Below are 127,652 nucleotides of genomic sequence, written 5' to 3'. Positions count from 1 at the left end.
ACGTTCTTACTATTTTATTTTTTAGTTAAGTCTAAGAGCCATCTACATGCACTCTAAATACTATTTTGTTTTGTACAGCCTCCAGATAGAAAACAAAATCTTGGGCAAGCCCACAAGTACAAATAACTCTACAAAGTTTCCTTAACAAAAATATTGCTTCTTTGAGTATCACCTCCTCAGCGCCATTGTAAAACCATACTGGCATTCGGAACTTCTGTGGTATCTTTTAAAGAAGAATAGTTTTATTAAGAATTACAAAAATGGAGATAAAGACCAGTTAACTTACACATGAACTGTGAATTTCTATATCCAAGGTTTTTTAACACTTTTCCCTAAATCAAACCTAAAAGTGCAGAAGACTGAATGTCATAAAAGAATTAAATACCTATCTGTATAAATACAATAACTGAAAAATACTGAATACTCATTAATTTTAGGTTCCTCCTGTTGGTGGTTTTCTAGGAATCCATTAAAAAAATGGAAATGTTTTCATATTACTTTGTAATTTACAGATTAACAAAATAAGATTTAAGCATTAAAATTACCAAATTTTAAATTAAAAGATTTATGATTTTACTCGGTGTCTTCCTTACTCTGAGGAGAATATTTAGGAAAAATTTAAGAAAGAAGTAAACCCTAACAAAAAAATTATAATATAAAGGAGAATTGTTTAAAAATATTGAAAAGATAAAGTATAACTTTTATAAATATAATAAAAAGAACTGCATCTCATTTTGGGTCTGGTACCAAAATTTATTTAATTTTAATAGATCTTTAAGTGAAAAAAGAATAATTTTTTTAATAACAAAAGTTAAGAGTTAGAACCAAAATAAAAAAAAAATAAAAAAAATAAAAAATATTTTTTAGAGGTGGGTAATAAATTTTAAGAAAACATTTTCTAAAAAAAACACATAGATTACGCTTAACAAATTTGCTTAAGTAAATTTTTCTCTAAATCTAACATCTCCTTCAATAGAAGCTAAAATATGAAAAAAAGAATTTTCAAAAATATGTTTTTGCATTTTAGGTCTGGAGTCTGTAATTAAAAAAAAAAACAATAGACATTTCTTGATAGCTCTCTATATCAAGTATAAACTTTCAAAAGATGTTTGAAAAATATTTAAACTGAAGGGAGCAAAAGAACAAAAATCACATATTTCAATTTTAAGAGGTGGGGGTTGATGTTTTGGATTATTTATATATGCATTGTAGGTAATAAATTTGCTTTAATAAAATTTTCTCTAAAATGCCTCAGAAGAAAATTGAAATTTGTTTTCTTGCACTATCTCCCTACCCCCCTTAATGAATTAAAAAAAAAATGAATATTTTCAATACCCCATATATAGAAATATTTTAGTCAAATTTAAAGAAAATTGGTTGGTCAAGGCTTAGGTATAAGCCCAATAGCAATTCAACTCACCTGTGAACATACTTACTTCCATACATACATAAATTTGTTATTTTGGTCTAGATGAATTAGTTAAACTCCAAATTGTAAAGATTTACAAAAAACCTAATCCCTATCTTTGACATGATCATCATACTTTTCCCTTTAATATAATTATTCTAAATATATTCGCCAGAAAAGTAGAATTAAATAATTGAACCCAAGTTCCCAAAAATAAATTTAAAATAATTATGAGATTATTAAATTTAAATATAATGAAATATTTTAATAGACAAACTATTATTATTGGTTTTTTTAATTTTAAAAACTAAACACAAGTATTTTCATTATTAGGTAATGTTAATAACATTAACAATTAAATTATTGTAATAAGAAAAAAAGAACTATTTAAATGTAAAAAAAGGGAAAACTTAGATAAATGGTATTATATAGACAAATAATAGAGTTTACCTTGCTTCATAACGTATCATAATGAAATTAAAATCATAATCTGGCTTATTACAGCAACAGATTATTTAAACTTTTAGCAAAACAAATAGAAACCATTATTTTAATTCTGATGTTAAAATATAAATATCTAAGAAGATATATTTAATTTTATACTGTTATATAAACTATTTGAAATAACTTGTTGAAACACTGTTTAGGAAATATTTACATATTAAATATTTAAACTTTATGAATGTTAGGCTTCATTTTGCCTCATGCATTGTGACATTAAATAATTAACATGAAAACTTGAAAGCTTTTGAGAAGTAGATAAGAATAGCCTATCATGTTAGTTACATAAATATGTTGCATGGTTTATTTCCTGTGAGCTCCAAGATTTTCTTTTCAAGAGAAAACTTTTCCTAATTTGAAGTCACCTCTTATTCTTTAAAATGAATATTAGTAGTTGTTAAAAGCAACATTTCATTAATTACTTGAATGATATTAATATTAAATTAAATCTTGGTTAATTCAGTAATAAATATATTAGAAATAACAGAACACTATCATTTTCCATCCAGATTGAAGTTTTTAAACAAAAGAATAAGTTCTAAGTGAAGGAACTTAATCTTATTGTAACAGAAACGTGAAATAGCACTGGTTGAAGTGAACAGAAAATTGAATAATACATCATACTCCACCCATAATGGATGTGTTTTTAATTGCAGAATTTACAGGTTTCAAAACATTTGTCTTTCATACTCTTTAATAGACTTAATGTCCCTATCCCAGTTAATTTTTCTCATTGCATATTTGTCAAATATACCTGTCTCATAGCTTCCAATTATAAATATCTATATAATTTTCAATTCCAGCTTCATGTTTCAGACTAACGTTTCATATATGAACATAAAAATATTAATTTCTGGGAGACTTGAAACTGGGAAAAAATTCAGATAATTTTAATATACCAAACTACCACAACACAAAAATCACAATATTTTAACAGTTGATGAAATTGAGTCCTGCATGTATAGTTTTTGTATTCATTTAAAGAATACATTTTTCTATTTGTTGTTACTTAAAATTCTTAATTTGGTTAATGGTAATTATTTTTATATTTTTTGCAAAATTTTATAGTTTGATATCTATACTCAAATAGCTGCTTATAATGCTTTTTCAAGATAAAATTACTAATTGGATATTGAACAGCTGTCTGAAATTATGAAATGGTTATTGAATAAGTTGTCATATCTATCACCATATGAACAAGTCTTAAATTGAAATTGGCTTCAAAAATCTCTCAAATTTCATATACACATACACAGATAACGATCATTATTTTTTTAGAGCTGCTGTAACCTACAAAATATTTAAAACAACACATCAAATATCATATGGATAATTTTTTTGTTTTCAATTTAAACAATTTCATCATCACATAAGAGTTTATCATTTAACAAAATGAGATTTTACACTGCAGACAACAGAAATACTGTAGTAATAAAAATACACTAGTAATGACATATCTACTTGAGAAAAACATAGTAATATTCATTTAATTCATACTCTTGAGAAAGGTTTATTACTGGTGTGATAACTACAAAAATTACATATACATTTACTCTATCTATTTAACAGTCAGTATCATTTTAATTTTGATATTGCAATAAAATAAATTTCTGGAGTAAATTTATATTAGTCATAGTTTTATCTGTAAAGAAAAATCAATTACAAATGATTACACAGAAGAACAGGAAACTCATAGCATATGGAAGTGATCTTATTACAGTGTCACTTTAACATTATCTCGAACAGTTTATTCACCGACGTCTGTGACAGGTAATTAGTTGCTTTTAAAGATGGAAGGTACCTGAAAATATTATTGCAGAAGAGTTAACGTAATTTCTTTTGTAAATTAAATAAGAACAATCAATAGTCCAGGCTCTGCTGTTTGTTTGGACTTCTGTATCTTTATAACTATTTGTTTAATGTTAACAAAAACTCTGTATAAATATTTATTTTATTTTTTAGTGAACTGATATTTACCATTGCACTAAAATAATGTAGCCTGAAATCTGTTTGATAAAATATGTCAAAATTCTACAAATATATTTTTATTTAAATTTATGGATCAAATAAATGTTTTCTTCACAATTACTGATCACAGAACATTAACATTTTAACTATTTATATCTAACTTACTATTAGTATGATCACTGATGACTTTAATTAATATTTTTATCCTCTTTGCCTAACTTACAAATTTTCTGAAATTTTCTTTCACATTTTAATGATTGTATAATATTTTTATTTCAGCAGTAGTCAGCTTTTCTCTGCCATACAGTCTACTCTTTTGAAGTTTTCTTTATAGGCAGACTATAAATAATTTTCTACTGTATTCAAATTGAATGAACTTCTAGGCTAATTCCAAACTGTGAAAACTGCAGACTCAAAAAAATTTTAATTTTTTTTTTATATACAAGATCTAAATTTTCCTGAAACAGCCAAATCTATTTGGTTGAAGATGTTCAACATCAGGATCAATTGAAAAAATAGCATTTTAATATTTTCTAGTCATCACATCTACTAGAACTAGTGATCCTTTCATAACGTAAGAGAGAAATTCCTGAAAGATTTTTTTTTATTGGATGTTTAAACAGATTGATCTACACGCTTTAACAATTTTTTCTCCTTTCATAAGCTCAATGTACACATTACATCCAAATACTCCTGACAAAAAGCAGAAAAATTCTCATTTGAAAATAATATTTTTCCTCCAGTTTTTCAACATTTATATTTACTTGACACTGGTGACATTTTGTCATCATACCAGCTGTCAAGATTTGCTATTTAAAAGTTAAGATATTTAAAATACTGATGAAGAAATAATAATAATTATGTCTAAAGATAAACCCTTATAAAACAATTCTAAACCAAGAAAACAACACCTTAATCACATAATGAGCTTAAATTTAAAAGAAATAATCTGAAGAACAACAATTAGCTTAAGAAATAAAACAACAGTTAGGAACAATGTGATTAATGAAGAAAAAACTATACCACTTAATTTAATGAATTTGAAAAAAAAATGTAAAACTAGTTGAAGATGTGTCTGAAAACTATTTTTTAGTAAATTAACTTTTTTTATTTATAAATGTGATTTAATCTCAACCTGTCATGCGATAGAATAGAACTATTATTACTTTTTTTTGCAATTTTGCTAGTAGCTCTCCTATACCATACTCTGATAAATTTACCATTAAAAATAATTTCCCAAAGTTATGCATTTCCATTTACTATAATAAACAGTTAATACCTTAAAAAGTATTTCCATTTATTATTGGCATCTATGAACAAAACTTTTTTTTTGATACAGAACCAATTGACTTTTAATTGCTACTGAAATTTACCATAACAATAATTTTTCATTACATTCATAACACATTAATATTATAATTAAAAAAAATAATAAAGAAATAAGTATCGTTTAACATTTTTAAAATTGTTAAAATCTGATTAGTTTAAAAATTATTATTTTATATTTCTTTTGCTTTTTATACTTTATGTGATTCGATTAAATAGTAATATTTAATGATTTAGCTATTCATTAAATTTAACTGAGATTTCATTCACATGAAAGATGTATAGGAAAATAGTTGCAAACTGAAATGTCACTAAGTTAAACAACTGTATCCTTTTCCCTTTGGTACATCTGACGGCTTTTCCTTAAATACCCATCATATTAACACATATACGTTTAAATTTATATCACCATTTAAAGTTCAACTATATAATGTGCATTATTATATAATAAAACACATTTACATAATAAAGTTCAGGCATGGATGGTTAGTATGTATATTAACATCTCCTTACAACTTGCATTATGAAAGTGCTCATAATAATCATACTTATTTTATCAACAAACTTTATGTTAAACACTTACGTGAAAATAAACCATGCAATTATGATTTTTTTTTACTACTATAAAAGGGTTATCAATAAAGATTCAAATAAAAACTTAAAACCTTATTGTTGGAAACTGAGAAAATTATAACAACAATATAAATAAACCAACAGTAATAACTAGTTTTAATTATTGTGTTTCAAAAATCAACAGAAAAATTACTTAAAAATGTTTAAAAAATTTATTCCAAAGCTATTCATTGTTTCAAAAAAGTTATGTAAAGACAATTTAATGAGTAATTCTATTAACAAATATAAATCCATTGTAAATATTTTTAAAAGGGAAATAAAATTTCTGGTAAAACTCATAAAATAATTTCACTAAAAATACAAAAATATTTGCACAGGTACCATACAGAGAAACTGTACCACGATGTAGTTCTACACATGTAACAACTTTCAGAAGTCCCAGAGATGTAACACAGTTACATGGGCAATTGGAAGTAAAATTCATTCACAGGTTGCCATGAAAAAAAATGAATTCAGTTTTAAGCAAATGTACAATACTGATAGGAAATATTGAGAAGTAATTCACTGGTATAAATCCAGAATTTTCTGAAGTTGATGGGATGGGTCTTGAGATTCTGGAGAAGAAGGTGATTTATGCCTTAAAAAATCCTAAGAAAACAAAAGTAGTTTAGTTTAAAAAATAAAATGAGCAACAGAGAGGCTTTTTTCAGAGCCTATATATAGGCTCATAGATATATATAATATATATATATTTACGTATATACACTGATGTAGAGGTGTCTTGACATGAGTACAGATCTAAATGTTTGTTTCAGTGATTTCAAAAGGGCTTTTTGACAAGATTAAAAATGATCAGTTAATTTGGCTTTTAATGAGAAATGGTGTAGACCAGGGGTGTAAAACTCAAAAGCTAACTTGGGCCAAATAAACAATGCTTAACTTTAGGTGGGCCAATATCAACGAATATATCAACCATAAAAGATAAATCTTGCAACCATATTTGATCGGAGAACAAGCTTGTATCTTGATTTTTATTTTATAAAAACTTACATATTTCTTCTTTCAAATCCCAGAATTGTTTGAGAACCTTGGAACAAGATAACCAACGTACCTCGCTATAGTAGGATAAACCTGAATATGTACTATCTAATTCACTTAAGAAAGCAGTGAATTGTCGTTGATTTAAGCCTCGAGATCTTAAAAAATTTATAACTTTTTTTATATATGACAAAACATTCTCCATTTTGATTACCTTCATGCATAGTACTTGATGTATAATGCAATGCGTATGATGAATTTTTGAACCGTGAATTTCACTAAGTTTTTGTTGTAGTAATGCTACGAAGTCATTGTTTTTTCCGGTCATGGAAGGAGCGCCATCTGTAGCTACAGAATTTAATTTTGACAGAGGTAGATTGTATTTTTGCAGAAGTTCAAAAATACTATTAAATATATCATGTCCTGTAGTAGTACCATGCATCGGTATTAGCTCCAATAATTCCTCAAAAATGGTTAAATCCTTGTCGCAAGCACGAAGAAACACAACTAACTGAGCTATGCCACCAATGTCCGTACTCTCATCACAGGCGATGGAAAAACTTTCAAAACTAGATGATTTTGTTTGATCTGATCACTTAAACTGGCGGCCACGTCGGTAATTCTTTCCGCAACTGTATTTCGAGACAAAGAAATTGTTTGAAAAGCATTCGAATTTTCAGGACAAACAATTTCTGCAGCTTTAATTAGACATCTCTTGATGAAATGAAGGAAGCCTTTTACCTTCAGTAAAAGGCTTCAAGTGTTTAGCTATCAACTCGGACAAGATGTAACTTGCATGTACCGCCTTTTCATTTTCTTGCAATACTTTACTAAATATTGACTGTTGTTTTTTCATACCGAACTTGAGCTCTTTCAACTTCTCTTGTCTCATTAATCCTTTGTAATTATCATATTTTGATTGATGTTTTTCGTAATGACGTTTAATATTATATAACTTCGGTACATTAATGGTACTATTGCAAATCAAACATATTATTTTACCATTTACTTCATAGCAAAAATATTCCAATTCCCATTTTACTTGGAATATTCTATGTTCGTTGGCGATTTTTCGTTTAGTTTTACTACCACTTGGCTTCGATATAGACATACTGAATACAAAGGGCTGAAATAAATAAGCAATTGTTAACAGAAAATAATAAAACATTTTAATTACAATATCAATGTTTTGTCTTGAATATTAACTTACCAAGCAGAGAATAGAGTTAATTTTCCAAGAAGCTCTGAGTGATATTGACACGAGAAGCTCTCTGAACTGAATTCATAACATTCAATATAGAGTTGATACTGCTTTACTGTCAGATAGTATTGAAGATTAACAGTAGTTGCAGATCCAAAGCTTAAATGTTATTTCTGATGACTATAATTTGATAATTAATTTTAAGAAAAACTAATGGCATTTAACAAACCAAGTGTCTTGTACTCTCATGTCAAGATTAATAATATATTTATAAAAAGGGTTTTTATGTGATACGTAGTTGAAATATGTTGGATATTAACCCTTTTATATAGGCATGCGTATAAAGACTATCAGAATCTTTTTTAAATACTTTTTCAGTAGATACTCTCTAACAGGTATATTAGTTGGATAATTACATCACATGCAGATAAAATGCCAAAAGATTGAATTAAAACAGGACCTCAATTTGTTCAAATAATTTCACTGGATTGAATGAATCATCATGTTGAATAAGTTATACAGTTAAGCTAGGGAATTTTCAATAGCCCAGGCTGAATTAAAAAAAAAAAAAATTATTTTAAATAATATGAAAAGTAAATGCCCTGAATCCTTTTTATTTCTTAATGTTTATTTTTTATACATATAAAACAATGTTATATATATGTAATTATTATTGTTATTATTATTCTATAAAATAATATATATATTGTAGTCAACCTTACAATAAAAGGAAATGTTATTCATCATTTTTAATTTATAACATTTATGATGGTAAGAAATTATTTTATATTATTCATTACATAAATCTAACATATGTCATTACCATTAACAACATTATTCATAATTCTGTAAATTTATTTGTAATGTTTTATCTGTAATTAATACTAATTTATTAGTATTACTGAATAAATGTGTACTTACAAATATAACTATAAAACATATTAATGTTCGAATTAATATTCTGTGTTGCATGGCAAATTTACAAGAAGTAGGCCACTTCTGTATGCCTGCTATTTATTATATCTATTTATAAAAAGACTATTAATAATAATATTAATGTGTAGTATTGGTATACTGTAATTTGCTTTCTCAATTATTTCATTAAAACTACTGATGTAGATCCATATTGACTCAATAGATTGTTGAGTACACTAGATTATTCTTATCTGTACTATATCATTTATCAATTTAAAAACAAACAAACAAATTTTTATAAAATATTTTTGTCATACATTCAAAATTAATACTGTTGTTTTTTTATTTTTTTATTTTAATAATACGAATATTATTTTGTTAAAATATAAAGGCTTATTATTAATGAATGTTAATATTTATATAGTTTATTCATTTTAAAAAATTAATTTTTATCTAACAAAATCCAAATTTTCTAAAACCATTTAGCAATAAGTGCCTTTTAAATTTTGTTCAAGTTTTTTTACACGAATCTTGCATGAAAGTTTGAGTATTTGTATATTTATGCTATATATTTGTAAAAATTAATATTTATTAATTTTTTTGTTTAAAATGAATTGAATTTTTTGCTAGGTTTCATGATGAAGAAATAGAAAAAATGAGAAGTACCCTTGTTAAATCAATGCCAAATCATGTACATGGAGTGATTAAGACTGAAATAGAACATATTAATTATTATTAGATATTCACAAATTATAAAGGCATATTTTTTTTATACAGGTATGATATACGTATATATAGCATACAGCATATCATATACAATAGCACGTTAAGCATATCTTACATGTGGATATACCTAATTTAATTTATTGTTTTACTAAATTATTAAAATTTTTGTTTATATTTTAATTGATCCAAGAATAATATTGTTATCTTACAATTTAGTATAAACAATGATTAAAAAATAATTTCCACAACTTTAAAACTTTTACAACAATAAGTGTACATCAATGAAGATAAAACAAAAATAATGCATGAAAATGTCTGTTTTGACACTATTGTCGCCACTTACTATACTTTTCTCTCAATAATTACTAATTCTTTTAAAGAAATCAGTATATGTTTGGAGCATAGCTTTATATGGAAGTAAAACTTGGATGATTTAAGTACCTGAGAAGAAGAGATTAGAAGCTTTTGAAATGTGGTGCTATAGGATAATGTTAAAAATTAGATGGGTGGATAAAGTGACAAATGAAGAGGTGTTGCAGCAAATAGATGAAGAAAGAAGCATTTAGAAAAATATAGTTAAAAGAAGAGACAGGCTTACAGACCACATATTAAGGCATCCTGGAATAGTCGGTTTAATACTGGCGGGACAGGTAGAAGGAAAAAATTGTGCAGTTAGGCAATGTTTGGAATATGTAAAACAAATTGTTAGGGATGTAGGATGACGGGATTATACTGAAATGAAACGACTGGCACTGGATAGGGGATCTTGGAGAGCTGCATCAAACCAGTCAAATGACAAGATAAAAAAAAAGCAATCACAGATGACTGACTATATTGTACCATAGGGCTACTTTTCCTCACTTTACCAGAAATTAATTCTTCTAGGATCACCAGTTTGATATTATTCTATTTTTTTCTGATATATTTTACTGAACAGCTGATTTATAGATACTTTAGAATTAAATCTTCTCTAACAAAGTCATTCACCAAGTGAAAAGGAATCATTTTAACTGCTGAATATTAATGATAAAAAGATATATGTAATAAAAAAGATCCAGTAATTAGTTGAATTTTTGAACATGTATTAGCTTACAGATGGATTTCCTTTTATTATGTACTTACAGCTTCTAAGATTTTTGCAAAATCTAACAAGTTTTTTCTCATTTCTTGGTTTCCTCAAATCTTGTTTTGTATTAACCTCCCAAAACTAAACTAGATCCATATTACCTGTGTACATTGGTCAATTTAATTCCAGTGTCTGAATCAGAACTGGTTGGCTGAAGTTTCAATGAAAACAACTCATATAATTAATACAATAGTTAGTACATTTATTGTATAGTTAGAAGTCTGTAGAAGACACCATAATTATAGATCAGTAAGTAAAATGATATATAAAAGGAAAAAGTAATCAAAAAGGTTATTCTAATATTATTAAAACATATTTATTTTCTATTAAAATATACATTTATGCATAATAACTTGAGTGTTAAAAAAAGTATACAGAAAAAGTTTTAATATTTTATGTATATCTTACATTGGAATATTTGATGTAAACTTATTATTAATACCAGTGACGATATTATGACCAATCTGTGAAATATATTGAATAACTTTTTGAAAAAATTCTGTTAGATATTGAAGAGGTCTTAAAAATGTATTAAGTAAATCTCCATAGGGATTAGCTCCTCCAGGTCCTGTAATTACTGATGGTTTAACTTGGCTTTCCATAGCATCAGATTCTCGCTTTTCACGAAAAGATTGTGATGGTGAAGAAAATACCACCTGAAATAAATAGTAATATCTTTATTAAAATAAAAGTATGTTAATTAAAATTATTATCAGGTAATTAAAATCTAAATAAATAACTACAACCTGAAACATGAGTACATAATAAAAGATGGGTAAATTCAAAACCTTATAAAAATTATACAAGTTAGCTTTCTATATGTTCTAAAAATTATGAATTGTCATGTAGTTCTTTTTCCATCCATGTATATTGGCCAATGATGTCTTTTGCTTGTAGATTCTACTATTACTATTATTACTTGTTTGAAAAATATAAAAAAGGTTTCACTACATTATTAAAAAATGTTTTTCATATTTTTGTTGTTTTTATTGTTTCTACCTAGTATGCCCTTAAAGTCAACATGTTATATTAAATAACACAACACAATCACTCTTTGTGTTCTAGCATAACAAAATATCATACTGCTGCATTAATGGTGCAGACTATAGCAATGCTATCTACATGTAACACAGAACAATATTATAATTTAAAAATGAATTAAAAAGGAATCTATCTAGTAAGATGAAAATGAAATTTAGCCTTCATCTTATTTATCAGATACCAGTCTATCTGCCGAAACATTGATTGATCAATTGTATACTTCTATATGTCACACAATTATGAGTATAAGTGAGGATTTTCCTAAAGGAGTTCTGAGTCTACTCCCAGTAAGATGTAGAAAAGTATTTTGCTTTAGCATATATTTGAGCTGCTCAATGTAAAATTAGTTATGTGTTTCTCTGATTCTGAGTAAGTGTACTCTAACACACTTTATCTCATGAATACACTTATCCCTGAGACACTTATATCATTAGATTGTTGACAGAATAGATATGGATATATATTGCCTTCTGGATATCCTTGAACCTTGAAGAACTCCTTTAAATGAGAAAAAAAAGAATTGTTTTTCCTATCACAGTCTGTCTGCAGATAGATCATTTGTTTTTTCACTGAACAACCTTTCCCCTTAATATTATTGCCTTCCTTTCTTCCTTCTAGTATTCTGTGTGATTTAGATAGTTGCTCATTAGGCGTTCATAAGGAACCCTGAATATTTTAGAAGTGAAGTCTAACCAGAAGCATAGTCTAGTATCTGTATGGAAAAACCATGTCTGATACTAAACATCTGACTTAAGAATAACTTCATGTGGTATACATCTTTGTATACACGGTAGATAAAGAATATCTTGAAACAATAAAACTGGACAACTGCATAGAAATACTGCACAATTACATTATGGTAACTGTTATAAATTTAGATATGTTAATTAAATTAAATTGTTACAAACAATCTAATGGATGACCAGTCACTCCCCAAAATACTATAGCAATTTCCAAAAATATTAACAAATGCTCTTCCTCAGTAGTATAATTTTACATGGGATTGGGTGAATGTCATTTTCTTCAACTGTTAGATCGGTTGAGATGGTCCTGATGACAGAGCATATTTATAGCGGCTTCCATAGTTATTGGATCTGATCCATGTGATTTTTCCCTTTGGGGTTTTATAACTAACTGCTCTTGTGTATGTGCCTCTACTATCTATTGCTCTATGAGGCGCAGGATTGAAGCAGCTGTCAGTACATTACTCCAGACACAGAACTGGCTAAAGTGTAGGGTGAACTCTCCTGTCAGTTGGATATGTGCTGCGTGATGAAAGATGCTTGCATTAAACATTTGTAGGGAAAAACTGCAAGAGTTACTGTTTCATTTTATTTGTAATTCATTACTGTAACTCAAATTTAAGAGATAGTTTTTAAACCCTGATTTTTTTTTATACCCTATATTATGACCAATTATGCCAGTGTAAAATGGTAATTATCATAGCTTAATTGTTACAAAATTTTCTTTTATATGATTACAAGTGTACGGAAACTTTAACCCGCCTTAGAAGGACCACCTCTGAGTGTTTCCAAATTTAATTTTAAAGACAATTTGACATTAAAGATAAATCAAGAAGAAACATTTCTCATGCAGGATCCAGATAAAAGTGGGTTTTTAAAATTCTTGAAAAACAGTTGATTCATCAGAATGTGCGAGATAATTTCTGTTCGTAAACAAATTCAAGGAAAAAGCTTATTAATTTAAGTAATGTATTTACAGCAAAAGCTGACATTTAGGTATATTAAAACCTGCTTATACATTATGTTTATTGTACAAATAAAATAAAGTTTATTTTGTTAAAAAGTTATTCAAACAGAATCATCCCTATTTTACTTACAGCGAATAAAAAAAAAGGAATCACTAAAAATAACAGTTAAATGCTTTTGAATAGAACAAAATAACATCTTTAGAAAATTAAAATGTAATTTCATAATGATAAATGTTTTGTGTAGAATTCTAACACAAATAGAATAATCATATTAAAATTATGTCATAGTCATATTGATAATATGAGAATACTTTGTCATCAACTACTACTACTAATTATACAACTTACTTAAAACAGGATTTATTCACATATTTTCTGCACAAGAAGTTAATTGCTTATGCTTTAATAGGGTACAAATTGATTAAAAGAGGTTAAAAAAATATAATAAACAGAGAAAATCTTTTGTATTTATTCATTTTTTAACTAATGCATCTTACCAATTTCTTCATAATTATCTATTATTATTAACTAGTTAATAATGAATTTTCTTTAAAATATAAGAATTTTTTGCTTTAAATCTGTTCCAGCCTTCTTTTTGGTTATGATGCAAGTATGATTGGCTTAATCAGAGTTCCTTTACTTGTGATTAATGACATTGAATTTTAGCTAGTCCTTCTGGTGAACAGAATGAAGATTTCACTTGTTGGACTGAATGTCACTTGCATTTCACTGTGATTGGCCTGATAGTATGCAACTATTTATTTGACTCAGTGAAGAAAGACTTTAGGAAACCACTTCACTTGAGACTTTTCCTAAATGTCTGGCAATAAATATTACTCAATCTCTGACAGCTTTAATTCTAATAATCTCTAGAAAATTTGTTTGTAAATGGTCATAACAATGTAATTTTGAATAACATCTGATTAAATCTCACACTCAACATAATTTTTTTTAATTTAATGCATTAGACTTACACAGTTATAATTAGGATAAATTTTATTTTTATGTTACCAAACTGATAACAGAAATCTGCTGTGTGCAAAATTCAGATAGCATGCTGTGTGCTTTAGCCACTGAATCTACAAGGCACAATAATTAAAAGGAAAGATGTTAATACAGATAAAAAAGTTCTTTGTGTTAGAATAAAATGAATTTGTTGAATATCAGTAAGAATGGATATAGAATAAAAGAAATGGTATGAACAAGAGAAAAGGAGAAAAACTACAAAATACTGAAAAAAAAGTGCTGCGTCAATATTTAACATTCTTAACTACGTTTTTGTCTTGTCTCTGATTTCCATAATGATTTGCAAATAAGTTTCAAAACAAAAGATTTTTAAAACTGTAAAACAAAGCCACATATTATTTTAGTGCAGGATAAACAACAGTACTGTTGTTTGTTTCTTTATAATCTTGAAAACAATAATTATTAACAATAATTTTGTAATCTTATAACAATAATTTACTTCAAATTAAAAAAAAAAAACTTATTTTAATTATTCAATAACTATATTAATCTAACTTATTTTAGTTTCATTAATAAATTAACACACTTTATTTATAATTTTCTATTAACCTCTTTTTAATAGTAATATTTAACATAAAATCACATTTGATAATATATTTAGGCTAAACAAAAAAAGAAAAAATATTTTACATCAATCTATTATTTTTTTGCAGAATTTAATGTATATAATATTAGAAAACAAAGTTATAAACTCAAAATATTTCTACAATTCCATCCCAGTAAGTTAAGGAGATCGTTCCCTTCTGTTCTAATGACCATATCATCTTTCTCACTTGTGAGCTCTTTTTTCATGTAGGAAATAGAAGTTATCAAATATTAAATAAGTTTGAAAGATGTAAAAATCACATTCTACAACTAGAATGTAATTTAATAATTATTTAAAATTTGTTTTTAGTATATACTCTTATATTTTTAACAGAAAGATCAACTTTATGTTAATTGTTAATCAACAGACCATAAATAGACATCAGTGGAGTCAACTGTAAGTTATCAGAAAGAATTATAATATTATTATGGATAGGTAATATTACTACTTTTGAGATTAATAAGGAAAGGACACCTTATAAATGGGTATATATAGTTCTATGTTACTTTAATATTATTTATTTGTTTTGGTAATTTTATTATTCTGTAGAAGTGAAAGGAAATGTTTATAAATTTCTTTTTAAATTTGCAATTATAATTCATGCAATGTATGAAATATAATTTTACCAAACTTATAAATATACTGGAGTTTTAGTTTACTCTATTTCAAAACTTTTTAGGAAGGAGATTAAACAAATTAAATTTATATTTATAATCAATAAACACCACTGACCAAAATTGAATGGAGCTAATATTACTCAGGGTTTAAAGATAGCTCCCTTATTCTGGTCAGTAGCAGTTTCAGAACAGAATATAGGTAGATATAGGTAGAGATCATTTCAGAATAACAGATCATGGAGTAAACATGTTATGTTTGAATTCAAATTATAATGATTCAAAATATTCCAGCCATTTTCTAAAAAAAAAGTATTATTTTGTAAACTATTTAATTAGTAAGCCTCTTGAAAACTATTAAGTCAAATGATTTAAAAATGTTTTTCATATGTTTAGTCAAAAGTGTTAAGTGCCAATTTCAACATGAAGTTGGTAAGCCCCATGACAAAATGGTAGCATCTCTGCTTTTTGTAAGCAAGGTTCTGGGTTAGATTTCTGGTTGGGTTTGGGATTTTTCATACATTTTAAACTTAATTTCTAATCCAAAAAAGCAAACTAAGTGAGAACAGATAATTGCTTGCATGAATGAATAAAATAACTTACTACCCCATCAATTTTTAAATATTTGAGGCTATCCTAAACAACTAGAATAATAAATTAGCAACCTCACCAAGTTTTATTAATTTTTATATGGAATAGTCAATTTATGAATGATTATAAAACAAGAGCATGGAAAAGCCAGTGCATAGAATTACAACTGTACTATAAGTTCTCTATGAGTTTAAATCATTAACAAATAATATAAATTTTAAAAGATTTAAAAATTATTTTTTTTTAATAATGTTGAAGAGTTCTTACAAATTAAGCACTTGATGGACTCTTCTATAGAGCAGAGATCAAATATGAATTATTATAATTTAAGTAATTTTTTGTGATATTAATCCAGCAAGTATGGAATTTAGTTTTATTACATTTGTACACATTAAATTTGTTGCAGAATACCATTATAGAGTCAATTTATTCATTCATTCTTGTTGCAATTTCTTCTTCCTCAATAAAATAAGTATGTTGCTCACTATGTATATATGTTCCTCTATAAAATAAGTTGTTGCTGTGATGTTTAACTGTATAATGTCATTTTAGTTTATAAACTTTTGATTAACTGTCAATTTTTACATTTTCATTCATTTATTTATGATAAAAATAAAAATAACTGATACTTTCATCAACTATAACTACCATTAAAGAAAACAGCTTGGAAAAAATGAAATAAGATATATTATTAACTTAAATATACAATGATAATAATTTTGTATTAATTTATTAGTTATTAAACAAAAGAAAATAATATTTTATAATCATGTTTTAGGTAAAAAGTACTGCTTATTGTAGTTACTGATTAGTTGCCTATAATTGTGTTGTAATACGTAATATTATTTAGATAAATATTACTTGGAAAATAATACTGAAATAAGAACTTATATCAATATATTTTTTTATTCATTTAAATTATTATTTATTTCATAAATAGTTTTTACATTTAAGTTTACATTTAGTTTTTTAGATTTAAGTTATTCATTTTAATGTATATGAAAAGTACAAAAAAAATTGTAAATACAATTAAGTATAAAATAATTTTAAACATTCTAATTGAATCATGAATCATTAAGCAATATGATTTTTATACACTATACATAATACCTACTGTAAATTTATTATTATAATTAACAGATTTAATAAGTATAAGTTTTTTCATTGATAATACTGGCTTATCATAAATTTTAATACCTGACAGTAAATGTATGCTAAGAAAATCCCAAGTAGTATTCCATAAAAAGATGTCATTGTAATATATATGTCCTATAGTGATAATGATGGCTGATGATACAACTGGTGTTTGTAGAAAATCTGTTCATTTTAAACGCTATTAGTGACACACCTAAGCTGCTGTCATACTCTGGAGGACGTTGCTATTATACTTATTGCAGTATATTACAGATGCTTTTCAAACCTTACAATACATTTTATACACCTCCCCATTCACACAAGTAAAATGCAAACAAAACAAAAAGTAGATTTTAAACTTTTCCATCTATACTATTGTTATTTAATAAATTATTTCAATTTTAGTACTTTCAGATTTTTACTGCACTTTCAGTTTCTTTTTAATTTTCAAAAAAATTTGCATTAAGATATTCAAAAACAAGGTTTTATATATATATATATATATATATATATTATTTGTATACAATAGCTTGCAAATTAATTCGAACACAATGTTATTTAATAAAAAGTAACCTTATTTAGAAAAAAAGAATCATACCAGTACAATTTTAGAAAAATGAATGTGTCCTCCTTTATTCTTAATCACTTCACGTAGATGATTTAGCATCGATTCAACAAAGTACTTCTCATTTTTTTTATTTCATCATCATGAAGCCATACCAATATTATTGCTTTAATAAGTTCAATTATGGTACAATTCACTGTTGAGAGTCATTTTTTGACTATTGCCCAAAGATTTTCAACCAGGTTTAAGTCTGGGAAGTTACCTGGCCATGAGAGTACTTTAATGTTTCATTTTTTGAAAAGTTTTTCACTTTTGGCAGTACAGAATGGTACCAAATCTTGTTGGAATTGTTTTGAAATTGTGTCACAACCCTTTCCATCAAAATCTTGATATATACATCACTTTTCAACTTACCATCTACTGAAAGTAATGAACAAGAACATTCAAATGTGAAAAAAACTCAAAATATTTTTTTTTCTGGGAATATTTAACTAATTGTTGGATATGAGCCAGTGATGTATTTTCATCTGATGCTTTTCTAGCATATGGAACTCTTTGCCCCTGAACATAAAACATTAGTTGAGTCAGCAAAAGGTATTTGTCAGATCAACAATTGTTCTAGCTGATTGCTATAGCTTGATACACAGCTCACAACAGTAATTACAAGTCATTCAGTTGGCTGCTTTATTCAGCTGATAGCATAATAATCTCATGATATCAGTAGGTGTGATAAAGCTACTTTATCAGACTCATTAATTGGAGGAATAGTTTTTTTTTTTTGTGGGCTTTGGTGCTTTAGTACCAAAAGAATTTGCTCTTCCAAAGGCTTTTAAAGCTAATTATTATCTCTTCAATGGAGTTTCTGTTAATGGAGCACTGTTATTAGTGGCACCCATCTTAGAATGAATAGGTAATTCCTTAAAAATGAATTTAATTGAATAACATAGTTGATGTTGACCTGTCATATTTATTTGTTTATATGTTTTTTTTTTTTTTTGTAATTATTCAAATGTGAAAAGATGTTGGGTTTTTGATCTACTAATTGAACTACCAACTTTGACAGGTGATTGTCAAATATTTCAGCTCCTCTTTTTTATCTCTTGCTTTTTTGAGTTAAGGAAACATTTTATACCTGCAATACAACACATATCCACACTTATCCCTTTTCTTTTTTTTTTCCAGATTGTGTACTGAATATTCTTGTAGGTGCTTAGTAATTAATAGAAGCAGCTTAATTCCCGCTTTGTTAGTTCATTTTCTATTCTTTCCTAACTTTTATAGCAGCTTCCTTCACCTTGCATACAACTGGATTGCAACAAAAACAGGAACTATTTAATCTATCTCTAACCTAGTTTTCATTTTCTTAAAAATAGTTAAGTTCAATAAAACCCTCATGCAGTTCAAAGAATGTTGGGAGTTATTTTATACTGAATTTAAAGCTGTTATTTTTGCATACACATCATACTTTGTACATTTGTATATCAATTATGCTTTTATTCATCTCTCTTTGTGATTTTTAATATATGTTTTACAATTTAATGTCACAATTATTTTAAAGCATGTTTTTACTGAACCGAACATTGTTAATTATTTTAGTGTTTTCACAACAAAATATTGTATGTTTTTAACTTTATGAATTAGTAAGAAATGAAAATTTACAAAAGATTTCAAATTATATTAAATTTTAAAACTAGGGAGTACAAAGTGACACACATAAATGGGAAAATTTTATTTAAGCCAGATATCAATCTGATGAAAACATCAACATGAAAATTCAAGAAAATTGGTTGGAGAAATTAAGTAAAAAGTAATACATTCTCTCATATTCTAAAGAACCTTAGCTCATGCTTGTATGTAGTACATTTTCAAGTTTCTGTGAATTCTTTTTCTTATTTTTTTGAAGTTCATTTTTTTCATGTTTGTGTTTTATTTATGGTATTATCAAACAATTGTGAAGATGTTTGCAATTAGTAGTCAGGTTTTTGTTTTTTAATAATTATTTTATTTTAGTGCTTTTTTGTTGTTTCCATAACTTTGAGGTAAATAATACTTTAACAGCTTCACTAAGGAGGAGGAGGAGGTTTTTTATAGACTTCTCTTCTAGTTGAGTTAAGGAATATTTAGATGTCCAGTATTGTTTTAAGTACTGCAAGTATGGTCATAGTAATATGGTATGGTCAAGTATTGTATGGTAATCATTCTGCAGTATGTGCTCATTGTGGAGACGATGGGTACAAGCGTGATAAGTGTCCTAAGACATCAGAGGATCCGACTAGCATTAATTGCAAGCACTCTCAAAAAGACTACAAGTACTCTGTCAATAGTAAAGAATGTGGACACTATCTGAGAGCCGTTGAAATGTATTACAACTCAATATTTAATGGTCAGATGTGGTCATTTAAATGCACAGGGTGCCTACGATGTTCAACTTGAGCTTGGTGAGATAGCGCTATGTCAAGGGTTAGATTTTGTTCTGTTACAGCACCCATACATTATATCTGGTGAACTGCCAGGTTTTACTCATTGGAAGATTTTTACTCATTGGAAGGTTTTATTTTGGTTCAGATAGTATGTCCACTGTTTTCTGCAGAAGAGAGGATTGATTGTGTCTTCATTTGACAGCTCTCAAATAATCATCATGTTGTGGTCCATGTGGATGTTCTGAACTTGCATCTGTATATTGCAAGTTCACAGTTTCAATATAGAGATCCTGCTAATCATCGTCTTGAGGTCTGAAATAATATCCTTCGATTTTCTGGTACTAGTCCAATCCTTATTGGTGCAGATGTGAAAGGCTAAGTCACTTTTGTGACATAGCGGTTTCACCAATGATGGCAGTGAATTAGGGCTTCTTAGCCCGGCGTGGTGTTCAGGTATTTAATGTACCTGAGGAGTTGCCCACTTATGTAATTAATGTAGCTGGGCGATGGCTGTTTGGAAGAACAAACATTGATATTACCATTGTCCCTGACAATTTTTGTAACTGGAAGGTGGTTGATGATTACTCAAGTGATCATTGATTGATTCTTTATGAGATTGAGGGTGGTTTGGGTGAGCGCTACCAATGTAACATTGCAGTTCAGCACGGTCATTTTCTGCGTAGGCATATGTACTGAAAAAAATTTGTTGATTTTCTTTTGGCCAGGCTTCGACTTCTGTATCGGAATCTAGAGATTCTGAATTTGGAGGACCTGTCAGTGCGTTCGTCGGCGGCCTTTATTGTCGCCGCCGAAAATTCAATTCCCCGTAGTTCTGGTCGAGAAAGGCTTGTTCCATGGTGGAGAAGGGAATTATCAGCTTTGAAACAGGCTGTCAGTCGTTTGCAGAGAGCTTCTCAATGTAAGGGAGGTCCTAAACGGCGGGCAGTTCTTGTGACTGAATACAGAAATCGTAGATCTCAAATTTCACAAACTTCGAACGGCGAGTAGGGCTTCCTGGTGTTCCTTTGTGCATGAGCAGGGGAACAAGGATCCCTGGGGAGTCGTCTATAGAATATTGGGACACAAACAACGTAAGGACGTTCTTCTGTTTGCCCTCTCGAACCGGTTTGGGATAATTTCAGTTATATCTGAGATCTTACGCGAATTACTTGACGATTTGCTGCTTGACGACAGTGAAGCTGGAGAACCGCATACCATCTGTGAGTGCGGTGTGAGTTTGTTCAGTTTCGCGGGGTTGCAGTATCCCTGGAGATTACTGATGCTGAAATGCGTCAAGTTGTCTGCAGTTTAGGTAGGGGCAAGGCCCCAGGTATAGATGGAATAAGAGTCCTTGTTCGCTCAGTTGGGGAGTTTAAAGGAGGCAACAAGGATCCCGTTGTTACTTTGTCGTGTAGGCCCTTGACGTTGCTCCCGGTTATTAGTAACGTCTTCGGAAAGGTTCTATACCTGCGTATGAATGAGAGGCTGATATCAGCCTCTTCTTTAACTAATAGTTATTTAACTTAAGTAAGCCTTTAAGCCTACTTTAAATCGTATTAAATATATTTAAGTTCAAAAGTACCTCAGGGTGTTTCTTGACGAGAAATTGCAGTTCAAGAAGCACCTTAATTATCGTTGCGGAATAGGCCTGTCGTGCCTTAAGACTATGAATATCCTGTATAAGGGCGTATGCGAGACAATAATGCTATATGCGGCACCTGTTTGGGCGGATAGGTTAAAATTTAAAAGCTATAGAGATATATTCTTAAAAGTTCAACGCCTTATGTTATTAATGATAAGGGGAGGTTACTATACTCTTTCACGGAAGGAGTATCTTGCTGATTGCAGGCGTGAAACTGTTAAATTTAACTGCGTCAGAAAAACAGCAGCATTATCATGCTAAGAAGTCAGATGAATTGACTTCACAAAAAATGCGCGAGATAGAACGGCATGGCAATGCTTTATGACAGACCAGATGGGATGATACAGAGGATGAGTGTTATACACATGATCTCTTACCAGACATTGTTAGTTTGCGGGGTGCCCTTGGGTTCACCCTAACAAGTATGTGAAGCAATTTCTTTCTGGTTATGGCGCCTTCCGAGAGAGACTCCTGCGATTTGGCCTTGTGAATTCAGGCGTGTGTCCAGGTTGTGGACACATACCATAGATGACGCATACCATGTAATTTATGAATACGAAAATTTGAACTTTTGCGAACGGAAACTATTTGTCGGCTCGACATTATTGGGTCGATATTAAATTTCCGTGAAAATTGGAAAAAGCGGACCGAATGGGTAATCGTCGAAAATTTCATCGGCTACCTAACAAGACAACGGATTACCGAGGGAATTTAGGGTTCCACCTGGTGGTTCCTGTGTCTTGGTTTGTTGTTTTTGTATTATAAGGTTTGATTTTTTTGAAGTGTTTTGTTTATTTAGTTTTATTTTTATTTCTTGTTTTGTGTTATGGTTGCGTATTGAGTTCAACTTCTAACCTAACCTCTCGGACTTTCATCCGGTGGTCCCGAGTTCGAATTCCGGTCAGACACGGCATTTTCACGTACGCTACAAATCATTCATCTCGTCCTCTGAAACAATACCTCACGGTGGTCCCGGAGGTTAAAAAAAAAGATAAACCTATCGTGTCGGTAGTTGCGTTTTTAATTTCAGTTCCTCCATGTCAATCAGTCTTTTTAAGTACTTGACATAGATGTGTTTTGTTTTAAAGAGTTCATTTCCTAATAGTACACCTATGGGAATATCACATGTAGTATTCGCATCGGTGGAATCCTGACTGAGGAAAGAACAAAGCTGAGAGATGCCTTTTGCCAGAGTTCTGAAGATGACCTCTGGTAAAGACCATAAAGGCTAGGTAATGGAGGGGTGACATGGCAACCGAAACTACCACATGGAGGGTGTCTTCCCCTACAGGTTCAAGATATTTCCATAATTTTATAAATCAATATTCTAATCATCTAGATACAATACTGTTATAATTTTTTTGTTTTGTTGCAAGTTTTGCTACTTAAATAGAAATTTGAACATTAATGAATGATAATGTACATGCATGTAATTCATGTTTGTACTAGCCACAATGGTTGATTCCTTTTGCTGAGCATATTTTTCACATATTATATTTTTTGAGAACAATAAATGTTTTTAAAAAAATCACAACAGGCAAAAAGTGTTACTTTTTTATTGTTTTATCGAATACCATCATTAAAATTAGAAAATAGTAAAATTTTAAAATGTTGTCCCTCAGTGTACTGCCACCCCCTTCTACATAAGACAATTTAAAATATCCTGTGTTACCTTCAGCCCAGAGATTTTTTATTACCCAAAAGTTGATTGGATCTGTAGAGTTACAGAAGGTGACAAACAAACGTACATTAGTTAGTAATGTTTGTATCCCTACAAGAGGTAGGAATTATTGCACAGGTTCTAACCTGTCATATAGCAGTAATAGGTCTGTACCTATTACTGTTATACAGCTATTATTGTGCACAGGTATGAACTGTCATACTCCATCATTAACAGCGATGCAATGCAGTGCATACTGGCAACATACAACACACACACGAACACTAGCCGTGATGCATTCCTACTTCCTTTTGCTAAGCATATTTTTCACTTTTATCTTGAATGATGATATTTCAAAAAATCACAAGAAGCAGGTGTTTCTTTTTTATTGTTTTATGAAATACCATCATTAAAATTTGAATATCCCTTATTTGAAAAAATTCACCAGCAAGGAATATAAGGCCAGGATCTACAACACATAAGAGGTTAATGCAACTGAATAACTAGCACACTGGTGTTCGTTCCAACCAGGCTACAGTATCATCAATGGAGAGACCCAGACCCAGACATCACAAGAAGGAGAAGATGCTCATCAAAAGCTTGCTTCATCCCAAGAAAACAATCCCAGTCTCCCCCCCCCCCCTCGGGACATGAGTCAAATTTTTTTTTTTAAATATTCTAAGGTTCAGGCTCACAGGTCCAGCTGTCATTACTGTCAACTTCAGGAACTGACAAATCAAATGCCTCTTTTCAGAATCAACTAAATCGTTTTGCCAACCCAGCTTCTGCTACCATCCTGTCAGACTTACTTAATGACTGTTACAAGTAAGTAACTATTTAGGATAAAGTTATTCAATTTATTTAATGGTCCTTTTGACAATCAATATTTTCTGGGTCATTAGTATTCAAAATGACTCTTGTCAATATGCAGTGACACACACACTCATACAATTATACTTATTTAATTGAAAAGATCTCTCTCTATAAGTATAAATAAACAAAATGTGATTATATTATACTTACAGTATTATTATTTGAAAATCAAAATCAAAATTTTATTACAGTGCTTTAAATCTTTAAATAAATATATTTTAATAATAATGTAAGCGGAATAAAGAAAACTGGACCACAACCATACAATGAATAAAGTATAAACATATTTTTTTAAATATAAATTGCATTAGACTGACATCATACAAAATACATTGTATTATAGCACTCTTGTATGTATTATAAACAATGTTTATTAACATTTTTCCCTTTGTGTTTTCTGTCATAACCTTGAAATAATACAAAACAAAATAATTTCAATAATATTTCATCAGGTTAACGGAATGTATATTTTATGTTTTTTGAGTCTCATTTAAACTACTATTTATTCTTTTCATATGTAAATGAATTTGGATGATATGAGTGAACAGAATATTAACATTTTGTAGTGGAGTTTATCAACTTTCTAATGAATATCTATTGAACCAAGAATTCTATGCATTTAATTTTGAGAATTTTATAATATTCAAATTCTTCTATTATAAAAAGTGAGTAAATAATGCTAGCCAATAAAATACATCTGTTCACTCACACATACATATGGAAAACATACAGTTTATGTAAAACCAAGACAAATTAAAATTTTTAAATTTAGTTTAATTTTATTTTACAGTTATATTGTTATAGCTCTCATCTTTAAATGAAAAAAATATATAATTTTTATTTGAAGTACCTTTAATGATATTTTATTTTAAAAAATTACGAAATATTATTTCTCTTCAAAGTTTTCAAAGTTCAATGTATATGCAGAGTAGGGAATGCTTAATCAGTGACTGACTTAGTGCTGGACAGGACACTACTCTATCCATGACAGGACAGAGTAGTGTCCTGTCATGGACACTATCCCCCCTCCACTATAATATTAGAGGTCAACACTGCTTCGGCACCAGTGTTACCTCAGTTATTGCACAGTTTAGTTTGACTAAACTTTGATATATTTTTCTGAACTTTGACCAGTCATACTTCCCGCAGAAAAAAGAATTCTTCTAAAAACTGAAATGAAGTTTGACTACTAAAATTATTTAGTTACGGAACATTGGCCAAGCTTTTACATCATTCAAAATGTAGTAAAAGACGAAATGTTAGTCAAATTTCTTGACTCATAAATATTTAAATTCATATAAATTTTGTGAGTAAATATATTTTGTAAAGTTCACTAAAATCATTAATAGAGTGTTGTATAGTTTTACTTTTATTGAAATACATGCAAGTCCAGGCAACAGTGCCCAACTTCTTTTTCAAAAAAGACATTTTTTATTCTTAACCTAGAAGTATTGCTGTCTGATAAATTGGTATTGGCCTGAGTAAAAGATACATTTTCCAAAGATAGAAAATTTAGATAAAAATATAAACTTGATATTATGCTACTAAATGTAATTCAAATGAAGTGGCAGTAGCAATAAATGTAATATTCTAAAATAATCTAATAGAAAAATAACTTACACATTACGCACTAGTGATTATTGATGATCTAGTGAGTAGCTATCCTTATTGGGAAAGAGCAATAAAGAATTCAAAGCTGCTCATCTCTAAATGAAAGAATTGGTTACTAAAGGAAAAATTTGGTTGCCAAGTTTATTTAGTTTACCTAAGATTTTACCTAGGATTTGTAGTGAAGATTTCAGGAATTAATATGTTTACAGCATTAGAACGAATATTTTATTTCAGTTATTGGTGTAAAGTAAATTTCTGAATTAATAAGAGTATTTGTTTAATTCTGGATTATTTTATTTCAATTTCTTTTATTACCTGACAAGATTTTGTTCAAAATATTTTTAAATTTTAAAGAATTTCTGGACAAATCTGTTTATGATTTCCCAGTCTTGGGTATTTGTACTGTATGTTAGTAATTTTGTTGTATGTTAATTTTGTTTTTTTTACACCAACAAGCTGTAAATCCAAATACCTGCTCTGCTGAGTTGTATATGCTCTGCTGAGCCATATTGCTTATGTAATAACAAAAAATTACCCATCTATATAAAAAAACTATTTCAGTTTTTTATTTACAAAACTACTATTAGACAGCAGAGTAGTGATGAGTTAAATCGTGAATTAGAAGACACTACATTAATGTGCTACTTATAGCATGTTCACTTAAACAAATATTTTAAAAAAAGAAGAGAACATTAATAAGGTATTAATAAAAAAGGCCATCTTTGCCAGGAATTAAAAATAGACTGACTAAGACATCATCCTGATAAATGTAGCAATTAGAAAGGTAATTTATTTTCCACTGTTATTCAAATGTCATTAAAGGAAACTGTTATAAAACATTGTACAATTTATTTTTTTATTTAAAAAATAATGCAAATGAGGTATATATTTTTTTAATGACAAACTGAACCTATTTTATTATATTTTAAAACTTCCAAAATTCAATAAACAGCACAACAAAGTGTGGTAACACTTTAAAATTATGAAAGATTATTAATAATTTCCTTTCAAATGAATGCAACTATTCTTCCAAAGGTCTTTTGAAATAATTTTATCACTTATTTCACAGATGTTTGTGATTAGAAAACTGAAACTAACATGGATCACAATATTGAAAATAACATCACTGGTCATTAATTAATAGGCTAGATTTTGTTCCTTCTATCTGGTTTTACAAATTAAATAAAACTCAAAAGCACTTAAAGATACCAATCTTAAATTTTATTGGTGGATAATGGGTTAGCATGTGTAAAAATTTGAATTTTATTTTTATAGTGGTATTTTAGTATTGAAATCAAGGTATGCAACAGAAAGCTCAAAAAAACAGTTCCTTTTTTGTAGTCACCGTGATAACATATTTTTAAAGATAGGTAAAAAAATAAAAATTTAATATCACACTCAACATAAAGTAATCTACAAGGAGATGCAAAAATGTTTAAAAAAGTGTGAGAGGATTTTATTTTTATAAAGTTTAAAAATTTGGTTGCTATAATCGCTGAAACTAGGAAAAACTTGATTGGCACTTCAGATCTTAATGATCTGTACATTGTCTCTCAGACAATATACATCCAGTAAATGTATGCTCTAGTGAGTAGCTATCCTTATCAGGAAAGAGCAATAAAGAATTCAAAGCTGCTCATGACTTTGTTTATGCCAACACCAAAATAGACTAAAAGTTTATTTTTTTAGTTGGAACATACATAGTCCTGAACATGGAAGAGTTGAAAAATAGGCTAAATTTTACCTAAGTCTGCAAACATAAAAGGATAAGAACAATGTTATTATTTATAGCTGGTGATTTCAATATGTATGTAGGTAATAATCCAGTTTGAAGAAGTACTGAACACCTTTACTGAGAAGATTTTGAATAGAAATAAAAGAAACCTTGTTAATATTTGCTTGTATAAGAGATTATAATTAAGTAATTCCCTTTTAGAACACCATCATATCAAAAAATTTACAAAAGCAGTGATAGGTTGTTTTTCTGTTACTGATTATGTAATAGAAAATGAATGATAATTTAATTTGTTCAGAACATCACAGTATTTAGAGGAAATAATATACCATGAGACCATTTTTTGCTTATTTGTAAAATACAGGTTCCTAAAAGATGGGTTTAAGTAATTAGGAAACAAAAATATTGAAGGCTCTTTTGCTATGCAACAAGAGATGAAAAATTTTTACTAGAAAGGTGTGGTAAGTATTTGGTTGAAGTTATATTCAGCAATGTGGAAAGTGTAAGGGAATTTGAAAATTGTAATAAGAAAAAGAACAAGAAGTCTTAGGATCTAGAATGATGAAATAGCCAGACACAGTGCTGACAACAGTCATGGCTTATGTAAAGAATTTAGAAACTCAGACTCCTATGATAAAATCTTGTATAAAAGTCAAAAGTCTGTAATTGATAGGTAAATTGGGAAACTGAATCATCAATACTGGAAAATTACATTGCTATTATTGAATATAATGCACATAATATAAAAGAAATAGGTAGTAAAATTGTGAAGGAATTTTGTCATACTGAGAATGATGAGGTACAATGTATTCTTCAATACAATACCATTATATAATTAGGCGCAATTTTTAAAATTATTCATGAACAGATGATTCTGATGCCTCTCAAGTCACTTATATTGATGTCTAATGCCCCGAATGATGATGAAATTAGTTAAAAAGAATTGGTAGTGGTTCTGAGAAGTCGTAAGATCTATTTGAGCAGTCATATCAATCTCATTTATTAATATCTGGAAAGTTCAAGATATTGATTAAAGGATCACTGAGTAAATGATTAACTGCCTTCTGGTCATTTCCTTTGGAAATTATTATTTTTATTGAATTTGTGTTATACTTTAGTTGCAGTGGGCATGAAATGGACTATGTATTTATTCTGCCCAGTTTAAAAACGCTTTCGTTGTAATAGTTTGTTCCAATCATAGAAATGATAGAATTTTTAGTCCACTATCTTGTAGTTTTAAGATATTTGCTTTAACCCTGATCAGCTGCATAAGATTCATACACAAAATTTTCTTATTAGATAAGTGATATGGATTTTGTAAGGCTTGATTATGCCACTAACGATACACTTTCAATTTATCAGATATTTAAAAGAATGATTTTCCAACTTATATATATCTCATAATTTTATCAAGGCATTATATAAAATTAGAAGACTCATTTTTGTAATATAATTTGGAAGCAAAAATATTCCCACAACACCTTACTAATCAACAAGGATTGATAAGCTGGGCAAAAGCTTTTATAGCTATAAAAATCATATCTTCTGGAAATGACAGAAATCATAATCAGATCCTTACTAATATTGAAGTTAGGCAGAGGTGTACCTCTGCCTCCATTATTATTTAATTTGATCTTGACTGTCATAAGAGAATAGTTGGGTGGCCACCTTTTGACTGGGAAATGGAAATTATGACTGTCACAAATGATCTAGTTATACCTACTTTTTTTTAGAAGGTGATATATAGCTCTCCAACAAAACACTAGAAAGTTCTGGTACACATTAGTAATAAGGATACTTGCGTATTAACGCCACCGCAGCTACAGCTTATTTAAAAACAATGTAATCAATCTGATTTCGGTGGAAAATGGGCAGATATAGAGTTTAACATTGATTTAAAACAGTCTCTTTATTAATTTTAATAAATGGATTTATTTATTTTATAAATATAATTTAACCAAACTTAACCTACGCTCGCTAACCTTGACTAATTAACAGGAGTGTTTTGATTATTTAAATAATTGTAATAATTACTGAATTTATTAAATAAATACTAAAAAAATTAGACAAGGTTAAGTTTGGTTAAATATTTATAAAATAAATATAAATAACCATTTATTAAAATTAATAAAGAGACTTCATTTTCCGCCGAAATCCGATTGACTACTTTGTTTTTAAATAAAAATGTAGCTGCGGTGGCGTTAATACTTAAATACCGCGTAATAAGTTTCATGGGAGAAATATAAAATTAATGACTTTTGTGGTATGGATCAGCTCAAGGCCAAGCCCCATTTTTTGTATAGTTTATGTAAACAAGTTATACAATTTAAAAATTAATCATGTGTCAATAAGGAACTGGAGGAAATATTTCAAGAAATGTGTTCGCCTTTCATCACACAGTGGATGAGAGGGCACTGAATTAAGCTTTATTTTTACTGTTTAGTCTCCGGTAATTACGTTTCAGTAAATCAGAGGAAGAATGAGGATAATACGTACGAGTGTAGTCTTGTACAGTCTCGGTTCGACCACCCCCGAGATGTGTGGTTAATTGTAACCAAACTACCAAAGAACACCGGTATCTACGATCTAAGTTTTATAAGATTAACTACTATTCTTCTTTCTTTTTCTGTTTAACCTCCCAAACCACAGTAAGAAATGCTATTTTCGTGTAGCGGATAATCACTAAATGGCGAAATATAAGCTATCTTTTACACTGCAAGCCTTAATGGAAAAATGGTAATTTCCATTAAGGCTTTTCAGTGTTCATACTAGATTAGCGGATGTATAAAAAGCTACTACCACCGATTTACTACAGTTACCAGCCACAAAGAAAACGTCCATGGAAGCTTAGACAGATTATTTCATTAATTTGGAACTGGAACGAGTTACTGAAGTGAATGATGAAGATGACGTATATCTTAAGTGCAGCTTTTAATTACAACCTTTCCACAGGAAATGTAAATATGTCAATGTAAAAATAAATTCGTAGTTTTAATTTTTTTAAATAAAAAAATAAAAAATTGCAATGATTACTTTTATCATTATAGTTTTATATAAATAAAATATATAGTGCGTTGTGTTTCACACGGTCTTCTTGATCATTATCTTACGATTAGTTTGAACGTCTTATTTAGATTTGGCGGCATTATTCTAGTTTGCAAGTGTTTTCATATTCTGTTCGGCAACGAAACCGCTTTAATAATAAAAATGAGTGAAAAGTTATTCAAAAAGTTACTGAAGTTTACGCAGAACAATGATTCAGCTGATGAACTACAAAAGTTTGTAGAAAATTTGGACAATAGTGATGTAAGTCACATTAAAAATTATATTGTAATTTTATTCTTAGGTTATGATTACGCCACTTAAGAAAACATCATGGTTTATTTACATATACGTTTTTATCGAACCATTACCATAAATTTATCGATGATAAATAATATTAAAATTATGAGTTTTCTTGAGAGAGATTTGAATAATTTATTAATTTGTCAATATAATATAAGTGATTGTAAGATGGATATGAACTTGGAAGGTTTATATATAAATGGTTTTTAAGATGAATTCCTGTAATTATTATTTGTTATTCTTTATAATAAAGGTTTGAGTTACTTGTGGTGTGTAAAAAGCTGCAACATTTTTACCAAAAGTTATTTAGATGCAACAAACTGGAACTAAACGAAGAAACTGATAGTCCTCTAAATTAATGTCCTCAGTTTCAGTTAAGAGTCCAGTATTTGAATTCTGCAGACAATTTTTAGTTTGTATGACATTTTAAAGTTTATTGGTTTAAATGAAAAAGTATTTAATATTTATTTACTGTGTATTTTTACATGATTAATTGATAAGGTTGAAGAAGTCTGATATTTCTTCTTTTTTTTAAATGCAGTTATATTAACAACTTGTTTTCAAAATTATCTGGAGATTGTATTTCCACATAATCTGAACTAAGTTTGCAGCTCCTTTAGTAAGTTTACAGGTGTCCTATTAACAATGTCATCTTTATAGTAGAAGGTGGTGCATAATTAATTCAGTAAAGATCTTTTGAAAGCACGTTACCTAGACATCAAATATCTGAATTTAATTAATAATAGCGAGTAAAAACATAATTATTTTTCTAAAATTTAAGTTGTAATATTATTCAATTTTATGCCACATGTTACAAAGAATATCTGATTCATTCCATTAATTTCACTTTCAATTTTTCTCTTTAGTTCATTGATGTTGACAGCCTTTGTTGCATCCACCTTGTCTTTAACAAACCCACAGAGAAAAACAAATGGCATAACATCAGAGGATTGAGGGTCTTTCATGGCCAATTCAACGTTGAGGAAATTGTTCATGTAAATAGTTGCTAACATGTAAACCACTGTGTGGCGATAAGCCATCTTGTTGGAAAGTAAATATTGGGATTCCGATGTTCAATTCATGGAACACCTGTAACTTCTTACTCCTATAACTGTCTAGATAACTAGACCTAGTAATTATTGGCTCAGCGAAGAAGAATGGTTCAATTTTCATAGGCATTCAACAGACACCAGACGTTAATTTTCAGGCTATCACATTATGTTTGTCAAATACTATGAGGGTTTTTGCCACCCCAAATCTGATAGTTATGATAGTTAATGTGACCAGAAAATGGAAGGTAGCTTTGTCAGAGGTTATTTTTTCTAAAAACACATCTTCGTTAATCAAGAATGTCCAGGGAAAAATTGTAATTACTTGGTTAATCATTATCTTCAACTGCATGCACCAGCTGAATTTTGTATGTATGAAGTTTTAGGCACTTATGTAGAACCTTCACAATTATCAGTTTTGGTATTCCTAGTTCTAAACTCGCACGAGTCGATTTATCCATGCTTCAATGAAAAGCTTCTCTTACTCAATCCACAACTTCCTCAGAAACGAGAGGTCTGCCAGCACCTTTTTTGTGTACTACACTTCCTGTAACCTTTAATGCTAATATCAATGTTTGAGTCTTTATTAGAGGATCATGGCCATATTCTAAATAAAAATGTCTATGAACAGTAATAACAGATCTGCTTTCATGAACCCATATTACATATATTGCTTACTCCTTCACCACAGCCATTGCTCAACAGACATTGCTTTATTCATTTTTTTATTGACCTCCAAAAAGTACTGAATAATTTATGTTCACTCTGTATATTATTCTTATATAATTGCAGAAATTGTGTGAATTTCTATAAAGTTGAAGAATCTCAATGGTGTTGCATGTGCATGTTTCTCAATGTGTAGTATGTGGTGGTAGTGAAAAACATGCACCACCATTCTACTAGATTCAATTTAAACTGGTGCTTCACAGAAACTTAGTGCTGTTTATTTCACATTTCCTCATAATCTTATTTTGTCTTGTGTAGATCACAGCTTTGGGCTCACAAAGTTATACATGTGGTTGACTTTACAGTACTGGAATCCACCTGTTTTAAGTTTGGTAAAACAATATGTTGGCTATGAATCAGAATAAATTAATATATACCTCCTTGTACTGATATTATAGTCACTTTTATGTATCAATATCAAATGGCAATATCAATTTTCTCTGTAGAATTCCTGCCGATCCTCGGATTTGTTGGAAATATTGTAGGAAAGACTACTTTTTCTACAAATCAAATTCCACAAAATATCCACTTTTGAGGAAGTGTTATCTAGCGTTACACTTTATAAACATGCTTTTACTTACTTCCACAGAAAAATTGCTAACTTTTGAGGGGGTTATTGCTGTGAGTTGATTATGCATGTCTCTCATATATTGTTCTAGTCAGCTTTTGACTATTATCAATCAATCGGTTGTATTAGTAATGTAGAGAACAATTCAGTTACAATAAATCTAATGAAATTAATCATGTAATGTGTTCTAAGAAAAAAAAACAAATGCTAATTATACATAAACACCAATTTAAATAACATTTTTTTGTAGCAAAATTTTTAATATTAACAGTCATAAACCTAACAATATGTATATAATTACACAAATAATAGGTAAAATTTCTTTGTTTACTGTAATATCTATTATTAGCAGCATAACATGAGTTGATCTCTGCAGCAGAGTGATCATGAAAAAAGAGAAGCTTTTTTCATTCAGAAGGTTCTGGTTTCCATTTTTTGGGGGCAGGGATTAGGGTTGACAATCTTTATATTCTACAAAATTGTCTTATCAAGAAATGTAATTAGTTTCAATGTTTTTTTTTTTATGGAAATAAATTCTTAAATACTTGTTTAAATACAATCAAGTTTACTCAGAAACTTGGAGAATTAGGATAAATTTTTTTTTTAGGAATTGGTTCTTATTCTGTATTTTAAGATAACTTGACCATGTTTTTCATGCGTATGATGTGTAAAGTAATTAAAATTATATTTTTCACTTCATAAAACAGGTAACTAACTGATCCTTCTTGGTTCCAATATTATTAGTCATGGCGTGGGTTCTGCATTATTTTCTGTGAAATTTATGTTATCTAAAGATATTTTTGTTAAGTTTTATTTTGGTTGTTTATTTTACAGATTATTTCATTGGTAACCACCCGGCTTGTTACTCCTGATGGGGCTAATGCATTAAAATATTTATTATTAGGACTTTCACAAAAAAGTTCTTCACAGAAAAAAAGAATGGTGGTAGGTATTGATAGCTAATATATGTAATTCTATAATTTATATTATTTATGCAATTGAATTTTGTTGAAATGATTTTGGAAAAATTTAAAGGAGCTGTCTAATAATTCCTGAAAATTCTATTAAATTAGAAAAGGTTTAGTGATGGAAAATCAATTTAGTTAAATCACTTAAATTGATGGTCTGAAAATAACAATGGATCACAAAATTCCAGTTTTTGTTTGTTATAAGAATGTTAACAGATGAATCTTACAGTATTTTTGACACTGATTTCAAATATGTAAGAGGTTTAGTTTTATCAGGTATAGGTTTTTGTAATTATGATTTTTTTTTGTAAGAAAAAAGCATTGTGATGGTATTAAACAATATTATATGTGCCAATTTCTTCATTACTAAACTCTGCTTCTTTTGTTTCCTGGTGTAGTTTGCTGAAGGTAAATCATGCTTGAGATTAGTAAGTATACTTTTCTAGGTTTTTTTAGTGGTGGACATGCAGTGTTCTCTCCTACAGTCAATGTTTTTCTTCCTGGCCACTCTTTGCTACTATATTGATTCTTCCTATCTTTGCTGTCCCACTCATACAAGTAGCAACAAAATTTAGTATATTCAAATTGTAAACCAAATAACAGTGCTCTCACTTTTAGGTTTCCACAAATGTTTCTCATATTGAATCATATCCAACGCAAGTTGGATATTTTCATATAATTATAATCAATATTTTCATATGATTTGTTCTGTGAGCTGGAAGAGCTAAAGCAATTGATGGGATATTATTTCTAACATGAAGAAGGACTGCTTTCAAACTATGCTTTGAGAAGTCTATAAAAAGACGCCATTCATCAGGATGGTGCATATGTCTCAAAGCTTCTAATAAAGATTTCACTTCATTACACTAAACTGAGTCCTCATACTGGACGAATTATTCAAATTCACAATGCATGTCACAAACTGCACTTATTTTAATATTGTGTTGTAAAAGATACTGGAATAGGAAATGACTGAGAGGTACTGGTCTTACAACAAAGGGAATATCAGGATATTTAACAGTATGTTTAGTCTTAGCTGTTATCCCTGATTTTTTCATTATACAAAAATAGCAAAGTGATCCTTCAGTTCTCTCTAAACCATAGGAATTATTAATGTCATGTGGCAAGATTGACTAGATCCATTCAACCAACCAGTCAACAGCGTTACACACAAATTGCAGCTAATAAGAGGAACCCAGGACCTTTCTTGATCACCTACTTTATATAAAAAATGTAGTTAATATGATTCTTTTATCAGTGGAGTTTTATTTCTCCTCTGAGACCAATGTTACCTCACCACAAATGTAGCAGAAACTGTGGATGGTAATGCATCTGCATAGCATTTTTATTAAAAAGTGCACTGCAGTTCACACTCAAGTACATATAACAATTTGAAAACTTTATACACACATTAATATAGTAGCTACACTAACTTTAAAGTTAAAAATAACCACCTCCACTAAATGTTATACATGTGAAAGCTTGCACTTGACTGATGTAATTGAGATTTTTACTCTGATACAGAGTAGCTGGAATGAAGGTGCAACCTTCACTTTTTATCGAAAGGTATCTGTTGAGTCCCAGACTAAGGAATGATTCCTGAAAGTGGGCAGCAGCTCTTTCAGTAGTTGTTAAGGGCGTAGGTCAGGACAACTTAAATGATCATATCAACATCACTCAATCTTCTGAGTACTGCGCAGCTGAAAGTAATGGAAAACTATAGCTGCTTTTTTCCAAAAAAAATGTAGCTCTGCATTTTCATATAACAAAGCTGGAGGCGCCTTTCTTGGTAAAATATTCCGGAAGAAAATTAGTCCCCTGTTCGGATCTCCAGATGGGGACTACTAAAGAAGGGGTCACCAGAAAATTAAAAACTAACATTCTACGAGTCGGAGCGTGGAAGTTTTAGAAGACTAAAAAAGGTTGGTAGGTTAGAAAATTTAAAGAGGGAAATGGATAGGATAAATATAGATATAGTAGGAATTAGCAAGGTTCGGTGGGAAGAGGAAAACAACTTTTGGTCAGGTGATTTTAGAGTAATTAACTCAGCTTCAAATAATGGGCAGGCAGGAGTAGGTTTTGTAATGAACAAGAAGATATGGAAGAGAGCAGAATATTTCAAAATGCATAGTGATAGAATCATTGTAATAAGGATAAAATCAAAACCTAAACCGACAATGATTGTTAATGTCTATGTGCCTACAAGCGCCTGATGATGAGATAGAACGTGTATACAAAGAAATTGACGAAGCAATTAAACACATAACAGGGGATGAAAGTTTAATAATAGTTGCAGATTGGAATGCAAGCATCAGAAAAGGCAAGGAAGGAAATTGTGGGTGAATACGGTTTGAACAAAAGAAATGAATGAGGGGACCAACTTATTGAATGTTGCACAAAGTATAATTTACTAATTGCCAACAGCCAGTTTAAAAATCATAATAGAAGAATATAGACATGGAAAAAGACTGGTGATACTGCAAGGTATCACCAGGCTTTTTAATAAAAAAAAGACTTACAGAGATTTGGTATAACAAAGATTTAGAAATCAGCTCGTCAAATGCGAAGCATATCCAGAAGCAGACATTGATAGCGACCACAATTTAGTGATAATGAAATGTAGATTGGGATTTAAATCCTGAAGAAAAGGTATCAGATGAATTGGTGGAATTTAGAGAAGCTTGAGGAAGAGGAGGTAAAGAAGATTATTGAGGAGGACATCGCAAGAGGTCTGAGTAAAAAGATAAGGTAGAAAATGTAGAAGAAGAGTGGGAGAATGCTAAAAAGGAAATTCTTAAATCAGCAGAAGCGAACTTAGGTGGAGCAAAGAGAACTGGTAGAAAAACTTGGATTTCAGAGGATATATTGCAGCTGATGGATGAACATAGAAAATATAAGAATGCTAGTGATGAAGAAAGTAAAAGGAACTATCAACAATTAAGAAATACTATAAACAGGAAATGCAAACTAGCGAAAGAAGAGTGGATTAAAGAAAAGTGTTCAGAAGTGGAAAGAGAAATGAACATTGATAAAATAGATTATATAGCATACAGGAAAATTTTGGGATACATAATTAAAATCTAATAATGTGTTAAACAAAGATGGTACACCAATTTATAGTACGAAAGCACAAGTCGATAGGTGGGTGGAATATATTGAAGAGTTATATGGAAGAAATGAATTAGAAACTGGTGTTATAGAGGGAGAAGAGGAAGTTGAAGAGGATGAAAAGGGAGATGCAGTACTGAAACCTGAATTTAATGTACCGTTAAAAGATATGAACGGCAGAAAGGTTTCTGGGATAGATGGAATACCTGCAGAATTACTGCGTAGTGCAGGTGAGGAAGCGGTAGATAGATTATACAAATTGGTATGAATATTTACAAAAAAGAGGAAGTTCCGTTCGATTTCAAAAAGAGAATTAGAAATTGGTGGTATAGAGGAAGTCGAAGAGGATGAAAGGAGAGAAACAATACTAAGATCTGAATTTAAGAAAACATTAAAAGATTTGAATGGCAGAAAGGTTCCTGGAATAGACGGAATACCAGCAGAATTACTATGTATTGCAGGTGAGGAAGCGATTGATAGATTATACAAACTGGTGTGTAATATTTACGAAAAAGGGGAAGTTCTGTCAGACTTCAAAAAGAGTGTTATTGTCATGATACCAAAGAAAGCAGCAGCAGATAAATGTTAAGAATACAGAACAATTAGTTTAACTTGTCATACATCAAAAATCTTAACTAGAATTCTGTACAGAAGAATTGAGTAGAGAGCGGAAGAAGTGTTAGGAGAAGACTAGTTTGGTTTCAGAACAAGTATAGGGTCAAGGAAACCAATTCTAGCACTCAGATTAATAGTAGAATGAAGGTTAAAGAAAAACAAACCAACATACTTGACATTTATAGACCTAGAAAAGGCATTCGATAATGTATACTGGAATAAAATATTCAGTATTTTAAAAAAATTAGGGTTCAATTACAGAGATAGAAGTACAATTGCTAACATGTTCAATAACCAAACAGCAACAGTAATAATTGAAGAACATAAGAAAGAAGTTTTAATAAAAGAGGGAGTCCAACTAGGATGCCCCCTATTCCCGTTACTTTTTAATCTTTACCTAGAACTAGCAGTTAATGATGTTAAAGAACAATTTAGATCCAGTGTAACAGTACAAGGTGAAAAGATAAAGATGCTACGATTTGCTGATGATATAGTAATTCTAGCTGAGAGTAAAAAAGATTTAGAAGAAACAGTGAATGTCACAAATGAAGTCCTACGCAAGAATTACCGCATGAAAATAATCAAGAACAAAACGAAAGTAATGAAATGTAGTAGAAATAATTAAGATGAACCAGTGAATGTAAAAATAGGAAGGGAAAAGATTATGGAGGTAGAAGAATTTTGTTATTTGGGAAATAGAATTACTAAAGATGGATGAAGCAGCGATATAAAATGTCGAATAGCACAGACAAAATGAGCTTTCAGTCAGAAATATAATTTGTTTACATCAAAAATTAATTTAAATGTCAGGAAAAAATTTTGAAAGTATATGTTTGGATCGTCACTTTATATGGAAGTGAAACTTGGACGATCAGACTACCTGAGAAGAAAAGATTAGAAGCTTTTGAAATGTGGTGTTGTAGGAGAATGTTAAAAATCAGATGGGTTGATAAAGTGACAAATGAAGAGGTGTTGCGGCAGATTGATGATGAAAGAACATTTGTAAAAATATAGTTAAAAGAAGAGACATACTTATAGGCCACATATTAAGGCATCCTGGAATAGTCGCTTTAGTATTGGAAGGACAGGTTGAAGGAAAAAATTGTGCAGGCAGGCAATGTTTGGAATATGTAAAACAAATTGTTAGGGATGTTGGATGTAGGGAGTTACTGAAATGAAATGACTAGCACTAGATAGGAAATCTTGGAGAGTTGCATCAAACCAATCAAATTACTGAAGACAAAAAAAAATTGTTTACAGTATTATACCCAGCACTGTTACCAAAACAGAATTCATGTACATTGTGCAGTGTATGATATAATTACATTTAGAAAAAATTTGATATGAATGATGCGTGTATCATTTGTAATCATTTTAATTAATGTGTAAATAATAATAATAATGTTCTTATTTTTCATAGATGTTTATCAACTCAAATTATAATTTATAACTGCAGTAAATAAAATAAATGATATACTGTTCTTATATTGTTCATTCACATGCACTTTCTGGAAAATAGGAAGGCTAATTACAAAAAAATCTGAGGCTGATAGGGAAGTTCTGACTTCATATTTAGAATCAGCATCCAAAAAAACATATGATTCAGCAAATATTGACTGTGTAAGAAAATCATTGTTGACCAGTCTAATTTAAGTTTAGCTTAGCAATGAACCTTGATAAAGATATGGGAACATTCTTTTTAAAATGTGATAATATCCTATAACTTAATTATTACTTGTAGATAGAATGTCTGTGTTTAATGAATTATCTACATCTATATTATTTATTTTACAAGTGAGACTTAGTGTTATAATTAATTTAAGATACCCAGTGGAAGGTATGACTCTACAGATTATAATAGTCATTTTGTTCTATAAAGGAATGATTATTTTTAATTTCTGAAACAGTACAGTAAGGTGTCCTTCATTAAATAAATAAATCTTTATTCTGATCGATACATAAAAATATATATATTATATAATATAAATATAAATAAATGTAATATATAAGTATAAATATTATATAGGTCATGACAGTATAACATAAATAATAATTATAAAATCAGATTATAAGTTAAAAAATTGATATTTTTTAAGTTTATATTAAATTTTTTAAATACAGACACATGAAATGATATTAAAGTAAATATATTAAATACAAAAAGTTACTCCAGATGCTGCCATTGAAAATTATTTTGTGCTGATCCATAGATATATTTAACTACTTAATGAATTGATTATTTTTTGAGTAAAGGAAAATTTTATTTACTCAGTAGTTGTGTCAAGGTTTGTGACAATTAATATATATTGTTATAAATATTATGTGACCTTTAATACACATATCATTGTGATGCTTCGTTATGCATAGATTGCATGTGCAATCGAACCATTTGCTCTGCCTTGTCTAATTAAATATTTTTTTAAATTAATTTTTACTTTTTATAATTTTGTGAATCTCTTGTATGTTATTTGTAATGAATTATGTACATTGCTATTTTGTTAGCAAGAAATACTTCAACTTTCTGTTTTTCTTGGTGATTTTGTTTAAATTGAAAGTAATTGGATGAGCCTTAAAAACAGATTTACTGCCTTGGAATCGATTTTAAGCCTAATTATACTTTTTCGGTTGAACTTTTTCACCCTCTGGGTGACCAGAGACACTCTCTTGTTGAAAGTACAAATTACTAGAAATTAATTCACACTCTTATTACACTTATGTTATTAGAATTCTTTTAATTCTATTTTTCTTTCGTAGTTCACATTAAAAAACATTAATTTACTTCAAAATATAAAAATACTAAGCATTTAATAAACCATCATAAAAGCAATTTTTTTGTTTTAAAATGTACCAGATACTTTTTTTATTGTTTTAATCATAAGCATATATTTTATAAAAACAAAAGTTCATTAATGATATTCATGAATTGTAGTTTATATATATTTAAATAAAATTTATTTAACAGTGACATTTCTATATAAGATCCTATTGCATTTGTTGTAGTTAGTTGAAGCTGTATTGAAGGAGATTCAGAAGAGAAAGGAGCTATCAAATCGTATTGTTTTTGGTTTGGTGTTTCAAATTGCAATTGAATTAGAGAAATTTTCTACAACTCATCTTATAAAATTGTGTAATCTTAGTGTTGATTTCATCCGCAGTAGTACAAATGAGTCTCAGTCAAGGTGATACATTTACTTTTTTAAATCTAGTCTTGTTTATAATTTTTAATCATTTGCCTTTTGGTAATTGGTTTATATTCTAAAAAAAATCCGCTGGAATCACATTTTATATGTTAAAGTATTTATTTATTGAAAATATTTTGTGATACTCTGTAGAATATTTTATTGCTGTGCATCATCTCTTATTCAAACATTGGTCAACTAAAGCTTAATTAAAATGTATTCTTGACATTTTGGTAAAGGACCAAAAGCTATTTAAATTAATGCTTTGGAAGACTGTAATTATTAGTACTTGGATTTTGGTTTTTTATGAAAGTTAATATTGTTTATTTATGAGGAAATAATAGAGATCTGTTCTGTTATACACTTTACAAGGCATATGCAGCATATATATTACAGTATTTTGTTAAATATTAATTCTATTTTTATTTCATTCTCATTATCTTGCAAATTTGATTATTGATTTTTTTTTTTTACTCAGGTTTCTTTTTTTTGGAATATATCAAATATATATGATAAAACAAGAAACTGTTTTTTGTTTATTGAAAAAAGCTTTTGTTATGTCTTTTAAACTGTCCATTTAAATACAGTTAATCTGATTTTAGTTTTACTTATATTATAAAATAAAAATAAAAATTTTGGTAGTATAAGAAGTTAATATCTGAGAAGACACCATTGTTGTCTAATAAAAGTGTTACATTTTTTACTTTGTTTTGCTTTTGTAATAATAATAATATTTTAGTTATAAAATTGTTTTATGAAATCCTTTTTATTTTGTAGCTGGAAGGAATTGCTGCCAAAGTTGTTAAATATTTTGGAAACAAGAAAAGATGTTGATCTTGACGGAACTGAGATGTCTGGATTAGAATATAAAAAACGTATCATTCAAATGATATGTATGTTCGATTGGGAAACGTCAATTATAACAACTTTAACAGCTATGTTTAAGTTAGTATCATGAAATGTTTGGTACTTAGTTTTTTCATTTCCTTAATTCAATGATTATTTTTTGGATTAATTTCTTGTTAAATTTTTGTAACATATTTATTATTAAATATGAATTAAAATGATTATATTAATTAATCCATTTTTTGCTAATCTAATTACATTTACTTATAATTCCAACTGACATTTTTTTTCTGTTTGTCTAGGAAATGGGTTTTGCTTGTAATATTACTTTTTTTGTAGCAGCATCTGTTTGTTGTTTTCTTCTGAAATTGATGGATTTTTAAGTTAAACATTCATTATATGTTATAATTTATATTATTCTTAAAAAATGTTGTAGTCTATCTACAAGTTCATTTTATTACTGTAGACAGTTAACTAATGAAGATCTTCATTAAGTAAATGAGTTCTTCCATGAATTTATTTTTAAATTAGTGTAGTATTTATTTTTTCCTTTGGTGATAATTTAATTCTGGGTTATTGTAGTTTTGTATTATGTTTAAGTACTACTGGACTATATAGTTTCTTACTGCACTTCAATAATATGAGCCCATCAGTAGCTGAAAGAGTTAATTTTAAAGACACTAGAATACAGAAAAAATTATTCCGATTACTTAAGTACTGATTATTATTTATTACTGATTATTTAAATACTAATTACTTATTTATTCTGATTACTTAAATTTCTGATATGCCATTTTTACTGTCATTCTATACTTGTATTTCAAAAAGTTTCCAATTTTAAATGACACCAATAATAGGTTAATGAAAAAAAGGTTAAAAAAATTCATCATCATATTAAAAAAATGAAAGTACAAGTTTATAAAAACGTATATGAAGCATTTTATTCTGTATTAGGGTAAAAGTAATGCTTATCTTTGAAACTAAGCTATCGGAAAATAATTAAATTCATGGATAGTAAAAAAAATTGTCTTTTTGACAGAAATATTCTTTTCTATAGACCTGTGTTTTGTTATCCTTTTCAATTTCTGTTGCATGAGATTGTTGTTATTAAGACAATTATTATTATTGTTATTATATTGTTGCGTGTTTGTTGCTCGATCATTATATTGAGAGATTGACAATTTAGAATGTTTTATAATTACAATTTGTTGGTTTAAAAACATGAGTAAAATCAGACAAATCAATAATAATAGTACGACAATCATAAAACAAATAATAAAAAAAAGTATAGTAATCACAATCACAGTGATAATCAGAATAATGGTCATTTCAGTTTCAATTTCAATTTATTTTCAGTTTCAAACAAATTTCGTACAAAGATATTATACATTTGGCTTATTTTTCTACCCCTAGCCAAAATTTATTGATTGAGGTAGATTACAATAAATATGATTACACTAAAGTTAGAAGTATCTAAAATATATAATAAATTGACATCTTAATACAGTAAAACAAAAAAAAGGAAACGTCCAGCTAAAAAAGTCACGTAATACAAAAAATGTTTGAATATCTTCAGTACACATAAATAATTGTAGATCATACAATAGGTAACAAAAAAACATAACATGATATCACAATATGGAAATTTATGGCAATCTCACCAATTACATAGTAGGGAAAAGAATAAACATCAAATTCCATAATTCATTAAATCACAATACATTTACATATTATTTTTTTTTTATTTTTTTTATAAATGTTAAATATTTTCTAATCCAGTAGGTAATAAACAAAATTCTATACATTGATCTCAGCTATCCTTCAATTTATCATTTCATATTTAATCCACAAATGGCATCTTGTCATTATGTTTTACAAAGTAAACATTCAGTTCATCCGCAAAATAATCATTATTTGAGAGTTTTTATAATATAAATAGTGTTACTAATACAATAATAATAAATAAATAAAAGTGGTAGTAAATAAGTAGGTTAATATGAGTGTAATAATTTCCTTGTGTTATGTGTTTCATTATTCAGTTTGTTCTACTGTAATTTAGGTATTTAATATATTTAGTTTCATTTTTTATTATTGACTTTATGTTCACTTTTCACATTCTATCATCTATTGCTTTACTTTCAGTTACAATATATCGTTATAATTACCCATTAGTTTAAGAATCTATTTTGTAAGAGATATAAATGTTTTTTTTACTTTGGGATTAGTGTTGAGGTTTCTCAACTCTGTAGGGAAGCTATTAAGTAGATTAGGTATTTAATATTCTGGTAAAGGTTTACCACATTTATTGTTCTATCTCGTAGTTATGTATACACATTGTCTTAGATTGTATTCAGTGCTACGGATGACTCTATATTTAGGGTTAAAATAATTCCTCCTTATATTTGTGTATCCAGCCAGGGCCTTAAATGACATTATTGCCTGTAGTTCCATAGAAGCATTACCGAAGATTACTTTAATTATTCTCCTCAAAACTCTGTTAAGTTGTTGCAGTAGATATTCTGATGCTAAATTATTGTAATACCATAATTTATAATACTTTGGACTAGTGCGAGGTATATAGTCTTTTTTTTAGTAAACTGGAAAACAATTTTCAATTTTATAGATTTTGAAGAGTATAATTCTGAGAATATTAGTCGAGTGATTAATATGTGTATTATACTTCATGTCTGTATCTAGGTATATCCCCAAATGTGTAATATTTTTACTGAAGGTCAGGTTAATATAGTTACATGATTGAATTTCTTTTAAACAATTATAATTATGACATTTCAATGAACTGCAAATGGATATCTGTGTTTTTGGATTCTTAAATATAGTGGCTTTAGTTTTATTGCTATTTATCTTTATTGAATTGTTGTAGAAGTATTTTATTGTTAATTTAAGATCTTCTTGCAACTGAATTACTGCAGAGTTAATGTCTTTATGCATGGTAAACAACAAAGTGTCATCAGCATATTGTAAAATATTACAATTAAGGGCCAAATTCGCAAAGTCATTTACATAAATGTTAAGAAAGTATTGGTGAAATAATACTTCCCTGGATCAGACCGATGGTTTGAGGTAACAGTCTGCTAATGAATTCCCCCACATTGACACTAGTCATTCTGTCTTTAAAATAATCAGCAAACAAATTCAATAATTTATCTTGAATTCCCTTATTTTTTTTTTCAATAATACATCATATATTACTAAGTTGAATGCTTTACTTAGATCCAAGGAGACTCCTACTACACATTTATTATAATTTAAGGCTCTGTGTACAGATTCAATAAAGTACTTGACCAGATTTGTAGTACTTTTACCAGGCATGAAACCATATTATTCTTTATTTATTAAGTTAAATATAGTTATATATGATTTCAGCTGATTACTTATATGTAGCTCAAGTAGTTTCATAATTACACTTATGGATCCTAAGGGATAATAATTATTATAATCTGATTTTAAACCATTCTTATAGACTGGGCTCAAGTATGGCATTTTCATTGATTTAGGGATAAGCTCTGTTTCAATAATTTTACTGATTAGATGTATCAAGACCAGCTTTAGTTATGGGATATTATTCTTTATGTCTTTAGGGCTGATTCTGTCATGCCCAGGAAATGAAGCAGTTTTTATTTTGTTTACAAAGTTTTAAAATATTATTTCATTCAGTTTATGAAAATACATATTCATATATTTATCTGGATTGATTTTATCTATTTGAAACTCTCCATCTTTTTAAAATTTATGACTGCAAATCTGATTCTATTTCATTTATCATTTTATTAAAAACTTTACCGAAAGACTCAACTGTCTTGTACATTCCATCTTCATTTTCTATCTGAAAGTTATTTAATATACTAGTTGGAATGTTTGGTTTTTACTTTTAGCCAGTGATTTCATTGATTATCTACCATGATATTTTTGAGTTATTGACATCTTTTTGAAAATACTGAGAAATAGTAACTCCTCTTCGTCAATCTGATTTTAATTATTAATTTATTTCTTATTTTTTTAAAAATAATTTCTGAGATCGAAGTTATTTTTGTCCTTTTTAAATTTTCCCCAAATGCACTATTATTCTTTAATAAGTTTGCATGTTTCATCATTAATCCAGGGATTATATTTATTATGTAATTAGTTTTAATATTAATCTTAGATTTATCATAGATATTATGACATTTTTTTTACAATTTCTGCATTTATAAATTCTGGATTTTTAAGATCAAGAATAGGCCACCAATTTTCTGATTGAATTCCTTCATTGATCTTTTTTGTAATAATAATTTCAGTTATAGTTTGTTTTATATTATTGTTCTTTATATTATTTTTACCTTTAAGAATTATGCCAGTCATATAATGGTCTGAGACTTTATCTTCCAGGATGAATGAAACATAGTTATTGGAGGAAAGCCTTACATTAATGTGATCCAGATAGGACAAAATTATGTTGTAATTTAGTAACTCTTACCTTGTTGGTAATAATAATAAATAAAGGTTACATACAAAACAAAATTTAAAGTAATCATCAGGATTTATTCACAGGTAGATAAATAATGAAAAGCAGAATTCAGTCCCATTGACGAAGGCATTACATGACTACTAGTCTTAACATTTTTAACCACTAGTCTTATATTAACAACAATAGTACTATAGATAAGACAAGTATAAAGTTCTTTTACTGTAAATACCTTTGCTGTTCACAAATAAAACTACCCTAACAGTTTATGAATGAAATTTAGTACATTATCTTTTTCACTTATAGTCTTAAGTAACTCACTGACCCATTTCTTGTTTTTGTGTACTGGATTTACTCGTGGCATCACCTTAGTTGCATCGAACCTGCATTTGAAATTTGCTCCTTCACTGACCTTATCATTGAATACTTTTGCTGCTAACGTCTTGCAGACTGATTTGCAGAACTCACATCGCAGACTCTCCTCGCGGAACTGATTTTTAACTGGTCCTCCCTGGAGTAATTGTACTCCTAGCATCTTTACCTGCCAGACTGGACCCAACTTGCATGAGAATGATCAACTGAGCCCTTTCGTTCCCACGCATTCCTAACCTTGGTCCACTAACTCTTCTCATGGAATGAAGATCTGTTTAGTATGTCAATGGGAAATATTACAAAAGACAACTGTTAAATGGACCTGCTACCTTTATTAAAAGGGTTTCTTTTAGCCCCTTTCTGTATTCTCCCATTATTATATTTTCTACTACCTTCTTCTTAATTGGTAGGAATCTGTTAATCAGGTCTTCTATACCTGTCTTGTTACAATATTTTCTACTAAGAACACTAAGATTTCTGTGTTGAGTGCTGTTTACCTTTCTTTTCTAATAAAAGAATGACTAAAAGTTTCTAATGAATAAAGAATGAGATGTATATAAATAAACATGTACAGTGGTTTCTTGGGGAATGGTTTCACACCCACAAGAAAGAAACTTACAGCACCAGAAAGGGCATGGAGATCAGAACATATGGAAAAGTACTGGGAGGACTGCAAGGCCTGAACAGTCCTTTCAAAGGGATTTGGATAATGGACTGGCTATAGTGATCCTATGCAGTGATAAAAGATGAAAAAAAAAAAGTGTGTTTTATTTAAATGTGTTTTATTTAACAGAGGGAGATGATTCTGTAGCCAAAAATAAGAAAAAAAGTTCATATAAACATAGGTCAGAAAATGGTTCACAGGTGAGTTCCGGCACATGAAACATTTAGTCCTGCTTTCAGCTCCTCTGTTAAATTAAACAGTAATAAAATTCTTGGGATACAAACTGAGGGAGTAAATTTGATGCTTCCTTATGATTTCTGATCTAAGAAACTGAATAGAAGTAATTCCAGACCTCTATCTATCTCACTTAGGTTTTAAGAAAAACAGAGTAAAAATTTAAAAAGTTTTGTTGGAAAATACACTTTTTGTGGATTTAGAATGAATAACGTTGTTAATTTACCAGTAAACAAATAAAAATTTCTAGTTAACTTTGTAGAGAATTTAATTCTGAGAAAATTGATGTAAATAATGTCTATTAAAATAAAACTCAAATTTGAGAAGTTCAACTTCAATTAAAAACAAACACACAAACTGAATTGGAAAAGTGATACAGTTTTAAGCAGAACAATTTTCATCAATGTTTGAACAAGATAATATAAATGAAAATGAATAGAAAAAATGAATAAAAAATAGATTTCAAAAAATAAAAATCACATTTTTTTTGGTTTTTCTAAAAATGATTAAATATCAAAGTGGTTACTTGATAAAGCTGCAATCATTTCTTCAAAGCAGTAACTCAATGTGCCGCCATTCAATTCAATGCATAGTTCATCTCGGTGAATTCATGCTAGCTGGGCATGTTTAATTGCATCATTATTCCTAATATTAGCTCCAGCTTCTATTATTCAATGTCTTTATTTTTCTTGTTTGCCAATACGAACAGAATAGACTAACGACTTCTTCCAACCCCAAAGGAAAACGTTTGCTGGCGTGAGATCAGGAGATCAAGGTGGCCAGTTTACTGGTCTGTTTCGAACAATTCATTGCTTACTAAATGTGCTATTTAAATGATTCGTCATATCACGATGCAGGTGCACCGTCATTGAAAAACCACATCAGCGCTCTTATCTGCAAGTGGAATATTCCAAGAATTCCATCACATTTTTTTTTTTTTTTTGTAAAAAATGAAAGTATTGCTTTATTGAGCTTTGGCGGTAAGAAAAAAGGGCCTATGAGATTATCACCCAGAAGAATTCACTACATCACACATTAAATGAAAAACTGCATTGGAGATAACTTGTAGCAGTCTTATAGGGATTTTCTTCTACCCAAGTGAGTGTTTCGATAATTTAATTTACAGTTCATTTCTTGTAAAACAGGATTCTCAGTAATTAGAATATTATATAGGAAATTGGGATGATGTTCACATTTTCCAGTTACTAACAACAGAATCTCATCCGTTTATCAAAATCAGGTGGTAATAACTCTTGGACATGTGTTGTATAGAATGGGTATAATTGTTGCTCTCATAATGTTTGCCACACACTTGATTGCAAAACATGAAAGCAATGTGACAACCTTCTGTTGCTTGAGGAGGCAGATAGTTGCATCACATTCAAATTCAATATTGCTTCTTCAGCATTGGCAATTTCTCACAAAATGTTCACCACCAGCATTGAACATTTAAACAGAGAAACAGATTTAAGCATACCTGTTTCTCGAATTTGCCTCTCCAAAGCCTCAAATGTTTTACAATCTGGTACTCTTCAATCTCATCGTATCACTTTTCCAATCCAGTTTTTGTGTGTTTGGTTTCTAAAAGTTGAACTTTTCAAATTTGTGTTTAATTTTAGTAGACATTGTTTATTAAAATTTTCCTAAAATTATATTCTCTACAAAGTTGCTTTGAAATTTTCATTTGTTTATTAGTAAATTAACAAAGTTATTTTATATCAAACCTAAAAAAGTGTATTTTCTGAAAAACTATGTTTTACTCCATTTTTCTTAAAAACCTTAATAAAGTAGAGGTTTAGGACAACTTTGATTCAATTTCTTTGATCAAAAACCATAAGGAAGCACAAAATTTACCCCTCAATTTGTACCCCAATAATTTTAGTACAGTTTAATTTCACAGAGCAAAAAGCGAGGGAGGGGGGCTAAATGTTTTGCGAGCCGAAACTCGCTCACTAATAAACTGTTTTCTGACCTATGTTTATATGAACTTTTCATATTCTTGATTATAGAATCATCTCCTGAGAGATTTGCATGCAATTTGGAATCACTCTGTATATTAAATAAATTAATTGTTGTTTATAATATAGATTTTTTTGCTTTCTGAAAAGGATTTCCCTTATTTGTACATATATGTACACTCTTTCCATTGTTTCTCCAGTTTAATTGTTATTCATAATTACACTTTTGTCAGATTTATTTTAAATATGATAATTTGTGCTTACAGTGAACTACATCTTACTGGAGAGCAGTTAAGTGAAGTAGTGAATAAACTATGCAGAAGTATTGAAGAACTACCAGCAAATGAAGTTCCTCCATTTATTCATCAGTTACTTGATTTATGTAAAGATTATTATGCTAATTATGTTTTTTTAGCATTGCGGAATTATTTTAATAGTAAAATTTATCAGCATAATAAAGATAATGATCCTGATTCTATTGACTCTGATGAAGTAGGTATGTAAACTCCCTTGTTTTATTAAGTATTAATTTGTAGAATAAAATATTGGAAATTTCATAAGTTACTTTGGTTATCTGCTGCAGTAATGTGTTATGTCTAACCCAATATAGCATTGTGATTGAATCTGTATTTTAATTTTAAAAATATTGTATATTAAATACCTCAGACACTAAATTAAATATAGATAACATCATTTTCTGTGCATGGAAACAAATATCACTTCAGTTGATTATGATGAATGTTGTTTTGACTAAATTCATGTAACTAAACTTTAGTTTAGAATTATGTGTCCTGGTGTAGTGTAGTTAAAAAGTCTGCCTGTTGCATATTATATAAGTTTTACTGTAACTCATTTGGTAATTTCATTACACATTAGTTTTTTATCTTTTCAACATATTAATGGGTTCTTTATTTTAATTATTCTTACACAAAGGGACTATTTTATACATCATAAAATAATATATTGAGGTTAAATGATTTTTCTATAGCAGATATATATTTATATTCCTATGGGTTTGTATGTAATTTAATTGTGTTGGCTGTTAAAATTTCAAAGAAACTTTAAATTTATTCCATTATTTAAATTTGGTTTCATTAACTTGAATTAGACAGACAGCATGGATTCAAAAATTATGATCTAAAAATTATGAAAATTTTTTAATTCTGCACGATATGCCTTTTTGACTTGAGTTTCTTTCTTTCCTATATAATGGCATCCCTGTCTATGTTGTATATCAATATTTTCAGCTTTATTAGACCTATAATTTAGTAGTTTGCAAATTTTGCAGCCAAATAATTAGGACATATTTTTTTTTTTTTTTTCATCTTTTATCACTGCATAGGATCACTATAGCCAGTCCATTATCCAAATCCCTTTGAAAGGACTGTTCAGGCCTTGCAGTCCTCCCAGTACTTTTCCATATGTTCTGATCTCCATGCCCTTTCTGGTGCTGTAAGTTTCTTTCTTGTGGGTGTGAAGCGAGTGTTTTTGTCCTTGATTTTTTTGTTTAATTTTATCTTGCCTTTAGTGTCTTCTGGTGTAAGGTCAATTTCCTTCCGATCTTCTCTTATATCTCTGATCCATTTGCATTCTTTCTGTGTTTTTCGAGTTGAGATTTGATTGTACCAGCTGTTTCAGAAGTCTCAAAACTTGCATCCTCATGATGTGTTCAAAGAATTCTAGTCTCCTCTTATGCATGGTACCAGTGACTGATTTAAAATTTTTGTGCACGACTTTGTTGGGCACAATCCACCAGTGTCTGTCTTCCTGGTACTTTTTGTTGTTATTTATTTTAGTTCCTTTTTGTTATTGGAAGATTCTTCCAATTCATCTTTTGATTTTCTGGAGTCTGTCGGTCTTTGATTGTTCATTCAGGTGGAAGTGCTTCTGCTGCATATGTAGCTTCTGGTTTTATAACTGTGTTGTAGTGTCTTACATTTGTGTTTATGGATAAACATTTTTTACTTTAGGTGTACCAGGTCAATTTTTGTGCTTTATCTAATTTGTTTGTTCTTGTTTGGATTGAGATCCTTTCATTTAGGTTGTTTGTACTTCTTTGAGGTATTTAAATTGGGTTACTCTTTTGACTTTATTACTGTTATGTTTACTTCTTTTAATTGTGTTGGTTTTTGGGATGTAATTTCTGTGATATTTTGAGGTCAATTTTATTTGCAATGTTTTGAAGTTCTAATATCTGTGTTTTAGCTTTGTCTGTGTTGGTTGCTAGCAGTGCCAAGTTGTCAGTGAAACCCAGGCGTTTTCTTTTGATTTTTTGACCTATTTTTTTTTTTTTTTGGGAGGCATATTTTGAGCTATTCCATCATTAGCATTTCCAGAGTGGTAGTTGAATAGTACTGTGTCATTCATAAAAGTAATTCAAAGAAACAAAAGCAGGAAATAATAACTAAAACATGCAACAAGTGTAAATTTGTTAAGATTAATGATAAGCAATCTTACAAAATATAATAATTTTTGTTTTTAATTGCATAGTTTTTAAAGTGCATTCAGAGGAATTTTTATTTCAAACGCTGATCTAACTCTGTAACTTGCTGAAATTTAATTTATTAATTTACAGAATAATCTTTCAACGCTGCAAAATAATTTATTTTAACAGATATAAAAAAGTTTTTATCATCTCACTAACTACTGAATTAAGAGCTACTTCAATTAAAAGAGAGTGAATGAGAAAATTGTTTGTAACGAATGTCCATTGCTAGTAGCTAAACTGGAATGGGAATAGACCCATTCCCTGTTACATTTTAGCATGTGCACGTACATGGCTTTTTATCCCTATACTAGTAGTATGTACTATAATAACTTTTGACAGAAAACATAAAATGATAGAAAGAATGTAACAAATTTTCAATTTATGTATCAGATTATATGTTATTAGAGTATATTTTTTTTTAAATGTTTGTAAAGAGATATAAGTTTTAAAAATATTTTGTCAAATTATAATAATATGTTATTATAAATTGACAATTGTTATTATTAACTATCAGATTCTGGATTAGTTAAATCTCCGTTCTCCGAGCTGGAGTATTCGTCACTACTTAAATAACAAAACTACATTTGTTAGATTTTTCCACAAAATACAAGTAATGTAACCTAATAGTAAATTTATGTTACTAGTAGAGCAGCATGCAAACTATGATTGCTGCAAAATAATTTACAGTTAATGTTATTTGTTAGTATTATATGTAATTATATATTTTGTTTATTAAAAGTTAATAATTTTGTATTATTTCTGCAGGTTCTGATAATGATGAAGTGATAAATTGTGAATCTACTGTTATATATCATATTGAAGAAGCTGCAAAGATTGGTCATGGCAGTATTGTACAGCTGTTACGTTTTGCAAAGACAGCCATTAATTGTCCTGAATTTTTAGTTGATCCATTTTTTCTGGCAGTATTATTTGCAGTGTCATCTATTTGTACTTATGAAAATGAAGTAGGTAATAAATTATTCTGGAATGAAGGTACTTGTTCATTTACTACATGAACTCTTAAAACTATTTTAAAATGGATGGCTAGAAAATTAATATTACACTTAATATTTAGTCTTAAATAATGGCATGCTTTACACTTAGTACTTAGTATTAAATCTTAATTTCTTACTATTCTTCTTTATTTGTTAATTGGTTTTGTGTTGTAGTTACTTAATTATATTTTGCAGTCTGAGTTAAAAATGCATGTATGAAATCTGTATTTAGAAGTAGGCTATTTATTTTAATTTTATTTTTTTCAATTCTTTCCCATTAATTTTATGATTATAATTTTGAGTATTAATTGTCATTTAAAAACGTGAAGAAAAGGTGTCAGATGAATCGGTGGAATTTAGAGAAAATTTTGGGGTACATAATTAAAATCAAATAACTGTTAAACAAAGATGGTACACCAATTTATAATACGAAAGAAAAATCGATAGGTTGGTGGAATGTATTGAAGAGTTATATGGAGGAAATGAATTAGAAATTCATTTTCTAATTCATTTATATATATGTAATAGAGGAAGTCGGAGAGGATGAAAGGGGAGAAACAATACTGATATCTGAATTTAAGAGAGCATTAAAAGATTTGAATGGCAGAAAGGCTCTTGGAATGGATGGAATACCTGTAGAATTACTGTGCAGTGCAGGTGAGGAAGCGATTCATAGATTATACAAACTGGTGTGTAATATTTATGAAAAAGGGCAAGTTCTGTCAGACTTCAAAAATAGTGTTATAGTCATGATACTAAAGAAAGCAGGAGCAGATAAATGTGAAGAATACAGAACAACTAGCTTAACCATGCATCGGATATCTTAACTAGAATTCTGTACAGAAGAATTGAGAGGAGAGTGGAAGAAGTGTTAGGAGAAGGCCAGTTTGGTTTCAGAAAAAGTATAGGGACAAAGGGAGTAATTTTAGGCCTCAGATTAATAGTAGAAGGAAGCTTAAAAAAATAAACCAACATACTTGGCATTTATAGACCTAGAAAAGGCATTCGATGACATAGACTGGGATAAAATGTTCAGCATTTTAAAAAAATACAGAGATAAAAGAACAGAGATAGAGTGCGATATTCAAATACAGAGATAGAACGATTGCTAACATTTACAGGAACCAAACAACAACAGTAATAATTGAAGAACATAAGAAAGAAGCCATAATAAGAAAGGTAGTCTGACAAGGATGTTCGCTATCCCTGTTATTTTTTAATCTTTATATAGAACTAGCAGTTAATGATGTTAAAGAACAATTTAGATCTGCAGTAACAGTACAAGGTGAAAAGATAAAGATGCTATGATTTGCTGATGATATAATTCTATCTGAGAGTAAAACAGATTTAGAAGAGACAATGAACAGTGTGGATGAAGTCTTACGCAAGAACTACTGCATGAAAATAAACAAGAACAAATGAAAGTAATGAAATGTAGTAGAAATAATGAAGATGGACCACTGAATGTGAAAATAGGAAGAGAAAAGTTTATGGAGGTAGAAGAATTTTGTTATTTGGAAAGTAGAATTACTAAAGATGGACGAAACAGGAGCGATATAACATGCCGAATAGCACAGACAAAACGAGCTTTCGGTCAGAAATATAAATTGTTTACATCAAAAATTAATTTAAATTTCAGGAAAAGATTTTTGAAAGTATGTTTGGAGCGTCGCTTTATATGGAAGTGAAACTTTGATGATCAGACTACCTGAGAAGAAAAGATTAGAAGCTTTTGAAATGTGGTGCTACAGGAGAATGTTAAAAATCAGATGGGTGGATAAAGGACAAATGAAGAGGTGTGGTTTGATGAAGAAAGAAGCATTTGGAAAAATATAGATAAAAGAAGAGACAGACTTATAGGCCACATATTAAGGCATCCTGGAATAGTCACTAATGAAAAGAGGTAGTCAAGTGAATGAAGCAAATATGGCACAAGAAGTACATTTTATTTACTATAAAAACTTACTTTTATTTTTACATATAGTCACCATTTACAGCTATACATTTCAGCAGTGAACTAGTTTTCTCAATTCATCAATGAAGAACGCTGATAGTCTCCTTGATCCACAACCTCACTACTTCCTTCAGTTCATCATGTGTGGTGAAATTAATTTCACCTTAATATCCTGAATATCTTAATATTACTTTAATCATGGAAAGAAGTGAAAATTGCGAAAAATTTGGTAAGTATGGAGGATTTTCAATTGACAATAAATAAAATAAAATGTAAAGTAGGTTCACATTTCAACTTTACAAGATCCTTTGTAGTTGCATGCAATGTGTGTGATGAGCATTATTGTTTTGCTCAATTATCAGCTTCATGGATTGTCAAATATGATACGTATGAGGTTTGATAAAAATACACAGAATTTTTAGATTTTCCGTGTTGTATAAGTTCATAAACGATTTTTGGTAGCCCAGTTGATGTATATTAAAAAAGAAGTGGTACAGGCAGGTTAGCATATCCAAAAATCTCATGAGATTTATATGGTGACTAAGGTTAGTAATATTACTTGCATGTTGTGTTAACAATGTGAAATATATGGGATGTTTTTATATGTAAATAAAATATCTATTTGTCAATGTGCAAATTTTCTTTGTATAAGTATCAGAAAAATCAACAATAAATCTGAAGAATAATGATGTTCACAGTTTTTTTTTTTATTTTCAGCAACACATTTACATGAGTTGCATGTCATTCATTTTGATTAATGTGTTATTATTTATTTACAGTTATAAAAACAATATTCATTGCTGTAGGTAATAGAAAATAAAATAGGTAATAAAATAACTTTTATTTTGGATTACTGAAAATGGGGTGAAAGATATAGAGTGATTATATAATATTATATTTATTTTACCATCTTGTATTTATTCTTTATGTAAGGTTGTGAAGAGAACAGTGTATATATTGCTCTAAGTTTACTTAGAGTTCGTAGTTTATGCTAATTAGAAGTTATATAATTAATCAATAATATTTTGTGTGCTTACAGTTAAGTACATAAATAATGATTAGAATTAGAACTAAGAGTGTCTTTGTCCAATTACAGAGGGCTTGGCATTGACATGGCTTCTAAACGTAGTTTTATTGGGGAGACTTAGCATAATTTATTCATTATAACTTGAAAATAAATCCAGTTGCATAAAAAAAGATTGCTGTAAGAAACATTAGTCTGTTAAATTCATATATATTTTTTTGTTGAATTTATTATACAGGTTTTGACTCTCATAAAAAATGTATTTATTAGAAATGTTACTGACCAAGAGAAAAAAATTGAATCTGCTTGGCTAAGAAGTATGATTACTGGGCGCTGTGATATGAAACAAATTATTATTCAGTTAATTGAGAGCAGGTAATAATATTTTTTTCAGTAAGTATATTAAATTATAAATTACTTTTCAAGGTTCAGAAGTTCAGCTAAAATTAATGATTTAAGTTTATTTTGGATTACTAGTAGTTACAGATATTAATATTATTAAATTAATATGAATTAATATTTTGGGCGGAGTTCATATTGTTTACATTAAAAGAAATTTAAAAAAAAAATAGTTTATCCTATTTGTGAGTGAATGGTTTGCTTTTATATGAAGAGTATAAAAATAGTTTTTTTGATATTGCAATGCCAATATTTGATAACTTTATCTTCTGAAATGTAAGGTATTTTATAATTCAACTTAATTCACATCCCCAATTTTCATATTCTTTTTTAACGAATATTTGTTTTATAATTTCTTCTTTTTTAGATTTTAATTTAGAAGTTTCCTATGAAATGCTAAATATCTGAACAATCTTCAACAGATAATAGTATGAATGAATTTTTCTCAGTTTTGGAAAATCTGTCTTGGGCATCCACAAAAATTTTTTTTTTCTTTTGACTGCCTTCAAAAAACGAGGAGGTTTTCAATTTGACTGTATTTTTAAAAAATTATGTTACATAATATCTGATGTTAGTAAACCGATTTTTATACATTTTTTTTTTAATCGAAAGATTGTGTCATCCATTTGAAAGGTACCAAAAAACATAAGCTGGTTGCTTTACCAATTAAAAAAAATTGAAACTTACCCACATGGTTCAGGATCTTAAAAATAGTTTTTTTTTTAAGCAGTTTACCTGTGGTGGACATTTTTATTATGGTGCGTACACCTATTTTTGTGATTGTAAGGGTATACGGAAAAAATCATAACCAGAAAACTATTGGTCCTGGAAGGATGAAACAAAAAGCAATTTAATCATATTTTTCTCAAGGTAAAAGTTTGGTCCAGTGATTTACCACCTATCCTTCTTTCATCTTTCTTACTACCTGTCTTTCTTCTTTCTATGAGAAAATTACCAATAAATTGAACATGAAAAACAGTAAAATTTCTTTTTTGGTAAATTATTTCCAGAGGCAGGGATGATGGCATACACATTTTTTTTTTTAAATTCAAATTTTAGCTTCAAATAACTCTGATGGGGCTGGTGATAAAAATCTCAAATTTGCACAAATTGTACTGTTTTTGTAGATGTGTATGGCAAATAAAAAAGTTTCTTATGTATTGTACAATAAAAATGTTATAACCTCTCAAAAATCATGAAAAACCTGTCAAAAGTGATACCATTTTGACTTACTAAATAAGTGTTCTAAGAGGTTTCTTGTCTTCTTTGCACTTTAAATTTTTTATATTTAGTCCCTATGTTGTTGAAGCTGACATTTTCAGTATTTTTAAAACAGTTTTTTTTAAATTATTAATGATAGGTCATAATTTAATGATAACTTAATTACTCTTCATTGAAATAGCCCGTTTTTGTAGCAGTGAAAGATTATTGTTTAGTGTGATTAACCAACAGCTGTGATATTTCTTCTGATAATTCTCTTGAAATTGTTTGAAAACTGTTGTTAGTTCAAGTGATGTCAACTTTCTCAGGACTTTGCAGACCGGTACCCAAGTTAAACAAAAAAAATCCTACAATCTATATAATGCAAAATAGGTAATAGAAGTTTTATTACAATAAAATGAGATCTACAAAAATTTAATACAACAATAGAATGCGACATACAAAAATATGATATAAGAATACTTTATATAGATGCTTAGTTACTTTATAGGATGCTTAGGTTTTATATATTATCAAATATATATATACCTTAACAAAATCAAGATGAGGTATGATCATGAAAGCTCTCTCTTATATACTCTTGAGATCCCATTTTACATGTGGGAGTCCTGTTTACCTGCTATAGCCACCTAGTGGTCAGTTGAAATACTAACTTTTCGTAACTTTATGCTTAACTTGGATTGGCTGGTACCAACCGGGTTGGTCTAGTAGTGAACATGTCTTCGCAAATTAGCTGATCTTGAAGTCGAGAGTTCTAAGGTTCAAATTCTAGTAAAGGCAGTTACTTTTATACGGAATTGAATATTAGATCGTGGATACCGGTGTTCTGATGTTTGCCCGAAAGGTTCTAACCTTCCAGATGACCATGCCGGAGCTGGCTATACTGTCCCCAGCATGGGGGTACCACCCGGTCAGTCAGGAATACGTCCTATCAATCGCCTGCTTCAAATCAGGGGTCCCCCAACTGGGACTCGGTCTTTAATTTCCTGTCATAAATCAGAAGTCCCCCAAATAGGGGACCTCCGATCAGGACTGGTCTTTACGCTTTCCTTTCCTACTCACCCAAGGAGTCCTCATTCACTCATTGGAAGTGTGACACCTCAGCATTGCACTCCTCATGAATGGGGCTATCCAGCCACACCCTACACTACCCCACTATGTATCCTTTTCAATTTCCTTAATAGCCTTCCTTTTTAAAATGTTACTCACCATTCTACCAATTAGGTTCCAGTTTCTAGGGCTATGCAACATTGCCTCTATCACATTATTTGGTGTTATTGCACCAACAGTAGCCAGCACTTTCCTCCTAGTCTCCTTCCATCTAAAACAGTTAAACACCATGTGTTCAACCGTGTCTCATTGCCTACAATACATACACTCCGGCAACCTCCTCCTCTTCCTATCACAGATGAACTTATTAAAGCAGCCATGGCCAGTCAAGAATTGCGTCAATTCATAGTTGACTTCGCCATGTCTCCTGACTAGTCATGGCTTAATCTGCAGCATTAGCCTCCTCGCCCAGTTACCCACCTGACTCCTGGACCACCTCTGCTGCCACTTATCCAACATTTCTCCTTTCGCCTGACTCTTCAGTTCTACCATTCTGCTCTTTCTACCATTTCATCTGCCACAAGATCCCATGGCGGCATCCCAGTTATCACCAACGCCGCCTCGGTCGAGACTGTACGATATGCCCAATACCTGCTCCAAAAGCCACAGGCCTCTGAAGGCTTAACGATTGGTTCCGGGCCTTCTTCTTCTTCAATGCTCATTTCCATGCCGGAACCACACATGATGAAGCACCAAACCACCGATGCCAATAGCCTCCTTTTTACCAAACTTGGTCTGCCATTCCTGCTCATTAGCCTGTACACCGCAGCCACTGTTTGTTTACTCTTTATACAGCTTTGACCACATGAGGCTGAAAAGATCTCTTATTATCGAGCCAGGCTCCAAGGTACTTTGCCCTGGCTACCGGCACAATCTCCACACCTCCTGCTGTTAAACTTATTGGAGCCAACTGCCTCCTTCCTGCCATAACCACAACTTCAGTCTTCTCTAAGACCAAATGAAGACTTCTCTCCTCCAACTCGGCATGTACCATCTGCATGGTCTCATTGCCTTTCCTCACCAATTGATCCTCCATTTTAGCCTATATAACCAGCGACAAATCATTGGCAAAACCGGTCGGGTATGTGCCCTCTGGATAATCCAGGTGGAGCACTCCATCATAGGCTACATTCCACAAGTTTGGCCCCAACACTGAACCCTCAGGTACTCCGGCCTGCATCTCAGTCTGAATCTGGGCCCCCTTAGCACAGCCTACCACCACTGGTCATTATTTAAGTAATCTTAAATAAGGTGCTGCAAGTACCCAGTTATCTTAGGCGACTTAATTAAAACTCTAGTTGCCACAGGCTTCATCACAACAGAGGGTCCTTCTTCTTCCTTGTGCGGTACAACCTTCTTTTGCTCTCTTAACAGGTGACCTAGGCAGGCTCTTCCTTGGTCTGAAGCCTTGTTCCTCTTCCATGCTCTTAGCACCAGCAAAAAACACAAAAACGCCTCTAACTTGTTCAAAAACTTTTTTCTTTTTAAATTCCTACTTCAAAAACATGTTCAGGGCTCAATGTCATGTAAATTGAGTACCCACTTGTCACTTTTTGAGATGGGGAACTGGCAGGAAGGAGGTTGTGGGAGTACGAAAATGTATCCACCCAAATCTGAGGTCAGTTTTGGTAGGTGGGAGGGGTATTGGGAGTCCGGGAGGGTCGGGATTCGCCAAGATACTGAAGGATTCAGGTATGGATCAAAGGGTTCAGAAGTTATAACAAAAGGAAATTTCCCTTATACCTCTAACCTCTACCACTACTCTCTACCTCTAACACTTAGAAAATATTTCTCTACTCACCAGGCAGAATCCATGAAAATGTTATAAGTCCAATTTTTAGACGTAAGCAACTGACATCACTGACTTGCCTCAATAATACAATAACTTAGAAAAATTTTTATTAATTTACCAGGTTATGTTGACAAGCACTTTTTGAAAAATCATAATAACTAATCAATCTGTCAACCAAAATTCTTAAAAATTCACACGTATCCAGTAATAGTCCGCCAACAATTTCATGATACACAAATCAGTAAAACCAATCAAAATTAACCAAGAATGCAGAGCAGTACTCAATACATGTTACCACAGTATATCCACAAACTTGATTCTTTCTGTGGTGGTTGGGTTTCAATTAACCACACATCTCAGGAATGGTCGACCTGAGACTGTACAAGATTACACTTTATTTACACTCATACATATCACCCTCATTCAACCTTTGAGGTAATACCTTATATGGTTCCGGAGGCTAAACAGAAAAAGAAAGTATGGATTGGCTGCCACCAACTTCAAAAATAGTTATTTGTGGTAAATACGTTTACGTTAGTTAATAAATAAAAATATAATTATTCGTAACTTTTGAATAATATTATTTTTCAAAGTCGCTTTTTATACCTGAATGGGACTCTGCATTCATTTTTGTAATATTTTGGGTTAGTTGTTGATGAGATACAATGAATGTATGAGATTATTTGATTTTTTTATGTAGCAAATTAATAACTGAAATACTTTTATTTTTAATGGAAATGAAAAATAACCTGTAGATTTCTGAGAACCAAAGCATAAAAGAAAATAATAAACACATTTATTTAAAGAATTTAACAGATTTGTCTTGACATTTTTATTATATTGAGAATACACAGTTTAAAATTATGCAGATTAAAAATTTTAATGATGTTTATTTTCATTATGATAGTGTTCAGTTGGAGTAAGTTTATTCCCAACTATATGGAATTAGTATTCTAAAACAGAGTTATTAGAAAATAAATAAACATTGAAATTTGATGAATCTAATACTGGAATTTGTTAAATGGAGATTTGTTTAATGGATTTGTAAGATGTTTCCTGTAGGATAGCAAACATGTTTTTCCAAAATGTATAGAGTTTCATTAAAAGTTATTCAGTGGGATGTAGTGTAGTGTTGTAATGCTTAATTTCAGCTAAGATGAACCCATTGGAAGGTTTTTTAAAAGAGTAATGGTATCTTTCACGAAATCATTACATCACATAACAGAAATAAGTGGGAGTCAGGAAGATAAATAGTCTAAAAACTGTTTGAAATAACATTTGTTTTGAAAGGAGTGCTCAAAACATAATATTGAAGAAATATATTCAGGTTATTATATCACATAATTTATGTTAACTTAAACTGTAGCTTATTTATTTGTATTTTATCACTTTATAAATGTGAACAGCTATTTATAAATTGAAATTCATAAATAGTAACTAAATGTAGCTGCTCCGACAAATCCTCTATACAAATATTACTTGGATTATCATTCAACTTGCTTATATGTAGCAGAAAAAGTAATATGTCATATGGAGGATTGCCTCTATAAAATATTGCTAATTCCGAACCAGAAATCAATTCGGGGGATCTTAAATCTATTAGTTGTTTACCAACTGAGCTAGTAATTCACACTAGCTAATCAATTCTTACTCTTTATCGAAAATAATGAATTATTATCTGTAATAAATTTAAGCAGTTATTTATACATCATGTAATTTTTCTTTTCAAATGATTTCAGAGTATGTGAAAACGATAAAGTAATGATGGGTTTAATTAATCTTGGTATGTCATTTTTGGCTTCATCAAGACGAAGTGGTACACAAAATCCAGATTGTCTCTGGAGACTTGGAGAGATTATATTAATATATTTAGTTAAAAAACATAAACAAGTTACTGGTACAGTGTTGAAAAAAATTGTGGACAGTATTTTTGGAGGGCAAAATGTTCCTCAGTACACCAGTAAGTTAAATAACCAAAACACTATCCATTGCAATGATTTAGTAAAACATGTAATTTATTCTATGTGTTTAAATATTCATTCAGTTAGTTATAACCTGTGCCTTTTATGAGGCAAAAGCTCCTGGTGTAGAGATGATAATTTGATTGATGGTACTACAAACTATTTTTTTATTACATTTTAATTTTTTACTGCAACAATAATTAGGCTGAGAAAAAATCAAACCTCTAATTTCATGTTATCATTTATTTTTGTTAATTTAATTTTTCATCTAAGGCAAAGCAGTGCTCTGACCTGTCAAACAACCAGTTAACATTAGCCCCCACCACCCTATTGAGGGCATTGCACCTGTATTTTGCATAATGGTTATAGTTTTCATGGAACTAATTCTAAGTTTTCATTGTAATGAGAGACTAGATTTCTTCTACAGTTGGGGAACATCAAGGCTGCTGAAAAAATTAAAAAGTTCAAATTTGAAAAATGTGAAGTTAATGGAAAAAATAATGAAAAACAAATTAATTTTTAAAATTTTTTATTTTTCATTTTACTAATTTTAATGAAATTATTTATATTTTCATATCCTCTATATTTAAAATCTGATTATCAAATGTCCCCTTTTAGTTTACCTAAGAAACTAAATATTTTACATTATATCCATTACCATGGATCTTTTAGTTGTAGAATGTTTCTTAATGTCTGAAACTTCTTTCAGAAAAAAATAATATAATTTGGTAATATTATCAAAAGTTTTTTTGCATGTAAAATTATTTCTTACCGCTTATAGTAAAATGTGTTAGTAACATTGAATCACTGGAAACTGAAAAGCTCTGTGAAATTATTTTTTCAGTCTGATATTTTAAGTACCCAAAATTGGATTAAGAATTACATCCAGTAAAATTTCTGTTATAAAACTAAAAAAAGAGTTCTACAAATAAATGAGATTGTAAAAAATATTTCATCGTCAGTGATATTTTGTGAAATAATGGTATTAAATTATGAATTCTTGAAATTATCCCACCAAGATGTTCGTAAGTTATTTACTATGGGGACTTCCTCTAGAATTTGAAAGATTTTAAAATGATCACTATCCTTTGTTGGCCTTACATATGATAAAAAAGTTAGTGTACTTGTCATCTGACTTTTATGTCTTTTAAATTTTCTGTAAAATATTGCACTGTTGAATTTGACTATAATTTATTAGATATTCTATAAGTCAAGGATGTAGTTGTCAAACTCAGCTAGGTTTAAATGTACTATAGTGTATTTACGTATATGCACATATATTATCAGGGACAATTTTGAATTTTCATCTTTTTAAGGCTAACATTTTTACAGCGTTATTTACTGAAAAAATTCAATTTATGAAACTTCTTAATGAAGAATTTACCATAGGTAATTTTTATTTGGGATTTTCATTTTCATGATAAACTGTTTACTATATATTTCCGCAGATAAGAAGATAGTTAAACCTTAAAAAAGGCCTCCAAAATCCAGGGTTGTCTTATAGGACAGATACAAAAAAAAAAATTAGACTGGAACTTATAAAAATAGAAACCATTATAAAATAAAACAAATCACCCAACAATGTATTTAAAATCCTGCAAAATCCTCACATTCATTATCTAAAGCAAATAGCTCCTAAGCTAAGTACATCTTTACTTTTGTTCTTTGAAAGCTTGTCATATGGGTCCCACTCTATACCTAGCAAGTCGATTTCCACTTCATTATCAATATCCCATAACAAGTTGTCTGCAGTGCCATCCATAACATTAGAAATTCCACACTTATTGAAGGATTTGATCACTGTTTTCACTTTCACTTTTTCCTGTGATTTGATCATGAAATCACACAGCACATCAAATGACACAGTCCGCATAGCTCCACCTTCTGTATATAACTTTTCACCACTCATCATTGAGTTTTCCATTGTTCACAGATGTGATCTTTGAATGGTTTATTCAGAGAGACGTCTAAAGGTTGCAGCATCAAAGTTAAACCACCCGGTATAACAGCAATCTTAGTATTGTCCTGTGCTAAGCGATTTTTAGTGTTCTTAGTTACGTGACTGTGAAACATGTCCGACACCAACAAACTGTGTTGATTTCGTTGAATATCTGATCACCTCTGCCACACATTTTCCAACCACAATTTTATACCATTCTCATCCATCCCTTTTCATGAAAATGTACAAAAATGCTTGACGGGAATTTTATTTTAGGAGTAGTTTTCCTCTTGAAAATGACCATGGGTTTTAACTTTGTTTCATGTTATGCATGTTAATACTACTGCAAAACTGGTCTTTTCATTGCCTGTACTTCTTACTTTAACAGTTTTTCGCCTTTTTTTCCACAGTTCTATTGTTTATCGTGTCGAAATTAATTGGTGTTTCATCCGTATTTCCAATATTAGGTAATGGAAAGTTTTATTTCTGCCTCATACCAATAAAAAACTTGTGAAAACTCGATCTTGTGGTAAAGATTTAGAAATATTGTGGTAATTTCTGCACAGTTTTGGTTTACTGTCATATTACCAGATTTTTTCTGTTCGGGAAATGATTGTACTAACCTACTGTTGCTTTAAATTCTTCGCCTTGTTCTGGATTGGCGTGTGCCAACTTCAAATCATAAGCCCTATCATATTTCTTGCAGCAACATAACAATTCTGCCTCTACTCTTGTACCCATTCTGCAGTGTTATTTTATAAATCTGGATAGCAAGCTATTACTCTCCTCATAAAACATTTTTCATTGGTATTTTTTAAATAGCATCTTCATTCTTTCTCCAATCTCTTACAATCTCTGTTATATTGAAAGCTCTTGCTGCGCACAGTTGTTCGATTCTTTAGCCCGTTTTGTCACATTTAACTTGAAGCTTGCTTCATATTTCCTTTTTTTTTTTTGTTGGTTCCATGATTAGGCCCATACTTCACAAATTTTATGCTGATTACACTTGTAATACAAATTGTTTGGGCACACCCTACAACATAACAATGATGAAGGAGGCCTTCCTTTATGTATGTAACCACCGACTGTGACTGATCTTGAAAATTATTGCAACTTATCGAAAAATCTATCATATTATTTAAATATACTGTATGATAATACATTACATTGCAATAGTAAAACAATACTAAAACAAAATAAATATTAAAAGTTTATTGAGCTACTAAGGAAAAAACAGACAAATCGTAATTATTTACTAGTATAGTGTAATGTACGTTCACAAAATAGAATAACCCATATAACACTTTTGTGAATAGTGAAGATCATAACCCAAATGCCCGAATCTGTGCGAATAGGACATAATTCCTTATACGCTATACAGTATTATTCAGATGATCGCCGATCTAAACTAAATCAATTGATAGTTTGGAGGTCATCTTATAGGAAAGATATATGGTAAAACTATAAAACCTTAATGGAAATTTATACTTCGTCTTATCTACTGTATACAAAATATACAGTATCATTACTAATTTAAAATATTGTTTTTAGCACTTGTAAACTATACTTCATGGAAAAATATATGTATAAACTGAAATATTTACAGGTTGTTTACGAGGTATTTGTGATAGTGCAGCATTTACAGTTATGGAAAATCTTTCACACATTACAAGATTAGTAGATTTGTTGAGTTTGATTCCTGGTGAAGATGCTGAAGAAGTAATTATTGCTATTGTTCCAGTAGTTCGTTTTTCTAGCAAATTGAGAGATAATCTAATATCTGTGCTACGTAAAGCATTATTTCACAAGTTAGTTAAAATTTATATTTCTACATGTATTCATCAATATGTGTATATGTGTGTGTGTGTGTGTGTGTATGTTAGTGTGTCCACATGTGTGGTGTGTGTGTTTAAGTCACTAATACACTTAATGAAAATCTTACAAAATGTATACATTTGAAATATTTTACTGTTTCCTTGAAAATTGTGGGTGCTGCAGTGTTGTCCAATGCATATACTTATGCTATTAAAAGTATTCCTTTTTACATGTGATTGTTCCTTAATGTATTAAATTCATTCCTAAAAATCATTCTTATAAAATCCTTACTTAACATAAACTGATGTTATATTTAAGATCAAGATAAAATTGTGTTTACTAAATAAAATATATTAGAATTTTTATTTTATGAAAACCTAATTAAGGAATACTTTACTTCAGTACTGAATACTTTTTTTTTATATTTGTGTCCTTTTCTTTAAATTAATTTAAAAAAGATCCTCGAAGTGTTCTCAGTTAAAATACCTCTTTACTTAAAAATAACATACAATAAAAATACAGAGAATTTCAAGCAGAATTTAAATAAAACTTTGATGTATATTTAAGCATGTATTTCATTAAAAGGTATGTTAGAAATACTTTTTACAGCAGTTTCAAAAATACTTATATCTTAGTTAGCTTAATATTAAAGCTTTAGTTTTTAGTTCATGTATAGACTCAAGTTTCATTCATGATATTTAAAATAATTTTCATTTAAAATAGGACTTTTAAAATTTAAAGTTCTTCAGCTTCAGTCGGATTCACATTCAGCTCCATACAGTTCATACAGCTTCTTTTGAATGTACTTGGCTCCAGATGATTCAGTGGCTCCATACAGAGTATATAAGCAGGCTCCGCACTTCATTCAAACAGTCTTCTTCCAGTCTACTACAAGACTCCAAGGACTCAACAAGTCTTTTTCACTCATTACATATATTAATACAATAAATTTACAGTTCAAATTATGTTTTTAGAAATTACATTATCACATCATGAGAAATCAAAGTAATTTTTTTAACTGGATGCAGCCGCATACCTGTTTAATGATATTGCAGCCAATATTTTATTATTTCAAACAGAGTATGAATCTGAGTACTGAAATCATCTTCACTGCAGTGAGGAAGATTACAATGATAGAGTTACAGTTAATAAGATTGGCTCGAGCCAATCATTTTACTAATGTTACAATTTTTAGATGATAGATTATGTTTTAATATTGGCTTTAATTATTTTGTACAGTCTAATTGTCTAGTTGTTTTATTCTTTATTTTGTTTGAGGATCAGGTATGATTGAGCTGAGAAAAGGAGAGAACTGGGCACAGCTACTATGTACTTTGTTTTTTTTTTTTGCACGGTTTTAGTTTAGGTAGCATCATCAGTGTGTAAAATAAAAAATACTATATACAATATTTATACCAAATGAAAGAATTTGACTTGAAAAATACTTGTACTAAGTATTGTAAAAAGATTTTGATTTTTTAACAACAGTATTAAAAAAAAAATTTCAGAAATTTTATGGTTTTCTGTATTATATTAAAGCTTGAACTCTTTAATTCCTTTTAATTTATATACTTTTAAATTATCATGTTAGAAGTGAGTATTATTATTTTAATTGTTTTTATATTGATTTTTGTCACCTGATGAAAAAGTGACACGTGAAAGTGCTTCTATGGAAGAAAATGAAAAGCAATTAAAATGTAAATATCCTTTTAATATAACAGTTTCAAATTACCTTTTTATACTTTTTAGGGAAACCAACACAAAGAAAATGGCTGTAACTGGATTTCTAAAATTGCTTAAATATCTTAAAGTTAAAAATTTATTGAATCTGAGTCAGAGCAATTCTTTTTCTGGGTATTCTGGGCCAAGTGTTCTCAGTCAGGTATTGTATTTTCCATTGTTAATTGGTATTGTTAATTCTAAATATAATTTTATTTTTTCTTTGATTACTTATTTATTATCATTATCATTTTAATACCTCAGAAGCAATTATAATTGCAAGTTTCATACTTACATTCAGTATATTAAACAATTGTAATGTAGTTTTCCTGCAATGTTTAAAAAAGAAATAAAAAATGTTATGACAGATTTTGATTTGTATGATGCTCTCTTTTTATTAGTGGTTACAATTTGTTTTCTTTGCTGGGAGAAAATTGTTAGTTTTACTATTTTATTATTTAACCTTCATTATTTGTAAGTATTTTAAACTAGATTTGATTTTTTCTAAATTTATTTATTTTTTTAAAATATGACCATTTTCTAAATACATGGAAGTATGCTAATAAAAGATCTTTGCATCAGCAAAATATAACCAATAGCACATGGCTATTTTTTTTAAATGGTGTCCATCTTAAGTGGTAAGTTGACGGTTTTAGTATGTTGTCAAATCAACGTACCAGTATTTATGAATATGTTTGTATTTGTGTGTGTGTACAACACACACATACATGTATATCTTCAGTAAAGGTTATTTTTGTCAGATTTACTGTGTTCATACATTTCATGATGTTTAAGTATGTTGAGCTCCATTATGTTATAATTTTTAAATACTGGAAAATTTACACATATTTCGGTGAATATCTTTACATATGTGTCTAGTTTCTTTGAGCTGATTCTAATATAATTTAACATTTAAATTTTGTGGTTTGTATGTTCTTCATATGAGGGCTATTTTTAAATTATCCTCTGGTCAAGCAATAAAAATGAACAAAATAAATTGAAAAATATTTATTACATACAAAGTTTATGTATGAACTTATTTTATCTCCCAATATTAGTCCTCATCCAAACTCAACAGCTGCAGATGTTCCTTCTCCAAAAACAAATGACCTTAGTACCTTGCAATTGACAGGTGATGCAACAAATTCCTCCATATTTCACCACACAGTACTCAAACAGGTCAGAACAAAATGGTAATGACTGTAAATGTCACAATATTTAAGCCTAGCTGATGTCTACTGTGCATGTATTATGTTATGGAAACCAGTTTGTTCGTATTGCCTGACCAGTGGTTCATTTATGCATACCAGTAACAAATTGCTTTGACATTAAGTACACCACCTAAATACTGTATAAGTCATGAGTCATATTTTTAATGTTACCTCAAAAGACCCTGTTATGTGGGAGGTGTATGGGAAACAAAATTTTAAAAATAAGATTTTTGAACTTCCTCAAAAAATGAGATTTTCAGTTCATATTACAACATATTAATTTGATATTCAAATTAACAGGAAACCACTTCTTTTCTGATAAGCTTCATCTTAGATCTATCGTATTAAAATTATCTTGATTTATAAATAACACTTAAGATTATGGAATGAAATTATTTAAATCTATAAAAAATGCCATGTCTGACCGGATAAAACTCAAGACCGTTAAGTTGGAAAACAGAATTGCAATCTCTCTGCCGTGTACCATGCAAATTTTAATTTTAGTCTCAAGAAAGGCTGTATATCCTTTAGAGGAGTAATTTACGAGATTGAATCAAATATAAACAGTAGTTTTTTTTTTTTTTTTATGAATATATTGATTTGTAATATACATGATTCATACCGTCATCATTTCTCTACATAGTCTCCTGCATGATCTACACACATTTTCCAACGATTTGGAAGCTTGAATATTCCTTGTTCATAAAAAGTTTGAGAACTATTCATTAACCAATTGCGCATGTGCTTCTCAATGTTCCCCTTCAAGCAATTCTTTCAAGGGTGTAAACAAAACATAATTACAGAAGGACAAATCTGGACTGTAGGAGGGTGGTCGAGGGTTTCCCATACATTTTTCAAATTTAGTGCTTGTCAAAATTGCAGTGTGCTGCCTGGCGTCGTGGAGAAGGATAACATCTCTGATTGGCATACCATTTTTGTTTCAGTAGGTGACTTTTGTTGGCAATAGTAAGCTGCATTCACCATTTGTTGATTGTGTAGAAAATCAATGAGTAAAACTCTCACGAGTCAAAAAAAATTGTTGCAAGAGCTTTTGCAGGTGACAGATGGGTTTTGGCCTTCACTGGGCAGCGCTCATCCTTCCTTCACCACTCCTTACATGCCATTTTTGACTCCGGAGTGTAATGATCAACCCATATGTTATCACATGTGATGATGTGCCCCCAAAAAATCATTCCCTTCTTGCTGAAATTGATTCAGAAGTCTGTGAGACTTGACCTTCCCCAAACTGCACCTTTAAACGAGTTAAAATTTCTGGGGGGGTTTAAGGCCTTCATTAGTTATAAGCTTTATGATTATACGTTATGCAACAGATGATGGAATCTCTTGGTCACTCATGGCAGTACTGACAACAGAACAGGACAGAGAAGCTAACCAATCTGATTCTGCCTCTTAATACATTGGACATTAACCCTCCACTCCACCTTCCACTTTGGAACTGCTTGCTGCGTAGAATAGCAAAATTACCGTTTAAATTTGATTCACCCTTAAATTATCTCATTTCAGGTCACCTACACCTTTATGGAATTTAATATACTACATGTATGATGTTACTAGTTAATCATAAATTATTTTGAATTCAACTTAATGACGTATCTTATGTATTGTTCACAATAATTTTGCTAATTTACTTTAATATTAGTAAATTTATTAAAACTCTTTGAAGTCTAATTATTACAAACTTCACTTTGACACTAAATTATGTACTTCATTAATAAATTATTTAAAATTAGAATAGTCATTTTTGGAAATTAACTAAAAAATATTTATTATGCTATAAAAAAGTTTTATATAGCAATTAATATATCTTTTCTATCTTCTTAAATTATTCTTTTTATAAATTTCCATAAAAATTCCAAAAAAATTATCAGGGTGCATTCCCTTTTCCCCACCCTGCTTTATCATAGACCTCCACTATTGTTATGGTTCTATCATTTTTGTTTTTGTTTTCTTTTACTTATATTACCTTAACCTTTGTTTAATTTATAGATACCTGTTTTTATATTATTGCAGTTAGGTGTTATATTATTTTATTGCCCTTTTTTTTAAAATTAAATTGTTTCTGCGTGAGGTAAATAAAAACTATATTTATATTAAATTGCATTTACTCCAAAAAATATAAAATTAAATTAAAAAGTAATTGTACTGAAAATGGAAAAATTATTTTTCAAGTGCACCCTCAACACAATACTTGAATTTACTTTTTGAGGTCGGTGCCAAATTCAAACAAATTTGATAATCTGTATCTGTAACTTCATAATCCATATCTTGTGTATTCTTAACTCATTTAACATATGACACTGATTTTTAAAAAAAAAGTTCAAAGATTCTGTTGAGGACGTAGTGGAAAAATTAATTTTTCCTTTTCATTGCAATTTGTTTTTAAAATTTATTTTATTCTATTTTTAATTTTCTTGGGTTCAGTCCATTTTTTTTTTTTTTTAAGTTTTTATTCTACTCTGGTTTTGTAACTTGGTCGAAAAATGATCAGGCTTACAAAACAGACTGCTTGAAAGATAAAAGTACATCCTCTTGAAACAAAACAGAATGCTTTTTTGTCTATTATTTTTTTCAATTTGTCTAGTTTAATTAAGCAATGGAACAGGACCACTGCTAGCAACTTAACTATCATTAAAAGAATCATCAAATTCAGTGCTTTTGATCAAAAGTTATACCTAGACAAACTTAAAATATACATATATTTATATACTCATGAGTCAAATTAAAAATCTTCTTTTTGAAGTTATGTCAGTGTTGGTCTGTAGATAATTATCTATTATAGATCACATCAAGAATGGATAGATACACAATTCCATGAATAAAAAAATGAACTGCCCTAGTATTTGCCTGGATGATTTAAGGGAAATCTTAATAAATACTAATCAGGATTTATAAGCATCACAAAACACAACTAATTATAAGAAAGAAAATAAATCTGATTAAATTCATTAATAATGCGATGTACTACTTATTATTTAAAATAAAACACATGAAATACTATTAAGATAAAGATACATGAAGTTACAAAATATAAAAATAAAACAATTAAAATGTAATTCACAATTCAGAAGACAGTAATGAAAGCTATTTGAGCACATATTTATATATGTTGCAAGCAAATATTTATTTGTAGCCTTGCTAGAAACTATAAAGAGCGAAGCTGCTGGTTACAGTGAAATGGTGCTACATGTTGCAGCCAATTTAACTAAAGAATTATTGGGTGAATTTTTCAATGGGTCTGTAGCCTCCACAGTCTCTAAATCTCTCACTACCAACCTTTTTACTGATGGGGTCATCTAAAACGTACTGCATTCAGAAACAACCTGCATGCTTTAGATTAATTAAAAAAAAAAAAAAATGAAGATAGAATCTCTAACATCAGTGCAGCAATTCTAAGGTAAGTTGGATTGGGCATGAAGAAACATGTTGATCATCACATTAACGGCAAGGTAGACCCTTGAAATATTTATTATGATTTGTAAGAGGGATAAAATGTATAAATTTAGTCTGCTTAATTTCAAGCATCGTGTAATTAAATATGATATTTTATTAATATAATATTGCCTAATACTAAAATTAAATACATAAAATATTCATTATTGCCGTAAAATAATTATACAAGGATGAATCAATAATTAAACACTCACGGATATTGTTAAAGGATGACTTATGAGCATTGTTCTTGAATAATTTCAAGGATTTTCAACAGAATTACATTTCAAACACATCTTAATCCATTCTGTTAACTAAACCATGCAATTATTGAAGCAAAGATTCTAAGTATATGACTTCAAAGCACATTTTGCCCCAAATTTTTATTTTTTTGTTACATTTAAGTGCAATCTTATGTTAAATATATATATATACACACATACACACACACACACACACACACATATCTCCACAAGTTACATATTTTCAAGTGAAATCTTTAAAAATATTGTTCTGTGTTAATAATATTTTTTGTTGTATGATGTGTTGTTTATACATTGTGATATGAAGTAATTGTAATTGCTGTTATTACTGTTTTTTGTATCTTAATTGCATTGCATAATTTATTAGATATGTGCAGATGTGCATTTATCTCAAACATCACAGCCATCCATCTCAAATAATTCAAATGAAGCGATCTGCTTAGAAGTTGTTGGTGTTTTGCGACGTTGTTTTGTTCAGCGTGCTGAAGTGAAAATATGTTTCTATGAAGGTATGGTATCTTGTCATGTTGTTCCTTGACCAAAGTATTAATTATGTAGAAGTTACAATATAATTGTGATGTTATGTTAGATTGTAATAAAAATTCATGAACTAGCTTGTTTTTTTATAAAATCTGATTTTGGGGTAAGTGTGTGCAGTCACACCCTATCCACTAATATCATATTACATTTACCATCTGTATTAAACTTATGATTTCTTAATGAAATTGTAATCATTTGTAATTATCATTTTTATGGATATTGCTCATACATCATTTCCAATAAGTCACTAATGGCTTACTTAAGATGGTTTATGTAAAAAACATTGAAGTAGTAAATAAAAGGTGAATTATTTTTCTTATAATGAAAGTGAAAGTAGAAAAAGCGTTAACCACTTTTCTTTCTCCTAGTGCCAGTTGCAATTTCTTCTTCTCCTCTTCACATTACATTTAATTCTCTCTCTCTTTCCACCTTATTCTTTCGCATCCTGTCACTTCTACCTCTCTTTTATTCATTTCTATTTTGTGCATTCTGTATTGAAAAATCTCTCATCATTCATAATCTCAACAAACATACATATGATAATATCATTATCTCAACTCTTTTCTCTTACACTCTTCTTTTAGATTCTTTGTAATGTCTATATGCCTTTCAATTATATGAGGAATTATATTTCTCCTACTTGCATTCTATTCCAAAATTTTTTTATCATCTATGATTTTGTTCCATATATTTTCATTGTATGTGAGTAAATACAATATTTTAATGTAACAATGAGGTATTACAATTATATTTTTCTGTAGAAGAACAATTGTATATAAATTATAATGGCATTAAATAAATCAGCAGATTTTATTCAAATCATAATATCAAAGTCTATCTTTCTATATTTTATGAATTCTCTAGCATATTCATTTTCTTTCTGGTTATTATCTTTGTTTTTTGATTATAGATTGATCACTTAGAATTATTATTTTACTTAGTTATTAGAACTTATTTGTGATTTGAAAATCACAGAAAAAGAATAATGTATTGAATTATTGTTGTTGTGAATTAATATTGATTTCAATTGATATTTGCACATCATTAATATTGATTCAATTATGGAATTTTTTTTAGGAAAAGTCTTGGTTTATCTATTCTGTCTTCGATCTCTTTCTTATTGTGAAATTTTACTTCCTAAATGGAAAAATTACTGATAGTAATACATATTATTTCTTCTCAAGTAATATTGTTTATTCTGTTATTATCTTTAGCCATTATATTTCATTGGATGATATTAAAAAAATGTAAAATTAGGCTCACATTCAAGAAAATTGCAACATACTTCTTCCCATGTTATAAAAATGTTAATATTTACGATTGGCTTTATATTCTAATAATTGTGTTTGAAAATGTACCAGTACATAAAGCTGAAGTTATAGTTGATTTAAAATTTGAATCGCATCTCTAATTTTTAAGTTTTAAGTCAGAAATTAGAATTAGCTCAGAAGCAGAATTTAAAAGTAAATTTTATATTATTTAAGTAGTTAATAACATTTAATATCTAAGAAATAGAGCTATATAAAAATAATGTATGTAACTATATAAAATAAATCTGTCCATAGTTATGAATTTTTCATTGTCACATTAAGATACCTTTGAACTAAAAGATGCAATTCAAACATTTTAATTTAATACAAGTTTGTTGATTATATAATTTCATATTTTTCTAACTGATAATTTTTTATTTTGACGAAATTAAGAATTTCTGGATATTTTTTAAAATTACATTGACTATAAATAAGCACCAACTTATTACATTCAGTAATTTTGATGGGTTGTTGAAACAAAAATGAACAATGATAAAGCAGTGTTTAAGATTATATATGTTTTAATTTATATCAATAAATGGTACCCACAGGCAGGAAAAGTCAGGAAAAATTGCAAAAAATTTCAGAGAATTGCATTTTCAGAGACGGATTTTCCATTAACAAATCACTTCTTGTCGAGAATTTACACGAGACAATAGTTTATCACAAAAAGTTTTAATGCAATTGTAGATGCTGGGGACAAGGAGAATGTTTTCATTACCAAAAAGTACTCGTTGAGAAGCTCTACAAGATGATATGAAGAAAGTCTTGTAGAAAAAAGAAAAACTTTCTCTCAAGAAGAATTAAACAGAGCCCTGAAAAGGGAAAAAACTGGAGGAAGAAAGGGAAACATTGAGAGCTACAATTTAGGATGAGTAATCAGAATTACATTTGATGTAAGAATGAATTATTCATTTCTATATTATTTGATTGTTTGAAATTTAATTCTTTAATTTTGTTAAGTTTCATTGTGTTTTTTTTTTTTTTAATAAACTGTAGTAAAGAAAAAGTTAGCAAACTTCTATGAAATTTCAATTTCAGAATTTTAAATCCATTTGATTATTTGTTATATGTACATTGTATTTGTTGCTTTTTTTTTCAAAAAAATGGTTTTTTAGTGTTTGATTTATTTTCAGGATTATTTGAGGTGGTTGAGTATAATCCTGAATTAGGACCAAATGTTCTTGAAATTTTATTAAACCATTTCAGTGAATTTTATGTAAGTGACCAGTCCGTAATTCCACCCATCAATTTTTCTAAATCAGTTGTTATTCAGGGTGCAGATGCAGTCTTACAGGTTAGTTTTTATGTTGTAATATAATATTATAATGTTGGTGATTATTTTAAGCAGATTTTTTTTGAGATGTTATTGTTAAAGCTTTACTATAGAGAAAAATAAATTATTTTAATCTGTATGTAAAATTGAAATTGTACTCTTAAAATAACGAAATAGATTCTACATTACATAGTTTTTTTTTTGCTTAAATGTTATTGACATTTGTAATTTCTTTTATTATTGTAATAAAATATGAATTTCATTCTACAAAAATCATTATACTTATAAATATTTCATTTATTGTAAGTTGTTTAAAAAAATTCTTTTTTTATGGAATACAGTGACGTTGAACATTATGATTTTAATTTGGTTTGGTTGATGTTGGTCATAATTTAATAATAATGAATTTTATTAGTTCATTTGATTTTGATAATAATTTTTATGACAACTGGTTTATTAGATGTTACTATATCTACTGACGGCTACTTTTATCATATATATTTTTAGTTTATAGAATTTTATTTCCTGAGCAGTTTCAGAGCCCATAAAACCATTAGGTTATAAGACACTACTGTTTGCCATCTTGCCCAGGATTCAAAGTATAGAAAGATATTATTTGATTGCAAGTAATATTTTACATGCAATATTAAATTGTATTTTTTATTAGAATACATTTTTGGCTAGTTTTCATTAATTAATTTTCAATTGTTTTTTTGTCAAGCACTGGGAATGAAAGATTTCTAGAAGGGCACTTCATTCAAGAATTTTAAAAATATGGTTGGCAATCACTAATCCTTGCCACCAAAATTTTTTTTAATCTTAGTTTCCACCAAAAGATCAATGAATCTTAACATTTTAATTTTTTCTGTTTGGATTTTTATTCCACTCTAATCCAGTGTTTCCCAACTGGCATGCCATGGCACCTTAGGGTACTGTGGGATATGGAGATAAACAAAAAAATATTGCAGTCCACTTCAAAAACGTTAAGTTGAATTAATTACTTCCATGCACAACAGATGGTGTCACTGATTGATTCATTTCAATGAATTTAATTATACTTGCATCCGGCAGATGACATTAAAACCAATTCCTCGCAAACATTCCCGAGGTTTGATTCAGTATAATCAGTTCCTCATGAACATTCCTGACAACACATGTAGAAGCAAATGATTTCTCCCGCTGCTTTTAGTTTTGTTTTCATAACATTGATTCACAGTATTTTGCTATGAATAAGTTTATTCTTAAACATAAACTCCAGCACTGTGAATGTGAGCAGTCGGCTCCAACTGCTTACTTTAAGCCAAACATTACAGTTTCTCCTAGACCATCAACTTTATAAAATAATGATGGAAACAAAGACAAAAGAAAGAAAGAAAAGAACATACCTGGACAATTACTTAACATATGGATTTTCGTGGAATAAGAATGAGGAAAATTTCTCCCTGTGTGTGTAGATTGTGAGGAAACACTTAGCTACCATGCTAACTGAAGTTGGCATCTTACAACAAAGCATCATAAAAAATTTTGTCATATTTTTCACGTGTACTAGAAGGATAGAAGAAAGAAGCTTTGCGAGTTGTTAAGAGAGTCACTGTAGCTGACACTGCTCTTGAAGCATCGTGTAAAGTTGCAGAACTGATAACTAAAAAAAAGAAACCTCATACTCTTGGAGAGGGAATCATTGGCCCTGCTTGTAAATTTATAGCTGAAACAGTACTTTGCGAAGGAGCAGCTGATCAGGTTTCGAAAGTTCTTCTCTCTAACAATACAATCGGTTGCAAGATATCTAAATTTTCACGCAATATAAATGAACTAGTCATGAATAAAATAAAATCTCATAGAAGGTTTGTTTTGGAAGTAGATGAGAGTACTGCAACTCCTTGGGTTTATCACATATACTGATGATAAGATATCACTGAACAGTTTCTGTTCTGTAGACTGCTAAAGGCTTCAACCACAGGCTACCATCTATGTCTGGGAAATTTAAAGGTTTTACCGTCAGAGCTCTCAATAAAAATCCACCCATTATTATAACTGTTTTTTACACAGAGAGGCATTAATCGTGAAAGCGTGTGATGAAGAGTTTACTGCAGTTTTTAACAAAGTTGTGAAAAAGGTGAACTACATCAAGTCTTAACCCTGAAGTGCAGGATATTTGAGCAGTTATGCCACAAAATGGATGCAGCTCATTCCTCTTTTGTTATTTCACACAGAAGTGAGGTAGTTGTTGTGAGGCCATGAATTGATGAACCGGTTTCTCAAACTCAAAGAAGAGATGAAAACGTTTTTTAAAAATGGAAACAAGGCAAATTTTATGAATGGTTATTAATTGATTCTTGGTGTTTGAAATTTTTTATCTTTTAAATAGTTTTCATATGCTGAATGAACTGAATGTTTGAATGCAGTGTTGATAGGAAACAATAATTTCCTCAACCAATAAAATAAATGGTTTTAAAAGAAAAGGTGGTTATTGGAGGTCTGTAGTTCAGAAAGGAGAGCTGTTGAACTTTCCATCTCTTCTTAATCCAGCAGGAGATAAAGATCTGGGTTAACTGAAAGACTTCTTGGTGATCATTTATCAAATTGAAAGGTGCAGTAGAAGTGTACTTTCATCTCTTTCCACTGAGAATCTCAACTGTGTTGTCTCACAATTTGATTTCACAGACAGTGCAGAGGAAATAGATTTCACAAAATGGTGAACAAGATGAAGTAATAGATCTTTGTGTTGATTTCACACTCAAAGGTAAGTTCACTAAGAGTGAGGCATTGGTGACTACTATTTGGCTTGGTATGACCGGGGAGTATCCTAATGTAATGAAGAGAGCAATGAATGCACTTTTGCATTATTGACGTATCTTTATTCAGAGATTTTCATTGTAGTCTATTATGATGTATGTTACTTATATTATCTTTCAATAAATGAATAAAATAGTACTTTAGTAGCAGTATTTGAAAAATAATTTAACTTCCTCCTGGGAACATGTTACACTTTCATTTAAAATTAAAATATTTTAAAATTCAATGAAGATTGCCCCAAGTTTTTAATGTTATTCCCAAGGGTGCCGCGAACTTCAAAAGGTTGGAAAACATTGCTTTAATCTGCCTCTCAATTCCTGTTCTGCTTCTATGTACAAGTTTAAAAGCAAGGATAAACTTTCTTTGTTTCGCTCTTTTCTGTGCTAAAGCTTGTTTTACTCTTATCATTGCTAACTGATTTTTGTTCAGATTGTATGTAAGCAGTATCTTAGTTCAATTCTATTAAATATCTTATTCCAATCTATAAAGTATATCCAGAAAGCAAGTTCTAATTCAAAATATTGCCACAGAGTGACCATCATGCTTCTACGCGTGCATGCTAAGTTGCATGATATATAAGGACAGAATTGACACTAATCTTATTCAGTTGTCTGATCGGTATACTTCTTAGATATGTTCATAATATTTAAAAACTGAAACGCTGCATATGAAATTCGGTTATCAATCTGTTTCTTGTTTGCAAGAAACATTATTAAACTGGTTGAAATTTACTATCAGAAGTAGGAAATCTATAACAGATGGATTGGCGACCATCTTTCGTTACTGATAATTTTTATGCATGCAGTTGATGATAACAGACAATTCACAATCACAACTTATTGCATGCATTTTCTAGAAATTCTACATTTGCTCCTACATGAAATTGAATTGTCACGAAATTGTGCTCATGCTGGCTGTCTAAGTTACTTATAGAAAATCACAAAATGAAGCAGTTAGAATTTTGAATTGATTCAGAGAACAAGACAATCACTTCTTGAGCAATATATCAATTGAGATAAGACATAACTCAAACATGTGTATTGCACATAACGTCTGACACAAAACGACATTCTACAGAATGGTGACTCTTTGTCATAAAAAAGACAAAATGTCAACTGATATTTTTCCATTCAAAAGATTGTGTGCACAGTGTTTGGGGGACTAAAAAGGAATTTTGCTTATTGACTTGTTGACTTGTTGCCTCAAGGCTGTTTAATCAATAGTAATATCTGTTATGCTAAAATGCTAAAAAATTGCATTGCATGATATCCAGAACATGCAATGTGGTTTGTTTTCTAGGAACATTGTGTTGATTCACATCAATCCTCACACACTGCTGCCGCAGTGTAACATCTTCTCATGACTTTTGTCTGGGAACAATTAGTTTGATCATTTCATTATACTCTTGTACTAAGTAACTTATCAGCTGCTCCTGTGTCTTAAAATCTTTCTTCCTTTTGTTGATAGTTCCATAAAGAACAAGATTCAACAAGTGGTAATACAGTGTTTTGTATTTTACGTAGCATCAATCTATGATGAAGTGATACAACTTCTGTTGCTCTGCTGTGATAAGGTCTCAACAGTGCTAGAAGTAGAAGTAAATTAAAACAGAGCTATTTATTATTTTCATAAAGAGATTGAACAATAAAGTGAAAAAAAAGTAGGGAAGAAGGAAAATAAAATTATTTCTGCAGGTATGATGATAGTGGAGGAATGTGCAGGGGGGAGTCCCTTTACGCTAGTTATGAAATTAATAGGATAGGTGCAGCGTACCTTCTGTGGATCTAAAATGTCTGTGTGGGTTCCACCATGTTTAAAGCACAGTTGTATGCAGCTCTATGTTCATTTATTCATCTGCAACAGCATATCAGGGGTGATTATTTCAAATGCTGACCAAACAGTCTTGGAGCTGCTGGTTGTTGACATATCTGCATTTTCAGAGCTCTTCTTTTACAAAATCCCAAAATGCATCGCCATTTGTGGTGAGGTCAGGACTTCTTGCTGCCCAAAGCAATGGAACTGGTAACTCTTCTAACCTACAACCGATCCAGCAATTCAGAAAAATTTCATTCAGGTGTCTGCAGACATTAAAAATAAAATGAGCTTGAACACCATCCTGTTGAAATGTATTGATGTCAGCGACCCTTTTTGCTGTTAATTCTGGAAGTAACCACTCGTTGATCATTCTTAGATAACTGTATTGATTAACTTGTTCTAAAAGAAATAAGAACCAAGGAGATGTTCAGCTGCCATTCCAGCCCAAATCATAAAATGAGGTGGGTGGTGTTAGATTTCCTCAAAAAAGTGAGGATTGTCTTTTGCCCAGAAAAAACCATTTCGATTATGAGAGCTTGAATAAATCACACACTCTTCATGATCAAAAGAACATGACATTCTTTTGATCGTTTACTGTAAAAAAGTGTTTAAGCATAACTGACATGCATAAACACATGGATCAAGGTTATTCTCATTCTACTCATTATCTGTGACTGGACGAAAACATTTAACTTTCAAGTCCATCCACATATGGTCTCACATTGTCAATCTTGAAATGTCTAATTTTGCAGAATATTTGCGTGTTGATTTCATCAGTGATCATTGAATTGATGCCTTGACATCATCTCAGCTACTTGAGAGCTTAGCATTCGACTCAGCATCCCACTGCATGGTGCCTCAAGAACACTTCCCATTGCAAAAACCTTCTTCTCCCATGTCAGTAACGTTTGCCATGATGAAGATTTTCCAAAACTCTCAGAGAAGTCATTTATATTATTCACCAATGTTTTATCAGTGTGTAGATGTTCATGGACCCACACACAAGCTAACAAGTACTCTTTGACAGTGAATGCACTCTTATCCACCATTGTTCCACACTTGACTACGATTAAGGTCATCCCACTATGAATGAACACACTGGATGATCCCCACCTTGTCTTATTCTATCCACCTTTTCCAGCAGCAGTAAATGATATCAGCGGGGAGAATTGGCAGCAGTAGAGCCCAATTAAGCTGGATTTATTGTAGTGTAAAGGGATTCCAACCATCCCGTAGAAATTTAAAATGCAATATAATATCTGGATTGAGGTTATAAATTGTGGCATAAATTAAGTAAGAAAAGAAAGAGGCAGGAAAGAAGTTAATTAATACATACTTAGGAAGTATTTGTGAGAAAAGAGAATTGGCTGTGAAATTTTACTGTTATTTTGTTAAATGTCATAAATATTATATCAATTTATGATAATTTTTCCTCTATGAAAAATAATTTACTTGCTTTTTTTGGTAGTCAGACTTATAACATCCAATTATAAAATGAATAAAAACATTTTGGTTTTCAGTTTTATTTGTTGTTTATATTAATGTGTATTTTTATGTTTTGTTGCAGGAACCATTGGGTCATCTTTTATTAGCTATTCAGCGAATTGTTGTTAAAATGAAACATAATTCTGAAGAAGAAAATTTAAGCTATGAAAACTCAATTCTTGTTGAAAAATTTTGTAAAATATTAACATCATTAACTAAGCGTTTTATTAGTTGTGATATGAATCACTTTGAATTAGTAAGTATATTTATCATAATGTGATTTGACTTCTCCATTTATTTATTTTTAACATTAATGTTTGCGTTCACTGACGGTATGTAATGCGTATTTATGAAAATAGGTATTTAACATTAATAATTTTTACATTTTTTGTTCATTTTCTTGTCAGAAGACTGTTCATTATGCTTTATTAATTTTATCAACTGGTAGAGGTGGTTCATAAAATAGTTTTTTGTTTATGCAGTGTTTGTGTATCATTTTTGATACAAATCATAATTTTTTTTTTATAATTAACCCTTTACAATTAATTAACTGCATGTTACTGATCATTTTGAGCTGGTTTTCAGAACCCTTATTTCTTTACCTTTTTTTTTTTATTTTTATCAAGAATTAATGTCTATGTGTTTAGACAAATGTTAATTCACATGAAAATAATTTTTTTTAAATAATCTTTTTAACATTTCTTTATTATATACTGTGAAACTCCCCTTAATGGACACTTCCCAATAACGGACTCTTAACGCCAGACACTTTTAGATTTTCTAACAGTTGTACAGTGGTATTAATAGAAAAATACTTCTCATTAATGGACCTTCTAAATAATGGATGCAAATAATAAATTTACCTATAAAAACTGTTCAATCAATTGTGAAAAATGGACAGCAGTAATAAAAATAGTAATTTTCCTTTTTTATTTTATACTCGGTATGACTAATTTATTTATCTGTTGTGAATTTCATCACTTCCCAACTAGATGCAGATGTTATAATTTCAATCAATTCATTATTCAGCATGGTTAGTCATCAGTTACTATGAAAGTCTATACTATACATTGAAAACATGTAATATTTTTGTTATGGTATAGTACTGTATTATTTTATTATAATACATTTTCTACACATATGCCTACTATATGTTTAATTTTATGTATTTTATTAAATTCATTACCACCACTGATAACTTAAAATATTTCAAAAATGTAAATACTTGACATTAAAAAAAACTAGCAGTTACAGATGTCTACAAAGAAGAAAAAACAGTGTGCATGATATGGCAAAACATTTTGATGTCAAAAAAACTCAGATAAGCCATATCTTAAAAAAAGCAAATTTGATATCCTAAAACCAAGGAATTAAAATGACAATCAGTTAAGCAAACATGCATTTCCTAAAACAACAGGCCTAGTGGTTGACAGTTCAATTTATGAGTGGTTTTTCAGTGCTCATGCCAATAACATTGTAGTCTCTGAAACTTTGATGTGTGAAAAAGTTCTAAAAATTGCTAAACAAGTCAGGTACGATGAGTTTAAAGTATTAGGGGTTGGTTAGATAAATTCCAAATTAAACATAACGTTTCATTTAAAAATGTTGGTGGTGAAACTGGGGCTGTCGATAAGAATTTGGTGTCTGAGTAGAAGGAAAAGTTAATGAAATGAGTTATAATGAAAGAAACAACATTGAATGAAGTTACAGATGCTGATGCGCTACCTAAAAGCATTAGTGTGCTGGATGCAGTTTTTTCGATTCATATGGCTTTAAAGCAGGTTATTACTGATAACAGTGTTTTCATACAAAATTGTTTCATACAAGCTGGTATTAAACATCCACAATTTCAATTCCAACATTGAAAATCCTACTGTAGATTTTCAATGACAATGATAAAATTTTCATTTGATCATTCACCAAATGAAAATTCTGTGGAACTTAGTGAATTACAAGAACTTGCTGAACCATTTGAAAACTATAAAGAGTACCTGAACATTGACGATGTGCTTAACACATAGGACAATCGAATGACATCCATGACCTTGTTGCTGCCTCAGACTTGACTACTTCCAAAACGAATGACACAATAGTAATGATGATGATGAAACCGTATTTGCCATCGTGAGTAAGGATGCAAAAGAAGAGGTTAGAGAATGAAATCAATATTTCTTTTGAAAAGGATAAGTAGAAAGTGTTATTTTAATATCAGAAGTGCAATAGCTTATTGAAAAAAATATGTACTAGGACTTAGTTCAAACTAAAACAGATAGCTATTAGGTAGATTTCATAAGAAAGCTACCTATTATAATGGGTACCATGATTTAACTTCCAAAAAATGTTGACATATCCCCCAAACACCAAAACCACCGGCAGCTCAAAAGTTTATATATACATATCTAAATATATATATATTTCACTTTCTTGTGGACACAATAACTGGCATAATTTTGCGCCAATCACCTTCAATTGTTCCTAAAAAAATTTGACCCAAAATGTTGGTCGAGTTCATTAACAGCCAAAATTGGACCATGGGGTGGAATGGGGGGGCTTTTTAAAAAAAAAAAATATTGCTGTAACTTTCCTATTAAGTAAAATATTGAATTCTTTAGATAAGGGCCTAAAATTTATTTAAGTAAAGGTTTTTAATATCACCAACCATTGGTCCAGGTGGTAGGAAAAATGGGGTTTTGAAGACAAAAAAAATCATTCCTCTCTTAATAGGCACAGAATTGCATTGGTTTAAAGTAGGCGTTAGTCCTCTAAACATTACCTAGAACTATTCATATATTACCCACTTTTACATCATTTTTGCAGTAGAAAAAGGAAATAATTTGGGAACTGATTCCAGAGCTTAAAATAAGGAAAGAATTTAAACAAATACAGTACGTCTGAAAACACTTTGTATTGAGTTATGGCTAACAAAGCATTTCTCCTGAATTTTAGCACATGATAGCTAAATTCCCCTTCTACAAATCTTCAATAATGCTTTGAAATTCGTTTATTGGTTTGTTTTCAGTAGCAGTTAGAATACATCTAATATGTAAACACAGTTAAAACAGCATGCTGTGGTCAAATTTTTAGTGCAGAAAATGTGAATCCTAGGAATATTTTTCATTGTTTAAAAGTGGTTTACGATAGTGAAACTGTTGACAGGAGTACTGCGAATAAGTGGGCATTAAAATTTCACGAATGTAAAGCTGGTAAACTGACAGTTGAATGAGAATGCACCTCACAGCAGACGACCAGTTTCTGTGACATGAGAAACATCGAAAGGAAATTTGGTTCAAAGTGACCAGCGAATCACCCAGCAACGAATCGCTATTCCGTTAGGCATATCTAAAGAATGAGTAAGCCATATTATCGAGTAATTGGGTTACCATAAAATTGTGCACGATGGATACTGCACAAACTTTCTGATTGCTCTCCGCAAGCTGAAGTTTGAGCCTATTCTGCATCCGCCATACTCACCAGATTTGGCTCCGTGCGACTTCCACTTCTTCCCTCATCTCAAGAGGGGATCTCAAAGGTAATCACTACACCACTGACGAAGAGATGAAAAAAGCTGTGGCTAGTTGGATCCGAGAAAGACTGCCAGAATTTTTAGTGACAGAATGCGAAATCTTGTCACACGTTGGGAAAAGTGTATCAGTGTAAATGGGGATTATATTGAAAAATTAATTCTGGATTTTGGAGCTAAGGTATTGCACTTTTATTCATTTTTTATTTCATTTCAATATCTCTCATTCCTACTTATATATGCTACTTATTTATGTGCAAAATTAATCAGCCGAGCCTCATATTATTATTATTATCTTTTATGACTGCTTAGGATCGCTTTATTCAGTCCATTATCCAAGTCTTTTCAATGGGACTCTTTGAGCCTTGCAGTCCTCACAGTACTTTTTCATAGTAAAGATCATTTTGATGTTTGTGCCCTTTCTAATGTTGAAAATGTTTGTGTTGTGAATTTTTTTCTTGTATGAAGCGAGTGTTTTGAAAATTGTATTTTCTTGCTTAATTTTATCATCTTATCTGTGGTGTCTTCTGGTGTAAGACCAATTTCCAATTTTGGTACTTTTTATTGATGTAGGTTCTTTCAATTGTTTTCTGGAGTCTGTCTGTCTTTGATTGCTCATTCAGGTGGAAGAGGGTTTCTGCTGCATAAGTGGCTTCTGGTTTTATAACTGTGTTGTAGTGTCCTGTTTTTGTGTTACTGATAGGCATTTTTTATTGTAAGTATACCAAATTAATTTTTGAGCTTTAGCTAAAGTTTGTTTCTTCTTATTTGGATTGAAGTTTTTTCATTTAGGTTGTTTGTTATTATTTCTTCATTATTATGATATTTTGAGGCCAATTTTATTTGCAAAGTTTTGAAGTTCTAATATCTGTGATTTAGCTTTGTCTATGTCATTTGCTGGCAGTGCTAAGTCTGCCAAACCAAGACAGTTTGTTTTGATTTTTTGACCTATTTTTACTTTTGGGGTCATTTTTTGAGCCATTCCCTCATTATCATTTCCAGAGCACAGGTGAATAATAGTGGTGAGAGCTCATTACCTTAGCACAGTCCTGTTTTGATCTCAAATGAGGATCAAATTTTATCATGTTTATTAATTTGGTTTGTAGTCCGAGATGTCCTAGGATTTTTAGTAATGATTCTCTGTGAGTGACGTTATGAGCTTTCTTAAAATCTACAAATGTTATCACCTTGTCTCTGTTTCTTTTCCTGTTGTAATCCATTATAAACTTGAGACTCATAATATGCAGCTCCTCCAGGGTCTGAAACCTCCCTGGTATTCTCCTAGCTTTTTCTTGAGTTGTGTACCGATGCTGTTAAGGATGATTCTTGAAAGAATTTTGCATGTTGTGTCTAGGAGTGAGATTCCCCTTTAATTATTTCGATCTGTTTTGTCCCCTTTTTGTATAGCAGATGGATGGGGGCTGTAATCCAGTGTTCTGGTAGTTCTTCTCTGATCCAGATGTTGACAAGGTGTTGAAGGGCAATTTTTTCTGATCTTCCTGCATCTTTCTGACCTTCTCCTGCTGCTTTGTAATTCTTTACCTTATCCAGCTTTGCAGACTTCTTTTATTATGACAGGATTGATGTTTTCAGGTGGTATTGATATTGAAATTTAGGAGTTCTGTCTGTTCAGCTCTAGTAGATCCCAGAACTTTTCTGTTTCTTTATGGTCTTTTGAAAAGTTATTTTTATTATTAGTGGGTGCATGGGTGTTTATTATAGTGTAGATTTATTAGACAATTTATGGTGAGTGTTGAAATTATTGGCTTGAATTCTTGTAAGGAATTATTATTTTGAGGCTGACTTAAAAGCCTATTCCAAACTGTGGGACATTTTTCATTACTCTCTTCCCAGGTATACCTTTGTTAAGCCTATATCCTTGAGATTCCATGACTTCCAGATCAGTGTTTCTTATTTTCTGCAGACCCATGATGAGAATTGTGTGTTGCTCCATTAGACGAGTTATTATTTTTATTTTACCAGTCTACGTGAGTGAGTTTACATTGTGTGGAAGTGTAATTTGAAAATTATCTAAATTACTATTAAAATAAAATATGTCACCTGTGTGATATAGATAAATATAATAGTCAAAATTTTAATGACATTAATTCAAACTAGTCTCCATGGCCAAATGATTAACATGATTTTTAAATTTTATTTTTAGAATATGTTTTAAAATTGAAATTGAATGTTAAATTTTTATACGGAAGTTTTTCTTAGAATATTGTAATGTATTGCAAGATAAGTTGATAATAATGGAAAAATGTCATCATGACTACAAACTCATCAGCACTGGTTGGTCACTTATCCACGTAAAAAAATTATACATTTATATACGAGTACTACAGCATTAATACATGAGGTATCTACTGTATTGATTTATACTGCATAATTAATGAAAAGATGCTAAACAAATATTTTTTTAAATTCTGAAGTCTTTTTATTTATTTATGAGTAAATATGTAATGAAAATTTAATGGATTGTAGAGTTCATTTTTAAACTGTTTTAGGAATTACTAAAAATATAAATGTTTATTATGACTTATTCCTTATGACATCTTTTTTTTCCATTTTGGTATAATTGCATCTTATTAATAAAATTAATTTGTCAAAAGAAGGTCATATGATATTAGTTAATTCTAATTCATTTTTGTTGTATGAGTTTTGCTTACATTTTAGTACCTTCTGGTATACTTTAAAGATATGTACATAAACGAAAAATTGATTGAAAAGAATTAGTACTTTATTGAATACTTACACATGAGATTTTCTTTTAAATTCCCAAGATTTGTTCAGGATTATCCAAAGTTTTTATATTGACCACTTTCAAGAAAGTTCTGTGTTTGGTGATCCGAAACTTTTAAGACCAATTTTATCTATGTAATAGATAGTCAGGGTTAAAAATTATACACTGCATTATTAGATTAGTGGATTATAACAACTTAAATTTTATTCAATATTAAAAAAAGGAGAAAAATATTACTTTTACTTTTTTATTATATTTTATTTCTAACAGGATGAAGAAACAAATCTGTTAGATATTTTACCAGAATGTCTTCAACGCCAGCAAATTATATATCAGACAATAGCTGTATATGAAGCATTAATGGCTTATACAGCATTTTCCTGGAATAGTGAATCAACAGCTCAGCAAGGCCAAACACTGGAATCTCTTTTTAAAGGATATAACTTACTATATGAATATATAAAGGTATGAAATATCTGTCTCCATCATTATTTACAGATAATAGATTTTGTTTTAGGGGTTATCATCAGATTTTCTGCTGATGAATGTATAGTGTTGATTATTGATTATTTTTATTAATTTAACTTTTTATTCTCCCTCTATGAATCATGTGACCTTGCTGATGGTGAGGGGGCTTGAGTGCTCAGTGATACAGAGTAGCTGGACTGAAGGTGCAACCACATCAGAGAGGTATTATCTGTTGAGAGCCAGACTAAGGAATGATTCCTGAAAGAGGGCAGTAGCTCTTTCAGTAGTTGTTAAGGGCGTAGGTCAGGAGGACTTAAACGGCCATATCAACATCACTTATTCTTCTGAGTAATGCGCAGCTGAAAGCAATGGAAAACTACAGCTGTTTTTTTTTCTAAGAAAATGTAGCTCTCTGCACTTGCACTTTCATATAACAAAGATGGAGGTGCTTTCCTTGGTAAAATATTCCGAAGATAAACTAGTTCTCCTTTCTAATCTCAGGTGGGGACTCCCAGAAAAGGAAGGGGTCACCAGAAAATTAAAAAAATAACATTCTTTGAATCGGAGCATGGAATGTTAGAAGTCTAAAAAAAGTTGGTAGGTTAGAAAATCTAAAGAGGAAAATGGATAGGTTAAATGTAGGTGTAGTAGGAATTATCGAGGTTCTGTGGGAAGAGGAAAACAACTTTTGGTCAGATGATTTTAGAATAATTATCTCATCATTAAAAAAAGGTTAGGCAGGAGTAGGTTTTATAATGAATAAGAATATAGGGAAGAGTGTAGAGAGTATTTCAAAAAGATTAGCAATAGAATCATTGTAATAAGGATAAAATCAAAACCTAAACTGATAATAATTGTTAATGTTTATATGCTTACAAATGTCCATCATGATGAGATAGACTGTGTATACAAAGCAATTAAACACATAAAAGAGAATGAAAATTTAATAATAGTTGGAGATTGGAATGCAAGCATCAGAAAAGGCAAGGAAGGAAATATTGTGGGTGAATACAGTTTGGACAAACTTATTGAATGTTGCACAAAGTATAATTTTGTAATTGCCAACACCCAGTTTAAAAATCATAATAGAAGAATATACACATGGAAAAAGCCTGGTGATACTGCAAGGTATCAGGCAGATTATATCATGGTTATACAAAGATTTAGAAATCAGCTCGTCAAATCCAAAGCATATCCAGGAGCAGACATTGATAGTAACCATAATTTAGTGATAATGAAATGTAGATTGGGATTTAAAAACCTGAAGAAAATGTATCAGATGAATCGGTGGAATTTAGAGAAGCTTGAAGAAGAGGAGGTAAAGAAGATTTTTGAGGAGGACATCACAAGTGGTCTGAGAGTAAAAAAAGATAAGGTAGAAAATATAGAAGAAGAATGGGAGAATGTTAAAAGGAAATTTTTAAATCAGCATCAGCATCATTGGTGGAACAAAGAGAACTGCTAGGAAACCTTGGATATCAAAGGGTATATTGCAGCTGATGGATGAATGTAGAAAGTATAAGAATGCTAGTGATAAAGAAGATAAAAGGAACTATTGACAATTAAGAAATACTATAAACAGGAATTGCAAACTAGCAAAAGAAGAGTGGATTAAGGAAAAGTGTTAAGAAGTGGAAACAGAAATGATCATTGGTAAAATAGATGCAGCGTACAAAAGGAGAATTTAGTGGTACGTAAATTAAAATCTAATATTGTGTTAAATACAGATGGTACACTGATTATTAATATGAAAAAAGGTTGATAGGTGGGTGGAATATATTAAATAGTTACATGGAAGAAATGACTTAGAAACTGGCGTTATAGAGGGAGAAGAGGAAGTTGAAGAGGATGAAAAGGGAGATGCAGTACTGAAACCTGAATTTAATGTACCGTTAAAAGATATGAACGGCAGAAAGGTTTCTGGGATAGATGGAATACCTGCAGAATTACTGCATAGTGCAGGTGAGGAAGCGGTAGATAGATTATACAAATTGGTATGAATATTTACAAAAAAGGGGAAGTTCCGTTCGATTTCAAAAAGAGTGTTATTGTCATGATACCAAAGAAAGCAGGAGCAGATAAATGTGAAAAATACAGAACAATTAGCTTAATTACTCATTCACCAAAAATCTTAACTGGAATTCTGTACAGAAAAGTTGAGAGGAGAATGGAAGAAGTGTTAGGAGAAAATTAATTTGGTTTCAGAAAAAGTGTAGGGACAAGGGAAGCAATTTTTAATCTAAGATTAACGGTAGAAGGAAGCTTAAAAAAAAAGAATGGCATTTATAGACGTAGAAAAGACATTTGATAACGTAGACTGGAATAAAATGTTCAGCATTTTAAAAAATTGGGGTTCAAGTATAGAGATAGAACAATTGCTAACATTTGCAGGAACCAAACTGCAACAATAATAATCAAAGAACATAAGGAAGAAGCCATAATAAAAAAGGGAGTCTGACAAGAATGTTCCCTACTCCTATTATGTTTTAATCTTTACCTAGAATTAGCAGTTAATGATGTTAAAGAACAGTTTAGATCCTGAGTAACAGTGCAATGTGAAAAGATAAAAATACTATGATTTTCTGATAATATAGTAATTCTATCTGAGAGTAAAAAAGATTTTGAAAAAACAATGAATGGCATGGATGAAGTCCTATGCAAGAACTACCACATGATAATAAACCAGAACAAAACAGAAGTAATGAGATTTAGTAGAAATAATGTAGATGGACTATAGAATATAAAAATAGGAAGAGAAAAGATTATGCAGGTAGAAGAATTCTGTTATTTGGAAAGTACAATTACTAAAGATGGATGAAACAGGAGCGATATAAAATGCTGAATAGCACAGGCGAAATGAGCTTTTAGTCAGAACTATAATTTGCATACATCAAAAATTAATTTAAACATCAGGAAAACATTTTTGGGAGTATATGTTTGGAGTGTAGCTTTATATGGAAGTGAAACTTGGACGATCGGAGTACCTGAGAAGAAAGGATTAGAAGCTTTTGAAATGTGATGCTATAGGAGAATGTTAAAAATCAGATGGGTGGGTAAAGTGACAGATGATGAAGAGGTGTTGTGGAACATTGATAAAGAAAGAAGCATTTGGAAAAATATAGTTAAAAGAAGAGACAGACTTATAGGCCACATATTAAGACATCCTGGAATAGTCGCTTTGATATTGGAGGGACAGGTAAATGGGAAAATTTGTGCAGGCAGCAACATTTGGAACATGTAAAACAAATCGTTAGGGATGTTGGATATAGGGTGTATACCACAATGAATCGACTGGCACTAGATAGGGGATCTTGGAGAGCTGCATCAAACCTGTCCAATGACTGAAGACAAAAAAAAATTTATCTTATTCAATAGTTAGCCAAAAGTGTTATTTCTGGCTAACTATTCAATTACCTTAATTATGAAAGTATCATATATTTATGATCTTCCATAATTATTTAATAATGGATTTCTCTACAGTTCAGTTAGTCCTGTTGATATTTTAGTTGCCAATAACTAAGTTAAATTGTAACTACATATAAGATCATTCACAAAATGTGTTTAATAAATAATTGCGTAATATTTAAAATTGTTTAATTATATTTATGGTAATGTATTATGTTCTTTTTTCTGTAATTTATTAGAATGAAAATTTGTTGTAGCATTCAGGAACCTTTGGAGGACTTGGAACTATTTCTTGCTATTTTTAGAATTTGGTAGGAAGTAGTTCTATTCTTGGACTTGTCTGGGGATTTCTGATTTTTCCTGCCTGTTTGAAATCACTCAGTTACAATTAATGTACAAAATTATTTATAAATTTATGTGATTCTTTTATTAATTAGATTGTTATTTTTCTTAAAGAATTGCAAACCAAACAAAAAGAAAGATGCTCAGAAAAAAGATAAAGATAAGATTGATGGGAAGAAACCTGCAGCTCCAGCTTTTAAACCTCCTGAAACCATTCTTAATCTTGAAGCTATAAACAGGCTGTTAAGCATCTTACGTTGGTAAGCATTTTTTATAATTGAAGTTATAAAATTATAAATAATTTTAATTAAGATTATAATTCATATACATCAATTTTGTATGAATATATTTTTAACTTTAATAATGTTGAATGTAGTTTACTTTAAATAGACATTATTAATTTTAGCATTCAGCTACACTCTTTAGTTATATTTGATGTTGATCCTTTTAAAGCTTTCTATTACTAAATCACACAACTAGCCTAGAACCTACTAGATTCCCTTTAGCAACTTGGAAATAAATCAATTAATAGCCTAACTACCTTATATTTTTTTAGTTGTCAGCTCATTTTCCTTTTTATAACTTCACATTTTTTTCAAGTTTTTATTATAATTTTGCTTTATAACAAGAATTAGTTACTACTTTACACCAGCTTCTTTTATTAATAAGGTACTATTTCATTTCATTTGAGCCTGAGCTGTTTGAAGTGAACAGTTGCATTTTTTCTCTGTTTGATTGTTTATGCAGGATTTGTAATTCGTAGTTCCATACTGTTTTAATATATTTAAGTATTTCATTCTTATGTTTATTGGTGTGTAACTAATTCTTTCGAGACTCCTGTTAATTATCTTTGTGAATGTTTGTAAACTGTGTGAAAGCTCCATTAATAAAATAACTTTATAAAATTTTCATGATCTATGTAAAAAAGGTAATATGTTACACTCTCATACTATTTATTTAACTTTTATTGTAATAAGGTATAATACAATTTTCACAATAGCAGTAATACTTGTGATAATAAAAATTTTATATCCGAAGTGGGGATCATGTTTCTTAGTGGTAAGCATGTCAGCAGAGGAGAAATTAATGAAAATCTGATTGAACCTGAAAGGTTCTAAGGATTATGAGTATCCTAAAAATATGTGATAAACTTTATATGCAACCCTAACTTGCAACAACTATATAAATTTTAATGTAATTTTTTGTTTTTATAACTTTGTAATTTTGGAAAAAAGATGAAACATTTAAAAAAATTAAACCCAGAAATTTATATTAAAAATAATTGTTTAGGATTAAGTTAATATTAAAAATGTTTTAATGGTTATTTGAACTACTTCATTAAAGATTTATGTACTACAGTTAACGTGCACAATTCATTGATAATACATGCAAGGAGCTATAAATACTGTGGAAAATATTTAAATAGCTTGTAGTTAACCACATTAGTTGTGTGATTTATTACTTGTGCAATATCCTAATTTCCCATTTTATTCCTGAATGAACAAAAACCAAATATACATATTTATTGCTGGTTGTCTGCGGTTCACTTAATAAATTTTTATTTTATTGTTTCTTAACAATGAAATTCCAAAGAAGACCTTCAGATTGCATGTATCTTTGTAATAAATATCTCAGATTTTATTTTGTTAATTGTTTTTAGTGATGTGTTGGAATGGGCAACTAGTAAATCAAGAACTGATCTCAGAGCAAGAAGACCACTTTTACGGTATGTAATGCAAGCTGCTGTTGAAGTGGTTAATCATGTTTCTAAGAAACAGTATACATCGGCTAAGACCTATGCGCATTGCTATGAATTAGGAAGGTATGATATATGATATGTTAACTATTTTTATTACAATTTTTATTTTTGTTATGATTTTGTCTTTGCTGATATCAAATATTTAAAAACTTGATACATAATAAAAATTTAGTGTAGAATTGGTAAAACTTTGTGCTTCGTAATGGGACTTTCAGATCATTGGTCGCATGGACTACTTACTGCGTGCCAGTTTCATTGAACCATATTGGTTTTAGACAGAAGTTGGGGGTTGATTAATTTCAAATTTATCTACGTCAGGCTAAAACATTAAGATGATGGTTGATTTCCTTTCAAATCAATTTCTGTAATTTGTACTTTTTTCTATCCTCTCTTTCAGCTAACATTTCTCATTCTTTTCCTTCTGATCCTTCCAGTACCATTTTAATCATCCTCTCATGAAATGTGAGCCAGTTGTGTTTTCTATTATAAGTTGTTCTGATGAAGCATCTGTTCTCATTAATTCCTCTTATTAATAATTCAGTTTACCAGATTTTATTTAAAATTTCCTTTTTTGTTAGTATAAATGTTTTATATTCATAAACTCATAAACTACATATTCTGTCATAATGGAACCATCTGCTGAATATTCTTTGCTTTCATCTAAAATTACTGTGTCGTATGCAAATTGTATACAACTTATTTTTCTTCTTCTTCTTGAGCTTTTTCGTCTTCTTAAGCATTTTTTAATACATCCTCAACATACATAATAAAAAAGTGTGTGTTAAGTATCACTAATTCCATTGTGTTTTTCACTATACTTTTCACCAACAGTAGTATCCTTTTCAATGTTTGTGAAAAATATTTCAAAAGTTCTAATTAACCCATATTTGTTGCTTCTGCTTCCCTTCCTAAATATTTATTCATCTTCTGTAACCATCATCTTTGTTCTTTTATCCTTTAAATAATTATACATTAATGATTTTTTTATAATAAAATTATCCAGCATCAACTGCTAAGTAAATGGAAGTAATAATTTATACACTATTATACTCTTAAAAAAATTTTTTGTAGATGTATTATAAATATAATGCGTGTTTTTGTGTTGCAGGATTTTGAATACCACATGTTTAAATAGATATGAGCAATTTAAAGATTTTGATTTAATTTCTGCTGTTTCTTGTATTGAATGCTTTTCAGAACTACTCTCATTTATTGTTAGACGTAAATCAAAGTTACCACATTTTCTTAAAGAAATTGGTATGAAATTTATAATATACTTTTATAAATTATAAATTAGATTTATTGTATAATAGTACTTACTACTTCCGAACAGATTGCTTTTATGATTTTTGAGTTATTTATTTTTTTCTTTATCAGTGGTATTTATTTTTAGGTTTGTGTGTTTATCACCTACAGAATAGATATTACAGTTTTTCACTCTATAAATATTTGCTTTCACTCTGTAAATATTAATAAAATACCCATGCAAAAAATAACTGCTTTTAAAGTATTAAATATTTTTAATAGTACACTTTTAAAATGCATGGAAATCCTTTTAATATATTCTGTTGAGGGCCGTGTTTTTAAAATCAGTTTTACAACTACTCTTTAGTCATAATTCTTCTTGTAAAATCTAATATAGTTCAGTACATTAGAGCACCTCCCAACAAGTGATACAAACCAATAACTGAAACATATAATCTTCATTTCTACATGTAATGTATTTGGCAACAATTCAGTATTAATTCTCAATATTGTTGAATTCATGACAGTGAATTTATTATGCATAACAGAATTTTCTTGGTTTTATAGTATTGTAAATGTATTTTTTCTTTAAAAAATTAATCATTTAAATTATGTAACATTAAAATAAAAAGTATAAAATAATTGAAGTGAATCTAAAAAGTTTATGTTAGTAAAATAATTTTAATAAAGATTAAGATTTTGGAACTTAAATACTTTCATAATTCTAAAGTTAATTTCCTAAGACCATTAAAAAAAAAGTAAAAAATTCAGAATGGCAAAAATTACTCCTCCCGTTTATAATATTTCCCAAGATTTATATTTAGAGAGACTGGAGCTATAATAAAAATACATGCAAGTAGATTTTTTGGAAATTTTACGTTATGTTTTTTGGACATACAGTCATGAAATATTGACTTTCAGAAAAAACCCTAGATCAAAATTTTGGACTGCCCTTTATACTTTATAAAGCTGCTATAAAGCAGTAGTAGTTATAACCGTGAAGTAATAATAAAAAAATTTATTTATTTGGTTACGCTATTAACATAATCTTCTGTTATCAGGAGAAAGTGCATGTAACTTTCTCTACAGAAGAAAGTCACGTGTATTAAGTCACAAGTTTTATAGTTGAATTTTTAAGTACTTAATCTGAATGCTTATATTCCATAGTGTTTTTTTTCTTTTATGCGTCAATCTATTTCCAGTGATCCAAGTGTGGTTGTTTGACCAATTCAAAAAAAATTGAAACTTACCCACTTGTTTCCTACATGTCTCAGGACCGTAAAACTATTTTTTTTAAATCTTTTATTTAAGCAGTTCACCTGTGGCAGCCATTTTTGTTTGGCTGTGCACACCTATTTTTGTAATTGTAAGGGTTTATGGAAAAAATCATAACTAAAAAACTGTTGGCCCTGGAAGACTGAAACAAAAAGCAATTTATTCATATTTTCTCGAGGTTAATCATGCGTTCACTGGTTTCTTCTTCTTTCTATGAGAAATTTTGACTCGCTAAATAAGTACTCCAAGGAGGTTTCTTGTCTTCTTGGCACTTCAATATTTTTTACTGTAGTTGAAATAGATTTGTTCGAATCATTGAACTACAGTGTTCATGTTATAACAGGTGCTTGAAGACATTTCCAGTTGTTAGGAAAATTCATGTTGCAACATGCTCATTTGTGATTGTTGCATCATTTAGCTTTGCAGTTACAGACTAGATAATCTGAAATTAGTAAGTGACTTGTTCACATCTTTACCAAGTGTCTTAAATTTCACCCTGTGTTTGAAAGTGTTTATTAAATAAAAAAGTTTTACTTATTAACATTATATGTAAATTTTAAAATCAGTTAAATTCTTACATTATTTTCAAGTAATGTCAAATAAAACAATGGAAGAATAATGTTCCATAGGAATTTATGTGAATGAAGAGTGTCATAAAATAGTGTGTGGTACAGTGCCAAAACAACTCATTAAAATTTGAAAATTTAGTAATGAAAACTGCTGTGAAAGAGTTGTTGGTACTAAAGCTACCACAAGTATGTTCTTGTGCCAGGAGGCCTGTAAGATATTACGTTACCTCAGACTCCAAGGACTGTGAAGACCATCCTGTCAAATACTGTACCACTTTCACTTACGGAAAAAACTCTACTGCTTGTGTGTATGACAATCAGTGGTGGACAGGAGAAGTAGTAGATATTAGCCTCGAACATGATGATGTGCAGGTTCATTTTTTCCACCCAGCTGGACCACTTACATCATTTTAAAAGCCTCAACAAGACAGTGTGGGTATCGATCTGCAAAGTCCTGAGAAAGTTGACATCAGTTGAACTAACTGACGGTCGAAAAATAATAAATTTTCATTGCTACAAAAACAGACTATTTCATTGAAGAATAATTTAAATTTTACTACAATTTATTTTTTTCTTTGGTAGTGTTTAAAAAATAAACCAATATAAAAATAAAAATGAATTCTTGAAAAAAGATGTAGGCTACTCATTGAAATCTCAGTTTGGGTAAGTTTTACAAGCATTTTTGAATCAAAACTGTATTAGGTTACTGGTTAACCTATAACCAGGTTAAATTATCATTAAATTACGACCTATCATTAATAATTTAAAAAAAGCTATTTTAGAAATATTGAGAATGTCAACTTCAACCATAGGGACTAAATATAAAAAATGTTAAGTGCAAAGAAGAGATGAAATCCCCTTATAGCACTTATTTAGTGAGTCAAAATGGTATCACTTTTAACAGATTTTTTATGATTTTTGAGAGGTTGTAACTTTTTTATTAGTACAACACATAAGAAACTTTTTTATTTGCTATAAACGTTTACAAAAACATTGCAAGTTGTGCAAATTTGAGATTTTATCATCAGCTCCATCAGAGTTATGCGAAGCCAAAATATGAATTTTAAAAAAAATTAGTTTTCAAAAATTCATAAAAATTTAGGGGTAAGTTTATCACCATTAATATTATTTATTGTAAAACTACTAACATACTCATTTACCTAAATATAAAAAAATAATCAAATTATGTTAGCCATCTCTGCCTCTTGAGAAAAATGATCAAAAGTGAAATTTCACCCATTTTTCATGTTCAACTTTATTGGTAATTTCTCATAAAAAGAAGGGTGATAGGTAAGCAAACCACTGGAACAATCTTTTACTTTGGAAAAATATGATTAAATTGCTTTTTGTTTCATCCTTCCAGGACCAATATTATTATTATTAATATTATTATTTATTAGTTACGATTTTTTCTGTAAACCCTTACAATCATAAAAATAGGTGTGTGCACCATAACAAAAAATGACCACTACAGGTAAATGCTTAAATAAAAGATTTAAAAAAAATAGTTTTAAGGTTCTGAAACATAAAGGAAATAAGTGGGTAAGTTTCAATTTTTATTTTAAATGTCAAGCAACCAGCTTATGTTTTTTTGGGACACTTCACTTCAAATGGATTGACCCTTATATAAATTAGGTAAGAATGTACATTCATTCTTAGAAAACTATTAAGTAGATAAAATTAAAATGTCACAGTATTCATGATTAAGACTGTTACATCATGATAGATGTCTGCCATATGAAGAAAGACTTTTGGTGGTGGAAAGGTATTGAAAGATGGGTATCATAGAGAGAAATGGAAGAGGACATTACAGCTCATCATTTACCCCAAACCAGCATATTCAAAGAAAATTGTTGTAATTTCTTTGTTAACAAAGATATATTAACCTTTAATTACATTGAGGTGAAGTCAAGAATAATCCAGATATATTCTCATTTCATTGTACGTGATGGTTAATTTACGTCTTCATTTTGTTAAACAAATGTCTATGTATATATATCAATTATGTGGTCTGATTATATTTTTAATTTCTGCTACAGATAATTTGAAAATTGAGTCTGGCTTAACTAAACAGTTGAAGCCTGTAGTAACAAAACTTCAAACAATACTAGAAGATGTAGTTACAGATACTGACACAGTTGAATTGTATCTTAAAAGAGAGTGTGCAGCAGTTGTCAGTTGTTTTGCTACTGTCAGTCTACAGTTACCTGTTGATCAAAGCTACACTACATTGGTATTATTTTATTTTATTTTTTACATAAACTTTAAACATTCCACAGTCTCCATTACAATAATAGTTGATAAGGGTTCTTTTAAATTATTTTCTGAATTTTCATCATTACAAAATTTTTACGTATGACCTGTTCAGCACTTAAAACATTTACGACCACCATTTTGAACTATTTAAAATAATTTAATACAAAACAGTGGATTACATTCCTTAAAATCTAAGTTTGACAATATTTGGATTTTCTCAGGGCGTAGTATTCTGGAAAATTAATGTGAAGGATATAATTTCAGTGGCCAAAGCCAGAATTTGATAGGTTTGTTGCAAGCAGTAACAAACTTTACAGATTTTTTTTCCTCTTGATTATGAGGTGATATTACTTAAAAAGAAGGTATTTTATTGATTTTTTTTATAGCTGTATATTTTTCTAAAGTATCAGATCAGGTTAAATTTGAGCACTATAGTCCGGCTAACAAAATTAGACACCTCAGTTTAAGATGTTCCAATCTTTTATTTGTGAGATATAAAATGTATATCAGATTAAAGCATGTTTATTACTATTTTATTAGGAATTTATTTAAACAGTAAAAATATTACTTACATTTAAAGAGAAACATGAGAAAATAGTTTTTAATTTTTTTTAATGTATAAGTGTATGGTTAATATATGTTCACACTGTGTATTTATATCTACTCTCATCAAATTTCAAATTGTTTTAGTGATTATCTTGTTAATAGCCCTTATAAAAAGCATTACTCTCCAGTTATTGTCAGAAACTATAAAGTTTAGAAGGTTGGTTGAAAAGTGGTGAATGAAATTAAAGGAAACAGAAATCTATTAAAAACTTTATTCAAAAGCGCTTTCTTAATTGTATCAGGATAAGTGATAAAAACATTTGGAACTACTTTATATCTTTATAATAATATAAAATGATTTTAATTCCTTTGTAAATAATCATTTCTGTTAAATATATTTAATGTAACTACACTTTAGTATAAACATAAGTCTACTACATTGTATACTGATTATATATAATACCTACTGCACAATCGTATTCGGTCAGTATGCTCATAGAAAACTCTTAATGAAATGATAAACTATTACTAAATCCAAAATATTTGTTATTCTAAACAATAGTTTATTATTGTCTTAGACTGTTGATGTTTTTTTTTGTTTTTTTTAATAGTGGGTATTTTATGCAATACAGAGTCCTTTATTCTTTATTTCATATGAAAAATCTTAACAATACATATGAAAATTTTAAAAATATCGTTAATAATTTTGTATACATTCATTTTTTTTTTTTTTTAATTTTTGGTTGCCAAACTATTTTTTACCAATCTTAAAAAATCATTAATTAATTATAACTGGAGATGGAGATATGATTTTTTTTTAAAGGTTGCTCATCACCAAAATAGTCGCTGAAATGTCATAAAATTTGATGAGAGTAAAGATAAAAATCCTTATTTTATTATATATTAACAACATTTTTACAGAGTTGTTTTATTGAAGTTGTAGAGTACAGAAATTACATTTATGGAAAAGGCTTAAAAAGTGATTTTGCATGTTTTCTTTAAATGCAAATGACAAATTTCTTGCACTTAAAAAAATGAGTTCTTAAAAAGTCATGAGAAAAAGATTAGAATGTAATTTGGTATGTATTTATCCTTTTTGGTTTTAAAATTAACCACAATTTATAAATTTACTTATAACTTATGTATTGTAATTATATACATTATTTATATAACTCATTTGTTAGCCAAACTATAGTGATTAATGCCCATTTGCAATTTAGATAACCTTTTATACAGCTCCCAATATTGAGTTAAGATTACACAATCTTAACATGGATATCAACTTTTACAGATGTTTTCAAAATATTAAATACTCAGAACAATCAAAATATTTTCAGAGATACCTATTTTGGTGGTAGTAAAGTTGGACATTAGTTTTAGTAATGGTTCTTGTAAAATATTTTACTTAGCCAAAAGTAAACAAATATTTTTACAAATACCTGTTATATTGTATTTGTGGGTAATTGAAATATTCCAATGATATTAAAACATTTGAAAATGTATCCTTGTTTTCATATAAACAGCAAATAAGAAAATGGCTTTTTGAGTTAGAATGATATGAAATAAACCAAACTATTCAATCCATCTACTGGTATATAGGTAAATTCATGATTAATATTCTATTGTTAGCTATCATCCAGGGACTTCTAGTAATGGCAGTTAATAATATTTATTAAGGTGCTGTTCGTTTATATAAATTTTGTTAAGCATTATCTACAAATGCACTGTTAAAATCATAAGAAAATGTTCATCTTACAATTTAATAATTTTTTAATAAAATTTTCATTTTACTGTGGACTTTAGTGTCATTGTTTACATTTTGAATTATAATTGCTTTATTGATCCATTTTTATATATTGTGATTATCATTGTTATCATTTCTTTATCATGAATAAATTTTTAATTATTCTTAACTTTTTACTGTTAAGTAATATATAGGTGTATCACAAGTTCTCCCAGGACTGTCATAATCTATTCTACTCATGAAAATAATGGAAAGAGTTTATATAAATATATCTCCTAAAATGCTTTGTTTGCGAGTTATGGTTAGTAACAGATTTCACTCAGATTTCAGCTACACCAGTGAAATGAGGTCATAAAAATTTTTAGGATGTTAATTAAGGGGTAGAATTAGTGATTTCTTATTGTTTGTAACCTGAAAAATCGAATGAAATAGGTCTCAGGGCCATGTCTGCAGTAATTTTTAGAAATCGGGGGTAAAAACTAATAAATTGGAGTAAAAAACCCTGTTTTGTTTGTTGGACGTACAATAATTTTTTTTAAATGGGTGATACTTATATAGAATTTTTAAACAAAACTTGTAGAGAATTTAATTCTAAACAAATTAGTTAAGGTAAGTTGAATAAAACAAAGAAAAGTTGGAAAAATTTGAATTTTATTTAGAAACAGTACGTTAGACCAAACTGCATTATACTGTTTCTGAATAGCTTCAACAACAGTATAATGCACTATCGTCAAAGCCACGAAGTTTTAAAAGTAGCATAGCTCTTTAAAACATTGTGGCAGCCCTTAAAAGGGCTGTTTGAAATTTTTAGAGTGACGGCCCTGATCAGGGCCGTTTGAGCACTTTGTGAGATAGCCCTGAGAAGGGCTGTTGGGTCCAAAAGCTGGTCTCTGGCTATATCGGCTCAATTGTAGTTGGGGAGTTGTAGCTCACCTATTGGAATCAGACCAAGCTTCCTCTCCCCAGAGCCCTGGTGTGTCAGGTCAGTATTGGTTGTCTTTCGCCGAGGCAGTTCTCTTCGAGCTGTTTCATGCTGGGCCGGCTCCTACTGATGATCCCATGGAACAGCCTGCTAGCCAGGGCACTTGAAGCTCAGTAAGCTGGGGCGGAAAGGTAGCACCCGTGCCTAGTGGCTCCCTTGGTAGGCCAGTCAGGCGTGCTACTCCTGTGAGGATGTTGGAATCCACAGAGAGGTCCCACAATGAGATGGCCAGGGAACTTCTTTTCATCTTCTTCTCCAGGCGAGAAGAAGATGAAAGAAGAAAATATTCAATTCATTGCTGACCAACGCAACGAATTGAATATTCACTCTGCTGTTTGCTATTTTATAGCAGCCTGCTAGTAATGGGGGCACAGCATCACTTTGGTGGGAGAGTTGCACATGGTCAGCTACCTTGATAGGAGTTGTGCTTGTGCAGGCGTGTCTGTAAACTGTACTACTACTGACATCTGAGCATGTAGCCTGTGCTCACCGATAAGAAGTTCAGATGTATTTGGCAACAATACATACCATTTTGTAAGAAATGTTAAAAAAATGAGTCTTCAATTTTCAACACATTTCTTAGCACTCTACTGTACTGCTTTTGTTGATTTTATTAGTTCTTCAGGTCTGTTCTTAGATTGCTCAGCCATAATGCAGACAGTTAATATCTTACAAGAATGTATTTTTGTTCTGTATACAATATTTTTCATCATTCCCAGATGTAAAAATGTAAAGTGTTAGATCAGGCGATCTTGGTGGTCAGGAATGTGGACCTCCGTGACCGATCCATTTCTCAGGGAAACGACAATTTAAGTGAGTGGAAAAGGCACAAGAGAAGTTGGGAGGTACGCTATCGTGCTGAAAATATACTTTGTGTGTCAGCGCTGAAGTATCTTCTTCAGGCAGCTGCAGCAGTTCTTTTTGAAGAAACTGCATAGACCTCAGCATTTAAGTAGTCTCGTAATATGAGTGGTCCAAACAGCTGATTGTGAAGAAGGCTGTACCATACATTGACACTAAATCAGTGTTGAAAATTGCCTTCCACATTTTCTTGAGGATTTACTTCTCGTGTATGCTCATCGGGTAAGTTGATGCCATTTCAAGTAAAATTTGCCTTCTCAGTAAACAAAACATAGTTGTAGATATGTATTCCACCAGTTGCAGAACTCCAAGCAAAGTAGACCATGTTGTGGGTATAGATGTTGGAACTAACTGTTTATAAGTATAAAATTTGTTTTATATAAGTGTCCTCCAAACCATCAAACGCAAAACTGATCCACAGAGTTTTCTTGTTCCACAAACTTTTCAGAGTAGTCTTGTACTATTACCTGGATTGCAGTAAACTGCATCGTTAATAGTTTCATCAATAATTGATTCGTATTGGACAGATCATTCATAGCTGGTACAAATACTAGGTACCAGCACAATCTTCAGGACCTGTATCCTAAAGATTGTGAAAAGTCGCGCTAATTTTTTGGAAACTGGAATCCTGTGATTTGGAAAACAGATTTATATTCCATTGCAGCTGCTACAGCATTACCATTTCACAAACCCAAAATGAATACCATATCAGCATATTCCTTTGTTGCAAACAAGTTGTTCATGGCAAACCGATTATATTCAAATTAAAATTCACAGAAAAACTTTGCCAACAACAGGACAGTTCACAGTACCTGATATGCTTAATGTACCTTAGAGATATGCTTAATGTACAGTATTATTTTTGTTGTTCAGTATTCTTGATATTTTATTGCCAACTTTGAAATAATAATTTTTCAAATCTATTTTATTTCTGTCATAATAAAAAAAATTATTATCTAAGTAATTTTTATTTTACGATTGTTGTGTAATTTCCACTTTTTTTAAATATTTTGTTTTTACATAATTTTCACATCACCAAAAAAAATTGGCTTTTGTTTACATTAAATAAATACTTTTCTTATTAATGTAACATACTGTTTCTAAATAAAATTCAAATTTTTCTAACTTTCTTTGTTTTATTCAACTTTTTCTATTTTGTTCAGAATAAAATTGTCTTAAGTTTTGTTTAAAAGTTTTTTGTGTTTATTAATAGCATTTAACAAAATGGGTGTTTACCCATTTAACAAAGTTATTGTACATCAAACATAAAAAACAGGGTTTTTTACCTGAATTTATTGGTTTTCACTTCAGATTTCTCAAAATCTATTGCAGATATAGTTCTGGGACTTATTTTATTAGATTTTTCAGATTAAAAATCATAAGAAATCACTAAATCTGCCCAATAATTTTAGTACTACCTCATTTCGCCAGGATAGTTGAAATCTTAGCAAAATCTTTCACTAGCCATAACTCGCAAACAAAGCATTTTAGGATATATGTTTATATGATTTGTTTTTCAATTTTCACCTATAGAAAATGTTATGAAAGTCCAGGAGAACTTTGTGATACACTCTGTATATATTGTGACTGCCCATTACCAGGTTAGCCTTTGCAAAAAAAACTTTCTATAAAAATGAACTAAACATTAATTTTGAATAATTACATTTGTTATCATAATTATTAATTAGTTTCAGTCTATTTTATTTATTCATTTCTTAAGTGATCATGGAAATAAACAAATTGAATTGAATGTGTTCAAAACAATTACTTGTAACAGTTTTTAGAATAAAATACAAACAACTTCTGATTGAGAAAGTAAGAAGTATCATTTTGTGCAATTCTTATTGAAATGTAAATTCAGATTAAGAGTAGTCTACAACGTTAAAACTCCCAACTTAGATTGACTGCGTGATCTACAATACTTGCATGGAAATAAATGATATGAAGTTTGACCTCAAGAATAACAGAGGTATTAATGAACCTCATATCAGTTAAATACCTCATTCTATAAATAAAATTTGAGATTGGGGATAACAGATTAATTTTCAAAGTAACAATTTTAATACATTTGAAATCCTAAAAGGCAGATATTGGTTCCCTACCATTATTCTACAATAAATTGTTGCATCATTTTTTATTAAGTATGTTTTCCAATATCCAATTCCTCTTTATTACTGACATTTTAAAACCTTCTTGTTGGATTTTTTGTTTTTGGTAGTCCAGTGTTACCTGTAATTTAGTCATAAAATTATTTATTAGAAACAAAGATTTCTAACAGAATAATTTATTTGTTTGTAAAAATGAGCAGTTTTATTATACAGTTTCTTCTTAGTTTGTTATGTGTTTTTAGGTAACAGATTATTTGTTTGAATTTGCACAGAAGAAAAACATACCATTTGCACCTGTTACTAAAGCATATATTGCTCACATGTTGGTTATGTTATTACGTTGTAAAACTGAAGTTACTTGCCTTAGCAGTATGGCTGTTCAGATTTGTGGAATTATTGGAACACATGATGATAGTGTTAGTATTAGTTATTTTTGTTATATAAACTATTAAAATATTTACAAATTGTATCTTCTGTAAGTTCACTACAGTTATGCAAAAAATAGTTAAAAAATATTTAGTTACAATATGTTAACATTATTAAAAAATAATATTTTTTATTTGCATGATTGAAAGTATAAATTACCAAAGGTTATTAATGGGTATAAATTTTTTTATTAATACTCATATCATCTTCTACTAATTAAATACTGTATGGTTGTATGTCTTTAATTACCCTATTAGATGTACCCTATTATGTATTATACTGTACCCTATTAGATGGAGAAAAAAAATTCAGCCATTTAAGTATTGAATGCTTATTATATGGAAGTTAGTATAATTAATAATCACAAACACTGATTAACTGCACTGTATGTAAAAATGTATTTTCTACAACTTTTTTTAACGACAACTGAAGACAGTTCTGAGCTGCTCTTTATTGATTCAAAATGCTGGAAATTTCAGATTTACATTTTGTTAAGTACTTTAAAATTGTTTTTATTTAGTTATTTTTAATCACAGTATTACTAGATTTACAGTATCACAGTATTACTAGGTAATCATCAAATCCAGACTGACCTAAGAGGGTGATTAAATATTTTCCATTACATAAAAGATAATTAAGTAATTATAGCAAAATTTGAATACACTCAGTTTGAAAACAGGCATTATCATGAAAAACTATACCAGAGTTCCCAATATGTCTTGATTTTTTTTTTTGAATAGCTCTTTTAAACATGTTTAATGATGTACAATTTACGTCTGAATTGATTGTGGTGTCATGTTCAATGAAAGTAACCAATAAGACTTCTCTTTTATTCTAAAAGAAAGTTGCCGTGATTTTCTTAACCAAAAAAATTAACCAATGCTTTTTCTTGTTTTACTGATTAATGAATATGGTTTCATTAATATTGATTGATTTGTTGTCTCTAAATCTATGAATAAAAAAATCCAAGACTGATTACTTACATATTCTAAAACGCATCACCTTCAATGTTATACAACTCAAGAAAGGTTGTTGCTGACCCCATTCATTGTATTTTATGTTATGAAAAAAGTATAGGAACTCAGCATGTAAAACATTTATAATAGCCTAGCATGATTAACCCAGCAGGTTGGTCTAGTGGTGAACATATCTTCCCACATCAGCTGATTTGGAAGTCGAGAGTTCCAGCATTCAAGTCATAGTAGAGGTAGTCACTTTTATACGGATTTGATACTAGATTGTGGATACTGGTGTTCTTTGGTGGTTAGGTTTCAATTAACCACACATCCCAGGAATGGTTGAACTGAGACTGTAGAAGACTACACTTCATTTACACTCATACATATCATCCTCTGAAGTAATACCTGAATGGTAATTCCTGGAGGTTAAACAAGAAAAAGAAGCCTAGCATGATAGTGATCACTTTAAGAAGAAGTGAGTTAGAGATCTGGAAAAATGAATCAAAAAGCTCTGAACTGGTGAATCACTGGTTATTTTTAACCATAGTGTTAATCGTTTGAACCAGTTCATCATTCCCAAGTTATTCAAATTCCTCAATCTTCATCATGTCCACTCATTTTGAAATATCACTTACCCTCACTTTACATTATCTCCTTAAACTTTATGAAGCTGACAGTGGGTCTTAATTGCCTTGCAGTTTCAGACTGAAGAATCTTATTATTGAATATACTTCACAGTTGACAGGTTTCTTGATAGCTCTTTTTAACAGGTGTTATTTACAAGTAACAGCATAGAGATGTGGAGATATATGAAGAACAAAGTATATTTACTGCTGGAACCCTTATTTGTGGATAATAAATTTACTTCATGACTATCAGTTAGTAACAGAACAAGCAGTAAAGAAATTCTAAATATATGTTTGTCAAAATTAACTTTCATTCAGTGTAAAACCACAACTATCATTTGTTTCATGAAAGTGTGCAGCAAACCAAAACATAACAGTATAACGATTCTAATTTTATTTAATTTAGCAAAATCCATCTCAGAGAAAAAGAACAGTTCTTTTTAATTTTATCACAAAGATGAAGTAAAGGTAAATTGTTATTCAAAAATTAGAAATTTGTGATAAAATGATATATTTATCTTAAAAATAAAATTTTTAAGAAACTATGTTACTGTTATATTAAAATTTCATCCAGTAAAACAGAAAAAAATATGTGTTGTCTCAATGTATTTCTTCAATATCCAATAGCTGCTGTCTGTTGAACTATTATCATCGTTCCTCAAATTTATCATAACATCTTCAATAATATTTTCGTACAAAATGTCCTCTTCCCATGTTTTTTATTCTTTAATTACACGTTGAATACAATTTTTCAAAACATTTGCATTAACTGTATTAATAGCCTTCTATAAATAAATTTTTTTTACATCACATTAACTTAAATATTGTGTTATTATTCCAATGCAGCCATAAAATTGTCACTATTTATTTTATCGTGATACTTTTGGGAAGATCTGAATTTATATACCCATAAATTATCATTCAAAAACATTTTCATTTCCTACATGTATTCCTATTTATTGTTTACCTTTTCCAGTCAAGATTTTCACCTCAATTAACAAACCTTTCATAAAAGTGTCTTGTGCTTTTTATTTCTTTATCCACTCATTCCCTTTCTATATATGTCCCACATTAACCCAAGTTTCATTTAGATAATAGTTTTCTTACCCTCTTCACGAAATTACTTCATTTCTCTTAAATATTCTCTATGCCATAAAATAATACTTTTGCATCAATCAATAAAGAATTACTTTTTTTGGACATGAAACAAAAGTTCATTTAATCTACTTCTAGAAAGATTTTTCTGTTCAGAATCGGTATTCAAGGCAGTTAATATTTTGTTCAAATTAGGAAGCTTGTTATTGAAAAAAAAAATGGAAACTTTTTTCTGATAACGGTTTTAGTAAACTCATCCAACTTTTCAGTTCTTGCATGCTTTCAGATCTTTTTAGGGCTAACTTGTTTACCATCAATTTTGTGTTTACTACATTAAAAATTATTCTTTAACTAACGCATGTTATATTACTTGCTTTCTGATCAATGTCTCTGATTGCATTTTCAGGTTATCTTATCTTAAGGTTTTATATACATGGCTGATTTTTTTTTCGTAGCTACTTAAGGGGTTCCCCGGTTTCTGTTTCACAACAGAATCGCTCATTTTTAAAGATTAGCACAAAAACACAGAGTAAATTAAAATTAATAAAAATAACTCTGAATAAAACTTATAAAAATGAACAGTAAAACTCTTATTATACCATATAGAGTAATACGATAACACAGAAAACTTTTATTAGATGTACAACTTAACTGTATTATTATGGTTGGAATATTAAGTGTTAATCAGTTGTATTATTTATTGTTTATTATATTAATAAGCAGATATCTGCTTTCATATCAGGAAATTCAAGTCTGACAAAATTTATAAGATATACATGGTGCTTGTTAACTAAATTTAGGAGTTTAATGTTTTAGAGAATGTTTTCCATTTTTGCACACACTTCTTTCTTTGCTTTGAATAAGCCTTGAAAAAAAAGTTATTTATTTAATTGTCAAGAAATTAGCTGACATGACATGATAAACTGTAGTTTTAGATTGCAAAAAATTGATAGATCTTCTGTACTTTACATTTTTTAAATTCTTTTTACAGAGAGAACCTGAGGAATGTCAGTTGAACCTGTCTATATTGAATGAGGCATCTGTTTTTAATGCCCTTCCACTGTTATGTAGTTCAGTGATAAACATGCTTGAAAGTGTAAAATGGCTGTTAGCTCGTCTTCGATCAGAAATTGCTGTACAGGATTTTCCAGCATCTCTAGATAGCCCAACTTCAAGTGCGTGGATACAAAACTTTTTTTATGATTTTTTTTTTGTTGATTTACTGAGAAAAAACTAATATATTTTAATTTGATCTAGAAATGGTTTCGCTAAGACTGCAAGTGACTAAATGTTGAACTGTAATATTGTACATGTAGCCTGAAGTGAGGCAATATAATATTGATGTAGGAAAATACTTATAATATGCATATGAGTATATAAAGTAAAACTTGTTTTTAGTGATATTAGTTTTAATTATTTCTGATTACAACAATATGTTGTAACCTATCAAAAGCCTATAAGAACATTGTTAAAATTTTATGCCTAATTATATCGGCTGTTAAATATAATAACACTTTTTAACCAAATTACTAATTTGGATACCTCTATTTACATCTAGCCATCATCTTCCTGAAGAACATGCCCTGCTCTCTACATTTAGGCTGTCAGTCCCTAGGAAGGGAATTATTAATGCGTTAAGAAAGCTATAGCCAAATAACAAGCAATTCTTATTTTATAATAATACAGTATGTATTAATATAATGTAATCATTATTTAAAATATATAAATAGACAGGGGTACTTCTTTTATATATCTAGCTGAATGCTCTAATTTACTGCACTATTTAGTTTTGCACACACACACACACACACAAATATACAGGGTTTCAATAAAGGCCTAACCAAAATTTTCATAATGTATATTTGAACTATTTTTTACAGCATGACATTCAAACTCAAGAACATTTTTATTATTTATGTTAATATCTTGATAGATGTTGAAAATGGTTTCACTGCGCCTTCACTAGTAAGAGATTAATTTAGAAACAGTATTAATAATTATGAAAAAGAAATAAAATATTTGGAAAATACACAATTTATTAATTCAGAAATTAAAATAAACTGCTTAACAAGCAACAGCCATCTGATAATAAATCTTACAATTTAACAGAACTGTTATTTTGAAATAACAAAAAGAAGACACTACTACTATTACTACATCAAAACCATATTGGGCTGTCAAGACAGCAAGAAACATTAATATTCATAACTGACTGTATGAAAAAATGAAATTTTAACCTCATTTTATATGTATGAGAATTTACCTGCTTTATTATTTATTTAATGATTTTGTTTTCTGAATGTAAAACTACTCATAAGTGCTCTGATATACCCTTACTTTTTATTAAATTGTTTATGAATTCTACTAATACTGAAGTTAAGGTACCCATACCTTATTTCATCCTTCATTGTTCTTAATAACATCATCTATTCTCAATGAATATTGTGTATGCAAACAATATATGGTATTTTTTTTACCTTCTGAAGGATGAATGATTCATATAAAAGATATGGTAAAAGAATCTGCTTCCTTTTCTAAATGTACATATGATGATATGAATCATTATAAACATGAAACAACTCTAACCATCCCCACAATTTCCACTTAATTTTTGTGTATTATTTATTTTCATAGAATTATTGCTCGTTTTTCTTTAATTTTAGGTAGGAACAGTCGTAAAAGAAAAGAACGTGAAATAGTGCAGCAAACTGGATTGTGTGTTAATATCGCCCAAACAGTTATTATGATGGCAATACCATCAGGACCATGCACAGAAACAGTATTTCAAATGCTATCACGTGTATTTATGACACTTACTGATATTACCAAATATTTTACTGCCTGTTCTACACAACAAAATCCTGTTTTTCAAGAAGCCAGGTATGTATTTTGCGACTTAATGGGTAAAATAATCTATTTTAAAAATTTCTTATTAATATTTATTTGTGATGTTTTTTTTTTCTACTATATTAGTGATTGCATATATAAGTCCTCATTTAACTTCTTTTTTTTGTTACATTTTAAAAAAAATTTAATTGAACTAGATTTTCATATTAGGAAACTCGTAGTTTTGGTAGATTAAGTGTTTTATTATAATCTTGTGCAAATTTCAGTGTACAAGATATTTTTTTTAAAATTAAACAATTGTTAAATTAGTTGAAATGGATCCTACTTTTTAAGGTTTTTTTCTTTATTAATTACTATCTTTATTATACAGTTAGATTTTAAACTATAGACAAGATTTTGTTTAGCTATTTGTTTTTATTTATTTTTTTAAATTATGATTGTGTTGCCTGATTGATTTTTTAAAGTTTATTTTACTTCTTAATCATGCTAGAAGTAATGTCTGTTATGCCTTCTCTGTGCACATGATATAATAATGAAACATGTGGAACTTTAAATTGATGCATAGTTATCGATTTATGTCTGAAGTAAACAGAATGGTTTTTATCAAGGACTTCGTACATTTATTTTGGTGTTATTCTTTTATCTGGTTTTGTATGAATCATTATATAACACATTATTATGTATGAGTGATAATTGGATTACTTATCCTATTCCATAACTTTAAACCTAGGGACTATTTGATGATGTTTAGATCTTGTATACCAGATAGTCGTGATATCGAGGAAGTTTAAACAAGAAACCTCTACAATTATACATATTACTGTTGAATCTCTCTGTTCAAGCAAAAACAGCTCAAATTATTTTGTATGAAACATTGTCATTTGAAATTTCTCAGATCAGCCAATGATTTTCCATTACCAAACTGTGCACATTGTCAATGGCATTAGGATTTCAACTTGTTAATTCTTCAGTATGATGGTGATTTTCAGCTAAAGTTGGGCCATTTTGAAAACACTTACACCATTCTTTAATTTGTGTTGCCCCCACAACTTTTCTCCAAAAGCCTGCTTAGTTTTATAAGTTGTTTAACTTTGGGTACCACTGTATTTGATAAAATTTGATGCAGTAACATTGTTGAACATGTTCCATCATTATCCTCAAAATAAAAATGTAATCAGCATCTGTTACACTAACAAAGATATAAGGACTGCTGTTCAACAACAATTGATGTTCTTCATGAGTTCTCTAAGGATTAGTGCTGCACTAATTACAAAACCTGCTTCACCAACCATTCTTCTTCCTCCAGTATACAATTTTGGCCTATCATTAACACATGTGACTCCCTTCAGCAAAGGAAGTGCACTACACTCTCCAATAACTAGGGTTCCATCGGACACATATCTGCTAAACCAAAAGACACTAGCATTGAAAGACCTTCAGTGGATGGACTGAATGGGCATTGGACCAGGAGAAAGCTACAATTACCTTGCTAGTCTCCCAAGGATAAGCCAAGTAATGATGTTCAAATTGATCTGTAAGGATCAGAACACAAACTACAATTCTGTTCACAAACATATAACTGCCATTAAACAAACAAAAGACTGTCCAATATTATGAATGAATCCTATATTTCACAGATGATTCCACAGAAAGGATTACAATTATTTGGTTGCTTTACACTGTCACAGTTACAACTGATGATAGAGTTATGGTGTTCAATGTACTTTCATTCCCTTTATAAACTGAGTGTAAATGTTACTTGACAATATGAAGTGAATTTCAGAGAATTTGCAGTGCTGATGTGAAATAGTATATTTAACTCTGTAAACATAAAAATACTTCACTTTTCACTTGTCCATACCATCTGTGTCGTTCATGGCCACACCAGTAATGTACATACTGCATTGTTGTCTGTAAATTGTCACATTGTAGTATATTTGATTACATGTGAGTTATTTTGTTATAAAATGAATAGGAAAATCGATGTTGCCGCTAACTTTGAAATACGTGGAGTCATACGCTTTTAAACCATCAAAACGTTAAGCTGGCTGAAATTCATAGACAATTTGTTGCTGTGTACAGTGATAATATAATGAATGGAAGAAGCATTTAAAAATGGAATGAAAGGTTTAGAAATAACAGAATTAATGTGCATGATGAAGTACATTCGCGAAGGCCCTCGATAATCACCGAGGACTTGTTGAAATGTGTAGATGATGAAATCAGAAAAGATCATCGACCAATGATTTCCGACCTGACCCTTCTTTTTCCTGATGTTTCAAGAGTTGTTATTGGTCACATTGTTCATGACCATTTAGGCTTCAGCAAGGTTTGTGCGTGTTGGGTGCCGCACGTCTTAACAATATGTTAGAAAAAATCCAAATGGGATCTGCTTTGGAATTTTTGTTGCACTATATAGAAAAAGGTAAAGAGTTCTTTTACTCAATTGTTACCAGCGTTATAAACATGGATTTCATATTACAGACCAGATAGAAATTGGCAGTCAAGTAAATGGCATCATCCTCAATCACTAACCAGACCAATTTGTGGATGCAAACTGATGGCCACAGACTTTGGGGGTCAGTGTGGCATACTGCTGATTGATTTTATGTCATGTGGAATGACTATAAATGCAGAAGCCTACTACGAAACTCTACATAAGTTATGTCACACCATTCAAAATTGGCAATGTGGGCGGCTGACTGACAGCATATAGCTGCTGTTTTTGTAAATAATTTTAATCACAAACTGTCAGTTGATTGAACGGTTAATGTTACTTTCAACTAATTTCCTGTTCAGTAGTGATACTTCAGACTTAGGTACATACACCAATTTTACCATTGCAGTTGCTAACAACTGCACTTGATTTTTAAAAAAATATATATATATATTTTTATATATAATTATAATTTTAATTATATAATTTTTATATATAAATATATATATATTTTTTTTTTTTTTTTTTTTTTTTATTAAATCTAGTATTAATTTTTATTATAAATTTTTTTTTAATAATCTGTTGTAAGTAATTTTTTCTGAATTAAATTCAGTGAAGGTTTTCTTTTCAGGTTTTCAAGGCTTGTAAAGCTGTCTAGTTTCCATTTTGCAGCTGAAATTCCAGATTTTATATTACATGTTGAGGTCTGTTTTAGTTATTACTGTTTCATAGAGTCTTAAGTTCTAATTGAACTGATAAAGTTTATTTTGTTTACTAATGTTTTTACAAATATAAAATTTAACTTTGAAGATTTCTAATCTGTAATTTTAAGTGAATTTACATACATATTAAATTTTCTTTGTTACAAATTTGATAGGGGCTGTAATATTTCTCCATTAAAAAGAAATTTTCTTAAAGGAAGAATGAATTGTTAAGTTTTAAAGATTGATATATACTTTTTTATACTTATGCACTTCTTTTTACTCCTGAAAAACTATTCTAATGTATAAAAAATAAATTAGGCTGAATTAAGTAATAAGTGTAAAATGTAGAAATCTATACCTACCATAATATTTTCAAACAACAATTTTTCAAAAAGATATTGAACACTTACACTAATTGTTTAAAAACACTTTTAATTTACATACAATATTTAAAAAAAAAGACTTGTTAAATTTTAATGAAACTTTATAAAAATGTTTATTTAAGAACTAATGTTGTTTGAAAAATCTATAAATTTTAATTTTTCTCGTTTATTGTAGTTTTATAAATCATTACGTTTTTGAATGTACGAAAATTGTAATTGTTGATTGCTTGAAGTTGGCTTGTTCTTAATTGTTGTGTTTTGTTAGTAATTATATATTATAATAATAATAAAATTTATTCTACCTGTTTTTATAAAATGATTAATTTTTAATTAACTTAACAAATGTTAGTGGATTACATTTTTTATTATATTTTTTATATATATATCCAAATGATAGTCTCATTGTTGTCAAACATAATGTAAGACCAATTTAATATTCTTGTTTCATGCTATTAAGTGTCCATTGTAGTTTATAAGAACACTCTAGATACTGTTTGTCTGATATAACCCCTGAAGTAAAAATGAGAAGTCATGAGGTCTGGCAATTATAACTTTTGCCCCACCCTTCCTACCTAGGGCTGTAGAAATGACATATCCATAAACTCATTGTTATTCTAATGCATTGAAGTATTATATTAAATGTGACATTTGACCTCAAATTTAGGGTACTGCATATAATTTCATTATTATATGACGTTACCATGTTATATATATGATGTTGTACATATGTTATTATATGACGTTAAAAAAAATATATATTTATATGTAGGTCTACAATTTATAAGATGGATACATTCACTTAAGTTGGATGTCACATTCATATTCGATTAAGGCAGTGATTATTTGTTAGCCAGTATCCTGATCTTATATTGAACATGATCGTATATATGAAATGTAACCACATCATTATCTTCTTTTTTTTTGTTCACCATTGGTGGAGTTTTAAGGCCTAGTACTAGTACTATAGCACAATTCTTCTGTCAGAATATTTTTTGCCTCTAATAAGCTGATAGCTAATTTGCTAATAGCAATTATTTTTCATGTGCATGGAGGACAACATAGCTCACATTCACACCATATCTTAAGCTGAATGTATCCCCTGGGTGATACAAAATGAGCAATAACTCTGGCATACGACACTCTAGTATGAAGAAAAAAGAACCTATTTTTGGAGATAAAAATCTGCAAACAATGCTAAAAGGTATGCAGGTGGCTTTGCACCAAAGAAAATGAGAGAAATAAAATAAATTACGACAAAAACATTGACATCATTCTAGTCAGTGAAGCCAGTGTTGCAGAAAAAATGCCCAGTACTCTAGACCAGCTCTATAAACGCTTTAGGCTAAACAAGGACTATATATATTTTATAAAGCTCAGCAGATACCAAGGTATCTGCTGCTATCTGTTAGTACCCAGGGAAACCGGCACTTACCTAAGAGCTGCAGGCCTATAGCATTGCTATCAGTGACATATAAATTACTAGAAAGGCTTATCTACAACAGAATCTGTCACAGAATATTTGATATACTGATTGAACAAGCAGGCTTTAGGCCAAAACAAAGTTGCACCGACCAAGTTCTCTCGCTCACAATGTACATTTAAGCAAGGTTCTAAAGAATTCTTAAAACCTCTGCTGCATTCATTGATTTATCAGCCGCTTACGACACTGTCTGGAGAGAAGGCATGATTTGTAAGGTCCTCCGTGTAACCCCATGCAAATTAACAGCTCGCCTCCTTAATAACATGTTGAACAACATAATGTTCCAAGTTATCATGGGATGTGATATAAGCTCACCAAGGAAACTCAAGAATGGCCTGCCACAAGGGTCGGTGCTTGCGCCTCTCCTTTTCATCGTCTATGTTGCAGACATGCCAGAGACAAGATCTGAAAAGCATGGCTACGCCGATGACTGGGTACTAACAACAAAATGTATATCATATGAAGAGTCGGAGGAGGTCCTGATGGCCGACCTGGAGAAACTGGAAAGGTACTTCCGAAGATGGCGCCTCCAACCAAATGCTAGTAAAACAGAAGTGTCATGTTTCCATCTATGTGGCTTTTTTACAACAAGACACCAAAATACCTAGGCGTGACAGTTGATAGAACGCTTTCATTTAAGGAGCACCTAATGAAAACTGCAGAGAAATTGAAAACTAAAAACCACATTATACATAAGCTCTGTGGAACAGCGTGGGTAGCATCGGCTTCCACTTTGCGCACATCAGCTCTGAATCTCGTCTTCTCGGCTGCAGAATTTTGTGCTCCGTGTGGCTTAACAGCCCGTATGTTCATAGAATTGATGCTCAATTTAACAACACTATGAGAATGATTGCTGGGATTATCAGGTCTACTTCTGTGAAATGGCTCCCAGTAGTGAGCCACATACCATCCCCAAATCTGCGCTGTATGAACACTTACAAGAGAGTACAAGAAGATTATGGACTATCGAAACCTACCAATACATGAGAACATTGAGGTTGCCTTGAATCTAGAAAGCCATCTATCAAATCAGCAATTGTTGCCGCAGAGGAAGGATTCAACCTAACTGACACCTGGCATCAAGAATGCACCACTAAGTAGAATAACCAAATTCCATGTATTACTCAAAAGCCACCGGGTTTTGACTTGCCACGTAAGACATGGTCAACGTTAAACAGAATACGAACTCAGCATGGTAGGTGCGCCTATTTCCTGTATAAATGGGGTAAAACACTGACGCCCCTTTGTTAGTGTGGTGAAAATCAAACTGTTAAACACGTCATAGAAGTTTGCCCTAGGACAGCTTATGAAGGGACTCTTGAAGATTTCATGATGGCGACTCCAGAATCATAGCTTATATTAATTTGTTAAATGCTTGTTTATAATTTTTTACTGTAATTGGTGTTGTGCCTTGGTGTCATACGGTAAATAAAATAATATAAGGATATTAAAATAATGTTCCAAAGTTAAATTTAAGTATTCATCTCAGTTTGCCTCTGTAACATATTTCACGTTAAATAAAAACTTTTAAAGAGTACTTGTACTTCTTAGTTTAAATTAATATTGGGATCATATATGATCTCAAATAAAAAGAAGAATTACATTTGTCATTAAGATATTTACATAGAGAGGAAATGTGAAAAATAACTACAATGTAATTTTTCTGTTTAATTTTTTTATTGCAACTTTTTTTTTTACTATTTCTTTAGCAATCTACCATTAAAGATGGAGAAGAGAAACGAGAAAATGCAATACGTCTTGCAAAAAAACAATCGCTGTTTATTCCTAGACTTACTGGTGATTTGGAAACCTTTACTAAATGTGTTACATTGCTCAGCAATAAATGCAAGGTTAGTAATAAAATAATTAAAGTTGAATTGATTGATTTGAAATAGTAATTAGTAATAATAATAATAAGTTAATTAACTGTTAAAAGTTACTGTTACTAAATGTGTAGAGCTATATATATATCTATGAACTCTTCTTGCATACTTTCAAAGTGTAGTATGTTGTTAGATTATTCTATTTATTTATTTCATGTTCATAAATCCAATTGATGCTTGTTGGAAATGAATATCTCAACAGCCTTGCACTACCAGGATTTATATCACATAAATAGCGAAAAACCAACACTTCTGAAAAATTTTAAAGTATTTATCTCATCCAAGAAAAAAATTACTACAAATTTATTAGCAGAAGGAGCATACAATATATTTTTTGTTTTAATTCCACTAGAAATTAGTTTTACGAAACTTGCCCCATTAAAATTTTGACAGTGTGCATATTCAAGAAGTTATATATCATTATGTTTTGTTTTAGTCATCAGTTATTTGACTCATTTGGAGCTATTCATCTTTCTTTTTTTTTATCTAAGCCTACCTTGGTAATCTCAACGTAATCTCATCTTAATCCTTGGTTATTTATTTTATACATTCCAGTAGTTATCTTTCTTTAATTTTTTTTTATCCTCAATACTTTCTTCTGTTATTAAAATAGTCTAATTAATTAAGACTAATTAATTAATTAAATATTATTAATAAGAAGTCTTATTAAGTGGGCAACCATTCTAGTTTGTGTTTTTGTAAGATTCTGCTACAAATTTCTCTGTTCTTTGATCATCTCAAGACCTTTTTATTTCACACTTTATCAACCCACTTACTTCTGTGTATTCTTTTGTAATGCCATTTTTCAGTGCGCTCTGCTCTTTCATTTCTACTTTTCCTATTTTATCGTTTTGCTACTATAAAGCACTAAACTCCACAGAAGTATTTTTAGAATCTTTCTAATTCTTAGATCCATGTTTGATATTAGCAGATGTCTTTTGTTTATGAAAGCTATCATTCCTTGTGTCAGCTTTCGTTTGATGTCTGGTTTATATCATTCATCCTGTTTAATTTTACGGCCTAAACAAAAAAAAACTTGTAAAATAACTATACACCTTCCAAACCAGAAATCCTTCTAGTATACAAATAAAGAACAACCATTTAACTGAACAGCTAAATAATAACTTTTAAATTATGAAATTTTATAATAATATTTCATTATAATCTTTGATTTATTCTTATTTATTTTCAAATTGAATTTCTCCTAGCTATAAATCTATGTCACTGTGAATATTTCTTACAACTCATTGTTAGGTTTTGCCAAAAAAAAAAAAAAACTAATCAGTAAATCTCAAAATATCCTTGTTGTTATATTAGTCGAACGTATCCTTTGTTTCCTATACTGCTTTTATTTATGAGCTGAAAAGTAATGGCAGCAAATTTCATTCTTGTCTCATTTCTTTCTAAATCTGAGTTTGTTCTTTATCTTCTCTTTTCACTGCTACCTGTTTATTGTACAGATTGTGTTCAATCTCATGATTGTCTTCTTTCTCTATATTTCAGGTCAGCTTTTCTCAAAAATTTGCTCCTCTGTATATTATCAAACTTTTTTAAGTGTGTAAACATCAGGCATGTTTTATTCTTAAGCTGCCTATAAAAATTACTCTGTAGACCACATTGGATTCCCTTGCACCTGTCTCTTTCTGGTAAAGAATTGATATCTTTCACCTACTTCACCATACACAACATTTTATGTTACCACTTCGTCTTTATAAGCCTGTAAACTATTTTAATGATTGTTTTCAATGCATGTGATGTGATTTAAGTGTTTTACATTTAAATTAAATAATTACAATTATGTTCATGGGAAAAATTTCTAAATACTTTTAGAAACACTTTAAGAAAAACCTCCTGAAAAGGTGCAGTGTTTTCTGTTTTTTAGTACTATTTAGTAAACTGTTGTGAACTTTTTTACCAATTTTTTTTAAGACCATTCACAAACTGTGTGAACTTCTTTAAAGGGAAGGACAAAAAAAATGGTTACCATTTTGTGTAGAGTAGATGTAGTTATCTCACCAAATTCCACCAAGAGATAATATTAGAAACATAACTGGCTAACTTTAACAAGTACAAATGGGACTGGAGTTTTACGTGCATAAGGCTACTGATTTAATAGAAATATGTAGTTTTCTATCATTTTTACAACTCTTCAATATTCTCTTTCTCCCACATCTTTCAAAGTTCTCTGCATTTATACATATAAAAATATTATTACAGTATAATAAAGTACACACTGAAGCTAATACCTAAAAAAAACATTATTTTATAACTATTTTTAATACTGTAATAATGATATTTTCATATCAAACTTAGTTTCATTATGTTTGTTTCAGAATATTTATAAAAGAGATTTTTACTGTCTAAAACAAATAATTTTTTACAATTTTTTAGGATCCACAGCTGGCAAGCAGTGTGAAATTGACTACTACAAGAGATTTCAGAGTTAATGTGCAAAAAATTGAAGAAATTATGAATCGAAATAATAATGTAAGCTCTTAAATTGATATTATTATTAACTATAAAGTTATTGGCTTTGGTAGCTGTTGGTACAAAAATCAATTCTAAAATATGTATCAAACTAATAATATATTTTTAGTTACTCGTAAAATAAATTAGTGTTAGGATTTTTTCTTTTACAATTGAAAACAGTTGGTTCAACAATATGATTTTTGAGTTATTTTTTGTTTTTGCATGACTTTGACTGTAAAAATTGTATGCTTTTTTGAAAAAAGAAGAGAAACTTAGTTTCAGACTTTATACTAGAATATTAACAACTGAAAAATTAAATCCAGTAACTTGTTAGTTTTAAATTAAAAGTTGTCACAAAAAAATGCTCATGCAACCCAAAGTTGCATGCACTGTACACACAGTCTTTCATTTTCAGTGCAAAAAGTAAAATTGCAATAAAACAAAAACTATGTGATTTTTTTTTTTAAGCTTATAAAATTGCCTAAAAAACAATATCATTTATATGGCCTCCATGACTTAGGTTGACATAGCCAAGTACGTCAACAAAATTTTGCATGACTTTTGCACAGATCAGCTTGAATTCCACTAATAACGTGTCAGATATATGTTTTCACTCATTAATGGTGTTATGCTATAAAATTGTGACTGACTTAACTTAACCCCAGAGAAAAGAATCTAAGGGAGTCAAATCACATGATACTGGTGACCGTTTGATATTACCATTTCATTAAATTATCGAATCACCAAACTTCTGATGCAATAACTAAATTGTTTCAACAACTGTAGTATGTAGCACCTTCCTGTTCAATCCACATCTCATTCAAATCAAAATTTTCAAACAAAAAATCATGAATCATACATAGCTTAATAGTATTCTCCATTTACTGTAGCAACATCTCCTTGCTCACTTTTCGAAACTGATGGCTGAATGATGCCACCAGTCCATATCTATATCAAACAGTGATTTTTTTCAGATGCAATTGTTGCTGTTGAATCATTTGTAGATTGGAATCAAACAAAATATGTCATTTTTGCTTGTTTAAAGCAATAATACCAAAAATGATCTTCAGCTGAAAGATAATATTTTTAGATGAAAATTTGGTCCACTTCAAGCTGCTCTAGAATCCAATCAGCAAACGGTCTATGCAAGTATGGTCGGTCCCATTGCTTTAATTCTTAATCACGTGAATCTTGTATGGGTTTAAAGTAAGATCTGTACACAAAATTCACAATGTTGTTGAATAAAAGCCCGCCTGATACTTGTGAACAATGTGGAACCAAAAAATTTTGATTTTCACAAACACTTGCACTTAAGCAACAATATTCTCAAGACTCTTTGAATATCTTAATCAAATGATGAACTGTGCTTTTGTTTGGCTGATTTTGTACACCATAAATATCACAAAGTGCAAGATACGTAGCTGTAACCGTTTCCATATTTTCATAATAAATTTTTATGATTTGTAAATGATATTGAGGCAAATTGCATTCCATGATGATTTTTCATAAACTACTGGAAACAAATAAGGCCTGAAAGTGTTTTTTAAAAATCATTACCACCGCAATCTATCAATTTTTTGCAATCAATTCTAATGATCCCTAAGATAGTTTCAGATGAAATTACTGGGCTAAAATATTAGTGCTCACACTATTATAAATTTTATCTGTTGTACTCAATATACACCGAAGTGATTTTCTTGAAACAGAATATGTTCAGGCTGGCTATAGATATTCACAATTTTAACAAATAACTATTGCACCTGATATTAATATAAAGAATGTATTTATTACTGATGTGTAATACATGTTACGACAAATTAATACTTAAATAGTAATAATAATGAATAGGTTCATGAATGTTTTGATTTTCTTGTCTTTTTAACCTCACTGAGTCACTGTCCTTCATCAACTAACCAGCCAAACAACAGTACAGTTCATTGCCACTAAATCTCACTTCCACTACATCACAGCCAACTGAATTAAATGAATTTTTATTTTCAGTAGAATAAAAATTTTATATTCTGCATTAAAGGATTTTTGCACATTACAGTTATAAATAAACTCTGTAATTTTTTTTAACATTGATTCATGCTGATATTTTCATACTTGAAATTGACTACATACACTTTATTTTAAGGTTAAAGTTAAAAACATCTTAGATGTATCTGAATCAGCTTTTCCTGTAAATCAAATTTCTTCAGGATTTAGGAAGCCCTGAATGTTATGTTGTTGGTTGTGGTGCTGATGTTTAAAATAGTTTTTGAAGGTATTACGAATTTCATGATTTATTTGAAGATTGTATGTAAAAAAATTAAATTATGTTTCTTCATTTAGAATGTTGTTTGTGTTTGTAGATTTTGTATTTTACGTGTTTGTATGTTTTGAGCTGCTCAAGTACATCTAGTTATGTCTTATTTATGTTAGATTTCAATGTTTATTGATATTTGTATATGTGTGAATTTTTCAGTAAGGTAATTTGTGAAAGTGGATTCAGTGGTGGAATGATATGTTTTTTATAATGTGTTCTTTACATGATTGTGAAAAACTGCACCTTGTTTGTCCTATGTAGAACTTATAATTAGAGAAGTCACTTTGTAAACTTTTGTTAAATTAAACTTGTGTTCAGTTTATACAGGGTATGTTTTAAATTATATATTGTATTGTATTACTGCTGAATTCTATTGTACTTAAGCATAATTAATAATGTTGACCGTGATGGAAGGTAGCACCTCTGTCTTTCATCTAGATGTTTCTAGTTTCAAATCACAGTTAGACATGGCATTTTCATATCTTACAAAATTTACGTGACATCAAGAAACTGTGAACTGGATGTTAGTCTCCTGTTATTAAAAAATTTATTTCAAGTGGTGAAACAAATGAAAACAGAAAAAAGTCAGACTATTATTTTTCTATAAGCTTTCTGTGGACCTGTTTATAACAATTTCTGCTTTTTCTCAGATGTTTATCATCTACTGATTTAAATAATGTGTTATTTTGTTGACAACAAAATGCTTAATATCTTATTCTTAAATAAAATAGAATATAATTTGATTAAATTCATCTACAAAGCTGTGACTAAATACTTTTAAAGGCCACTATTTTGAAACTTTTGAAGGTAGAATTTTCAAACTTTTTTTTTTTGTAAAAGATGATAGCTAAATAAATGTAAAGCAAATTCTGTTAAAATATCATAACTCATTCCTTAGGTATAGATTTTTATTAAAAAAATAAAATATGGCTATCAGATAGAAAAAAGAGCAAGATAGATAAACATAACCATTTGTTTATTTTAATGACTCAAATCAGTTGCTTAAGTTTTGCATATATTTCAGAACATCCTGAAATCAGTTTTTATTAAAGAACAGTTTTTTTTATAAATATTTTTTAATGTTTATTTTATGGAATTTTAATTTTTTTTCTAGTCATTAGAAGATGATCCTGAGGAAGAAGCTGATGTTAGTACAACCAGTGATAGTGCTTCTACCCAGCCTCGTAAGAAACAACGAAGATCATGATTTGTTACGAAGTTTACTCTAAATTATTTTATAAACATGTTTATAAAACTGTTTTTTTGTTACGTATTTAAAGATCTATTTAAGTTATACAGCAGAGTTTTCAGCTCAGTTTAAACTACAAAAGTAACAAAGTTTTCTTCAACCAACATTATATTCATTGCATATTAAGATGTGAATTGCGCTTAATATTCTTTTCATTTACAGTCACAAACAAAATCTCTTAATTTTTGTTACTGTGTAAGCAATTTTATCAATCAGTATTGGCAAATGGAAGTAATGAGATAGCAGTTTATATTATGGCTGCCTTGATAAGAGTTTCTCTGATATTATTCTATTTTATTTAGATTAATTCTGCATTTGGGGCTAGGCCCCGTACAAAAGGTACTACAATAAAGGTGTTCAAGATATAAAACATAATGTGTAAAGAATAGACAATATAGTATAGTTAAATAACATGAACTTTAACTTATAAATTAAATAAACGTAAAATTTTATCAGTTCTCTATTTTCCACTACTGCCACTACTTCATACCGTTTATTATATTATGCTATCTATTGTTCCTATATTGGAATATATTAAAAGTTTTTTTTTTTTTAACCTTTACCTAGTGTTTCCAATAACAAATTCTGAATAAAAATAAACAATTAGCATCAATCCTCAACATAAACTTTCAGTTTTATCTTTAATTTTATATGCATACTGTATTCCACGTATATATATATATATATAAACTAGCAAAAAAGTTTAAATATTAAAATGATCTACTGTTTTGATTTATTCAAAGCAGTATGCCTTTATAAACACAATACATACACACATATGTGTATTTCACACACACATACCTGTGTGTACATGCGTGTGTGTGTGTATGTTTCACATTCATAAAGGAAATTTATTCTTATTTATAATAATTGTGTACATTGTCATGTAAATCAAGCATTATTGTCATTAAAACTGTTATGCAATGTTATTGTGGCATGTACATATAATACTTATTTAGATTATTTACATATTTTGTTACACAATACACAATCAGTGTATCAAAGTACTAGCTGACAGTATTACATGATTGCTCAATGAATGCTGAATAACAAAGGTAACTCCCACAGCATAGTAAATTGCTCTTAAAAATTTTAATTTTGTACAAATAGATATCATTAATTTTTAATAAATTAAAACCTCCCCAAACAAGAATCTGACAGGACCGAGTAAGAATTCCGTTTTGAAGAGTTTTTAAAGATTGAGCTAATTTATCATGAGGTCCTGTGCTATGAATTTACAAATGTAAAATGAAGTTAGATGAGGATAAATGCTTGGAATAATCCGGAAATTATACTGCATATAAAGAACATTAACCAATAATTTAAAAAATTGTTCAGTTACACTAAAAGAGATTTTTTATTTTTACAAGTTAGTAATTTTTCATTTGTTACGTTTATACTTAGCCTAAAAATAAAATAAAATCATTTTTTTAAATAATCAAGTACAGTTTTGTTTCAATAATTTACCCTTGGAACTTTCGTTTTCAATAATTTATACACTTCCATTTCAAGTATAAACTTCAGTAATACAACTAAATAAAAAAACTTCACTTAGCCTAAAACACAACATGATCTAACACTAATTCTAAAATAAAATCACTTTCAAAAATAATCAAGTACAGGTTTCTGTTTCAATAATTTACTCTTGGAACTTTCATTTTCAATAATATTTCTAGCGATTAACAAATTCTGTTGCAAATCATCGCTGTTATGAATTGCGAATTCTTCCGGCTGTGCAACCATACCCAATGCTTCTCTGAAACTTAATTTTGTTTTCTGTGCCCTTATTTTTCTGAACTTTCATTAATCTTGCTAGTTTTAGAGAAAATAATTTCATCTAGCTCTAAAATCCTTCTCCGGTTACCAAATCACTATCCCATTTGTCACTATTAAATCACTATCAATACCAGAAGTATCCATACCTTAATGCTTCCAGAACAGTTATGCGTCAGTTCTTGAACAGATGAACATGAATCCAATAAATAAATAAATATCCAATAAATTTAATTTATCCAGTTGCTAATACAAAGTTGTAATTTATCTTTTGTAAGTAAAATAACATAATGGTAAATAAATATTCAACAGTTATATTTCATCTATTTTTTCAGGATATACAATATGTTAATATTAATTTGTATAATTTTCAAATTCAAAACTTGCAGATATTCATTTGCGATTTCCCGTTATTTATTTTGATAACCTCATGCTACTATATAACATTCAGTCATTTTTATTGATCTGCTGAATCTTAATTATATAGACATGTGAAATGTCTATTACCCAAACGTATCAGAATGCTTTTTTAAGGTGGT

The 127,652-nt window shown here is 29.6% G+C and overlaps 3 protein-coding genes across 3 annotated transcripts in view; 1 reads left to right on the top strand and 2 right to left on the bottom strand.

Annotated features, from left to right (window-relative positions):
• Positions 1-9,145, bottom strand: part of LOC142324546 (uncharacterized) — a 9,925-nt gene extending 780 nt beyond the window's left edge. The window contains exon 1 of the mRNA XM_075365382.1: positions 8,937-9,145. Within this exon, the coding sequence (XP_075221497.1) occupies positions 8,937-8,987 (51 nt within the window). The 5' untranslated portion in view covers positions 8,988-9,145. The remainder of the gene's footprint in view (positions 1-8,936) is intronic.
• A 1,928-nt stretch (positions 9,146-11,073) lies between these two features.
• On the bottom strand, positions 11,074-17,771 carry LOC142324545 (uncharacterized). The gene is made up of 2 exons (XM_075365381.1): positions 17,549-17,771; positions 11,074-11,438 (listed from the first exon to the last, which is right to left on the bottom strand). The coding sequence occupies exons 1-2, from the start codon at positions 17,603-17,605 to the stop codon at positions 11,187-11,189; spliced, it is 309 nt and encodes a 102-aa protein (XP_075221496.1). The 5' UTR covers positions 17,606-17,771; the 3' UTR covers positions 11,074-11,186.
• Positions 17,772-31,137: 13,366 nt separating this feature from the next.
• FANCI (Fanconi anemia complementation group I) lies at positions 31,138-126,782 on the top strand. The gene is made up of 25 exons (XM_075367130.1): positions 31,138-31,297; positions 34,514-34,624; positions 41,371-41,549; positions 42,327-42,494; positions 50,352-50,581; positions 53,339-53,538; positions 56,785-56,921; positions 62,808-63,028; positions 66,575-66,776; positions 68,533-68,665; positions 73,794-73,935; positions 76,413-76,573; positions 82,731-82,904; positions 89,185-89,379; positions 93,244-93,389; positions 94,790-94,951; positions 95,997-96,145; positions 100,017-100,210; positions 106,717-106,890; positions 110,572-110,755; positions 112,244-112,460; positions 115,496-115,568; positions 119,141-119,281; positions 121,706-121,801; positions 125,206-126,782. The coding sequence occupies exons 1-25, from the start codon at positions 31,199-31,201 to the stop codon at positions 125,296-125,298; spliced, it is 3,981 nt and encodes a 1,326-aa protein (XP_075223245.1). The 5' UTR covers positions 31,138-31,198; the 3' UTR covers positions 125,299-126,782.
• Positions 126,783-127,652: the final 870 nt, after the last annotated feature.

Source organism: Lycorma delicatula, chromosome 5 (genome assembly GCF_047948215.1).
Source record: "Lycorma delicatula isolate Av1 chromosome 5, ASM4794821v1, whole genome shotgun sequence".
Classification (NCBI taxonomy): Eukaryota; Metazoa; Arthropoda; class Insecta; order Hemiptera; family Fulgoridae; genus Lycorma; species Lycorma delicatula.
The sequence above is the reverse complement of the archived record's forward strand: the minus strand, read 5'-3'. Positions and strand labels throughout refer to the sequence as shown.

Bases quoted from the DNA above. Each gene is read 5' to 3' on its own strand.
- LOC142324545 (XM_075365381.1), bottom strand. From the start codon at position 17,605: ATGACATCTTTTTATGGAATACTACTTGGGATTTTCTTAGCATACATT. The intron at 11,439-17,548 runs GTATTAAAATTT...TATTTATTTCAG, and splicing joins TAGCATACATTTACTGTCAG to GTGGTATTTTCTTCACCATC.
- FANCI (XM_075367130.1), top strand. From the start codon at position 31,199: ATGAGTGAAAAGTTATTCAAAAAGTTACTGAAGTTTACGCAGAACAAT. The intron at 41,550-42,326 runs GTGATACATTTA...TTTATTTTGTAG, and splicing joins ACAAATGAGTCTCAGTCAAG to CTGGAAGGAATTGCTGCCAA. The intron at 66,777-68,532 runs GTTAGTTAAAAT...TATACTTTTTAG, and splicing joins CGTAAAGCATTATTTCACAA to GGAAACCAACACAAAGAAAA.